This window comes from Amblyomma maculatum, chromosome 11 (genome assembly GCF_055883805.1).
Source record: "Amblyomma maculatum isolate TAMU_Amacu chromosome 11, ASM5588380v1, whole genome shotgun sequence".
NCBI lineage: Eukaryota > Metazoa > Arthropoda > Arachnida > Ixodida > Ixodidae > Amblyomma > Amblyomma maculatum.
This window is the reverse complement of record NC_139354.1, coordinates 86,388,317-86,532,495: the sequence shown is the minus strand read 5'-3', so window position 1 is coordinate 86,532,495 and position 144,179 is coordinate 86,388,317. Positions and strand designations below refer to the sequence as shown.

The following is a 144,179-nucleotide window of genomic DNA, read 5'->3' as shown; positions in this document are numbered from 1 at the left end:
GTTTATAATTGCGATCCGCAGTTCTATGCGGATGTAGTTGCATCGCGTGTTTTTTTCTTCCAAGTGAACAATAAGGCCCATATTAAGTCATGCACCTCGAAGGCTCTCGATTTGGTCGCACGGCAAGAATGTAACTACATCTGTCTTGTTGATAAACGACAGCAACATAGCCGTCGGCGACCCGTACTGCAGGAACGGTGGACGACACAGTAACATCTAATTTAAAAACACAATGCATGACAACGTGATTTCAGAACGTAAGGCCCAAGGACTAACACTATCATTGAATGATCTTCGCTTGCACAGGACCCGGTTAATTGGAGGAATGTGGGAGAGGCCTTCATCCTACAGCGGATCAAGTTCGGCTGATTATGATGACTGATACTTTGTAGCCTGTGCTGTGATTAAGTGCAAATTAAGAAGAAAAAGAGGCTGTGTGACGCTGCATTATGTATACATGACGAGATCGGCGGCAGGCGTCCGTTAAAAGGCGTGATGTGTGGCGCTGCATTGACGCCCCCTCTGCCTCCCTCCGTGAGTGCACTCGCGGCGAACAAATATCGGCGTACAGAATTTCAGAATTTCGCGAACCAAAGCAAAAGATTGTGGGTGTTTAAGTATATCTTGAACATGGTGATACGAGCGGAAACTGTTTTAAGAATGGTTTGGTTGGACGGTTTGAATCAAGGGGACGCTCCAGCTTCGCATACCTCGATGCTCGCGCCCCCCTCCGCCGCTCCTGTCGCGTGGCGTTCGTTGGCGCCCGTTCAAGATTGGGATTGCAGATAACAGGAACGCTCCTGAAGCGCTGTGAGAAGGGTGGGCCAAAATATGGCGGAGTTGTGTCCACCCTTCGAGGGCGCGCGCATCGAGGCATCCTAGCCTTGAGATTAGCCGCAATCAGCGATTTTGCTCATACTTTTTAAATTAGGTTGCGGAGTATGGAAGGCGCAGTATGCTTTTGGGCGGACACGACGTAATTGTGGACACATACATTTAATCAGCGAGCCTTTAACGCTGTCGTGTCGTACCCTTAAATGTTGAGCTTAAGTGTGCCCTATAGTTTTTGCACCACATCCTGGTTTAATAATAATAATAGTTGGTTCACAGGAAGAGAAAGGCGCAGTATCTGTCACACTTATTTCTGTGGACACCTGAACCGCGCCGTAAGAGAAGGGATGAAGGTGGGAGTGAAAGTGGAAAGAGAGAAAGAGGAGCCGTAGTGGAGGGCTACGGAGTAATTTCGACCACCTGGGGCAACATAGCCCGAGGACTTATTAGCCGGGCAAATGGCGACCCATGCCGGGATTTCTCTAGGGAGCGGGCACATACATTTTCTGAGCTCACACAGCAAGCACGCCTTGCCCGTCGACTCTACCCCCTCCCCACCCCCAGCTGTCTCACTCCCAACAAATCCTCTGGAGGCGTCTTCAAACCCGAACGCTTCTCACCCCTCAACGCCTATCCTACTACCGACCCGTTTCCCCTGAGTGCACTCTCTGTGGAGAGTTGCACGCCACCTTGGACCACATTCTTTTCGGCTGCCCTGCCGATCCTCCCCCGCAGGGACAGCCCGCCATCGGATCATGGGAGGAATGGGAGGCCCTCCTTACGTCGCAGGACCTGGACATACAACTTCGCTGTGTGGACCGGGGTGCCAGTGCCATGGCCCTACGTTACCTGGACACATGCGCGTAATGTGAGGGCCGTGCGGTGGCCCTGGGCCCTTGAAGGGTCCAAACTCGCTCGTTTAATACAGTTTTTTCCTCCTCCTCCTGGGGATCTTTAACGTGCGCTGACAACGCAGCTGACATCCTGGTTTCACCATCTATGCTTTTTGGTCTTGTGCAGAACATCAAGACCGCCAGTGATGCGCCTCCGGATGATGACACCTATAGACCTTTGCATCAGGCGAGGAGGGTGCTGAAATGCCTCCTCTCTGTCAAACCGATTTGGCTGCCGCCTCCAAAGTGCTAGAGCGACGTGCTCACAAGAGCCCGGCTGACAATATGGCGATGCCCAGGGAGCCCTCGCGGTAGAGGTGAATAGAAAGATGCGTGGACACTCACCTTGCCAGAGTCTTCTTCGGGTGACGGGTCCGTGGCGAAGCGTCCGTACGCATCCAACTTCGGAGCTTCTTCTTCTGGAGGAGGAGGCTGGTTGGGGTCATGGGTCGCGTCTTCAGCTGGCGCCGCCTCTGCAGAAGAGGCAGCAGATGAAGCAGCTGAGGCAGCACTGCTGGCTTCGGACGCGTTGTCCGTCTTGTTGCCGCCATCGCTGTCCAAAAGCAGGAATGCGGCCACCGCTCCTGCCCCGCAGACGCCCAGCACGCACAGAAGGCAGAGGCAGAGGCCGAGACCCGAGCCGCCGCCACCTGCCGCCTTTCCCTTCGCGGTGCTTGCGGTCGACAACGTGGAGGCCGCCGACGACTTATCGGAGTCATCATCGTCGTCCGCCATGTTGAGGTCAAAGACCTCGGCGAACCGAGAGCGAACGCAGGTGCTGGGCCTCCGTCCCTTCTTCGATCAGCTCCGCTTCGTCGTCATCACCACGGCACGAGGGCAGGATGCTTGTCGTTTTCTTTGTCTGCGCTAGCCTTTGTAGGTGCCTCCATAGAGACACGCCTCTTTATGGTTGCAGCAGTAACGAGCGTGTCGGGTAACAGTAACGAGCGTGGCAGAGAGGTGAGGATTGGAGCAGAGAGCGTAGAGTGTGTGAAATCTTATAGCGAAATTCTACAGCACTATCGACTGAGTAGGCAAATGGCTGGTGCACTAGCCCCTACCTTAAACTGCAGGCAGACCGTCGCCTGGCACCGCCTCCACACTGGGACATTTCCACACGCACGCTCCTGGTGAGCCGTATGCTCCCAAGAGAAAAAAAAGATTGGCAGTAGTTTAGCTCTGGTTAAGCGTGGCAAGTTGCACAAGCAATACTGCAATGGTTGTACTTAAGGTTCGGTATGTACTGTAGCTGTTGGGGTAGCAATGACTAGCAGGGTCTTGCGCTCGCCGTTTTGCTAGCCGTTGTTCACGTTCTTCAGCAGTATCTTGAGTCTGTTGCCGTTTTCTGGCTTCGGCGCATCGCCGATGCCTCCCCTTGTAAGACCGCATAGCAACTGATTTACCCCGACGCGAACTCATATTTCTCTCTTTCCACTTTCACTCCTGTTAGCGATCGTCTTTTTTCATTACTGCGCAATTCCTTACCCTGGGCGGCGGCAGTCCGCCCCTTGGACACTGAGTGGTGCGTCCCGACCACCGCTTTGGCGCACGCGCCTGGATTTCGAAGCGCGCATGCAACATCGGACCTTGCTCGCATCGCATGCGGTGAGAGAGTGCGATTAGGGGAACGCCAGGAGTATGAAGTGAGTGAGGACGGGAGTGAGCGGTGCGTCAGCTTTCGTTCTAATGATAACACTCCCCCCTTCCTCCCTTCCCTTACGACGCGGTTCAGGTGTCGACGCAGCTGCGGCTCAGGGCAGTCTCAAGGTCAAGCGTGGCGCCGCCGGGAATACGCGACGGCTCGTAACCTGGGGCAGTATTACTTACGCAGTAAAATTAGATTTTGTATCCTGTGACTTGACAAAGACCCTCGAACGCATCTGACACTGCCTTATTTCTCCCGGGAGTGGCCTAAACCGGACGCCGCAATTCTGGGAGCCTCTTGAGGTAACAGCTCGGAACGTGGACGGGAGCACAAGATTAGACGACGAGCGCTGCGTCTAATCTTAGCACAAGATTAGACGACGAGCGCTGCGTCTAATCTTGTGCTCCCGTCCACATTCCGCGCTGTTACCTCAACCAACATGTCCAAGCTGCTATTCTAGCTAACTACAACTCTGCACCGTGCTGCGCTGCTCAGACCCTGTGCTCCAGCTATCCGCCATTCAACTGTCCTGAGACGCCGCCGGCCAGCAGCGTCTGCCGGTCTGTGTCTGAACAACACCACCTGGAGTAGTCTAGGCGGTGTTGGTCTGAAGCGGGCCCTCGCCATATTTCCCCAGCGACGGAGGGTAGGAGCACCTTCATCTGCTGGGCCGGTATTACAGAAATGCGTTCAGTTCGCGTTCAGTTTCGGAAGGAACGCTCTGTATTGGTTGGAAGCACTTCCGCTGAACTGAACGCTTTTACGTCAAGCAGGTTCTGAGAGGCTTTGAGCGGAAGTGCTTCCAACCAATCACAGAGCGTTCCCAACTGAGCGCGAACTGAACGCAGTTGTTGTGGCTGTAAGAAAAATTTGGAGGACGCTTAAGCTTCGCCTTCAAGAGTGGAACGCGATAGGGTTATTGCACCTCGTTCGCACCGCCCACTCATTCGCTCGGTATGCTCTTGATGGTTGGTTGGTTTGTGGGGTTTAACGTCCCAAAGCGACTAAGGCTATGAGAGACGCCGTAATGGAGGACTCCGGAAATTTCGGCCACCTGGGGTTCTTTAACGTGCACTGACATCGTACAGCATACGGACGCCGCTCCGTTCCGCCTCCATCGAAACGCAACCGCCGAGGCCGGGTTCGAACCTGGGTACTCCGGCACAGTAGTCGGGCGTCCTACCACTGCACCACCCCGGCGGGGCGAAAGGGGAAGTATTTGTCACATGTTTATGTGGACACCTGAACCGTGCCGTAAGCGAGGGGAAGGTGGGAGTGAAAATGGAAAGAGAGAAAGAGGTGCCGGTAGTGGATTACTGCGGAGTATTTTCGACCATCTGAGGATTTTTAGTGTGTACTGACATCGCACAACACGCGGTCGCATCTTCGTTTCACGCCTCCATCGAAACACAGCCGCTTGCGGTCGGTTTCGAACCCAAGTACTTAGGCACAGTAGTCAAGCATCATACACTGCGCTACCGCGGCGAGGCAATTCATTCAGAAGCCAGGGGCGGAATTACAGAACTGCGTTCAATTCGCGTTCAGTTGGGAACGCTCTGTGATTTCTTGGAAGCACTTCCGCTCAATGCCTCTCAGAACCTGCCGTGACGTAAAAGCGTTCAGTTCAGCGGAAGTGCTTTCAACCAATCACAGAGCGCTCCGAAACTGAACGCAGTTCCGTAATACCGCCCCCGGTGTTCCTCTGCAGGTTGACAGACTCCCCTGATGGGGTCTGGCCTGCCACCGAATTTTTATCTGTGTGGGCAGTCGCGCCTGCCACCGCTTCCATGGTGGACGACGGCTGTTGTTGCGGCGCGCGTCTTTCCCTCTGTCTTCCTTTTATTTCTTCTCTATTTTCTCTTGTGTCTGCGCAAGGCAGCGGAGGTGGCTCAGCTACAGAGCCAGTAGCAGGCCCGTGCATTTTCTTTTCCTTCTTCCTACAGCCACAACAACAACTGCAGGTGGATCAACAGAGCAGATAGCAGCAGAAAAAATTGGAGGGCGCTTAAGCTTGTTATGGGTAGATATGTGACAGCGCTGTTAACACCGCCTTTTCATTCCGCGATTTTTTGTATTAAGGGACTGACACGGAGGTTCGTAATGCGTGAAACGTAATGTGGTATGTATGTATGTATGTATGTATGTATGTATGTATGTATGTATGTATGTATGTATGTATGTATGTATGTATGTATGTATGTATGTATGTATGTATGTATGTATGTATGGATGAAGAGGCGTCCGTGTGCTGTGCGATGTCAGTCACGTTAAAGATTCCCAGGTGGTCGAAATTATTCGCAGCCCTCCACTACGGCCCCTCTTTCTCCCTTTCCACTTTCACTCCCATCTTCCTCCCTTCCCTTATGGCGTGGTTGAGGTTCCACAGAAAACAAGTGAGACAGTTACCGCGCCTTTCCCTTCATATAAATCAATCAATCATCGGTCGGGTTTGAACCCGGACACTCATGTTCAGAATTCGGGCTGAAGGTTTGCCATTACACTTTCTACCTGTCTCATGCCAAACTGATTGATTGATTTATAGGAAGGGAAAGGCGCGGTAACTTTCTCACTTGTTTTCTGTGGACACCTAAACCAGGCCGTAAGGGAAGGGAAGAATGTGGGAGTGAAAGTGAAAAGACAGAAAGAGGAGCTGTAGTGGAGTGCTGCGGAGTAATTTTGACCACCTGGGGATCTTTAACGTGCGCTGACATCGCACAGCACACGGACGCCTCTTCGTTTTGCCTCCATCGAAACGCAGCCGCCGAGGTCGGGTTCGAACCGGGGTACTACGGCACAGTAGTCGGGCGTCTTACCACTGCACCACCCCGGCGGGGCTCTCATGCCAAAGTTGTTGTGGCTGTAGGAAGTAGGAAAGAAAAATGCACGGGCCTGCTACTAGCTCTGTAGCTGAGCCACCTCCGCTGCTGTCACCCGTTAATAATTAAGGGGGTATTATTAACGATGCGCCCTTAACGGTGCGCACACTCCCAGACACCCTTAGAGTGAGTGGGGGTAGTTGTTCCGGTCGCGAAGGAGATGCCCTCGACCTGCGTGGCAAGCTCAGCCGGAATTCAACTACCTTGTAGTGACAGAAGGGGGTGGTCGTTTGGTGCCCAGCGGTCGCCGGTTCAAACCAGAGTAAGGATCGGAGTCAGAAGTAACAAACAAAACACAATTTATGCACAGCAAGAGACGATACAAAGGAATACACAAGATCACTTGAAATACATAGACGAGAGGTTCACAGAATACAAACGCTAAGCATGCAATTACACAGGTGTCCAATAACGTAGAGGCTTTACAACAGATGAAACACGAGAGTACATAAACAAACACCAAATTGTTCACCGGGCACTGTTGCAGTCCGACGCCTCAAGAGTCACGATGTGGCCGCCATACGAGACGAGCGCCGCTCCCTTGAAAGTCCGTGGGCTTGCCAGCAGCGGGTGATCCCCGGGAGTCCAGTCGAAACACAGGCGAGCACGTCGCAAAACACTTGACGAACTGACTGACTGACTGACTCAACAAGCGGCGCGGTCGCTTTAAATAGGGCGCGCCGCGTCTGTTTGTTAACACGCGCCAAAGCTAGCGCGCACACACACATAGCTTTGCTGGTTATAGCTCCCTCTTCTCCTCCCGTCGAGCCGCGCGTCGTCATTGGCCAGGTCCCATAGTAAGTTCTCGAAAGGCCTGGCACATTCCTGGCCGATGAACCACCGTCCTCCCCGGGCAATGGGAAAGAGGGTGACGCAACGCGTACAAAGCTACGCGCTCTCCCGCGCGGGGAAGGGGCTTTTCTCTCCATGCTCTCCACGCGACGCCGCGCGGGCCTCGCGCCGTGCCGGCTTGACGAAAATGGGCGCGATTTCGTGACACTGCCCCTCCCTTAAAGAATATTGTCCCACAATATTCACAACAACCACGAACATCGCGCGCACGTGCATGCGCTCACAATTGTAGGGGCAAATGTTCACATCACACATATTGCAGAAATTTCACAAACTGTAATGACACATTACAAAATTCATACATCAAGGCCATGAAATTCACAAACATGACAACACACTGCCGTCGAATACACCTAGGAATCAACAACACAGAAACGCACAGCTATTCAAATGCAAGCGCACAAACTCAAGGCATGCTTTCGCCTATATTTCCACACTCGGGATGCACCTTCTTGGAACGTATCGGTTCCTCTCCAACTTTCAGATACGCAAGTTTTCATTCTCACAAAGCACTGGTTTTTATTTCTTTCGCGTGTCCTGACTCTTTTTCTGGTTCTAATGATAATTCTCATCCGCGATTTTGTCTCGCTCCTCCCTCTACTCTTGAGTTCTGCTTTCCGATCGGAAGCTTGGCCAGAACTAACTTTACCTAGCCTAGCGGCGCTTCGAGCAGGCCGTCTCATTCTTTCTCGGTCTGGGCGGCTCCGCATGCGCTTGCACGTCCAGGCGTTCGGCCGCTTCTTCCTTCCTTTTCTATAGGACATTTCCCTGTCGACTTTGTCTGACTTGGCAGGTCTGGATTTGGTTCTTTTCGTTTTCACTTTTATTCGCACCTTTGGCCGAGGAACGTTTGATCCAGTTTTACCCGCATAATCAGAACATAGTTGTCTGTAAGGAGCGTCTTTTTGAGAACTTTGTTCTCCCTTAATCCTAATTTTCTTTCTTTTCTTTACGATCTTCAGTCGTACCTTCTTGAAGCAGAGCTCAGTTGCAACTGGAGGCTCATTCTCCTCACTTTCAGTTACATCCCGTTCCTTAAAAGTTTCCTTAAAATGTTTCTTGAATCCTTTCATTGCAGTACAGTCTTCGCTTTCTTCCCTTCCTGAATCCTCAAGATTAGGATCTGTACTGTCACCTTTATCCCAGCTTTCGTGCTCACTGCAATTTGAAATCTCCTCATCCCGGTCACTCATGCACTCAGCCATGGTGTCATTTAATGAGGAGCTACAATCCTGCCCTTCTTCATCTTCAGGCTTTGAAAACACCGAGGTTTCTGGCTCGACATCTGCCGTTGCAGCTTCTCTGCAACCTGTCGTCTCGGAGGGCACAATCTCTTTTTTCTGAGAATTCTGAACTTCAGTTCGGTCATCTGAAGTTTCTGTTGCAGGAACACGCTGGTCCACAACCTCATTCTGGCTGCTGGAGCCAGTTTCTACAGTACCTGTGGCTGTCAATGTATCGCTTGGTTCACTGTACTTTCTAATATAAGGAAAGGTAACCTCCGGAGGCTCGGTAATACCTTTCAAACGCCGAACCTCAGCCAGCTTTTTGAGAAGGATATCCCTCTCTTTTAAGAATTCTTTTTCTTTTTCTGCCTGCCTCCTGAGCCATTCTTTTTCTCTTTCGGATCTCTTCCTGAGTCATTCCTTTTCTCTTTCTTCTTTTTGTCTCTTTGCCTCTGCTTGTTTCCTCTGCCATTCTCTCTCTCTTTCTTCTCTTTGTCTCTCTCTTTCTTTCTCAGCTTCTTCTAGAACCTCCCTTTCTTTTCGGTCCACCCATTCTCGCAGTTCAGCTCCTTTAAGACCTTTCTCTAGGCCCAACGCAATAATCTCCTTGAGATTCATCTTCAATCTGAACTGCCTAATGCTAACACATAGCACTCTCAATGGACCTTACACAACCGCTTCAGCACGGTACCTCTCGTTATCGCTCTGCGGTTACACTGTTTACGACCTCTTCGTAAACTCTTCCAACTCGTTCTCCGTCCTCTGAGCTTGAGTGCACCAAACGTCCTGTCGCGGACGCCAGAATAATTGTCATCCGTTAATAATTAAGGGGGTATTATTAACGATGCGCCCTTAACGGTGCGCACACTCCCAGACACCCTTAGAGTGAGTGGGGGTAGTTGTTCCGGTCGCGAAGGAGATGCCCTCGACCTGCGTGGCAAGCTCAGCCGGAATTCAACTACCTTGTAGTGACAGAAGGGGGTGGTCGTTTGGTGCCCAGCGGTCGCCGGTTCAAACCAGAGTAAGGATCGGAGTCAGAAGTAACAAACAAAACACAATTTATGCACAGCAAGAGACGATACAAAGGAATACACAAGATCACTTGAAATACATAGACGAGAGGTTCACAGAATACAAACGCTAAGCATGCAATTACACAGGTGTCCAATAACGTAGAGGCTTTACAACAGATGAAACACGAGAGAGTACATAAACAAACACCAAATTGTTCACCGGGCACTGTTGCAGTCCGACGCCTCAAGAGTCACGATGTGGCCGCCATACGAGACGAGCGCCGCTCCCTTGAAAGTCCGTGGGCTTGCCAGCAGCGGGTGATCCCCGGGAGTCCAGTCGAAACACAGGCGAGCACGTCGCAAAACACTTGACGAACTGACTGACTGACTGACTCAACAAGCGGCGCGGTCGCTTTAAATAGGGCGCGCCGCGTCTGTTTGTTAACACGCGCCAAGGCTAGCGCGCACACACACATAGCTTCGCTGGTTATAGCTCCCTCTTCTCCTCCCGTCGAGCCGCGCGTCGTCATTAAATAAAGTTAAATTGGTTCACAGGAAGGGGAAGGCGCAGTAACTGTCACACTTGTTCTGTGGACACCCGAACCGCGCCGTATGGGAAGCGTCGTCATTGGCCAGGTCCCATAGTAAGTTCTCGAAAGGCCTGGCACATTCCTGGCCGATGAACCACCGTCCTCCCCGGGCAATGGGAAAGAGGGTGACGCAACGCGTACAAAGCTACGCGCTCTCCCGCGCGGGGAAGGGGCTTTTCTCTCCATGCTCTCCACGCGACGCCGCGCGGGCCTCGCGCCGTGCCGGCTTGACGAAAATGGGCGCGATTTCGTGACAGCTGCCTTGTGCGGACAGAAGAGAAAATAGAGAAGAAAGGAAAAAGAAGAGGGAGAGAAAGACGCAAGCCGAAACAACAGCCGTCGTCCACCACCGAAGTTGCGGGTGCAATGACGGCCTACAACAGATAAACATCGGTGGCTGGCTAGCGGGCTCTTACGTAGACGGGCAGCCTAACGCCAGGCTTCGGAGTCTGTAGAATCAGCTCTGAAGATGCTGCTTGTTATAAGGCGATCGGCCGCTCCGTGGATAAGGCTTCCAAAGAATCGCTGAGCGGCGCAGTGGATGGGCAGCGCCATCTCTGGCAGAAGCTCAAACTGGAACGCTGCCGGATCAGCCCGCGCGCTTTTTGTAGCACGTGCACGCGCTCGCGCGGGCGAATCGCCGTCTTGATGATTAGGCAACCTGCCGCACATTTTCACGAAGCAGCAAACTAGGGGCGAGAATTTATTCACGTCTGCACTGTAAAGTAGACCACAAAAGGGGTGAGTCACTAATGCTTTAGAAATGCGTTTCCCAAGTAAGCAAAATCATAGTGTAGGAAGTGCACCTCAAGGTAAGTCAAGGTAAGTAAGGTAAGTTTGCAGATCAGGCTGCTGCCCTTTTCTTCCCGAACCGCGCACATTATCCGGCGCCTTCACCGACAGTGGATGCGGTTGATAAAACAGGAATAACATTACCATTTACCAAATTGGATTTATTGGCTGCTATAGAAGAAGCGAATGGTAAAACTGCGCCTGGACATGACGATATTCCTTATGAAGTATTCAAGAATTCAGAAGGAGCCGCAGTTGACGGCTTGTTGGATGTGGTAAATGAGGTATGGCAAGGAGGAGACATTCCACTCGGCTGGAAACACTCGGTGGTGGTAACAATACCAAAGGCTGGGAAACCTCCCACAAGTCTAGAATCTTTGCGGCCTATCTCGCTAACACCCACAATTTGCAAAATCTATGAAAAGATGATAGCCACCCGCCTGTCATGGTGGTTGGAAAGTAATCAAAAATATCATGCTCGACAAATTGGGTTCCGAACAAACCTTGGGACAGAAAATGGACTGGCTGTGCTCGCTGAAGAGGTCATACACGTGTCGCCTTATAGCCACCTAGTGCGCACTGTAGTGGCTACCGACATGGCGAAGGCATACGACAACGTGTTACATGCCAAGATTCTTAGGAACATGGAATGTATGGGCATTCCATTGCAGGTCATAAAAGCAGTACATAATCTGCTTAAGGACAGGACGTTTTCTATCCGGATAAACGGAAAACAAATTGGCAATTACACTTCGAACAGAGGCGTGCCACAAGGGTCAGTGTTAGCACCTTTATTATTTAATATCGCACTGATCCCATTGGCGTGGAAAATAGCTAAAATACCAGAAGTGGGGTTCACGATATACGCAGATGATGTCACGATTTGGTCTGTTCATAAACAAATAGAGAGACAGAGTCGGCATCTGCAAGAGGCTTTAAATACCATAGATGAGTACGTGCAAAGTGCAGGCCTGGAATTATCACCTCAAAAGTCCAGTTACATTCATGTAGCCAACAAGAATGGAAGAAAACAATTGGCAACGCAAAGAGTCTCCCTAAAGATTGGAAATCAGGCATTGGAAGAGGTGGACGAGTTGAGAGTTCTTGGCCTAGAAATTCACAAATCCGGCAAAGGAACACAATGGCTTCATAAGGTGAAAAAAGTAGCTGCGACTTCCTTAAACTTGATAAAACGCATTTCGTCTAGGGGAGGAGGAGCTCGAGCGGACATGGCAAGACGTCTTGTACAATCAGTGTTACAGCCGAGGATACTATACCAGGCCCAATTCCAAAGACTCACGAGGCGGCAATGGGCAAAATTGGAAACAATAAATAGAAACGCAATGCGCACTATCACGGCCTTACCAAAACTTACCCCTATCCCTATTCTCCAAGAGTTTGCACAGATAAATACGTTGACAGAATTAATTGAACAACGAGAGGCAACAAGGGATATGAAGCGAAAGTATGTTACGCCCATAGCATCCTTGCACAACAAGTGGCAGTTCGAACACCACCAATGGCTGACCCCCCTCCGTGGGAATTCATTACTATCACGACAAACAAGACCACTCGGCTTCGTCGCAAAGAAAAGTTGGCATCTCGACCTCTGGTTGATGCACTTCCAGGTACCTTAATTGCATATACGGACGCATCAATTATAGAAAATGGCGGTAGAACAGCAGCTACTAGTCCAACACACAGCAAACTAAAGGTACATAAAGAATATCTTTCAGAATACCCGGACCCGCTTGTGATGGAACTCTATGCAATCCGCGATGCTATGGAGGCCATAAATAAAAATTCGATAACAGAAGCCCACATCTATACAGACTCCTTAGCCGCCATAAAACAACTAAAGAAAATGACGAAGACGCTATGTGTTAGCCAGGAAATCCACGCACTCAATAAAAAAACAAAGATAAGCATCCAGATACATTGGACACAAGACAATGCTGAGAACGCTGAGCAGAGAAAAGTTGACCACCTCACACAGGAAGTTCCACACACTAATGCGCCCCCCACCAGGCTCCCTTTCGATGCCCGCTCCGCTGTTTCCATTTTAGCATCCTCTTTAAGGAAAAGTACACGTGCCCTCATTCCGTGTACATTCCCACTCCCTCGTAACTTAACGAGATTGGAGGAGGTTTCCCTTAGAAGGATAAGAGCTGGGGCGGCCCTTACCCCATCGGTAAAATGCCGATGGGAATCGCAAGCTGACATCGGACCAACCACATGCCCAAAGTGTTCCACACCAGCTGCAGAAGTGGATGTTCGCCACCTGCTATGGACTTGTGCAGGGACAAAGGAATCAAGGACACAGATTCTGCGCGAAGTGGGACTAACCACAACAAGGGAAGAGGACTTTTCTAAATGGCTCACCGACAACGCTAAGAGCGGGAGCCTGCTCCGGTTCCTCACGGAAAACCATTTACAAGAGTTTATATAATATGCCTTATGGCAAGTTTGCGTACAAAAAAAAAAAAAAAAAGTCCGCTATGTAATTATATTGTCGCATATAACATGTTAAAAATATGCAAAGCCACTATTAAATAAAGTGGCTTGCTCGTGGACCATCGTTTTTCTTTTTCTTGAAAATACAATAAAGATGTGTCCAACACTTTTGAACCCGTAGCCATAGGCTAGTTATGGGTTCAAGAAATGGAATACAATGATGCAGACACTTCGTCACATGCATAATATAAACTAGGAACAGCGGGGAGTAGGATGTATACATCAATACAAATTCTAAAAAGCAAGCAGAACAAGGAACAATCGCTTCATTTAAAAAAAAAAAAGAGAAAAACATCGTGCGTGCTAAATTACAGTAATATATCAGATGCCAACGGTTCGCAGTATTAGTATCACATATAATGCATGCGCTGAAAAAAATGTTTTAGCTGTAGACGCGAAAGTTCGAGCGTATTTTATTTCTTGTGGTAGAGTGTTCCATATATTAGCACCTATGAAAGACAGCCGTCTTTCTCCATACACATTATGGGTAGGCGGTAGATTAAAGTTTCCTAATGTTGCATTTCTGGTAGTACGTGATGATGTATGAAAAAGGGATATATGGAAGGGGTGGTTATATCTTACGATGCTGTTAACTACAGTTGCTGTTTTTAGCTGACGCAGTGAATTAGTATCTGTAGGTCGGGGAATAATGGTTTGCTGGGGTGATCCAGTTTAGAATATGTTATGATTCGTAACGATCGTTTCTGCAATTTTCTGATCGGCTCGAGATAGCTGTCGTACGTCCACCCCCATGATTCCAGACAGTATGAGAGATGACTGTGGATAAAGGAGAAATATAAAATACGCAGTGTATTTGTGTCAAAGAAGTCACGTGCTTGCAGTAGTTTATAGCACCCGGATGCCACCTTCGCCCCCACTGCTAATAAATGATTTTGCCAGTGCAGATGCCTATCAAAGATTACACCAAGATATTTAAAATAAGGTGTATATTCTAGTACGGAGTTGTTAATGCTAATCCTAAATGAGTTGGTATCTACTTGTTTACTACGAGAGTGAAATATAGTATATTTTGTTTTCTTGACATTAACAGAAAGCTTGTTAGCTAAAAACCATTCAGAAATGTTTGCCAAATCGACGTTTGCTTTAGCCTGTATTTCCTCGATGATATTGCCTGTGATTATTATAGCGGTTTCATCTGCATACATCAGCATTTCTCCGAATTTTAAGGCCCGTGGAAGGTCGGAAACATATACCGAAAAAAGCATTAGGCCCAAAACAGACCCTTGGGGCACGCCTGTACGTATAGGTTGTGGTGACGATGAGACATTATTCATGACAACTACCTGATGACGTTCATTAAAGTAACTTGAAAGCAACTCGAAAATCCGTTCCCTAAAACCATAGTGCTTTAGCTTGTACAGAAGGATGGAATGGTCGACCGTATCAAAAGCCTTTTTTAGATCTAAAAAAGACTACAGCCACAAATTTGTTATTATTTAAAGCACTGTTTATAATCTGGGCTAATGACTGCACAGCTGATGACGTTGAATGATTCGGCCGAAAACCATGTTGCTGTTGGCAAATTATGTTGTATTTCTCTATAAATCTATTAATTCTGTTTGCAAGGATTTTCTCGAAAAGTATATTAATCCATGGGAGCTGTAGCATGGGATCTATACAGTTTTGATTTTATATTACGAAGTTTCTAAAGTAAATCTTGCAGTCGAAGATAGAAAGAGGTGTTTCTTCAGGGGTACGAAAGCAAGTAGACTCAAAAACACATGCGTGTTCCATGCGTCACAGGCGGCATGACCGAGTCACTGGCTGGAGAGGCAGGTGAAATTTAGTCTTAATGAAAGCCGTTGCGCTGTACGTTCGTCTCATTCATTTCGGTTCTTATTAAAGGGTTGTGCTTCGTTTTTGATAGTTTTCGGTTTGCACTCGTGAAATCTGTGACGCGAATGGGGTGCTCCGTGCGAGTAGTGTCGATCGAGCCATATATAGGCGCGCCTTTTGTATTGCGCTTGCAACATATTTTTGTTATTGGCCGATTTCCGGAAATCTGTAAAAATTTCGCAGCAAGACAAGTTTTCCAACAAAAAGGCCTCGTTCCACTTTATTTTCTCAATCCTTTTAGAAATGAAGAGGCAGGTGTCCCTTAGTGCACATTCACACATGCGAGTCGATCGCGGATGTTGCACGCTAGATATCTGTTGGTTTGGTTGGTTTCAGGGCGCTCGTAAAGCAGGGAGAGGGCACAGAAAATCGGCAAAGTACACGCGGGAAGAGAGGCGAAGGAAAATCCTCAATCCCCTTCATTTTCTAGGCGGGATATTAAACCATAGCATTCTTTCAATACCTCTCTGTCACCCGTTAATAATTATAATGTTATTAATGCGAAAGCGTTACTTCGCTGTGTTCACAAATGTCTGTCCTCAGACCGTGTCCACAGACCGTGTCCGCAGGCCGCGTCCGCAAAATCGTGTCCACAGCAGTTGCGGGTAATTGAGAAGCGGTAGAGGTTAATGAGTGATGTCAATCGATAGAGGCTGACCTAATGTCGGTGCAGAAAAAATAATTAGGCCAAAAGTTAATTACGTAATTTATTACAGGCAAAAATGTAAAAGTTGTCCGCAGCAGTTGTAATTGAGAAGTGGAAGAGGCTAATGTGGGGTGTCAATCGATAGAGGGTGACGTAATGTCGTGTCCGAAATAATAATTAGGCCAAAACGGTAATTAGGTAAATGATTAGAGGCAGAACACGCAAAATCATGTTTGCAACAGTTGTAATTGAGAAGCCGTAGAGGTTAATGAGTGATGTCATTCGATAGAGGGTGATGTAATGTTGTGTGCCAAGAAATAATTAGGTGAATAAGTTAATCACGTAATTAATTAGAGGCAAAAAATGAAAAAAGTAAAGGCGAAAATGGTCTCACTAGCGAATGGCTTGGCGCCACATTTGAATGTATCAAATACAAAAATAGTTAATTAAATCAGTCAGTTAGGGTGACGTCAAAGATGTGACGACACGCAACCGGAAGTAGAGCCGAAAAAGGACATAGGAAGGGATTGGCGCGCAATTTTAAAGTGCCAAGGACTAAAACGGGTAACCAACAAGTGAATTAAGCAACTAGAAGCAACCAACAGCAGCATCCGTGCTTTCGCATTACTCCAATGCAGATTCTGCAGTGCTCTTTATTTGTTTATTAACGATGCGCCACTATTGGTGCGCACACCCCCAAACACCCTTAGTGTGAGTGGGGTTAGCGTTTCGGCTTCAAAGGAGATGCCCTCGACTTGCATGGCAAGCTCATCCGGAAGTCAGCTACATGTAGTGACAGAAGGAGGCGGCCGTTTGGTGCCCAGCTTTTGCCGGTTCAAGCCAGACTAAGGGTCGGAGCCAGAAAAACCCGAGCAGTAGCACTTGCTAACTCACAGCAACACTGGAGGAGGAAAAGGAGGAGGAGGAGGAGGAGGAGGAGGAGGAGGAGGAGGAGGAGGAGGAGGAGGAGGAGGAGGAGGAGGAGGAGAAAACTTTATTTTACGAAGAATTTGAGGCACATAGGCCTCCTGGGTCTCCGCACGACCCCACTCGCGATCTAAACGTTCATGTGATGTTGGTCCATGGCATATGCGGCCCGACTGACGACGATCCTGACCGGATTGCCTGACCGGGTCTGCTGACCGCAAGTGAGGTCTCCCAGTCTTCCCAGGTTCGGATAGGCACCGGCCCGGCGGTGGGAGGAGATGCCGGGCAGCACAAAAGAATATGGATAAGGGTGGCCTTGCAGTGGGAGCGCAAAGTGCATATGGGGGATACCGGCTTAAATTTTAACAGTATATATAGCTGGTGTCGGCAGCGTTCGTGTCTACAGGCGACGCCAGATTGGCTTTTCTCTGGTAGTGAGGGATGGGTGGGGTTACGGATAGATGAGGCGCTCAACGCGGGAGTTTGCAGTGAACTCAGCAAACGAATGCATGCGCTCCTTCGAGGAATCCCCCACGAGGTTCGTCTGTGCCCGGTTTCTAGACCATCGGGTTAAGGAGTCGGTGGCCTCGTTGTCGGGATTTCCCGAGTGCGCAGGCACCCAGATGAGCTCAACCAACACCTCGCTCAACCCGTCGGAGGAAGTGGGGGGTGGGCATGTGCAGCTGCAGGCGGTGTGCCGAAGGATGAACCTGGCCCCTGGCATAATTAGGAATGGCAGTTTTTGAATCGCTAAGTACATAACTGGCATCTGCGTATGCCAGAGCAATAGCTACAGCGGTCTCCTAGGCTTCCTCGGGGATGGTGCCTGATGGAATCTCGAAAGTTAGGTGGAAATGTGAGGGTTGTGGACAACCGCAGTGGCTCCGCTCTTAAGCCGCTCAATAGTGTCTATGTTTTTTTTTTTTTCATTCAGTTCCAGGTATAGTCCTAGAATGCGGATGGTATGGTCCTGTGGTACCCATCTTCCATGAATTTGGACTTCTATGAGGCTGTCACGAAATCGGCGCACATTTTTATTAAGCCGACGAGGCGTGAAGCGCCGCATTGAAAGTTCGTCTTTCGAAAAAAGTCTCCCTCTCCACGCGAGGGAGCGCGTAGCCTTGTGCGTATCGGCGTCACCCTCTTTCTCATCACTCGGCGATGACGGTGAGTCAACCAGCCGGAATGTGCTCGTCCTATCTAGATTTTTCGACGGCGACTAGCCAATGACGACGCGCGGCTCGACGGGAGGAAAAGGGAACACTTCAACAAGCGAAGCTCCTCGGTAGCAGTAATAGTCGACGGACACGGGCGTACGCGCAACTCACTCACACTTTACACCAAGAAGCCAGAGGTAGCTGAACCAGCAGCGATAGCACTAGCTCTAAAAGACTCGAACTTCACAACTGTATACAGCGACTCTAGAGCAGCCACTCGAGCTTTCGACAAGACGACGCTACGGATCTTAGGCGGAAGTAACATCACCGATAACTCCATCATATGGTTCCCGGCACATATGGGCAGCTCAGGGGGCGGCCTGCGGACTCTCAATGAGATCGCACATGAGGCGGCGCGAGGACTTATCGACCGCGTCCCTCCGGTTTCCCCTGCTACTCCACATTTTCGAGTACAGAGATGAATGATTCACGTACAACGAGCTCAAGAAACACTTTTATCTAGGCAGACGAGCATTTATTTCCCTTCCCGGATAAGAAATTAACCCGCAGCCAATCAGTCACGTTACGCTTGCTCCCAACGAACTCCCAACCCCTGGCGCATGAAGCACATCGACCCAGACTACGATGGACATGTGTGTGAACGGTGCAGTGACTGTGTGGACTTAAACCATATGCTGTGTGGTTGTGCATCGAGCGACGCCTACGCCAAGAACAAGGAAAATTGGGACAAAGTGTTAAAAAGTGCTTCACTACATGATCAGCTTCAGGCTGTCCAGGAGGCCCGCGCGGCGGCGCAGAGCTTCGGGCTCTCTGTGCCGACGTGGGAGCTGCCCTCTACACCTGGCGCCTAGCCGAGTGTCCTTCAGGACCCCTACTGTGGGAAATAAAGTTTTACCAAACCAAACAAGCGAAGCTGAGTGTGTGTGCGCGCTAGCCTTGGCACGCTGGAACAGACAGACGCGGCGCGCCCTATTTATGGAGGTGGCGTCACTTGAGTCAGTCAGTGTTTTAGCTACTATTGCGGCGTGTTCACTAGTGCTATTGCACGACTCCCGGAGTCCACCCGCTGCTGCCAAGCCCACAGACCTGCGAGGGAGCGGCGCTCGTCTTTCATGGCGGCCACATTGTGACTCTCAAGGCATCGGTCTGCAACAGTGCCCGGTGAGCAATTTGGTGTTTGTTTATTTGACTCTCGTGTATTGTTCTGTGTTGTAAAGCCTGTGTTATTGAATACCTCCTTAGTTGCATGCTTAGCATTGCCTTTTGTGAACCTCTCGTCTGTACATTCTTTGGTGTTTGTGTGCATTCCTCTGTATTGTCTCTTGCTCTGTATAAAGTTTGTTTTGTTTGTTACTTCTGACTCCGAACCTTGCTCTGGCTTGAACCGGCGAAAGCTGGGCACCAAACTGCACCCCCTACTGTCACTACAAGGTAGTTGAATTCCGGTTGAGCTTGCCACGCAGGTCGAGGGCATCTCCTTTGTGACCGGAACAGCTGCCCCCACTGAATTTAATGGTGTCGGGGAGTGTGCGCACCATTAAGGGCGCATCGTTAATAACCTCTAATCATTAACAAGTGACAGAGACTTTGGTAGGTCCGTCCTTTAGGGGGTATGACTAGTAATTCAGATGTTTGTGGCGAGCACTCTAGTCCAATGGTTGCGGTGAGCTTAGTTATTGTATCTTCTGCCGTTTGTAGCGTGTCTTCGATTGCACTGTCTAGTGCGTATGTTGTGCAGAGTGTGATGTCATCGGCGTATGCGGTGTGACCGAGGTGAGGATTTTTTTGTAGTTCTGTAGTCAAGGGGATAAGGGTGAGGTTGAACAGAAAGGGGGGAAAGAACGGAGCCTTGTGGCGTGCCCACATTGGCAAGTGTGTACGGTGACGTGTGGAGATTGTCGATGTGAAGCGTGGCTGTTCTGTGCTGGAGGAAGGCTCTTATGTAGTTGTAGACCTAGGACCAGCTTGAATGTTCGTGAGTGCCTGCAGAATTGTTGTGTGTTGTACATTATCAAAGGCTTTTTGAGATCTATAGCTAGGATCGCCTTAGTATGCGATGGTATATGTGGGTCAAGTACGGCTGACGTTAGCTGTAATAGCATTCGGAAGATACGGGGTTCGATCCCCAGTGCCGCCGGGTACCCACCGGTTTCCAATGGGTACAAGATTTCCCCCGGCCTGGTGCTCGGCTCTTCTAAGGTGAAATGCTTGGGAAAAAGGGGCCATGAACCAAAATGTTGGTTCAAGAAAAAAAAGCCACGTAATGGGCTTTTGCCGCACAAGGCGGACTTATTGTTGTCCGATGGCGGAACTGATCACCGCCACATCGGAGCAACTATTTGGGACCTATGACCCCTTTCCCAAACATTTCACCCCAAAGAGCCGAGCACCAGACCGGGGAAAGCCTGTACCCATGGAACAGCCGGTGGGTACCCGGCGGCACCAGGGATCGAACCTGGTATCTCCCGAACACGAGGCGGATGCTCTACCACAAGGCCACGCTTTGGCCACGCATAGCGTGTTGCGTAGATAGACGGGGCCTGAAACCGACCATGGAGTGCGAGTATTGGTCCGTGTCATCCAGGTATGTAGTTAGCCGAGCTAGTATAACTTGTTCAAAGAGTTTTCCTAAGTTGGAGGTGAGCGGTATTGGGCGCATATTCGCCGGGGAAATTAGCTTGTTGGGTTTTGGTATTAGAATTACTTCCCGTGTGTCCATTCTGCTGGGAGTGTACCTTCTTCCCAGTGTTTGTTATAGAGGTCCGTTAGTTGCTCTGATGGTTCATTATCTAGATTTCTTAGCGCCACATTTGAAACTTGATGTTCGCCTGGCATTGTGTTCTTGAGCTTATGAAGTGCTGCCCGTATTTCCGATGTCGTTATTGCAGCATCGAATACATCATTTGATCCTCCTGCATAGGGGGAAGAGATTGCGCGGTTGTTCCGGGGTGGTGTGCATGTGCTTTAGAGTACCTGGAAGGGCATCTGTGTCATTTCTGTGTTTATGGGTTAGTCTAGCTATTATGTTTCGTGTGTATGTCTTCTTCTGGGTAGGGTCGAGAAAGTGCCGAAGTAGGTACCATGCACGCTTTGTGGTAAGATTTCTTTCTAGCCCTTCACATATTTGTGTTCAATTCTGATGGAACAGTAGCGCTACATTGTCTTCAACTTGGATGGCCAGATCATTATTTTTCTGCTTAAGTTCGCGGTTGTGTTTCTATGTGGCATATAGTTAAAATACAGTAGGCTTCAAGTAAATGTGCCATTCTGGTATCCAACATTGGCACCTCTTCGTATGTATCAAAGATCTGCTTAGTACCAGGAGATCTGCTAAGATCTCCTGGTACTGAAGGAGTTGTTTCACCCATAGCCCCAATTCTATGTGGTCTTCAGAAGGTGTGTTTTGACATTATTGTCGGAATTTTTCCCAGTTCACCAAACGATGCTTATATAACTTTGGCATGCAGTGTGGTTCTTCAAGGGTTACGGTGATGATATAATTATCGCTGCCTGTGTGTCCGGTTCGTTCCCATTTCAGGTGAGGGATGTTTTTGCCGAGCGTGAGATCTGGGCTGGTATCCATCATTCCAACCGTAACCTGTCTGGTGGGCATGTTGAAATTATTATATGCGGATAACTGCGACTGTTGTATTTGATTGCACAGAACCTCTCCTTTGCTGTTTGTACGGCTGTATCCCAAATCAGCGTGTGCGCATTTTAGGTCCCCCGCTATTAATAAAGGTGGTTTCTTGGTCTCCCGTGCCATTGTCCTAATTAGATTCGCGAAACGAAATGAGGGGCTACTAGGGGATTGTACATATTAGTGACTATCAATGATTCTTTGGTAACATTATACGGTATGATTTCTATGGTAGCATATGTGCTACCCTGTGTGTGTAGTCGTGTATTGTGTGTCCGAGTGTGCGCCTGATGTAGGTTGTAATCACGGGCTTGCCCACGCTGGGTGCAAGGTAGGCTGTATATCCTGGTATTTTGAGGGCTATGCGAGTTTCTTGTAGTAGTATAAGGTCTGGGGGTGACGAGTTGCTGGCTATGAGTTGTACTAGAGAATCCCGCTTTCACTTAATGCTCTGGCAGTTTCAATGCCAGATTATTAGCGGGTTGCTGTTGCCGTTATGAATGGGATGATGAGCTGCCATGATGCTGCACCTGAGGTGCTACGGAAGAGGGGGGGGGGGAGGGGGGTATTAGTGATTGGATAGGGGGATGGCTTGGGAAGAGAGAAGGGGGGGGGGGGGGAGGTAGAAGGGGGAGTGTAGCCAATCGGCGTCAACCACGTACATTACGCGGGTAATTGCCGCCTCTACCATCGTTTTTACTTTCATAGTTAAATGGCCACAGAATGACAGAGTGTGTTCAGCCGCTCATCTAGCTGAGCCGTTAGGGTTTGGAATCCTTCTTCCATTCTTTGCTGGAAGAGTTCGGATGTTGCCTGAAATTTCGCCTCTATTCGGGCTTCCAATACAGCTATAGGATCGGTATCGCTTTTCGATTCTGCGTTTCTTTTTTACCGGGGGGGGGGGGGGGTAGTAGAAGGGGATGGAGTTTGGGTGATTGGAGGGGTGGTGAGAGGAGGAATATTTGGGTTGGTATCTGGGTGCAATGGTGTCGGTAAGATCGAGGATGATCCGGAGAGGTGTTGTTGTAGGCGTCTTACATCCTCCCTGAGCCGGACCATATCCTTCGCCTGACGGTCTGTAGTGCAGGCGACCCTCTCTGACCACGTGAGTCCCGTGCGCTTGTCGTCAGTCATGTTATCTTGACGCGTTCGTCGTGAAGAGGGTTCTCTGGAAGCGCTTCCGCTGCGGCGAAGTTGTCTACCGGAATCTCTGTGCCGGTGTCGTGCCGCTTGTTGTTTCGCCTTCACCATCCTGCTCCAGTTAAGTGTTCACGACCGCACAGTATACACTGGCTGGCTAGCTGAAGCGACGCGACCTCAAAAGGTAGAGGCGGCGTGTCTGTCCTTACACATCCTTACACGCACATACACGTAACTTTAACTCTGAAAGCGACCTTCCTCCTCCCGCTGAGACGCGCGTCGTCATTGATTAGACGCGGTAGAACTTTCATGACCAGCACCTTCTCGGTCGGGTGAGTCGCCGTCGTAGCCGAGTGACGAGGAGCGGGTGCACCGATGCGCGCGAGGCTACGCGTTATTGCAATGGCTGTCCTCGCGAGGAAAAGGCGTCTACTCAGGACGTAAGGCTTCAGTTGCATGCAGAAGTGATAGATATATCGCCCTAACAAAACCAGAACCAAAGCGATTCTTGCCTTGGATCTGGAAAAAGCCTTCGACAATGTCTCTCACGAAGCCATTCTCCAAACCCTCTCCAACATAAACGCGGGAAACAATACCTTTAATTACATTCGTTCCTTTCTCTCGCGAAGGACTGCGGAGCTAAGTATCGCAGGACTTAGATCGGACCAAATAGCAATAGGAGACATATGAACCCCGCGAGGATCAGTCCTCTCTCCCTTCTTATTCAACCTAGCACTGATAGGTCTGCCTCCCAAACTTGAAGAAATCCAAGATCTACAACACTCCCTATATGCTGACGATGTCACCTTATGGGTAACAAAAGGTTCGGATGCTCACATATAGGAAACGCTTCAAGAAGCAGTGAATGTAGTCCAGTCATACGCTGACCAGATTTGGCTGAAATGCTCACAACCTAAGTCGAACTACTAGCAGTTAGAAGGAAAACGCAAGACAAAGTTGAGATAAAAGTCTGCCTGCACGGACTACCCATACCCACAGTCGATACTATTAGAGTACTCGGGCTCTACATCCAGAGCTATAGGAAGAGCAATGTTATTCTGAACAGGCTGGAAATGACTGTGCAACAAATCACTCGACGGATACACAGAGTAACGGCAAGAAAGAGAGGAATGAAAGAGGCTGACATTTTTTGTTTTATACTAAGTCGATTCACATACTCAGTCTCTTATCTCCGCCTCATTCAATCTGACAAGGATAAATTAGACTCCTTAGAAGCACCTACAAGGCTGGGCTAGGTCTACCCAGAAACACTTCAACCGAAAAACATCTCACTTGGGATACACAACATTGTAGAGGAGCTGATCATAGCACATAATACAGCACGGCTACAAAGACTAACAAACTCTAAAGCAGACAGACAAATCCTCAACCGCATGGAAATTAATGCCGAACCACTAGCCAACCACCCGGGACCACTACCAAGAGGAGTGCGTGACAAAATTATTTCCGAACCTTTGCCCCAAAACATGCATCCCTCCATCCATGAAGGCAGGAGAAAAGCTAGAGCTAGGGCCCTAAACAGAAAGTACCGAAATCACGATGGGGTGGTGTATACCGATGCCTCGAACTACAATATGGCTGAATGTGCCTTTGCCATCTGTGCAATTAAGCAGTACAGTAACGTCAGTAAATGCGTATCAGCCGCTTCGGCAAAGTCCGCTACTCGACCAGGCGGAAGTAGCTGCAATCGCTTTAGCCATCGCTAGAACAGATGCGGACATAATTGTCACCGATTCAAAAACTGCCATACGTAACTTCTCGCGTGACAGAATATCAAATACTGCCAGAAACATCCTCGCGGATATCAGACTCGACAGAGAGATAGTACTCGTATGGACACCTGCCCACTCAGGAAACCGAGGCAATGAGACTGCTCACCAACACGCTCGAGGTTTTGTCGGCCGAGCAGTGAAACCTAATGTCGAGGAACTTGAAATGGAAGGATTAATTGCTCACATACAGCGACCTGACACAACACTTCAAACTCTCTAGGAGAGTATACCCACCACCACAAAATCACGAACAAGACAACAAGAAATTGTTTGGAGCAAACTACAAACGAACTCCTTCCCCAGGCGGTTTACTCACACATATTTCCGGGCAGCATAAGCTCATCATGCATTAAGTGCGGAGAGAAAGCTGACCTTTTTCATAGTCTGTGAGATTGCTCAAAGGACCCGCCTCTCAAGGCTCTCTAGAAGCTCCCTCATTTGAATCCTGGGAGGACGTACTGCGTAACTCGAGCCCCGATATATAATTGGGTGCCGTAAACCGCGCTGAAGAAGTCGCCGCAAGCCACCAGCTAACGGCCACTTGGCTGTTCCACTAAGACTACTCCCGACAATAAAGGTTTTTCTCTCTCTCTCTCTCCAATGTTCTGGAATGCACTATGCAACGACACGCGCGCACCTCCTTTACGCAGCGCTGACCCGACGAAAATGTGCGCCAATTTTGTGACACTGTCCAAGCCGTCTTTATCAACTGGCAACGTTTCTGAGTTGAGCTTTAACTTTAGAATTTGACCCTCCAATGAGCAGTCAGTGGTCGACAATATCGACTGATTTCATCTTCTGGCAGTCCAAGGAACTCTCAAGAGTCTCCGCCAGCACCACAATTCAAACGCATTATTTCTTCGGCGGTCAGCCTTCTTCACAGTCCAACTATCGCATCCATACATCACAACTGGAAAGACCATACGGATCTTGGTTGGCAGACTAATGTCTCTGCTCTTTACTAGGCGGTCAAGGCTAGCCATGGCTCTCTTTCCCAAAAGCAGGCGTCTCCTAATTACATGGCTGCAGTCACCTTCCGGGGTAATCTTGGAGACCAAGAAGAGAAAATCTGTCACAGCTTCCACTTCTTGTCCCTTGATTTTCCAGGACTTGATAGGGCAAGACGCCATGATCTTTGTCTTTTTAATGTTCAGTTTTAGCCCAAACTTCTCACTCTCTTCTTGTACGCGCATAAGAAGTCTCTTGAGTTCCACTTCACCTTCTGCCATTAAGGTGGTATCATCCCCATATCTAAGGTTGTTGATACGTTTTCCAGCAATCTTCACTCCAGCTGAAGATTCGTCCAGACCGGCCTTCCTCATGATGCACTCAGCATATAGGTTAAATAGGCATGGCGACAGTATGCAGCCTTGTCTCACTCCTTTCTTAATCGGGAACCAATCAGTAAGACAATGCTGAGTTCTGACTGTGGCCTCTTGTCCTTCATACAGGTTCCTGAGGAGACAGATGAAGTGAATTGGAACTCCCATCTCTTGGAGAGCTTGCCACAATCTGTTGTGATCTACGCAGTCAAACGCTTTCGCATAATCAATAAAGCAGAAGTAGATGGGCTTCTGAATCCCCTCCATGGATCCCTGCCTTGTCGTGGCGGAGGGGCTTGCGAAACTCGATGAAGTCGTGAGCTCTGCTGTGTAGGGCCACCTTAGGCAGACAGGTCACAACAGAGAGTTCTGACAAAATGTGATCCACTGGAGAAGGTAATGGCAATCCACTCCAGTATTTTCTGCAAGGAAACCCTATGGCCAGTCACAATGGCATTAATGATAGGGCGCCGGAAGATGAGCTCCCCAGGTTGGAAGGCGTCCCACATGTTACTGGGGATGAACAAAGGGCGATTCCTAGTAGCTCCAGGACGAATGAAGCGGCTAGGCTAAAGCCAAAAGGACGCTCAGCTGTGGACGTGTCGGGAAGCGACCGGAAAGTCCGATGTTGCAAGGAGGTTTATCGCATAGCAACATGCAATGTAAGATCTATGACGCAAGGTTAACTGGATGCCGTCAAGCGATAAATGGACAGATTGCACATTGATATCTTGGGTATCAGCGAGCTCGAGTGGACCGGAATCGAAGAACTCAATTCCAGCGACCTTTATGTATTTTATTGTGGGCACGAATCCAGGAGAAGGAATGGGATCGCTCTCATAGTAAACAGAAGAATGGGCAAAGCAGTGCTAGGGCACTACCCCAAAAATGACTGAATGTTTTCACTTCGGATCCAAGGTCACCCTTTCAATGTAACAGTTATCCAAGTCTATTCACCAACCACTACTGCATAAGAGGCTGATGTTGAGAGATTTTATGCTGACCTGCAATGCCTTTTAGACCGCACTCCATCATCGGAGGTCTTTTTTCTCATAGGATCGAGACTGGAATGCTAAGGTGGGCAGTGAAGAAATATCCGGAATTACAGGCAAGTTCGGTCTTGGCGAGTCAAATGAAGCTGGGCAGAGGCTAGTAGGGTTTTGTCAAGAAAACACCCTGGCCATAGCGAATGCTCATTTTCAACAGCACAAGAGGCGCCTGTACACATGGACTTCACCGGATGGCCTGTACAGGAATCAGATCGATTATATCCTTTGCCGGCAGAGATGGAGAAGCGCTATACAAGCAGTAAAAATAAGGCCTGGGGCCGATTGTGGCACCGATCATCAGCTTCTTGTTGCCAAATTCAAGCTTCGATTGAGGAAAACGCAGAAAACTAGAAGACCTTTCAGGTATGATCTGGATCAAATTTCATCAGAATATGCTGTGGAAGTGAGGAATTGATTTGAAGAATTAGATATAGAAGAACGAGATCCTGAAGAGTTGTGGGCTGATGTTTGTGATACAATGCAAGTTGCTACTAAGATAGTTCCAAAGAAAAAGAAATGCAGGAAATCAAACTGGTTGTCTGAAGAGGCTTTGCAATTGGCTGAGGAAAGGAGGATGGCAAAATGTATAGGTGAAAGAGAAAGATACAAGGTTTTCAATGCGGATTTTCAGAGAATAGCAAGGAGAGAGAAGGATGCTTTCCTGAACACACAGTGCCAAGCATTTGAGGACAACAGCCAATTGAGTAACACAACTGAGCTCTGTATAAGACAATCAAAGAATATCAAAGGAAGCTTCTGTGCTAAGCTGGGCGTGATAAAGGACAAACGAGGGAGGGACCTCACTGAAGCGTCAGAGATAAAGAAGAGGTGGCGAGAATACACAGACGAACTGTACAAGAAGGACCCGGATGTGCAAACCAAACATAAGACGGTTGTGATTACTGATCTCGAGCCGGGGCATCCTGAAGAGTGAAGTTTAATGGGCCTTAGCCAGCCTTGCTAAGAACAAAGAGCGGAATTGATGGCATTCCAGCTGAGCTGCTTCAAAACCTTAACGATGACGTTGTTAACGTTCTGTTTAACTCATGTCAGCAAATTTGGACAACCCTGCAGTGGCCACAGGAATGCGTGCCATATAAGGCACGCATTCGCGCATACTGTTGGGGTGCTCTGTGATTGGTCGAGACCTCTATGACGTCATCCCGCCTCAGCCAATCAGAGCCGCCGCAAAAGCGGGACAGATTTTGTCCACGACAGCATGAGCCATTAAAGGCTTTTGCCTTAATATTCGGGAGGCACTCCGGCTCACTAAAGTGCTGCAAGGCGGAATTCTTCCCCGCCGCGCTGCTTAGGCAATGACTGCGAGACCGTTTGTGATTGCAGCTAGCACAGAACCGAGTGAAGTGGAGAAATATGGGAGAGGCCTTTGCCCTGCAGTGGGTATAATCAGGCTGATGATGATGATGATGATGATGAAGAGTGCTTTATTTGGCTGTTGACCTTGAATGTAAATAACAACTGTCTACTTTGATTAGGGTGTTTTCATTCTTTCTATCACACCTGTTCCCCTGCTCCACTAACTCTTGCTGTAATTATTATTACGACATCACCGCTGTACTTGTACACGGCGCGTTACGGTCCGCTGAAGCGCAATTAGAAACGCACAATTCTATGGGCATAGAGTTTCTTACTCTTACCTAGAGGGAAAGCTGTGCTGCCATCTATGGGAGTTTACATGGAGTTTCCAGACGGCCAGTTCAGCCACCATGGGCGCTCAAAGCATCATGGGCCGGTGAGCTACCGAGTGCAGAACTACAACTTTTGGCCAAAACTAATGCAAAGATAAACGTTGTTCTACCGTAAAAAATGTCCTAAGATTGAATATTGTGACTATAAATTACAAAAAGAGAGAGAAACAGAATGCCAGTGCGAGATTTATCCAATATAAGCGATGGTCCTTTCTCCTATTGGCTTAGTTTTGAGCAGCACAGATACCAATATTTCGCACTTAATAGGCAAACTTTGAAATAAAAAAACGTTACAAAAATATTTATGGTTGTGCAATCACTGAAAGAAGTTTTTAGTGGCATTTCGGGAAACAGAAACCATTTATTGGCGACGTCTGCTTTTGCGCCTTCGCTACTATGGCTTTCGCGGTCTATGTACGCACCTTCAAATGATGATGATGATGAAAAAGAAACATCGCAGTAACGCCACTCTACGTACCCGAGAAAATCCGACTGTCCCGCAACAAGTAGCACACCGGCCCATGATTCTTAGCGCGCCCATGGTGGCTGAAGTGCAGCGCCCTCAGCTTTCCCTCTAGTTAGTGTAGGGAACTCTATGTCTAGGGGCACTTTGGATCACTAAAGTGCGATAGGGCAAGAGCGCGTCTGTTGCGAAGTGGTCCGAAGCCTTCCACTACGGCACTTCTTGCTCTCTTTTTTTCATTGTCACCTTTCTCCTTTTCTTTACAGCTCGGTAAAGATGTCCGCGCAGAATTGACAGGTACTGCGCTTTTTCTTTGCTGTCAACCAGTTTTAAACGCCGCTAATGCCTGCTGTACTGCGTCTACATATATATATATATATATATATATATATATATATACACACCTCTTCTGAGCGCCAAATGAAAGGCGCCGCACGTACGTCTGAATGGAACGCCCGGCGGGGTCAGCTTCGCTTCTGTCGCCAGGCTCGGCCGACTGGGGGTGAAAAGTAGGCTTAACGCCCATAGGAATACATGAAACCGAAATATTTCAAAACAGTTTTCTAATTTACCGGGGCGCCTATGATCTCGTTATTTCGTACACAGTAACCATGGACATCCTAGAACAGATCGTGAAAGTATGCAATCTCGTTACCGAGGCGAAGTATTTTTAAAACACCCGAAAGTATGGGGGCGCTATAGGTGGGAGGGAAATCTATAGAAACACATGTAAACACAACTTACCGCAACATTTTTCTCGTTTCGCAGAGCACCAGAAGTAGTGGCCGGTCGTTAAACGTTGGCCAGCGCTTTGAACAAGTGTGTGACAAAGGATACTGCTTCGCGGATGTAATATTCTTTTAAAATCCCTGGTTGTCTTGAATCCGGATGGGAAATGCATTGCGGTAGTGCGGCCAATACAAATAACATGTAAAGGACGGTTCGCGAAGAAGCTGACTTTGCGCTTACGAAAGAGAGCTGGTCCATTACTTTAAGACCATGAATATACGTATGCAAAGCCCTCCACTACGGCTCCTCTTTCTCTCTTTTCACTTTCACTCCCACCTTCCTCCTTCCTTACGGCGCCTAAATACCTAAATTTTTTTCGCTCACACCACCATCACCAGATTTTTCGCAGAATGAGACTTTCGGTATGAGTGGAATGCACAATCACATTAGCAACCACAATTGTTTTGCTACTTTTGGTGTTGCGGTCATTTGTTTGCATTTTATTGGTAACTAAGATCGGTGCTTCTTCCGAGTTCTTTCAGCCACAAGGATAGGATAGGAAATATGTTTATTGCTCTAGAAAGGTCTTGTGCTGAAGAGGTCCATCTTCTTGCAAAGAGAGATAGAGAGAAACAACTTTATTTGCCCCAGATGTGAATTAGGGCAGGTGGGTCCTGTGTGGCCCCTAGGTGGGAGCGACATCCTTGGTCGGTCCCATCGTTTCTAGAGTTGCCCGCGTGGGCGGGTGCCCAGACTAGGTTAATTTTGTGGTCAGGAGTGCAGCCGCACAGGATGCGTGCAGCAGGAAGGCAGATGTAGCCTACCGAGAAATTTAGAATTGCTGTTTTTGAGTCACTGAGGAGTGTCGCGTACACGGGTCAGCGATGGCCAGCGCTATTGCTGTTTCTTCCGCTGCGGTGGGGGAGGAGGCGCACACCGTGGCGGCGGAGTTGCGGCTGGAAATAGCTACCTTTTCGCATCACGTCGTTGCTACTGCAGCGTCTTTTTAAATTTCAGATTCTAAATGACACAGAGGCCCTTTCTTATACTGCTTGTTTGAGGTTGAAACCTGTAAGCTATTCCAAAACTTGCCATATTACCTGATCACCCACCTACAAGATAGATGGATTTATTGAATGGAAAGGCAGAGAGGTTGGCCGGAACAATTCAATCTGACCTGCTACTCTGCACTAGGGAAGGGAAAGGAGAAAAGAAAGATCATGATGGGTGACGATTCCATGAATGGCGAACAGATTGACGAAACTTCGAAGGCGATTGTCTTGAGGACCAGAGCACAACTGATTGTCGAAAGAGATCAGTTTTGCGCGTTTTCAATTGATATTGTTACGGGGCGTTCCCGAGCGCTAAGAGTCCGAGTTCGGGGTCAAGAGCATATCCGGGACACCAGAGCACACAAACGCAACAGCTTCAGCTTCAGTGTCGTCATCATCCTAACCCAGTGTCCAAAACATCCTCTTCATCTTCAACATCTCGGCTACACACCGTACCATTTTTTTTTTTCATTGCAACCATTCTGTTGTGAGACAGTGCCCATGTCTTCTTTCGTCAGTCCTTTTTCTGCGCTAGTCCTCAAGATGAACCACATCCAACTCGCCCAATACATCATGCTGCCAATTATTAAGCCATACTGGACGGCAGCTTGTGTTACGTCACGAGACCACGCAAGCTCCCTCAATCAGCCAGGGAAATTAGCAGCACGGTGCTGGTTTTTTATCGAAATATGGACTACCAAATGCCACAATTCCAGTAGTAGAGAGGTGGATGAGGTCCCACGGCTATGTGACCCAACCGAGCATTGATTGGTCGTCTGGATGTTGGACTTCATGAGACCACGTGCTCTCTATACCTTGTGGGGAACGATATCCCATCGTCCCCTTTAAGGTCGGCTTTCCTCCGCGGTAGTTACTCCAGCTATCGCGGAAAAGCGCCAACCACGGCCGCCTCGATCGGCGCGCGCGCGGCGTGGCTTACGCCGATCGAGGCGGCCGTGCGCCAACTTTGGTCATCATTATTATCAGCCTGACTATACCCACTGCAGGGCGAAGGCCTCTCCCATATTTCTCCAATTAACCCCCGGTTCTGTGCTAGCTGCATCCACATCACCCCGAGAGCTTCTTAACCTCATCCGCGGCCACCTAACTTTCTGCCGCCCCCTGCTACACTTTCCTTCTCTTGGAATCCAGTTTGTTACCCTAAGCGACCATCGGTTATCCTCTCTTCGCACGACTAGTCCTGGCCATGCCCATTTCTTCTTCTTAATTTCCAGTAGAATGTCAGTAACTTCTCTGACCCAATCTGCATGCTTCACAGCTCTTAATGTTACCCCTACCATTTTTCGTTCCATAGCCCTCTCGGTTTTCCTTAACTTAAGTAGAACTCTCTTGGTAAGCCTCCACATTTCAGTCCCATAGGTGAGCACAGGTAAGATGCAACCGTTGTATACTTTCATCTTGAGCGATACCGGTAAGTTGCTAGTCAAAATCTGCGAGTGCTTGCCTAATGCGCTCCATCTCAATCTTATTCTCCTTGTTATTTCCCTTTCATGGTCCGGATCTGCGGTTACTACCTGTCCTAAGTAGACATATTAGCTTACTACTTCCAGTGCTTCGCTACCTAACGTAAACTGCTGTTCCTTCCTGAGGCTGTTGAACATTACCTTAGTCTTCTGCATATTGATTTTCAATCCTTCCTTTCTACTTTTCCTGTCTAGGTCACCATCATTCTTTGCAGTTCACCTCCTGAGTTAGTTAGCAAGGCAATGTCATCAGCAAATCGCAGATAACTGAGGTATTCTCCATCTACCCTTATCCCTAACTGCTCCCATTCCAAGTCTCTGAATACTTCCTCTAAGCAAGCTGTGCATATAGTACTGGGGAGATCTTGTCTCCTTGTATAACACCTTTCTTTATGGGAATTTTGTTACTTTCTTTATGCAAAACTATGGTTGCTGTGCAGCGACTATATACATCTTCCAACACTTTCACGTACGGCTTGTCTACCCCGATTTCGCAATGCCTGAATCACCGCCGAGGTTTCCACTGAGTCAAATGATTTTTCATAATCAATGAATGCTATGTATAAGGGCTGGTAATATTCCGAGCATTTTTCTATCACCTGATTGACGGTATGGATATGATCGATAGTAGAGTATCCTTTCCGAAAACCTGCTTGATCATTTGCTTGATTGCAGTCTAAGGCTGTCCTGATTCTATTAGCGGTTACCTTAGTAAATACCTTATACGTAACAGACAGTAAGCTGATTGGTCTGTAATTTTTAAGGTCTTTAGTGTCTCCTTTCTTATGATCGAGGATAATTTTTGCGTTCTTCCATGGTTCCGGTATCGTCCATGACACCAGGCACTGCGTATACAAGGTGGCCAGTTTTTCTAGCATGCTATCCCCCTGTCCTTCAACAAATCTATAGTTATCTGACCCTCTCCAGCTGTTTTCCTCTTTGTCATAGTTTCTATTGCTTTCTTAACATCATCCCTCGCCACTGTTGGAACGTCTGACTGTTTTTCCCTACCGCCAATCTCCTTACGGTCCTGACTACTTTGGTTACTGTAGAGATCAGCATAGAACTTTTCGGCCACTTTCACAATCTTGTCCATATTCGTGATGACGTTCTAGCGGTAAACGTTACCAGGGTCCGTTTCCAATGGCGGCCTGTCCAGCGGAGCCAGCAATTCTTAGCACCCTCTGCTGCGTCACAGGTCTGACCACCGCCGTGGTCAGTTGTTCCGCAGCCGCTGGTGACTGAGGGCCGGCGTTTTATAGGACTAGGAACATTGGTGTTTAACATTAACTATCGAGAGGTGGCGCCAGCGTCGCGGCAGCACAAGTGCCACCCCTGATCTTGTCACCGTTGTTGTGGCTGTAGGCGAGAGGAACCCTCGACCATATAATTTGGGAGTGCGCTTACTCCCCAGGCAGGGCGCAAAACGTTAGCAGTAGGGAAGCCTGGGAAACCTTATTGCGAAGCTCGGACCCTGAGCTCCAACTCACCGCCGTCCAACTGGCAGCAGAGGCCGCCGGCGAAACCAAACCGGCCAGCATCTAATGCGACCATCCCGTGCGGCTGGGCCGCTAAGTCCCCTCCCCCTTAAAGGGGGGTGAGACAGAGCGGTCCAGGTGGTGTGGTCCTTCTCTGTTGGACAATAAAAGTTTTCAACAACAACAACGACATGTAGGAAGAAGGAAAAGAAAATGCACGGGCCTGCTACTGGCTCTGTAGCTGAGCCACTTCCGCTGCCTCGTGCGGACAGGAGAAAGTAGAGAAGAAAGAAAAAGAAGAGCGATAGAAAGATGCGTTGCAGCGAAGGGGGCTCGTGCTGTGGGTACGTTGCGCAGGTTAAGCAATCCAAGGTCTGGGATGCGGCGCGACGCACTTTTAATGATTTATGTTATGTATGTCCGCCCAATTATAGAATTTGGATCTGTTATTTTCTGGTTCACCTGCATACGAAATTCGTCCGCTTGTTCTTTTAGAGCGGGAAGCGCTTAGATTATGCCTTGGGCTCCCCAAATTTGTGGCTAACAATGTATTATACCTTGAAGCCCGAATACCACCGTTGTTAGCTAGATTACAATTCTTGACTGTCCAGGCGTATCTAAAAATATATGAATCACAATTCCACCGCTCCCTATCAATTTTTTGTTACAAGCCAGACTCCTTTTTTGGAGTCGGATGGCCTCGGCTTCATACCCCACAGGTAATTCTAGTGCAAAATCTGTTACAGCCTTTGCACGTATTCCTTTCCAACATCCTTACCACAAAAGTAAGTGCATCGTCGGTTCATATTGTCTATGATGACTTTTTCCCAAATAATGCAAAACCCTTACCACCTCACATTTTAAATGAATTATTAGAAGATCATCTACAAAGCCTTCCCGTTAGCATAATGATAGCAACTGATGCTTCTCAATGTAATAAAAAAGCCGGCGTTGGAATGTACTGTCCGCTTTTAGACTGGGCTTTTTCAGTCCGTCTTCCGGATTTTACTCCAATTTTCCAGGCGGAGTTGCTGGCGGTGGTGCTTGCTCTGCGCAAACTAGACCCACCATACTCAACAGTGGCTGTAATTACAGACTCTTATTCCTTGTGCTTGTCGCTTTCTTCGAATATGGATTCACCAATTTTAAACACCTTTCTTTCATTGCTCCCCTCACATTTTAGCCTCATACATATAGTGCGGGTACCAGGCCACAGTAATGTGACAGCCAATGAGATTGCTAATAGATCAGCTAAAAAATCTCTGAATGGCCCTGTGTTGCCCATCCTCCCGGCAACAGCGTACATAACAGCAGCACGATTTCGGCGGCGTGCCTTATTAAGGACGCAGTCTGGATCTATTTTATCATCGGATGACTACCTGCATCTCAAGTATTCCTGGAATAGGAAATCATGTCAATCAAGACAGACTGAGGTCTCTCTAACCAGGCTACGCTGTTGTATTCCGCCCCTAAATTTCTATATGCACAGGTCTGGTATGGCGCTTTCTCCTGTCTGCGCATTCTGCGGGGAACCGGAAACAATAGATCATTTCTTGATATTTTGTCGCCGTTTTACCATGATGAGAAAACGGTATTTAGAGAAGCCATTACAACAGCTGGGTCTTAATTTGAGCAGCCAAATTTTATTATCGTTCAGTGCCACCATGCTTAGGTACAGCCACAGGCCTGTTTTAACGCCATTTAAAACTTCTTAATAGAAACAAAACGTCTACCTTGCTAATATGCTTTGAATTTTTAATCTGTACATATAAATCTTAGTATTCTCCTACTGCGTGCGTTAGTATTCGCTTTTTTATTTTGGTTTTTCATATTTACATTTCTTTTTCTATTCCCTAGCATTTATTTCTATTTATTTTTGTGATGTAGTTATACATCTCAAAATCTAATATCTCTGCACCCCAATTCTTGGCCGATCCCCCTGTATGAGTATGTGCCATCAAATTAGAGGAGAACAACAACAAGATGCGTGCCGCAACGGCCGTCGTCCAGCACCAAAGTGGTGGCGGGTGCAATGATGGCCTACAACAGATAAAAATTCGGTGGCTGGCTAACCCCCGCCCAATGTGGCGTTGACCTACTGTCCCAGCCCCGTAGGGCCAGGAACAGCCACCTTCGCCACCTCCCCTTGTCACCGCACACGCGAGCAAAGCCAAGTTCTCTTCGGCCTGGGGAACTCGATGCGAGCGGACGCATCTTCGCGCGACTCCGCAGTCGCCTCGCAGGACTTTTCCCGCCTGCTCGCCCTGTCCGACCTCGGAGCTTATCCCGCCCTAGCGTGGGCGAACATTCGCCCGTAGCTCTGCTGGTGAGTCGGATGACCTAGATTCATTAGCGTGTTTTATTGCTAGCTGGCGTTGTTGTTATTGCAGCAACAAATGCGTTTGTTGTCAGCACGTGTTGTCCCTTTGTTCCCAAGAGCACGGCCCGCAGTGGTCGGCGTGCGTTCGGTAGTGCACACGATCATTGGGTGGGGTCGGCGGTTTGAACTTTCAGCTGTGACTAAGCGGGGGAAACATATTTTTCAAGAGTCTTGAGGAATGAGCCTTTATCCCCCCATTAAAACCCCACAACCTATCGAGATTTTTATGACATGATGACGCCGGCTTTTTCCCACCTTGAGGAGTCTTATGTTATGTTAAAGGTGCTTTTGCTGAAAAGAAGAACGAAAAGAAATGGCACACAGACACCAAATTCGCAACAATGTGGGGTTAAGTGTGCCCGAATTTTCTTTTTCAGGCAGGCTAATCTCTAGTGATTACGTCTTTTTCTGATATCAAGCACCAGTGGATTTGCTGTACGGAAATATATGGTGTCTTATCGTAATGCAATAAATTCATAGAGATGGTATAATCTGAAGGCTCTGCATGGAGCTATTATTTATAAAGAATTATTAAAAATTCAGGGTAGGGCAGGGGTCAAGCGGATGCAGCTAGCACTGGACAGGGTTAATTAGAGGAAAATGGGAGAGGCATTTGCCCTCCAGTAGGTATAGTCCGGCTGATAAATAAAAATTGTTCCTGATGACCACTAAATACTGATTAAGGTGACACCTCAAGATACGTTCTAAGCCACCCCCACCCGTTGACATAAACTAAGCTATCGGAAGCTCTCTCACGCTGCACACACAAGTGATGCAACTAGGTCCAGATGCCCTGTCCTGTTGTTTTTAGAGTGTGGGCTTATGTTGAGGGAGAGCATTGAGCACAATTTTAGATTGCCGATTTTCCATGTGTGCACCAGCGGTGAGGATGCTCCCGGTACTCCAGTAAAGGTAGCAGCTAGTGAGCTATAGCACAGCACAGACCGCTATAGTGATATGCTTCCACAGGTGCTACCGTGCATGAGCAGGTCGACATGAGGCATCACAGCTGGGCGGTACGTACCATGCATCTGATGAAAGGCACATTCTCAGACGACAGCCTCGGACCAATTTATAAGCCACACATGGGCAGTGCCACTCAAACACCGGCATGCAATCGTTTATAATGGTGACAAGGTTAAAGTGCCTCTAAATTATGCTGTGAAGTCACATTGTGTGACACAACTGCGAAGCACATGCTTTAATCTTGAGTGTTAGTAGTGGCAATGAGAAGCTTGTATTTGTCCGTCGTAAAGGATAGGCCTACTGTGCCACGATAAGTGACTGCATTAATGATCTGTTTCAGCCCAAGTTTAGATTATAAGTGCATAGGCTTCCAAAGCACCGTCGAGCGGCGCTGCTGCTCCTGACAGGGAGCACCATCTCTGACAGAAAAATAGAAACTGGGGATAAACGCGGCGGCACCACCTAGGCATCCCGTGCAAGTTTTCTCCTTTCGCTCGCTCGCTTCCGCACACGTGCAGACGTCTCGCGATGCTTTTGTCGCGCGGACAGTAAAGCATGCACTGGACGCCGCCGGCTCAGCTCGCTGCATGCCTTCACGGCGTGCGCCGTGCGCTTTCTCTCACACGAGCACACGCCTTGACGCGCCCTCGCAGGCGCACCGCGACATGCCACCTGCATTCCGTCTTGATTGGGCAACCTGACGCGTACTTCCATGAAGGATACTTAATTATAGGTGGGAAACTTTTTATTCACGTCTGCACTGTAGAGCAGACAACAGATGGGGATGAGTAAATATTGATTGTGAATGCGTCCTACGTTAGCAAAAATGTAGGAAGTGCATCTTGAGGTAAGTCCACTATGTAATTATATTGTCGTATATAATATGTTTAAAAACTGCTAAAGTATCATCAGTACTGTGAAATAAAGCGGCCCGCTCGTTGACCATCGTTTTGGCCTGTAGCATGCGATCTATATATGTATTTCTTTTTTATTATTACGACGTTACCAACGGAAATCTTGCAGAAGAAGAATAAGTATGTAGTCCGAAGAAGGTGTTTCTTCAAAGACAAGAACGCTAGCAATCTCATAAGCACATGCGTGCTCCGTGCGCTGCATGCGACACAACCGGCTCGCTGGCTCGGAAGGTAGGTGAAATCCAAGCTTGCAATACATAGTGTTTTATTTCGGTTCTTATTAAATGGTTGTGCTTCATTTATAATATTTGGTTTGCACTCACGAACCCTGTGACGCGAATGGGGTGCCCCGTGCGAGTAGTGTCAGTCGAGCCATAGCTAGGATCACTTTTGTACTGCATTTCCGACATATCTTCGTTATTAATAATAATAATAATTGGTTCACTTATTGGCCAATTTGCAAAAATCTTTAAAAGCGTCTCAGCAAGGCATGTTTTCCAACGCCATCCCCACCCCCCCAAAAAAAAGGCCCCGTTCCTAGATATTTTCTTGGTCAATCTAAAAATGAAAAGGCAGCTGTGGACACTTAGAGCACATTCACACATCAGTCTCGATCGCGGACGTCGCATCAGTTGATTTGGTTGCTTTCAGAGCACCCACAAAGCAGGGAGAGAGCACAGAAAATCGCCGAAACTAGACACGCGGGGAGCAAAGAGCAGGATAATCTTCCACCCTCTTCACTTTTTATGCATGGTGTTAAACCACTGTACTTTTTTGATGCCTCTCCAAGCCGTCTTTGCCAACTGTCAACATTTCTGAGTTTACAAAGAAAGGGGAAATTGGCTCTTTTCGTTTCCACAAAGAACGCGAGCCTTCCAGAACGCTGTCATGCGGTTGGAAAACAGGTCTCGCGGACATACTTCCAAAGAAAACTGCGAAGTTTCACACGTGAGCCTCGTCTTTTGGTGCTTCGCCTACTATTGTGGCTTCCCATGACACAATGCTACTTAGTACATCCTTTTCACATCAGCGGAAGCGTTTTTGTATCGCCAAATAACCACCAGGCGCAACGCGATCGCCGCGCGTGCAAAGGAAGCTAGCGGAGCGTCTGCTCCGGCGAAGCCCCATCGTTTCACATTTCGCCACCACGCCAGGAATGCGGCGCTGCCGTCGCGCGGCGAAACTTGAGCTTGGGTTCCCTATATGTGAGTAGCTATCGGTGAACGAGCTGGTCAGTTACTAATATGTTTCGGGAAATTTAACAAAGCTCAGTACAGTAGGGGCAGTATTCCGCAAGCTTCTATTTTCCATCTCGTATCCATGTGGTCCTCTGGCCATGGCTTTCAAGCATCTGTGGAAAATGGTCAGACCTTTGTCTAATTGGCGACTGCTCACCAGCATTCCCTGCATGACACAGCCTGCAGCTAACTGGTACATACATAGATCTGCAATGGATATCACTGACAATAGAACCCACGATCCTCTAATTTCTGTGACATTGCTTTCATCTAATGCTACTGCGACAATGATGTCCAATCAAATGAAATGGAAAATACAGCCTTAAATACGAAGTAATAGAATACTCAACTATTTCTTAGAAAGGGGGATTTCACGGCACTGCTTTCAATTCATTTTCAAACACAAAGAAGCTTAGAAGGCCTCCGGAAAGCCTACATGAATGACACCGACCCAAGTCGATATGCATTCCAAGGCCAAAACAAGCATACATTCAGGTTAGGTTTTTTTAGCATTTATTTGTGAACCTTCACATATCCAAGAGTATTTTCACAACCTAGGACACCCCAAAATCGGAACAGAAAACAAAACACCATTTGTCATGAAAATGCATTTACAAAGATTCAGAACTGATAAATTGCCATTCTGTTTCAGTTTGCCAAGTGTTTTTGCCCACACTCAGAATTTAAGCATTTTCGTTCAGTGCTTCACGTTGCCCTGATACATGATTACACTACTGCAAACAAAACGCAACACACCAGTTAACTCTCACAGCTTTACAGGACAGGCATGGTAGGGCTCACAACCGCATATTGAGAAAAAAAATGCAGAGAAACTTGCTCCGATTTCCAAACAGCAAGTTCCCTAACTGAAACCAGTATTCGTGGCACAAATGCCAGCGAAAAAAAGTTTGAGAAAATTTAATTAGAGGCAATTGGCCTGTACCAGTTGCATTATCTATGCAGTATATATTCCAAGTAGGCTCACTGCAATGTTACTAAAAAATATTACTGTTGAAAAGAAAAATGCTTGTGCTAACATCGCTGTTTAAGAATAATTTAAGTTTCGTAATACAAAGCTAAAGGCTACTTTTTTGTCCATTTTATTTATCTCTTTTTAATGAGACCCGTATTTTCCATCATTAGGTTTCTAAGAGGGCCTTGAAACATCTTCCCTTATAAAGCCACTTAGAAAAACTTCTAAAATTTACAGTAAAAACTGATTCTCTGCCTCTTTCTTGCAATGCTGACCGCTGTCCAGCAGCAAGGCATACATATAACACCAAGAAATTTGGATTTGGAGGCAGTGCCACCAATCAATTTGCACTTTGGATGTTGCACCAAAAAGGACGGGCTGCCAGAGTTTTGCAGAGAACAGCCAATGATGGTGGCATCTGTATTTGTTTTTTGTGCGTATTCTAGCGCACAATAGCACTTTTCAGTGATGCTGAATAAAGGTTTAGGGTAGTTCATTAGTTCGCTTTTGTACTGCCATTTCATCAACTGGCCACCCTGGCTAGCTCAGTTGGTAGAGCGACTACCCCTAACAGGCGGCAGCCCCAGCTTCGAACCTCAGATAATAATGAATTTTCTTCAACTACAAAGTTTCTGAGAAAACACTGTACTTTCACTTTTTGGCTTCATGGCTGCTTAGGGATTAACATTAAGTAATTACTTCCTTAAGAGCTTTCAGTGTGGGTGGCATTTTGTGCGAGTATATTGTGATTCGGTATCAAGACAGGTGAACCTGAGTTCATCCACATTGCCTCTCTAAAGGTTGCCTTAAAGACTTCACTATATGTGAAAGTAACAGAAAGGAGCTTAACAAACTGATGACACACACTTTCAATCGCTCAGCGTTAATAATGTGCAATGACTCATAGTACGCTATACAGTTGATCCTGGATATACTGAACTTGAAGAGGATTGCAAAAAAGTGCAATATAAAAAGTTTGGGGGAGCACTTAAGCCCTACCTTTAAAGGCATAACGCAACATTACTGACCCCCGTGTGCCGGCTCTCCTAGTGGATCCTCATTTGCGTCTATTCTTTTTGCTACACACGTAATCAGTAACCCTTTTATTTGCGCCCTTGTTATCTCACGCATACTCATTAGCTTACAAACTGTAATCTACCACTATATGTTCTAGACCACTTAACATAGTCATTAAACCCCCCCTTAACCAAGCCCTATGAATGGGCCTGCATAGCCTAAGGGAACCATTTCCAACTTGGGATTTAAAGTTCCTAAAAGGTTCGACTCCAATCTCACTCTCCCATTTCAATGCTGAAGGTCAAGCTCGACGAGCTGGCAACACCTGCTGACTCAGCTACGCGACGAGTTAGACGTAAAGCAACTCGATGACCAGTCAGTGTACAGCCAAGGCACCTGGCACCTGGCAACTGCCACAGCCACGTCCTGACGTTTCACTCGCTATGCCAATATCAGACTTTCTGAATATGTGAATAAGGTTACCTGCAACTTACATCAGGAATATGGTGCATCAAAGTCAGGGAAGTGCATTCTGCAGCCATATGAAGCTGCTGCAGACACTCCTTTACAACTAACCACTTCCTGGCATAAATAGTCTAACTATATTACATGCACACTATAAGCAAAATGTTTCCCATTCAGTTTAGTTTGCTTTTTAGGGTTTAGCATCCCAAAATGATTCAGACTGTGAGGCGCCGTAGTAGAGGGTTCTGGAAATTTTTACCACCTTGGGCTCTTCAACGTGCACTGACATTGCACAGCACACGGGTGCCTTGCTCTTCGCCCTGATCGAAAAGTGGCTGCTGTGGCCGAGATTTGATCCTGTGTCCTCGGGTTTGGTAGTCACCTCACACCCAGTTTGTGTAATGCCTTCACCAGCAAGGCAAGTGAAGCAAGCCTGTATTAGTTCCCTTCAGTCAGCAAAGTTGCTTCACTGCATGGTAAGCATTGTACCAAACACTGGCTTTCCACACGGCAGCAGTGCCGTGTAGAAAATGGTGCCGCTATTACATACCATGTAGCTCAAATCAAACAGTTTCATGGCATCCGCGCATGACTAATGCAGGCAGTAGGTGTTCAAGAGCCCAATAATGCTGCATACATGAGAGGTTAACGCGCGAGTACCATTTAGGAAGGCATAGCACACCGTTTGATTTATTCGATGTTCCGCTTATGGAAACTCAATAATTAAAGCATTCAGCGTTGCCATACTCTGTGTATTGGGTATTCAGAGAAATATTCAGACGGTTTGTAATAACTAATAAGTCAATATATCCAGGATCGATTGTGCATACCCCAAGGAAAAAGAAAAAAATGCAGACGCAAGGGCAATGTCGTCTTCCTACTAGTATGTTCTTAATGTGCTACAAACAACACACTCTACTGTCCCAACATGCATCACAGCAGGGTGATTATAGAAAAACAAAACAGCTCTGCCAGCAATATGGACCTGACTAGAACATGAGCTAACACTGTTCTGAAACATCAATCCTCTGGCGGTATCAAAGCAGCCCCAAAACTCACTTTTTGCTCACCACAGGCACTGTGTGTTGAACAGCACAAAAAGGAGGATGCCACATGGAACTTAACAAAGACTGACTGTCACCTATATTTTTATTACAAACTACAGTTCCTTCAAGCAGCCCTTGCAGTGTCAAGACGGCCAGTACCGATGTTGTAATGTGTGCATTTTCTGTTTCGTGCTTATAAAAACGCTGCGTTCTTAAATATACTGATTGACAGCGTATGTCGTTCCTCGCTACATTCTCAACTTTCCACGCAGTTCAGCATGCACGGCATTCACAAATTTGCCCAGTTCCCCATTCTGCACAAGCAGTGCAATCAGCATGGCTTGTCAGGAGAAGTATACTGCAGTCCGACAGGAATTTACTGCTAAACATTTAAAATGAGTGACAAAGTCAGTTTTTGCCATTCCCTGCACCTTGGTGCTTTTGGAGCACAGCACTGCCTACCATGACCCCGTGTGCCCAGGCAACCCTACTCTGGCCAGCACCTTGAAGAGAAGTGGCTAGGGCAGACTGCAATGGGATGTTACTCTGCAACTGTTTAGATTGGCTGGAAAATCTGCACCCTGCAGATGGACTCCAATGAACACTGCTGCAGCACTCCATCCACATTCGTAACCACCACACGTGGTTCTTCCACAAGCAACATGAAAACTGCCCTTCGCTAAAGCCTTCCTTGTTGCAAGAAGGTAATTACATGACCAAGTTATAAGCACAAGAATTTTGACGCATCAGACTTGTTTCACAGAGAGAATTGGGTAAGTGTTTACTTCATTAACTGCTGTGGTTTGATGGTGGCGTAATACCCAAGCGGACCCTATCCTGTAGCTATAAGCAGCTGGTTTTGCTGTGGGCTGACGATGATGAATCTGGCCTCTCATATTGTGATGCCCAGAAATGGAACAATATGTCCAATTACAATCCTTAGAATGTTGTTTGGGGCCCCTTCGAAACAGCAACTTCAGACAATCATTTTCTGAAAGTTTATGGTGAAATTTATGCAGTGCAATGGGACATCCTTACTATGTACACCTGTCATCGGAGATTCATGCATTGCATATAAATAAGGAGTGGTGCAACATGCTACTGGTGTAGAGGTCTGACAAGCCTAAAAGATATCAGGACCACATACAACAGCAGGTCAAAGCACAAAAAAAAAAAAAAATAATAATAATAAACTTCTAGACGTCACTTTCATTCTTGCATCAGTAGTTCTTTATAAAACAGCGCAGCATGCACCAATAAAAGGCACAAAATCTACATGCCACACAAAGCAAAAATTGACAGCAGCTGCAAACAAGAGATTTCCATTATATGACAATATGAGGCAAATGTTGACAGTTATTGACAGCTGACACTGTCGACCTGATAAGCAATGCTGGCTTAGGTTTGGCTGTCAAGACAATGCTGATGAAAAAGGATTCAAATAACCATCACCTTGTTAGCAGATCACCATCAATTCAATGCTGCCATAAAAAAATCTCACACCATTATTCAAATAACATGTTAAAGTGGGGCCCTGGAGAAATGAATAAATTATTTAAATACCGGCCCTCTGAATGAATGCTGCATCCATGTTATCTGATAGAGAATTGCTTTCAGTGAAAAAAATGCGGGTCACACTAAGTATTCATGTATGCTGTGTGACCTTACATGGTCCTCAAAACTTCGCGCTAACTCTGCTGAAAGTGGCAAAGATTTGAGTGTGTGACCTCAGCATACATCCCTCCCTGTCTGCATTCAAGGCCTCAATCCTGTACAACTCACCACATCCAATTCACACGCAAATCGTGCTGCTCTCTACACAAGCAGGGCAGCTGTCATGTCTGAGATCTGAGCCCAAGGACTTGAAGAGGATCTGGACAACAGTAGTCTTCTAAGGATCACTGCTTTGCATCCTCCTCCATGTGCTATAAAAACACACAATAGAAGGGACACTCAGGCATTCCTCATAAACAACTGGGTGAAACAAGAGATGTGAAATGCAAATCTGAGTTATCACTACCTCTGGCTGAGAGACATCACAGGGTCCAACAGCTTCAGCGCCGCTTCTTGCGGTCCTGGCGACTGCGGCGCCCGCCGCTGGCTGTGTGCTGGGGCGGCCGGTGAGGCACCACAGGCCCTTCTCCAGCTGGACCGTCCTCATCACTCGAGTCACCCACATCCTGCGCATTGCAGAAAGAGCATTGCAGAAGCCGGACTGGCCCCAAACCGCCACCAACACCAAGGTACAGCCGAGTCTAGCTCATGTCCCGCATGCGCTTGCCAGCTGAAGGCAAGCAATGCTCTCCAGGATAATGGCTACTAAATATCGCCGCTATCTTCCTCATGCCAGCATCCTATTACCAATGGTGCAGCATAAGTTATGAGCACTTTTCTGCAGGATTGCCTCAATGGTCATCAACAATGCTGACTACTCTATCCTAAGTACAGCCCCCTCTAGCCCAACTATTCTCCCTACCTTACTCTTTCTGCCAGCCTGTTCATCACTATTCTTCCTCCAGTACTGAATCCTGCGCCTCTCTAGGACCATCTATGCCTACTCTGCCTGCTACAGAATATATTTACGAAGCTAAATGTATTGGCCAATATATTGGCCCCATACTACATACGGCACAGTGAAAGGCACAGGACCTATACTGCAATTTCAATATCTGAGTAATACATAAAAGCTCTCGCTAATCAGTGCGTGAGGTGCAAAAAAGACTGCTACCACATGCTTTCTAAATTTATATTTGCTTACATCGCATTGTTCTTAACAATTATGTTGTCAAGTGGTTCAAGGCAGACCGCAACAAAGCTTTTCTCACTATAAGAGGGCATTTTTCTAGTGGTGCATCAAATATGAGTGCTAAAAATATATTCAAACTAGAAGCCAGCATGTAGTGAAGTGAACGGCAACCTTTCCAACCTGTTTTCAGCACAAGCTTCAAAAGTTCACCAGTTTCCTTGAAGAATTTGGCTCCAATGCAATACTTTTCCTGCAAGGGCCTTTAGAGGTAATCTGAATGAATGAATAACTGAGCAATGGGTCACTGGAAATCCTGAGCTCAGCTCCTTTCTTTAACTATTTCGAGTACACTTAGTGGCACTCCAATCGCAAACTCCTTTCTGCATAAGCATGCAAACTAATCCCAGTGCTAAAGCAATACAAATTCAAGCCATGATTCCACAGGCATTTCGAAGCGCTTAAACGTGCTACCACACATTGCTGTTCAGTTCTTTAAATACAGGGCACATTACCATTCTGCTTCCCTTTGGAAAATGCCTCTTTCAGCGTCACTTTACTGTTATGAAGGAAACACCGGAAATGGCTGAGCAGCTCTTCTGCCGTACGTTGCAAAGGTATGCAAGTTGGAGTACGGGCCCAGGCATCAAATATTAAAGCTTCTCAAAGAAACTTACGAACCCTCGCATACTGGAGGGCTGCCAGGCTTGAATACAGGCAGTCTTCACACCGACGGAAGCACTTTTATTGAAGTTTCTTTCTTCCTTGAGAAAATCCTCTGACGTATAAAGATGTTCCATTTTCAGTACCACACACGCCACTCTTGCATCGGAGGTAGGCACCTTAGGTTGTGCAAGGCCCACCATAACCAGCTTCATCCAAACACGTCCAAATACAACGTTCTTCAGCATAATACCAAGCACACAAATTAAGAGGCTCTTCGACATCGCGAGAAAGACACTCGCACAGCTTACAGGTTATACACTTCTTACGCCATAGATCAAGAGCAATCGGATGTGTTTTCCAAGCTCCAAAAGAAGTTTTGGATGAGAACTTCTATGACACATGAAAGCAATCTCAGCAACGCTGACGCATGCAATACTGTACACAATGGTCAATTCAACGACGCCTCTTTCTTTACGTTAAATTTATGTTGATATCTGGTTTATTTCATGTTCGCGAATAGCAGTATTATTGTGCCTTGCCTCCTAAGCTTGCCGCAAAAATATGCCGGTTAGTAAGCAAGCAATCCCGGCAGAAAGCGAAAATCCACATGAAGCTCATTGAAAACCGCTATCATCAAGAGAGTCAGAAAGCATTGAATAAGCACAGATGCTCCGAATTCTTTTAAAGACGAATGATATGTCCAATGAAATATCCAGTTTGAAAATAAAGAGCCAATCAGTAACACCTAGTCAGCAAGGGGAACTAGCTTTAATAAGCACTATAACTGCATGCACTGTTTTCACTTCAAACTACTGCCCTGCATGTGCCATTCATATCTGAAAGAATATTCGGAAGTAGCAGCCAGCAGTCTCACCTTGCCCTCTTCTTTAGGCGGCACGAACACAACAGCGGCGATGCAGACGAGCTGAAAGATCGCCCCCAAGAAAAGGCCGTAGCGAAGCAGCTCGTCGACTAACTCAGCCATAGCTCTGGCCTCCTAGTTTGCAACAGTTCGAGGGTTCACTGACACACAACTTACAGGATTAACCAGTTACAGCCACCTAGAAATATGTAAACAATAACTCGACCAAAACAACAACGCCGCTACGCCGTTGCAAATGCAGCAGCAAATGGCCTCAACCGGATTGGCTTGACTTGTCGGATTTGTGGGTCCGTCCGTCACGACCGGCCTCGCAGTTTCAGTTTGGAAAGCTGGCGCCTCAAGTAACCGAAGCGCGGAACGCTATGGTTTCCTTTGGTATGATACAAACGAGAATTTTCTTGCAGATTACAAATATGACATTTATGTGCAATGCACCTCAATGGTGCACTTACGAGAACAGGCCCACCAAGAGACAAAATAGACTGTTGTCTACACAGCAGTTCTGGCCTACTGTTACTGTACTGTAAGCAGGCAGGTATCCAAGAGGGGCTTGTGAGTCGGTCGCTGCCTAGGCAGCTAATCATGCTTTGCAATTCGTCCACTCGGTTATTTAGAGAGGCTATGTTTTAGCAAAATAGAAGCAAAGAATGCAACTGACGTGACACAGGTCGCCATAGCGACTACAAGATATCAGCGCACGTCGCGTTTCCTGCGCGCTTATAATAATAATAATAATAATAATAATAATAATAATAATAATAATAATAATAATAATAATAATAATAATAATAATAATAATAATTCGTTTACAGGAAAATGAAGGCGCTGTATCTGTCACACTTGTTAGGTGAACACCTTAACCGCGCCTTAAGGGAAGGGATTGATTTATAGGAAGGGAAAGGCGCGATAACTGTCTCACTTCTGTGGACACCTCAACCGCGCCGTAAGAGAAGGGAGGAAAGTGGGAGTGAAAGTGGAAAGAGAGAAAGAGGAGCCGTAGTGGAGGGCTACGGAGTATTTTCGACCACCTGGGGACCTTTAACGTGCGCTGACATCGCACAACATACGGACGCCCTTCGTTTCGCCTCCATCTAAACGCAGCCGCCGAGGTCGGGTTCTAACCCGGGTACTCCGGCACAGTAATCGGGCGTCTTACCTCATTGATATGGAACTGCAAGAGCAATTAGAGAAATATAAAGCTCGAGCGCTCAGCCAAGCGGACAGGGAGGCAGAGCCCACACGGGTCTCTCTGAGCAGCGCAGCCTGCTCGCCAGGGCCCGGGAGACAGCCCAGGCCAATGGTATCCTGGACTGAGGAAACCCACCCACACTATTCCGTTAAACAAAGTTTTTTCTCTCTCTCTCTGCCACATGCACAACCCCGGCGGGGTTAAGGGTAGGAGTGAAAGTGGTGGTGGTAAAAATATTTTAATGAAAATGATTAGGAGGTTGTAGCGGCGGTTGGAGTCCTCAGTCCGGAACCCCATTGGCGTAGGCTGCTGTCCGCGCTCTTCCGATGAGTTCTTTTTGAACCCTTGCGTCCGAGCTGGTCAGAGCTGCCTCCCACCCCTCCTGCGTTGGCTGGTTATTAATAGTGACAGTCTGATTTCGCTGGCATGCCCACACCATATGGTATAGGTCCGCCTTCTCCCCGCAGAATTTGCATTGTGAGTCAAATGACTCTGGATCTATTGCGTGTAGTCTGCGTGGATTGTTAAAAGTGTTGGTCTGTAGCTTGCGGAGGTGTATCTCCTCCCCTTTGTCTAGTGTCTTTGCCGGTGGAGGGTAGACCCGGCGAGATAATCTTAAGTGCTGAAGTATTTCGGTGTAAGTTAGCAATGGGATAGGAGGTTCCACGAGATCCGTATTGGGTGCCCGGGGGAGAAATGCTCGGGCTGAGGCGTGTGCGCTCTCGTTCCCTGGGATGCCCTGGTGACCTGGTACCCATACTAAGTGTTTATCCATGGGTTGGTAGCCACGGGTGTAACTATCTTGCAGGATTTTAGCTGCTAGCGGTGCAATCCTGCCCCTGAGGTAATTGCGATATGCTGTCTGTGAATCTGTAAGAATGTATTCTGAGGTAGTGTGTGTCGCAGCTAGGGCAATTGCCACTTCCTCCGCAGCCAGTGTGTCATGGCTGTGTAATATTAGTCCATCCACTGTTTTATCTTGGTGTACTACCGCAACGGCCGCCATTCCCTGTTCAGGACCCGCAGCATCGACATAGAACACGCCCTCGCGCCCGCCGTTGTGCGTTGACATCGCACAGCACACGATGCGTCTAATACGTTGTTTCGAGTGGAAAACGACGTCGAATTTCATCGCGTTGGAAGGCTTCAGTAAATGCGTTTTCCTCTGTTTCAAAAACTGATGTGGAATCGTCTTGTTCTGGGCTTCGGACTTCTCACTGGCGCCAAAACCACCCAACTTTGTTGATTAAGCGGTCAATTAGTACCTCTTATTAGTTGATCTAACTGAATTTTACAACGAATTGCTTTACTTGCGTGTCGGTAGTCAAACTGTCCGTCAACACGTGTATGTGGGTGCCTATGGTGCAGTGGCACGGAACCATGCTCATGTGTTAATTACCGCCAGATCTACCCCTCAATCGGTTGTGGTAAAAATGCTGCTATGTACGTGAGGAACAACCTTACGCGCCTTTATTGTTGTTGAGGTGCTTTCATTGAGATTTTTTTTTTTTGCACTTTCAGCTATTGCAGGTATGATCCTATTTGATACTTTTTAAATCTTTTTTTATTGTCTCCTGGCAAACCACAATGCGAGTTTATACTAAGATTAAAAAATTAAAGAGCACTGCAGAATCTGCATTGGAGTAATGTGAAAGAACGAATCCTGCTGCTGGTTGCTTGTGGTCGCTTCTAGTTGCTATATTTCTTGTTTACCAAGTTCAAGTTCAAGATTACCCATTTTAGTCTTCGGTACTTTCAAATTGCACGCCAATCCCTTCCTATGCCCTTTTTCGGCTCTACTTCCGGTTGCGTGACGTCACATCCTTGACTTCATTCTCACTCTCTTGTCACCCTCTATTGATTGACACCTCTATAATTTCTTAATTACAACTGTTGCGGACGTTTACATTTTTTGCCTGCAATTAATTACCTAATTAACTTATTGGTCTAAATATTTTTTCTGCAACATTACGCCAGCGTCTATCAATTGAAACCACTCATTAACCTTTACCACTTCTCAACTACTCACAACTGCTGCGAACATGATTTTGCTTACGCGGTCTGCGGACAGATATCTGTGAAAAATAATGAAATATGAGTACATAGAGTCCTGTTTGTTTCTGAGCGAAGAACCGGTTATGGTGGTAGTTTGTGGGGTTTAACGTCCCAAAGCAACTCAGGCTATGAGAGACGCCGTAGTGGAGGACTCCGGAAATTTCGACCGCTGGGGTTCTTTAACGTGCACTGACATCGCACAGCACACGGGCGCCTTGCTTTTCGTCTCCATCGAAAAGCGGCCGCCGAGGCCGGGATTCGATCCAGCGTCCTAGGCAACAGTAGTCGAGCGCCGTAACCCCTGCGCCACCCCGGCGGGGTAAAGCGATGAACCGTATTAACATATCCAGTCACCGTCCATTCTCTAGCCGTGGCCGCTCAGTGGAGAAAGACTCCCCGCTGCAGGAATGCGTTCACAGTTCTGGCCTGGTCCGCGCAGGTTTAAAAGCTTTGCATTCGACAATCCAGCTGCACCGACAGGCATGTGCAAGTGCAGCGCAACGTCCGAAAGCCAGAGATCAGGTTAAAAAAAAAAAAAAGCATGCGCGCACAAGACCGAGTGACACGCGGGGACTTTATTTGGCAAGCACAAACGTGACACGGTTCTCCTCGGAAGCGTCGATTTTTCATAAGGTTCATGGCCTCCAGGTGGCCTGGCTTCACATACTTCTTCTCGACGTCGACTTCGGTTCCTGGCTCCCATGGTCAGCTGCCGCGCGACAGATCGAGTACCCTATGCGGCTCGGCGGGCTTCGCCTCGAGCCGCCCCCACCGGCGCGGTGGCCACACCCGGTGTGAGGCCCTGGCCACGAGTAGTCCCAGCGCCACGGGACCGAAGCGGTTGCTGTCGAACGATTGGGCGTGGTTGTCGCCCTCGAGCCAGCAGTGGCCCCGCGGCACCGTTACCAGGCGCTCGCGGTAGCCCAGCGTGCGCACCGTGTCCCCTTCCAGAGCCACCACACGCTTGATGAGCCGCTGGCTGGGGTCGCGGGGGGACCTGCAGATTCAATGCGAAATCATCAGAAGCATCACAAGAGCGATGACTGTCGCCGCGTGTCTGAAGCCTTTGACAGCTGGTCCGTTTTAAGAGCTGCCTGCGACATACCTGCCAACACAGGTGGCAGAAATGTTTTCCTTAGAAGAAAGGAGAAAGGTATGATACCCGGATATAATGAAAAGATCGGATATAACGAAATAGGGATGCAAAAAAATAAAAATAAAATTAGAGGGTCTCTTAGATGTCCTTAAGAGGAAAATGGCGAAAGCCTACCTTTCCTATCCTATAATTTGCCTGGGAGGAAGTGCTGCGTAACGCGAGCCCCGATATACAATTGGGCGCCGTAAACCGCGCTGAAGTCGCCGCAAGCCAACAGCTAACGGCTACTTGTCTCTTCCGCTAAGACTACTACAGACACTAAAGTTCTCTCTCTCTCTCTCTGCCTCCAATCCTTAGCCTCTTGTCGGCATTCGTAACCCGACCTCGGAGGCTGCGTTTCGATGGAGGCGAAACGAAGAGGCGTCCGTGTGCTGTGCTATGTGAGCGCACGTTAAACATCCCCAGGTGGTCGAAATTACTCCGCAACCCTCCACTACGGCTGCTCTTTCTCTCTTTCCACTTTCATTCCCACCTTCTTCCCTTCCTTTACGGTGCGGTTGCGGTGTCCACAGAAAACAAGTGAGACAGTTACCGCGCCTTTCCCTTCCTATAAATAAATCAGTCGGCATTCGTTGCAGTGCTACATATAATTTAATTGGTTTACAGGAAAGGGTAAAGCGCAGTATCTGTCACACTTTCTCCGGCAAGTGTGTTTGGATGGTACACCATCGCTCCTGTCGCGTGGCGTTCCTTGGCACGCGTTCAAGTGTGGCGTTGCAGATGGCAGGGACGCATCCCGCCTTGGCCAATCAGAACGCCGAAAAAGCGGGACACACTTTGTCCACGTTAAAGATCCCCAGGTGGTCGGAATTACCCGTAGCCCTCCACTACGGCTGCTCTTTCTCTCTTTTCACTTTCACTCCCACCTTCCTCCCTTCCCTTACGGCGCGGTTGAGGTGTTCACAGAAAACAAGTATGGCAGATACTGTGCCTTTCCTGTGAACCAATTATTATTATTATTAAGAAAAGGCTGTTCGCGACAATAACAATAATTGGTTCACAGTAAAGGAAAGGCGCAGTATGTCACACTTGTTCTGTGGACACCTGAACCGCGCGCCGTAAAAGAGAGGAAGATAGGAGTGAAAGCAGAAAGAGAGAAAAGGGTAGGGGTGAAGGGTGGCTGATCCTGGCCCTGATGGGGCTGGGACAAGTAGGTCACCGCTGCTTGTGGCGGGGGCTAGCCTGCCACTGATTTTTTATCTGTTTTAGGCCGTCATTGCACCCGCCACTGCTTCGGTGGTGGACGACGGCTGTTGTTGCGGCGCGCGTCTTTCTCTCCGTCTTCCTTTTCTTTCTTCTCTATTTTCTCTTGTCTGCGCAAGGCAGCGGAGGTGGCTCAGCTACAGAGCCCGTAGCAGGCCCGTTCAGTTTCTTTCCCTTCTTCCTACAGCCACAACAGCGCTGACATCGCACAGCACACGGACGCCACTTCGTTTCGCCTCCATCGAAACGCAGCCGCCGGCAGTCGGGATCGAACCGGGGTACTCCGGCACAGTAATCAGGCGTCTTGCCATGGCAAAACTGGCAGCTCTCCCTGCCCCACATCACTATATATATAATCATTTTTGGTAGCTAGCTAAACTTAACAGTCTATAATAAACTTAATTAGTTCAGGCTTGTGGTACAGTGTCCACAGCATTTGCAAAGCTGTGGAAGTGAGGAATCGATTTCAAGAATTAGATCTAGAAGACAAAGAGCCCGAAGAGATGTGGACTGATGTTCGTGATATAATACTACAAGAAGTTGCTACTAAGGTAGTTCCAAAGCAAAAGAAATGCAAGAAAGCAAACTGGTTATCTGAAGTGGCTTTGCAAATAGCTGAGGAAAGGAGGAGGGCAAAAGTTACGGGGAAAAGAGAAAGATACAAGGTTCTCAATGCGGATTTTCAGAAAATAGCAAGGAGAGATAAGAATGCCTTCCTGAACATACAGTGCCAAGCAGTTGAGGACAACAGCCAATTAAGGAACACAGGAGCTCTGTATAAGACAATCAAAGATATCAAAGAAAGCTTCTATGCTAAGCTGGGCGTGATAAAGGACAAACGAGGCAAGGACCTCACTGAACCCTCAGAGATAAAGAAGAGGTGGCAGGAATACACAGAACTGTATAAGAAGGACCCGACTGTGCAAACCCAACATAATACATTTGTGATTACTGATCTCGAGCCGGGCATCCTGAAGAGTGAAGTTGAATGGGCCTTAGCCAGCCTTGCTAAGAACAAAGCTAGCGGAATTGATGGCATTCCAGCTGAGTTGCTTCAAAACCTCAACCATGACGCTGTTGACATTCTGCACACATTATGTCAGACGATTTGGACAACCCTGCAGTGGCCACAGGATTGGAGAAGGTCAGTTTACATCCCCATTCCAAAGAATGGCAGTGCCAAAGATTGTTCCAACTACCGCACGATCGCGCTTATTTCGCATGCTAGCAAGGTGATGTTGAAAATCCTCCAAGGAAAGCTGCAGCAGTATGTGGAACGGGAGCTTCCGGACGTGCAAGCTGGGTTTCGCAAGGGCAGAGGAACTAGAGACCAAATTGCCAACCTTCGCTAAATCATGGGAAAAGCAAGAGAGTTCCAGAAACCCATCTACTTCTGCTTTATTGATTATGCGAAAGCGTTTGACTGCGTAGATCACAGCAGATTGTGGCAAGCTCTCCAAGAGATGGGAGTTCCAATTCACCTCATCTGTCTCCTCAGGAGCCTGTATGAAGGACAAGAGGCCACAGTCAAAACTGGGCATGGTCTTACTGATTGGTTTCCGATTGAGAAAGGAGTGAGGCAAGGCTGCATACTGTCGCCCTGCCTATTTAACCTATATGCAGAGTGCATCATGAGGAAGGCCGGTCTGAACGAGTCTTCAGCTGGAGTGAAGATTGCTGGAAAACATATCAACAACCTTAGATATGCGGATGATACCACTTTAATGGAAGAAAGTGAAGTGGAATTCAAGAGACTTCTGATGCGCGTACAAGAAGAGAGTGAGAAGTTTGGGCTTAAACTGAACATTAAAAAGACAAAGATCATGACGTCTTGCCCTATCAAGTCCTGGAGCATCAATGGACAAGAAGTGGAAGCTGTGACAGATTTTCTCTTCTTGGGCTCCAAGATTACCTCGGAAGGAGACTGCAGCCATGAAATTAGGAGATGCCTGCTTCTGGGAAAGAGAGCAATGGTTAGCCTTGACCGCCTAGTAAAGAGCAGAGACATTAGTCTGCCAACCAAGATCCGTATAACTCGTGCTACGGTCTTTTCAGTTGTGATGTATGGATGCAAGAGTTGGACTGTGAAAAAGGCTGACCGCCGAAGAATTGACGCGTTTGAATTGTGGTGCTGGCGAAGACTCTTGAGAGTTCCTTGACCCTGATTGCCCTGACTGCTCACTGGAGGGTCAAATTCTAAAGTTAAAGCTCAGCTAATTTGGTCATCTGATGAGAAGAGAGGAGTCGCTGGAGAAAGATTTGATGTTGGGAAAGGTTGAGGGTCGCCGGAGAAGGGGTAGGCAGCGAACGCGATGGTTAGATGGCATCCTCGAGGCACTGCAGATGAAGTTATGTGATGTTAGGAAGATAGTGAGAGACCGGAAAGCGTGGCGTGACATGGTCCATAGGGTCACGAAGAGTCTGACACGACTGAACTGAACTGTGGTACAGTGTGCAAGATACTTGTGTGGAGTTCGAAGCCACGGACAAGGGGTTGCCGTAATTGCGTAATTGTTTTTGAAACAAATCAAAGGCTGTTCGCTAAAGCACCGCAGTGCTTGGAAATCCGGCACTTTTTCTCCCGAGAAACATTGAAACATGCGCAAAAAGCACGACGTCCGCTGAAAGCACGTTGTAGTATATTATGGCGCCAAATTTGAAGTGCCCGTTATGGCATGCACTTTCTGTCAATTGCCGATGACTACGCGCTACATTTCATCAAGCACGGAAAAATGAGGGAGCAGGTTAATTCACCGGACTCTTGACACGGAAGGCAGCACTGAGGTGGTGTCCACAAGGTGGACTGATGTCGTTTGTGAGTCGGGCTCAAGGAGGTTATACAAAAACTGCTTTTTATAACCTGCTTGGTCGGGCTAGACAAGGTGTTCCGTAGCGTCACGACACGAGCTAACAAAGGAGGTGAATCTAATAAAAAAAACCTGACCTTTGTGCCATGTTTTCGCCTTTTTTGTGTCGTGAATTATGTGAAAGCAAAACAGGCAGTGCAGTCTCACTGCTGCCTCACTGCTGGTCCCCTTAGGTTATGTATTACGTTGTAGTGAATAAAGCAAAAGCTACCACGGTCCCGTCTGTATTCGCGTACCCATCTCGAACTGGCCTTATAGAAAATAGGTGACAAGAAATTAAGATCCTGCTGCGTGCACAGTGAAGGATGAAGACCCAAAGACGATGAAGGAGGGATGGGGCAGGGTGGGAATATGGCATAGCGAGCAACCAGGAATCTCAGCTCACTTGATAGCGACGACATCACCGCGCTGCAGATCGTAGCTCCGCGACGCCCAGCGATTGAGCAGCACGTAGTCCGAGAACACCTCGGGCTCCGGGTTCAGTTCAGGCTGCATCGAGACACCCTCTACCTTGGCCACATAGGCTACGCAGTCGACAAATGCCACCGCCACTGGCAGACCCAAGGCTGCGCGCCGCAGCACAATGAGTGTCCGCTGCCGCCACATCACTGCTGCTCAGCACGGGTCACTACCTATTCATTTTCACACTTTAGCGGCGGCGACGATGCTCGCGAGACGACCGCGTACACCGCGGCTGGAGGCGGCCATGTTGTTCGGACATGACTGTGCTGCCGATGGAGATTACCCTCATCGCAAAAGCGAAATCATTGAGCGAACAGGTTAACAGGCGTGCCAGATAGTATTTTTGTGGAAAGATGCTTTATACGCTAGCAAAAATAACAAAACACCAGAAGCAAGGATAAAAGATTCAAATAATTAACTAAACAGGATTAATTGTAACGGTGTGGTTAATCTTGGCTTTAAGCTTGCTGATTATGCTGGCGCGGAAGTCGTTTCTTGCGTTAAAGCAATGCTTACTTCAGGAGGCTAGGGAACTTCGGGGGGAGGGAGCTACATTGTACTAGATAAGGGAGCTAAAAGTTATCAAAACTAATGTTGAATGAGTGACGTGCCGCTATGGTTGCCGCCCTGCTCACTCTCACTATAGTGCCTAGAATATACTGGCTAGTGTGCCGAGGGCGCGCGCTGGCGTGTCCGCCGCGGTGATGCCTTCCCGCCACCACCGCGGGGCGGCGCTACCAATAGCTAAGGTGCTATCGCTCCGCGTTCGCGGCCTCGGCTGCGAAACCTGTCTCTTGACGGTTTAAGCGCACTTTGTGTCTAAAAACAGTCTTGGTGGAAGACATTCATACCGTCCTAGTACTGTGCGGAGAAAATCATACGCTCAAATAGCGCTCGAGGAAGCGTTTAACAAATACTGTCTGGTCCATGTCATGCTATATATCTGTTTTATTTATTCAGCTGAACCGGATAAGGTCTTAAGCAGAACACATATTGACTTCCTGATATCCAGCGAGAGAAGAAATTTGAGAAAACCACCTAAAGTTGACACGTTGGTTGCAATATAGTTTGTTAATCTTTGATTAAACAATCGAGTCCGGGCCGGATTCAATATATTGCTATGAAATATTCCGATGACGATTTTATTTGATCTAGAGCCACTCGATTGCGATCCACGCATCGCGATTGCGGATGTAAGGTATCGTATGCATCTTCCTTCTGAGTGAGCGCTCAGTCAGCCCAGGTGGTTGTCCCGAATTATGGGAACTATATTCTCAATCGCGATCTAACCCGGAACGGGTCGACGACGACTGTTATTGTCCGTGTGACACAGGTACCCGAAAATACCCTTAATATTTTACACTGTTCATTAATCCAACTTTGAATTTTATTTACTCTTCGGTCTTTTCTTATGGTCCATGGTATATCGCGATGCTGCAGTCAAGTGCTACGAACGTCAATACGTATACGGGCCTCATGCTTTCGGATAGGTTACGTCGACGTTTCTGCAATTCAGTCATGCTTATTGCTAAGGTGATATATATCAGGTTAGTGACGTTTTATAGCGTCACATATATGCTACAGAAAAGAAGGGCGATCTTGCTTTTTCGTAACATATATTGCACGCGCGCATGTTTTCAAAGATCGCATGCGACAATAAACACAAGCAGTCTGAATCTGACTTCAGTTTTTGCTCTTACTCTTTATTCATTTGTTTTATTAGGAAGTCACTTAATTGTTTCTTCATACATTAATGATTATTATGCGGTGTGCTTTCTTTTGTAACAGAAGGAAAGGCAAGAAACAAAAGTGGTGATTGTATCACTGATTCTTCTTTTTTACAAAGTCTACAATATAGTAAAATTTGAGCAAAAAGGCGCAGCAACAATAAACAAGTAAAAATATAGAAATGCACCGCTAAAGGTTTTGGAGAAAGGCCGCACATATGACACCGCAATAATTTTAAAGTAGTCTGATACCAATTTTTGGTGGTATTTTTTTTTTTTTTTCACTTGCTAATGATGCGCTAGATATTCCTGTATAATTCTCCACGTGGTTTCTCGCTTACCACCGCTAAGTAATTTATAATTAATTTTACTTTCTTCACCAGTTTCGGCTTCGCGGTTTCAGCAGCCGAGCGGTTGTTGTACGGTCACAATTGTCTAGGTCACGCGCGGGATTAAAAAAAAAAAAAAAAAAAAGCTTTAACCACAGACTCACTTATTAGCTCCTCATTTTGCGCTTTCAATAGAGCCACTTGTTCTGCGCTCCATGCCAGTTTTCTCTTAGCTCTTATCAGAGCGCGAGAAATGTTGCAGCATTTATTTGGCTAGTTGCATGCTTTTTCCTTCTTTCTGCGCATCTTGTGTAAGCCTCCGCTGGTATTTGCATTAAGCGCAGCTAACCCCTTCAGAGTTGACGGTCAAGCGACACTTTTTCTGCAAAATATATTCCCATGAATTATATGTGCTTCCTGAATCAGCTGGTTGCAGGCCACATTCGGAACAAAGACCCTCCAGTGCACTCTACCTATATAGCTCTATCTTCAGCTTTAGATATTGTTGTACGCGCTTTTTTTTTTCTTTTCCGAGAATATACACTGTAGTGTCCACAGAACTGCGTTCAGGCTTCCAAAATTATCACATTTTTTATGTACAAAATGACAAAGGTTTTTTTTTTTTCTTTTTTTTTTTTAGGCTCGATAACGCGCGTAGGCTACAGATCCAGCAGGTGCTTCGGTTAATTTGGTCCAAGTTGCAGGTATGTAAATTGAGTCAAACGGATCCCGAGACTCAAAGCTGCACGTCTGCTGCTGCGGGCATGAGTTCTCGCTCGGCTCTTCTGCTGCCAGCTCCTTGGAAGCATTGTCAAACATCCTTGATGGTGCGTGCATGGCTGTCGTCTGCACCACTGGCATTACGGCACTGCGTTTTTGTCGTTTAGCGGCCGGTTGGTCACAGAGGTTCCTCAACTTTCTTTTCGATGTCTTCTTAGGCAGAAGATGGTTCGGATAATGGTCGAATAGCGTTGGTACGGTTTCGGGTTTAATTCGTGGTCTATCTCTAGCGAGCTCGTTGACGATGCCGTTTACTGTCACTTTGAACGTTCTCTCGATGTAGCTCTCCTCAAAATATTTTTCGCAGACAACACACGTTGAAGTCAACTTGCGGTCCTGTCTTTTAATCAGCCGCTTCCACTACGCAAGCTGCGCAGGGTCCGATGGCACACCGAACATAGAAACCTAGTCCTGAGCGGTAGCCACTCCGACAGAGCGACACAAAACATGTCTTTTCCCTGCCCTGATACTTTATTTTTAGCATCATTAGTCGTTGCAAAGTTAATTATCTCATATGAATGCAAGAAACAGAACGACTAAAACAAAAGAACAGCGTAGACGCGTCCAAAGCGCTCGAACCCACTGATGGCTCGGCCAGCGCAGCTGCGGCAAATCAAGGGCGCGCCGGCGGCCGACAGCGTCGACGGCACCTTTACGATGAGCAGCGCCCCTGGCGGCCAAAGTTGGAAGGCATCGCCGGCGCGGACACCTCCTCCCATTGAGAGAGCCCTCCGCACGGCACACTAGCCAGTATATTCTAGGCACTATACTCTCACTGTCACTTCACTTTACTGCTAACTTCACTCTCAAATTATTATAGAAAAAAATGTCAAATTGCCTAATATAAGTCATTTTAAAAGATTAACTTTATGTTTGAAATATTCATTCTGACATCTTTTCGTTAGCAGGATCGCCGTTAGCATCAGTCACGCGTACAATTTTTGTTATTTTTTTGTTGCTTTCTTCGTTGAGTAAGCGTGACTTGTAGAACGTGCTGTCGTGCCGCTGTAAACCGGCGGGTGTAGGTGTTCAAGCGAAGATCTAGTGCTGTGAAGGCGACCATGGCCAAAGATGTGGGAGCCTACTTGAAGCAGCAGCAGGAGCAGAGCTCGCCCGAGCTGTCGCAGCAATGGGCCGAGTTCGAAGAACTGTACAACAAGCGGTATGTGCTCTACGGGTTGGATACGTCTGGGCCGAGCTCTCGGCTGTGTATGTCATGGGGCCCTGGAATCCATCCGAGGCTCGGAAAGCCTGTGTGAACGCTCGTAGGGACGCCAGTGATTTGGACGTGTGCGGCTGCGAGCGTTGGTTCATTTCTGTAGATTCCTTGTTCTGCGAGACGCTTCCGCGCGAACAATGTCTTACAAAGCAGGAGCGCAGTTTTGACCCTGTCACTCTTCTCTGTCAAAGGCTGCGCAAACAGGCTCAGGTAAAACTTTTCGACGTACCCTGTGTGGGGGTAAGCGTCATCGCCTTTTGGCGATACTGATCTTTCGTGTTTCCGCAAGCTGCGCGAAACCTGAGGCCCGTCGCCGTCGCGGTTCCTTAAAAATTTCGGCTTGCTACTGTGTCGGGTTAGGCGAATGCATAGAACTTGCAAGCCCTTTTGAGATCTCTCTCTGTCTGGATTTATTAATTACATTCACAGGAGGAGGGGAGGGGGGAGAGAGAGAGAGAGAGCAAATAGCATGTTAGAAATACATAACCTTTTACAGGGAGGGCAGTCTTTTACCAAAATGGAAGTAGGGGCCACTTTATTGCTCCAGGCAACCATTTTGCATAGGTTGACAAACAGAGCATGGCGCGTCATTGAAAATACCTAGCCGAACCCTCTTATTTAGTGGCTTGCTTGAGCACAGGAACGTATGATTACAAAGCAGCTTATAGGGAGCTTGCATGAAACGCTGAGAGTGCCATTTTCCTGTACAGTGCAGCAGCCGACCGTGGAGCGGGCCGCGCAGATAGTGTCAAAGCGATGGTCTACTGTGCGGTCGTGGGCTGTAATAGCCGAACGCAGACTAAAGGGCAAAAGGTGAAGTCCAGACAAGACAACTGTGGGTTTTTCAAAATACCAAAGGTACACTTGCAAAAATGCGACAAGACCAGCAATCAGAACGTCGCAGACGAGAGTGGCTTATGCGTGCACCTCGAATGATGTACATTGAGGCGTGAATTTGCTGCACCATTCTAGCTTCACGTGTTCATTTTGCAGGTCAGCAGTCTAAAATGTTTTATGACTGCAATCCTGACACGAAATGATGTGCGCATACTTGGTATTTGTCCGGACTTCAGTAAATGCCGTCTGTTGATGCGTGTAAGCCATTCTCGTCTGCGACGTTCTGATCGCTCCTGGTCTTGTCTCGTTCGTGCAATCGTACCTTTGGTATATTGAAAAACCCGCAGTCGTTTTGTCCGGACTTAACCTTTTGCCATTGAGTATGCTTTGGCGGAGCCCACGACCGCGCTAAACTATCGCTTTGGCGCAGCCCGTTCCACGGTCGACTGCTGTACTACACCGGAAAATGGCGCTCTCAGCGTTTCATGCAAGCTCCCTATAGGACGAAGTGCACATAAAAGAATAGGTGTAGTTTTTGTGTACTGAAATCGACATGAGTGCCAACTGTATGAAAGATAAGGCTTGGAGCTTGAGTGGGTTGAGTTTACATGTTCAAGGAATGCAGGGCAGTAAGTAGAGGCATTGACACAATTTTGTATCACTCCGCCATGGTGGTGCAGTGGTTAGGGCGCTCGACTGCTGTGCCCAAGGGTACTGGATCGAATTCTGACCACGGGGGGCCGCTTTTCGATGGAGGTGAAAAGCAAGGTATCCGTGTGCTGTGTATCATGTCAGTGCACGTTAAAGAACCCTAACATTTCGAAATTTCCAGAGCCCTTCACTATGGTGTCTCATAGTCTGAGTCGTTTTGGAATGTTAAACCCCATAAACCAAACCAAACAATTCTGTATCAAGATATTGACTGAGACAACCTTGCGGATGCACAAGTACAAAGCCTGACCAATCGAGGCAACTCACAAAAGGATTAACAGACTTGAAAGTGTGTTCTGCATCTGCCCCCAACCTGTTTTGCCTAGACCTACTGTGCTGTATGCTTTGAATGGGCACATCGAAGAGTTGCTGTGAGGTGATGCATTAAATAAGACCATTCCAGTGGGTTACAGAATGTGGAATAATTTTGTTCATGTGACATGATATACTGTGATCTTTCTAGCATCTTTGATTTCAGATTACAGTGGGCCACCCCTAACGTAAAAGGTACTGTTGGCTGGAAAAGTTTACGGGATGTGGGTGTGTCACCTCTAGTAAGCATACCAGGTGATTGCGTAGTGACTTAAAGCTACAATAAATGTCTCTCTGAAAACTTTCATCCTGCAGAGTATTCCTGCTGATAGTACCTGTCCTTTTGGTAGCCTTTTTGCAGCATCAGTTGAATGTAGCCTTGTTTAAAGAGACCTGGAACAACGGGGAAATCATGGGGTTATTCAAGTGTTCCTTTAATTTCAGTGGGTAGGGGTTTTCAGTAATCTAATGTTACTGAAAAGTGCGGGGTGATATGAGTGACAGGAATTGAACCTCAAGTCAGTGTTGGTTTGCTTAACTAGTCTCTTTTTTTGTAGAAGCATGCTTGTTTGGGCAGGTATGCAAATCAGGATCAAGCTTTGAGAGAGCGAGTGCGAGAGATTAAGTACATAGCCAGGAAAACACGACACACTTCTGAAGCCATTGTGTTTGCATCGCATCTAGATGCAAGGCGAATGCTCAGAATCGGCATTGCCCGAAACAAGGTTAGGTTACGCCATCTGGTGGTGTTACATTCCTCTACTGATGTAGCGTACCTCTCTATTTGCACTCCCGCAAGGAAAAGATGTATTCGGATGTTCCTTCTGCAGGCTGTGGCATCAGCTGACCCTGAAGATGCTGGCCTTTGTGCGGCACCCACAGATGCAGCAGGAGGGAGCCCTGTACAAGGTGAGAATGGCTGTCATCTGTGCTTGCCCACGCAGTGGTGTCTTGTAAGTCGCACTAAGCTGGGCCTAATTGACATTTGAGTCCCCCCTCTCTCTTCCCAAATTCGACTGTCGTCTGAAGCGGTTGCTTTGGCCAGACTAACTCCAGCAGAAAGTTGCAGAGCAGTATGGATGGCCCTGTACTTATGCTGCCTGCTTGAGATGGTGTATTGCTGCTATCTGCTATTGGCCCATGGATCTAGTGATGGCTTATGTGCAGCAGAAGATGGAAGCAGTGGAAAAGCTGCCTTGTGACACTTGCAGCATCGATGGTACATTACTAGTACTTGAGCACTCTGCTCAAAGGTTGTCTGGTTTTAGAAAGAAATCGACCCTGGTCTGCTTGCTTAGGCTAAATGCAACTTAGGTGCATTGCCCACATGTTCAGCAGATTTTATAATGCGCTACCACTAAGGTCGCCACTCATAAATTCGGCCAATATTTGTCCGAAGCCTGCTTTGCTTGGCCTTAGGAACCAAAATCAAAGTGGAAACCAAAGTGTTAGTGCACCAAAACCTGTGCTAGCCCTGCTGAATTGTTCTTTATATTTTTTTGTCAGCTATCTGGACATTTTTGGGCGGACCACTAGAGGAGCATAGTACTGATGATTATGCTTTCAGTAGACTGATCTTTGGTGCCGGTGCTCACAGTGTTTCTTTTAGAGCGCTGGAGCCCATTCCTGGGTTTCGCGTCGGCGTCGGCCTCGTAACCAGCTCCGCCCCCCTTTCATCCCTCCAGTTTGAGCCGGCACTTCGGCAACGGGAAGAGGGGGGGGGGGTACACTTCGCTTTGAACGATGGGGGCACGAGCGCGCGCAGCAACCGGAGCACACGAGAAAAGGATGGGGTGGGGGTTCCGGAGGTAGCGCTAGCAGTGACTGACTGATGCCGCTGTTGCCGCTATCAAGACAACCTGACTGCGTAGAACAGCGTCGCCGCCATGCAGAAAGAGGAGGAGGGAGTCCTCCCTCTTCCTGCGTGGCTACGAGGGTGCTCTCGGGTTGTCAAAACGCAGGCTCGCTATCAGCGGATCACGGTGTGTGCATCCCATTCTCACTCGCTTCACTCGCTAGTGGCGTCAGCAGCATCAGTCAGTCGTTGCTATCTGTTCGCCGCGCAACGTTCCTACGGGCCCACGCGCTGCTTCCTGCAACCTCCGATAACTCATTTGCTCTCTTCATTTCTCCGACCACAAAGCTTCTTTTATGACAGCCAAGAACTGTTAGTGGAGTGTTTCTTGAAGGAATACGTGTGAAAAAATTAAAAAAATTCTCTGTAATTCTACATAGGTGTCTTGCTCGAAATCTTTACCTTAATCTATCGAAAAGGTGAAACAGGTGATGAGCTGCACTCAAATTTCGCATTGGGAAGTAGCATGATCGTGGGTAATTTTTTTTTTCCTTTCAGCTGTACGACAACTTCATATCAGAGTTTGAGAACAAGTAAGTGATTGGTTTTGAATCTATTTTTGTTCTTTTTCACGTGAGTTGGCACTATAATTGTGCAGTGTAGAGTCTGACAGAACTCACACGCGCTTTATATGACCACTTACCTATTTTGGAAGTATTTATGTCAGATCTTTTTTCTTTCATTCAGTAGCACTGAACAGGATATTCTAATTTTACTGTACCCCGGACATTTGCTTTTCCTTATATTTAATATGTCATGCATGTCATGCGGGCAGGAAGAACCAAAATGACTCCTTGCGCTCAAAGAGGAAATGTAAGCAATTTTGATTATCATTAATAACGGTCTTCATCCCTCGAAAATGAAACTGACTTGGGCTAGTATTGAGCATTCCTTTCCTGAGGTCTTTTTATCATCATTCTTACTTCTGTGTCCTTGTTTTGCATTTCTTTTGCTGCTTACAGTAAATTGTTTGTCTTGCTATCATCTGCAGAGGTGATCTTTCATGACTGCCACGATAGGCCGTCAGGTCTTGGACGGCATATAGTCGTAAGCTAGTGCATTATGATAGAGACAAGCTAGTGAAATATGATAGAGACCACCTGGCATAGGTATAAAGGCCCACTTTAACCGAACTGCTCTAATTTTCGCGAGTGACCTAGGAGCAGTGTGTCGTACTTCTTGCCTAAAGGTGTTATAACGTTCCATTACCGTCGCATCCTTCCATATGCCATGTCATGTGGTCTCGTAATGTCACGTGACTCATCATTCATTGGCTAATCAGTGCCAATGAAAAAGAGTGTTTAACGGGAGAACGTCAAAAAAGTTTTGCCAGTTTTAAATTAGGCACATGCTGGTAAGTGTGTACCCAGAGTTGTGCATCAACGGGGCTTCATGAGGTTAATTGGTAAGGCTGGGATGTCTCTGCTCTAGGTGTGCAAAAGCGTTCCCTGATTTTGTGCTGCAGTTTTATGCAAACGAAATAATGTTTGGCGTGTGGCGGAAATTGATGCCAACATGCCCAGTGCCAGGTGCCTATAGGAGTGAAAATCTGGCATTGAATGATGGCAGTGTGTGAGTATGAGTGTATGTATATGTGCAGGATGAAGCCACTGTCTCTGGTGGAGATAGCAGCCCAGGTGTCCCACAGCATCCAAGGTGAGGCCACCTGCCTTTTCTCCCCGTGTGTGTAGGAGGTGCTGCCACCTCGTTTCAAAGGGGACGCTCCATGTATTCCATCCCATCCATCCAAGCGACAGAGGGATGGTTCCCGTGCCTTCTCGTTCGGATTCGCTTCCTTTGGTGTTTGTCCACTCGACAGGCGCTTTTAACTGCCACATTGCTAGTTAGGCACGATGAATGAAGATGCTCAATTCTAACCTGAGGGCAGTGCAACAAGCTGTGGGAAAGAAGGCAGTAGGTGAAACATTAAATACAGGAAGCATGCAGAATGGGTCAGAAAACAAACACGAGTTAATGGTATCCTCCTGAGGCTCGGGATGCTTTTAGTCACAGGTTTTCCACATGCTTGCTGAATAAGTCGGTACAATTAGGAAGGCGAAAGTGTTAAATATTCCTCAATAGCACTGATCATTTTTGCTGAGTGTGCCGACCATTGTTTAGACAAAAAAAAAAAATTTTAAGTGTAAAAAAGTAAAGTAAGCTCGTGTACAATTCACGTTTTCCCTTCTGCCCATTCGCATTATTGCACAGCTGATTAATCTGACAGCTGAAAACATTGGCAGAGTGCCTAATCAATGTAGGAAATTGTTGAGGTGCTATCAGCTACTTCCTTGCTTTTTTGAAGTATCTTTTTTTTTTCTTTTTACACGCAGACCTTGAGCAGCGGCTGGCATTCATCACCAAGACCAAAGAAAAGGTGAGAGTGCCTTTCTATTTTAAGCATCATTTGTTGCACTGAACGCCATTTCTTGTGCAATTATAGTGCACATTGTTCTGTCACGTTTTCTGCTTCAGAACGCACCTTACATAATATTGAGCGTGCCTCTGTCACATGGTAGCTACCAGGAAACATTATAGGACAATGGTTAGCCAGTGGGCTATGTGACGTCCCGAGACCATCTGACATGGCCGGAGCTGCCAACTTAGGTTGCTTCTTCGAGGTTGGTAGGGCGAGATGGGAATCTGACCTGGGGCCCGATCCCAATTCAGACATGCCACGTAAGGACTTCCATACAGCTTGGTTCAAGCGGGGCTTATGTATCTGTGTCAGGTTGCCTTTCACGTAAATTGTGGCAACTTACACTAGTCCGCTGATGAGTTTATGTGAAATAACAGGTTCTAATCAAGGCATTGTACGTCAACAAGGATCCAAATGGAAGCCACTGACTGGAGCCTGTAATGCTGTTGCGTTATACCTTGGTATCTGTAAATGGTGCTATAACGTGATAGCATAAAGGCCACATTCACCAGATAATCTGGTGTTGGCGTTGGATGGTTTAAGTTAATTTTTAAGCTAAGAAAGGTGAGACAAATCGTTTTGCGACACGTATGCAGTTCAAATGTTTGATGATGAAAGTACCTCGGTATTTTCAAAACAGTTTATTGTTATTGAGCCTGTGTGATGAACTTCTGGTTCGAAGTGAATTTCATGCAATGAGTAATTTTCTTCAATAGTTTCACGCACATGTTTCAAATAGTTTTGCACCTAGCAAAATTGATGATCATGCTAAGCCTTTCCAATATTATCTTCCTTCCCAGTACACAAGGCCATCACATGAAGAGGGTGCGCTGAGCCTTTTCACACTCGATGCCATGTTGTCATTTTGCAGAAATGGTCATGAAGGAGGACCTGACCTACATGTGGAACTGATAATATTCGTGGTGTGTGGTATACCTGATTGTGGGACCTCCACCTCGTTTTAATTTGGAGTTCTACGATCATTGCTTTTAAGTGGGGACTCCTCGGACACTGGCTGGGTGCACGTGCTGCGGCCCTGCATACTTAGTGCCACCCCATGTGATGCATCGGAAGTGGGCGTTCATCTCCATGTGCTTCATCCTTACTTCCTTTTCTGCTCGCACTGTCTCGTTTGATTGGCAAATTTCATGTGCAAAAAGTGGCTGCAGCAGTGAGCTCTGACTTGCCCCATGGAAGTTTCTGAAGCTTCGTGTCCTGCATTTGCTGCGTGCCACTGTGCACGTGCAGGGCATGGGTAATACAGACGCATTCACCTTACAGGTACAGATCTGGGTGCTGGCTTGCACCTGTTCATGGACGCTGTGGTACATATTGTTGGGCAGACTGGCATACAGGTTCTCGTGTAGTATGTACGCTCACGAAGTATCCATGGAGTCTGGCCTTGGCTGCATATGCGCTGCAGTGCTATCCTCGAGGAGGCACATTAAGTCAAAATCATGTTGGGAAAATGTTGTGAAAATTTTATTTGATTGAGGTAAATACTTTGAGATTTCAAATGCCAGACATTCAGATTGAATTAAATTCGAGTGCGTTCAGGTATTCAAAATTGTTGACTGTTCGCACATGCTTGGCAATGATGCATTTGCAAGGTAAGCAGTCGGAGGCAAACAGGTACCTGAACTATTAGAGACAGGTCGACCTCAAATTCAGGTCGAGCCTCCTCAATTTCAGGTGGCAGTTTCTAGAAAAAAAAAAGGGTGTCATCCTGAGCGTGGCAACCTGTGGTGATTTTGTTTTTAGATGTTTTATGATAAATGAATTGCTTGTTCGGCTTTGGAACTGTTGTGTGATGGCCTGTTTTGTGCTTGCCTGTAGGTGAAGGCTCAGCCGGAGGCTGTCGTCCTATGCAATGTGCTGTACGGGCAGAACAAACTAACCGCCAACGACATGACCAGTGTCAAGGTAAGGCTTTCTTTTCCTTTGGACTTTGGGGATTATAAAGGAAAGTACTGTAGCGGTCACAGCTTTGTCCACTGCGGGGAAAGCTGGGGCGTCCTACTGTGCCAGAGTGGCTCTACAGTCGGTGCTGTTTTGGACCGACGGAAAATTTGTGGTCCAGGGCGCCAGACTAGGCTCACAGAACTTTTGGGTTACTCGAACCCTGGTTCTTCCCATTTTTCACTTCAGCTAACTAATCCTGTTGTGTATGCTTGCTGCACACTGTGTAAATTTACAGGTAGTCATTGTTAATTGTGTTGTGTTGTGTGCTTTTCTTTTTGTCTGTGTCTTTCTGCTAGTTTTTATCTTTACCAGTATGTACCAAGTGGCCCAACTCTCCACTCTACTGAACCATGTTTCTTGTTCTATGGGCACTTTTCTTCGTTCGCACCAGCATTGTGTTGTGTGCTTCTTTCTTTGTCTGCGTCTTTCTGCTGGTTTTATTCTTTATCGTTAATTGAGTTTGGGCATTCCTCCAAAGCCGGTACATTTGCCTGCCGTTTTCTTCAATATGTGTTAGTCAAGAGAGGAGGGATGCTAAAACGTATGGGATACACTATGAGCCACTAAAGACCCATGACAAAGCTATAGTAGTCAGCAGTAACGCTTTGTTGGCCTTCATAACTGTCAGATACTGTTTTGTGTAACATAGAGTGCATTGCTACCTAAACAGGATACTAATACGGAAACAAAATTGTGAATGCAAGAATTTTGAGGCCTAAAACATCTAAATTTTTTTTAAGCTTTATATCTTGGTATACGAGGGGAAAAACTGAATGTTTCACTCGCACAACTGAATGCAAACATGATAGTTTGAATGTAATACCGCATGCTGCCTCATGTTCAGCCTTGGTGCCCATTGGGTTTTTTTTGGAAGCAACTGGGGAATCGCAGTGGTTAACGAGAAACTCTGAGCATGTTTTGCATGCTACGCCGATTGTCGATGTGAACTGTTTAGGGGTGGTCGCAGAACTGTGCCATTGGTTGAAACATTACTGATTCTGAAGCTGAGTGTAGGGGGTGGCTGATTGTCAGTTATTTGTTGTGAAGCGCTTGTTTCAGTTGAAAAAAAGCGCTCATTATCCACTTTTTGTCTTACCTGCTGCTTTCTGTTTTTCTTCTTTCTGTTTCTTTTCTTTTTCTGGAACATAAACTTTTCTTGTTTGCTGTCCTTATTACCATTGGTAAGACCATCTCACTATCCATTGGAATTCACTGCTTGGTGTTGGCATACTGAAAAATGCTTTATAATAAAAGTGCTGTGCTACTAATTGAACAGTTTACTGACACCCTGGGGTTGTATTTGCAGAAGGTGCTGGAGGAGACTGAGACGCAGGCGGAGGCCCTCCCCGGGGTGACGGAGGTGCACGGGCGCTTCTACCAGCTGTGCAGCGACTACCACCAGCAGATGGGCGACCACCAGGCCTACTACCGGGATGCCCTGCGCTTCCTCGGCTGCACCCCGCTTGAACGCATACCACGTGGGTTGGAACCTCTTTCTCTCTTTAATTGAAAAGGGAAGCAACGTAGGGAGCACATCACTGGTGACAGTTCACAGTTGCACTGAGTGCAAGATTGTATTGAGGAATTGGAATGTAGAAACAGCGAGTATAAGTAGGCTTAGTGCAACACAAGTGTCTGCAGCCGGCCGGAGTTTATTTCGTATACTGTCGACGACCAATTTTTCGGACTTTCAATGGACCACGAAAATGTCTGAAAAATTGGGCAGTCCGAAAAAACAAATGTGCACCGAAAAAAGCTCGATTTATTGCCTCTTATTGACTTTGAGGCCGGAAAAAGTCATGAATGCTTTTCTGCACCCCGCTCCGCTTCCGTGCTAACAGGTCCGCCTGAATTTCGCTTGCATCAGCTCAGCTTGCGTCGGCTGCGCTGCTGCAGGTGAGTCATCGTCGTCGTCGCTCTCAGACTTCACAAGCACTTGGCGAATATCTGCATCTGTTAGCCCAGCGGACAGTTCCAACTCATGGTCCACGTCTATGAACTCTGAAAACGAGATGGTCGATGGAATTTCGACACCAGCAGTGCGAAGGTCGTGAATGAGCTGCTCACTGCCTGACAGCTGCTCGACCACGCTCTTCTGGTCCAAGGCAGCCAACTTGTCATTCAGCACAAATCCCGCATGACGGAAGCGATTGCACGCGTTGTGGGTGCTACAGATTTCCACGCATCGGCGAGCATACTAAGTGCTCCAAACAAATCGACAGAGTAGGTTTTCCCACTGTCGAGGCACACCACAACTACTAGCTACGGGATCACAACACCGACTCCGTTGAGTGCCTTCTCGCTACCTCTTTGCATGCAAAAAAAAAACAAAAAGACTTATAAAATTCGGAAACAGCTTTTTGAAGAACTGAAGCTGATTCAATTAATTGCGAGTCACAGTAGCGACACAACATAGTTTTCGCATCAGCACAACCACAGCTATGCGTATTCGCTCCGCTCGGCAACGCACGTGAAACGCACGGCGAACAGGCAGTCAAAGACTCACAGCGATCATGCTAAAAGAAAAAAAAAAAGCACTCCGGCGGCGAGCAGCGACAACAGCGACGTTGTCTCGGAAACGGAAGCTGCTAGGCAAATAATATAGCCTTGATCCAGCGTCAGTTTAGCTGAGGAGCGGCACGCAAGGCCAGCACCGGTTTCGAGGCTATCGAAGGAAAAAGTAAACAAACAAGATGGCGGTGACACCGCTCAAAATGTGTGGCAGTTGGCCCGGTTGATGCTTGGAATGTCCGAAAAATTGAATAGCCCTCCTTATAGTGTCCGAAATTTTGAGCAGCATAATACATTGACTTTATAAGGTATGTCCTGGGGCCGGGAAAAAGTCCGAATAATCAAGCATGTCTGAAAAATTGGGTGTCCGAAAAATCGGCCGCCGACTGTTCAGCAAAATGTAGAAGGAAAGGTGGTGGGAATTTGCTGCAGTGCGATGGCAAACTGGGTATAATTGAGTTGTGTAATTTAGGTCAGCGCTTGTGTATTTTTCATTCTTCATCCATCGTCCCAGTTAGAGCCACATTCTTTTCCCTTAAAAGTCCATCGGCGGCTGCATTTATATGGAGGCGAAACGGAGAGACGTCCGTGTGCTGTGCAATGTCAGCACATGTTCAAGATCCCAAGGTGGTCGAAATTACTCCTTAGCCCTTCACTACGGCACCTGTTTCTCTCTATCCAGTTTCACTCCCACGTTCCTCCCTACCCTTACCATTTGGTTCAGGTGTCCACAGAAAGAAGTGTGACAGATACTGCACCTTTCCCTTCCAGTGAACCAATTGTTATCATTATTATTATAGTGGGAAAATTGTGCAAGGGATAAGAAACATCGTGAAACCTGGGCAGCAACGAATTACACACAACAAATTTGTGTGTATGTGGACAGTGTTGAAGCCTTGTGTGGAGTAGCGGGGAATAGTAATTAATAAGGGAGTAATTACTCATTGCCATCCACCCAAGTGCAGCCATACGGCTACAAAGGAAAGCTGTACAGCTTTCTCTGAAACTTCGTAGTTAAAGAAATTTAAGGTAAAGAATTGCAGGGGGAATGTGTTTTTTCACATTCTGCTTTCTTAGCACTTTCCTCTCCGCCCCTATTTCCATCGATAGCCCGCTATCGATGGTTTCACAATCCGAATTTTCTCGCTTTCGAAGCGCTCCTTGACAAGTGGCGTCCTTCAATTGGAAATAGAGGAACCCTTCTTTCAGTTTTGTTTTTATTGTGAAAGCACTACTACTCTAGATTTCAAGCCTTCAGCGTAGCGTGGCTGGTAGCCACGTCTTACCCACGTGACGCTGTGACGTGACACTACAGTGAGAGCTGGGCTACCAAATTAAGTGGTCAGCAGGAGCTGCCAACTTGGGTCTCTCGTTTCACATGGGACGGTTATGTCAGTATCAGCCTGCTAGGACCCTGGCATTCATGCTACCCCTATATGCCACTAAGGCACATTCATGCAGCTTGGTTAAAGCGGGGCTTTATATGTGGGCTGAGGAAGAAGAAAAAGATGAAGAAGAACGAGAAGAAAAACGCTCGGTCACCTGCAGCTAATGCTTTCGCTCAATATTTGGTTCAGCAGCGTTGAACCCTTCTAATTTTTTGGTTTTATTTTTATACGCCGTTCGCGCCCGTCCAGATGGTCTCTGAAGTCTAATGATCGGCGCTTTTGTTTACATCATGATGTAGACGTCGCGCGCTCCTGCTGCGCGGAGACGCTAACACATCGCAAAGCTCGTTTTTGGATGTGAACAGCAGCAGTGTTGACTTGGAAGACGAATTCAGCTCTTCAGACTTTAACACTGACACTGAAACTATGTCAAACCGATCCGGAACGTCCACAGCCAGGCCTCGATAAGTTTCGCATTTGCTCCCACGAAATTTCCGCTTTTGCTGCATGCTAGTCGGAAGAGATGACTGTTCTGAAGGTCACAACTGTTATCTGCAGGGTGACGTCTTTTGGGTAGTATTGCTTGCCCCTGGCAGAGCAGGGAGTCGTGTTTTCCGCTGTAGGACAGCCAGGGGTCAACCTCGGCGTAGTCGACCTCAACTACTGTTTTCTTTTCTAACTCTGCGAATACTGTACACAGAAAGATAGAATTTGCTGCAATGTTGCATTGGTTACTGTTGTAAAAAAAAAATGTATATTTTGAATTTTTTTTGTTTTATTTGTATCAAGAAACTGATGTTTTTGTGTGAGTTTGTTTTTTACTAAAATTTTTTGCTGCCAGTTCTTTTTTTATTTTTGTCATTTATTCAATAAATATGTGGCACTAATACCATTATGAAGAGAAATTCCTCCTCTACAATTTGATACTAGACACTCCTGTACCAAACAAGTTTTGTTAAAGAAAAAAAAATATTTATGACACCACCCAAAAACCATCCTTTTTCCCGTGGACAGGAAAATTTTATGGGAGTATCGTTGATAAAACTCAAAATGTGCAACTTGTCTTCACACACCTGCATGTTTTGCTTGGTAATTAAGCTATAATAATTTGTTAGAACATACTACATATACAGTTTCTGCTTTGGAATATTTCAGTGCTGTCCGCTTTGGTACTGTGCAGTAATCTGCTACTAAGTGCTGTAGCCAATGTACAACTGCGTAGAGCTTGCAAATGCAGAACTGGTAGCGTGACAAAGAGAAGCATGCGAGAGTGTGTAATCTGTTGCTGGTGGAGTTTAATTGGTGGTAGTGACAGTAATCTGCGATTTGCTGATGACATTGCCTTGCTAAGCAACTCGGGGGATGAACTGCAAATAATGATTGATGACCTAGACAGGAAAAGTAGAAAGGTAGGCTTGAAAATCAATATGCAGAAGACTAAGGTAATGTTCAACAGCCTCGGAAAGGAACAGCAGTTTACATTAGGTAGCGAAATACTGGAAGTAGTAGGCGAATATGTCTACTTAGGACAGGTAGTAACCGCAGATCCGGACCATGAAAAGGAAATAACAAGAAGAATAAGATTGGGATGGAGCACATTTGACAAGCACTCGCAGATTATGACTAGCAGCTTACCGATATCGCTCAAGAGGAAAGTATACAACAGTTGCATCTTGCCTCTACTCACCTATGGGGCTGAAACGTGGAGGCTAACCAAGAGAGTTCTACTTAAGTTGAGGACAACCCAGAGGGCTATGGAACGAAAAATGGTAGGGGTAACATTAAGAGATAAAAAGCGTGCAGAGTGGGTCAGAGAAATAACTCAAGTTACCGACATTCTAGTGGAAATTAAGAAGAAGAAATGGACATGGGCAGGACATGTAGTGCGAAGAGAGGATAACTGATGGTCGCTGAGGGTAACAAACTGGATTCCAAAGGAAGGAAAGCGTAGTAGGGGGCGGCAGAAAGTTAGGTGGGCGGATGAGATTAAAAAGTTCGCAGGGGTCAAGTGGATGCAGCTAGCACAGAACCGGGTTAAGTGGAGAAATATGGGAGAGGCCTTCGCCCTGCGGTGGGTATAATCAGGCTGATGATGATGATGATGAGTGGGCCCAGAACCCCGTGAAATGGGAAAACATACAAGATGCGATCTTTGTCATTGTGGCTCTATGCAGTGGATGAACAGCGGCAGCGAGCCTTCGCCCTGTGTCTGGCTGCTCTGCTGGGAGAAGGTGTCTACAATTTTGGCGAGCTGGTGAGCGCACCCTTACTTTTTGGGGCACTGCTTTGCGGTGGTCACTTTGCACGTCACCGCCTTGTGCCACAGTGGCAGTGGCCAAAGATGTGTTCTGTGTGTGTTCTTGCAGTCATTCTGCAGTGACCCGTGCCTCCGCTTGCACAGTTTTTTATCTGTTAGAAATTGGAAATTATAACCTTCATAAACTGCAGCCACTGCAGTGGCTTAGTGGATGTGGCGTTGAGCTGCTAAACCCAAGTTTCCAGGACCAAACCCTGGCTATAATGGTTGTGCTTTGATGGAGGTAATGAGAAAAAGGGATGCCTGTGCGCTGTTTAACCTCAGGGGGTTAAAATTGTTCTGGAGCCTCCCCTCCTATGTTGGCTCTCTCACAGCCCATGACCATCTGTAGGGCGTTAAACACCACGCTAAACTGCAGGGAATGAGGAAAAGAAAAATTGTTGATAGCGGCAGCACTGGCCTGTATATTTATCAGCTCATAGTGTAGCTTGTTTTCATGCCTTCAGTTTGAAACTGCAGCTATTGGGGAGCTCGAAGTGCAGTGAACAAAATACGATGGCCAACCGATTTTCTGCACTCTCAAGGGGCTGAGAAAAGTATCTAGAAAACCAGGCATTTCAAGAAACTTAATTCACACTGAAATCATCCCTTTAGTTAGTGAGCGGTTTGAAAAACTGGTCATTCTGTTTCTGTGTCAATTTCCTCGTTCTGGCAAGCAGTCTGTGAGAACAATGCACAACGGTCAAAGCGGGGCAATATTGGAACAGGAAGCGGCCCGGGATATAGCAAACCAGTTTGGGTGGAGCCTCACTGCTCTCACATGACTCTACGTCACTGCCTTTTTTTCTCCCTCATGCAAAAAAAAAAAAAAAAGTGGCGTCTGCCACGGAGATGCAACGTCGGCGCTGAAATTCGGAGCGCTGTATCAACTGCAGTCACTCGTGAGCCTTAGTAGGCGTTCCTTTCGCTTCAGTTCGTGTTTTATCGTTCTGAAGCTTGCTGGGTTGTGCCAAATTTCCAGTGACTCAGCACTAGCTAAGAGACAGTTGGCGCCGCAAGTTCGTTATATTAAGGTCAACCGCCGCGACATGCTCGTTACATGGAGTTTTCAAATATACATGCACTTCAATGGAGGCAGCGTTAGGGAATTGAAAGACTTCATAATATCGAGGAATTCGCTACATGGAGGTTCGTTACATAGAGCTTTAACTGTATTACAGTAACGCCACACCTGACTGTTGCCGAGAACCAGTATCTTTTGTTTTGCATTATAGTCTGCCAGTGAGTGACAGTGAATGTGTAAGGGATCACGGGAATGTGATGGTGTTTGCCTTTCCTCATAGACCCCTGCGTGTAAAGCGAACACAGCTCTTGATCGGGTATCAATGTTGCAGCGTTAAAGGCCCCGTTCTTCAGACGCCAGGGCGTCAGGCTTTGTTGCCATTGGTTGGTGTGTTGTGATTTAATGCATTGAGTTATAACAACTAAGACTAAAGTGAAAGCGGCAGCGCCACTCCCATGTAAACACTCTCCACTCCTCTGCTAATCTTGTTTGCAGCCATGATGGTAATTCTCACATACTACACTTGAGTACAGCCAGCGCCCTCTAGTTCTAGGTACAGCAGGTGAAACGATACGAAACTGTCGTAAGTACGCTTTTATCAGTCTTTATATCACCTAAACTTTACAAATGTAAAAACATGAAATGTGAAAATATTTTTTTGTGAGCTTTAATGCTTTGTGGATCTTCTTTGTGGAGTCTTTTGTGTGAGTAAAGCAAAAATAATTAATAGGAGTACCATCATGGCACTACACAAGTGTAGCACAACCTCCTTGCCTTGCTTTATCCCCCTGATTTAATGGGACTATGTGACATGGCGAAGATGATAGGAGCTGCCAACTTAGACAGCTACTTTGAGACAGGAGAGGTAGACGGGAGCGGAGTCCTCTGGCACCCTCTGAGCCTGAGTTCTACATGTTACCTCTAGGCCACACAAGGCTAACTACTCCTGGGTCAGCCTTAACCGAGCATACATTCGCTTAGGGCAAATTGAGGCGCAAGTTGTTAAGCGAATAGCAAAGTGCACATAAGGATCTTCAAGGAGAACCACGGATTGGAGCCATTAATGCTTGCATACTCTCTTTTAAAGGTGGAGCTTTAGTAGTTTTCACCAGTTTGTTGAGCACTTGTGGTCCAGAGAAAAGAAAAAAAAAAGCACTGTTTAGGCAACGAAGGCAGTCTGAAAATATGCTGACTTTATTGCACGCCGTCTTGTTGTTTAATCCTTCCTTTTAGGGGTGTGCGATTATCGAAATTTTCAAATATGAATTGGATATGAATATGGGAAAGAAACTGCTTTCTAATATCGAGTATCTGATTAGTAAAAATAGAAAATTGTAAAATTAAAAACTGGCAAACATTGTTTATCTTAGAATTCACATGTAGTATTTGCAAATAAAATTAAACTGGAATTGTACAGCAGTGTATACAGTCAAAACCGGATATATTAAACTCGAAGGGGATCGCGGTATAGTTCGATAGTTTGATATATCGATAATTCGATATACAGAAATCGGCTTCAGGCGCTGCTTGCGATCGCAAAAAATGATACTGTATTTGTCGCGACCCACTTGAATAATGAATCCACACCCCACTTTTGCCCCCAGTATTTGAAAAAAAAATAGTGTTTGAAGGCGCATCTCTTTGTTTTGACCGTCGCATCCACAGCTCATTTATGGGCAGTGCGCCAAGATGCTATGCAGCGACAACATCACGGCGTATTTATCTTTTGACTATACTTTTGATAGATCCGGCGGTGGCAGGGAGCGAACTTGCCAGAGTGCCTGTGATGGCTTGATTGCACGAGCCTGGTTCGATTTATCACTCTGGGCTTCAAACGGCAAATGCCGTTTGAAGCGAACAATGCTAAAAGTCAGTGTCATGATTGCAACTGACCGCATGCTTTCATTGATTCATAGATGTAAAAATGAACGACTCTCACAAAAAAAAAAAAAAAAAAATGCCTGCTGCTCCTGAACGTCCGCAGACACCATTGCTTACGCAGTGTTGCACGTTCAGCACGATCAGTAAGGACGACTCTCGCAAAAGAAAAAAAAGATTGCAGCTTCTTAACGTCCGCAGCCGTCATAGCATACGCTACGCTGCACGTTGAGCATAACGGCAATGATGAACGATTCCCGCAAAAAGAAAAAAAAAAGACTTCTGTGTGTCCGCAGTCACCGTAGATAATGCATGTACAGCACGACGACACGAGACGCGCATCGCACGTCAGCCGCCGCACACAGAGTGTTCACAACACACTGGAGAAAGCATGGGCTGAGCTGGCTTGTTCACACGAACGAAGACCGGGAAAAAGAGAGGAAGAGGAGAGATAAAGCTCTGCAGTAGAGGGGGCATACCCTTGCGCTTCGCTCTGTTTCGTTTTTTCCCTCTCCCGAACGCCGCGGCTGCATTAGTTCCCTTTTGTTCCTTCACGCACATGGCTTGCAAATGTCATGTGCTGGAGTGCGGCAGTGATCACCACAGATGTTGGCGCCTTTGGGGAAAGTGCACAGCGCTGCCCTAGACCAGCCGTCGCCGAACTGTGCCCTCTCATTCCTTCCGCGCGTGGCTTGAAAAAGTCACGCGGCAAACGGCCGAGGGTAATGAGATTGTCTTTGGGGAAGGCGCGCCCAATGCGTGGTGCGGAGTTCGATATATCGAATGACTGGTGAATTTGAGTTCGATATACGACAATAGCTTTCCTATACTTTTACATGGGATTTTCAAGGGGATATGCCGTTAGTTCGATATAACCAAAATTTGAATTATCCGGGTTCGATATATCCAGGTTCCACTGTACTCTGCTGAAAATTCCAGTACAGTAAAACCTCGTTAATTCGGATCTCACGGGAGTAAAAAAATTGTCCGAATTATCCGAATGCCGAATTATCGAATGAACAACAAAAACAGCACAAGAAAAAACTTTTATTCCTCACCTCTACTTCGTGAAGAAGTCTGTTATTGCAGTTTGTTTCTTCGCCGAAAACTGGGCGGCAAGAATAACTTTTCGAACATGTGCCAAACCCTCCAACGCAAGCGTGTTATGCGGGGCATCGAGGCAAAATTCTTCCAATACAGCGAGGGCGTCCGCAGCTTCTTTGGTCGAATGCCGTACCGGAAGTTCTTCGCTGAGGTCGTCTTGGTCATCATCGGACACCTCGCCAGTAGCACCGAGGGCATCAGCGATGATCTCTGTATCACTCAACTGACCGGCTATAATAACCCCGTCATCGATGCTGATGTAGTCGCTGAGGTGTACTTCAGCAGGAAGCAAAGCAACGAGTGCCGTATCGTCATCATCGTCAGGCGCGGCAGCCTCCAGGCTTTCAGGCGGCTCCGGTTGCCCAAATCCGCAGTGTCTGAAGCAGTTGGCTATTACAGCTGCCGGCATGTTTGACCACACATTTGCCAAAATGTGAATTCGCTCAGAAGCGTTACAGTGTAAGGCTGTTTTCGCTCCATGCAGAGCAGCATACGTTCCAAAACTTGTTTCCGGTATTTTTTTTTTTCACGTACTGTATGATCCCTTGATCCATCGGCTGTAGCGCGGCGGTCGTATTCGGCGGCAGAAATACAAGTTTTTTCGCTTGAAGCTCAGAAACGCTGCAGTGCGCAGAGCAGTTGTCCACCACTAGCAGCACCTTCCGTTTCTTGGCGCTGAACCGACGGTCGAGCTCTAGTAGCCACGAACGAAATATCTCGGAAGTCATCCATGCCTTCCTGTTTGCGTGGTAGTCGACTGGCAAGTGCTTGATGTTATAAAAACATCTTGGTTTGATCGCCTTACCGATGACGAGAAGAGGAAGGCACTCTGTGCCCGTCATGTTGGCCGCTAAAAGCACGGTAACACGTTCTTTACTTCTCTTCCCGCCGGTGCAAGGGTCCCCCTTAAACGTAATGGTCTTATCTGACAGCGCCTTAAAAAAGAGCGCTGTCTCGTCCGCGTTGAACACATCGTTAGGGTTATAAGCTGCGATATGTTCTTGGAGGTCGACGCCCTGCCAGCCCTTGACGACTTCTTCGTCGACCGCACCTCTCTCCCCGCACACAGCCTTGAACACAAGGCCATGCCTTTCCTTAAACCGTGCAAGCCAGCCCTCCGATGCTTTGAAAGAACCGATATTCATGCGGAGAGCATAGGTTTCTGCCTGCGCGCAGATTAACGGCCCACTTAATGGGAGCCTCGCGTCCCGTGTGGTGTCAATCCACCGCAACAATGCATCTTCCAACTGAGGGTGGGCGGCGGTTCGCATACGTTTGCGAGCCGAATGGAACTTTCATTCTGAAACGCTTCCATGATCTGCGTCTCATTTTTCACATACGTTCCTAGTGTGCTTCGCTTTACGTCGAATCGACGCATCACCTCTTCACGGGAGGCGCCTTCTTTCAGTGCCTTCAGGATTTCCACCTTTTGCCCCAAGTCTTTGGCCACATACTTAGCCCGCTTAGCAGGAGTCCCCATCACGGCAAAGCGAAACACCACAAACGCGCGCGCGCGCGCACACACACACGTGCACCGCCCCAACCGAAACACGCACAGAAAATCACGAAATGGCTGCCTTGAGCAAGCACGCACACGGAGGGAAGAATGCGAGAGCGAGGGTCGTCTCGTGCTCGAGCATGCGCCGCATGTGCTCGAGAGAACTGATGGCAGTAGTGATGCGTGCTCTGAAAATGCTACCGTTGGTACGTTTTCGGTTTTGGAATAGAGTAGTTTCCGGCCAGGATCCTGTTTTCGGATGATGATAACAGCAATGCATGCTCCAAAAAGCCACTTCAGCACCGGCCACGGCCTGTCTCCAGTCTGAATTAGCCGGTGCGCACCGAATTTTGCTCCGAATTAACGAGGGTTAGCTACCATAGACTTGTGTACATTTTTGAAGGGAGGGTGTGAGCAGGCTGAATTATCCGAATTTCCGAATTAACGGGGGCCGAATTAGCGAGGTTTGACTGTATAAATTTTTTACAGAATTCTCTAAACTAGTTTTTTGTACAGGAAGGACCTGTACGAAACCTAGTGTTGCTGTCGTATCACTGCTGAATACAGCGAACTTTGCTTAATTCGGCCTTCAAGGGTCCAGAAAAAAATGTCCATTGAGTGAGCCTGAAAAAACTGCTGAAAAACATTTGCACCACAGTAGTTTTATCTTATAAATACATGTATGGTGGATTTCTACATTTGAGATGTAAGCGAAGTGAGACCGATGTTTTATTCCCAGTTTCGTCAGGTGCATCGCTTTGTGCTCGCCGTTGGGAAGGTCCCTCTTCACAAAACGGCGCTGTCAAATTTTGAGGATGCTTCACTGCACAGTCTATGTGATGAAGAATTGCAGTGAAGCATGCAGTGTGGTGAAACTGCGGTGAATTCGAACCTTTTCGGACTAATAGGTCATTTTTTAGTATTCGAAAATTTTCGAATATCAGTTTTTCGAATGTGAATACGAATCTAATAACAAACATATTCAGTTCACATTCAAATGTCAAATATTCGCACACCCCTGCTTCCTTTTTTGTGCAGCTGGCCCACCCGATCCTGGAGTGCCTGAAGGACACTGACCGTCACTGGGTGGTGCAGCTGCTGACTGCCTTCAACAGTGGCTCCCTGGCACAGTATGAGGCCCTGAGGCCATCCTGGTCCCAACAGGTATGGTTTCTATGGCAACTGCGACTGAAGGCGCATTTACAGCTTCTGCATTGAAGACAATTGGAAGGGAAAAAGCAGTCATGTACACTGTATTTTGCATCTTTACTGTGAGGATTTTCAGAAGTGTTCTCTTCACTACGGCTGCCTTATGTGCTCTGAAACTGTATGTGGAGGTACTCCTTATTGCAGTATGTCTTGTAGGGTGTTTCGCAATGCTACTTACTTGATTGGCCACAAATGATGCACAATGGGAACGAGGGAATGAGCGCCGCCAATGCTGGATGTGCCATCTTCAGTGGAAAGCATATTCAGAGTACCCATTCACCTTGCTGTGCTCAACTTTGACAGTTTTGGTATTGTGATGATTTCCTCTGAATGCAACAGATGGCAGCACCATTCACAGTGTCACAAATTTTACCAAAATCATATCCATTCAACTGTGTGTAGATGCTGTAAGATGATCTCTGAGGGTGCATGTGCTGTGTAATAACTATGCACATACAATACTGTCGTCTCTTCTGTCACGGAGCAGTGTAGGTCTTTGAAAGCATTAAAAACACTTGAATAGTAAAACACTTTAATAGTAAAGGCTTGTTTGAACACCGGGGAAACAGATAAAAAAGTCAGAATTGTCGAGTAACCTTGAAAACAATTGCAAGAAAGACGTGCATCTCTGTAAACTTATTTGAGGAAGGACTGTACAGTGGTCACTTGTGTCTGGGGTGAGAGTAATGCCAGGATGACTTTTTTTCACTTTTCCATCGACGGTTTATTGCGTGCACGCTCTTGAGAGCATCAGAGCAGAACTGCTCGAGAATGGTGAGGCCCTCTCTGGCATCCTGAACGGTTCCACACATTCACAGTGTTCTTAGCGGCCTGTGTGTAGTGCGTGAAAAGGCTTCACCGTGCAAACTGCTCTTGACAAGTGCTCAGTTGCGGTTCAATGGAAGAACCTTGCGGGTGGAAGGGAAGAAAACTATTTACTTGGCATCCTGAACGGTTCCACACATTCACAGTGTTCTTAGCGGCCTGTGTGTAGTGCGTGAAAAGGCTTCACCGTGCAAACTGCTCTTGACAAGTGCTCAGTTGCGGTTCAATGGAAGAACCTTGCGGGTGGAAGGGAAGAAAACTATTTACTTGTTTAGTGAATCCACTGTCATAATGAACTGCCCACCCCCCATTCCACATTTTTGGCTGAGTGAGAATTTGTTGGGGTGAGAGTTGGTCATAGTTCAACGAAAAAGCTAGCGTCAGGACAGGACTTGGGATACGAGGGCAGGACAGAGCTTTTCTTTAAGTGTTAGCTTAGCGCATTCCTTAGTTTTACGGCAAGAGTGATGGCACTGGCAAACTTGATAGACTGCAAAGATGCTAGATGGCAGAGATATGGGTCTCACCGAGGCCAGCATAGATGAACGCCCTAAGCATACTCTTTCTCTTGCGTTTCTGTGCTCTTCTCTCATGTTCCTTTTGCTTTGTGAAAATATTTCAAGGCATTTAAGACCACCTATGGAATTCAGGTTTTTACCCTAGGCGACCATCGGTTATCTTCTCTTTGCGCTACATGTCCTTCCCATGCCGATTTCTTGGTTTGCACAAGAATGTCAGTAACTTGAGTTATTTCTCTGACCCACTCTGCACGCTTCCTATCTCTTAATGTTACCCCTACCATGTTCCCTTTCATAGCCTTCTGCGTTGTCCTCAACTTAAGTAGAACCCTCTTTGTTAACCTCCACGTTCCAGCCCCATATTGAGTACAGGTAAAATGCAACTGTTGTTTACATACTTTCCCCTTGAGCGATACCGGTAAGCTGCTAGTCATAATCTGCGAGTGCTTGCCAAATGCGCTCCATCCCAGTCATATTCTAGTTTTTTTCCCTTGCATGGTCCGGATCTGTGGTTAATACCTGTCCTAAGTAGACATACCGTATTTACTCGCATAATGCTTGCACTCCCGTAATGCTCGCACCCCTCATATTGGGTATCAAAAATTGGAATTTTTTCTTCCTGGCATAATTATCGCACCATCAATATTACCACTGTGAGAGTCTTCTGCTAGTAGTAGCAAGCGTCATCTTTGGACCGAAACCGTGCACAAAGCTTGCGCATTGTTGTCCCTTTTGTTGCGTAATAAGTTCGAGAATGATACTTGTGTGATTTGGCCAGTCTGATGGGACAGGAGACAGAACCATGGAGGAAGGAAACAACTTAGGAGAGGCCTTTGCCATTCCCAATGCATTGGAGAAAGTGTGGCGGAAGTGACGTCAAAATTTAGGGTTAGCCAAGTCGGGACATTAGCAACAGCGTTGCTAAGGGCCCTAGGTACGTGAGCGTCGCGGAGAACGGGTAAAGGAGGAGGAGAGACGTTGCAGCATCCACCGCGCCGGCTTCAAAAAAAATGACGTCAGGGCCTCTCCTAAGCTTTCCTTCCTCCATGGCCAGAACCATCTTGGACGAGATGTTGAGGGATCAAAAGGTGCCAAGGCAGAGTTTTTGGCAGAGGGAAATGGTGGTGCCATCTTGCATCGCTGGAAGGAAGCGTCTAGACTCTAAACCGCCGAGGCAAGCGTGGCACATTTTCTTAGGTGGCGCCACCACTGCCTTTTGCCAGAAACTCTACATTGGCATCCACAGCCTCATTGCAGAACTTTCTGGTTTCGCATCATGTACGGCCGGGCCAGGTAAGCACCATTGTCAAACTTATGCAGCAAAAGGGACAACATTGCACAAGCTTAGTGCACGGTTTCATTGCAAACGAGCCTCTGGTTGAGCGGGTGAATTTTTCAAAACAGTTTCGATAAATTTGGAGGATACTTCTAAGCTTTGTCATTTTCATTCCTTGGTTTGACCACTGGCTTAGAACTGCGAGTTTTTCATTGCAATCATATTCCGAAGTAACAAACAAAGTTTGGCATTCCCGCATGATTCATTATATGGAGATTTGACTTTAGCAGTGTGCATTTTGCCTCTAGTGTGGGACAGTTAGTGGTGACTGGTGCATTAACGCGATTCGTGTGGATCTCTGGTTGCTGCAGCCGGACCTGGCAGCCTGTGAGCTCTCTCTGCGGCAGAAGATGTGTCTGCTGTGCTTGATGGAGATGGCGTTCCAGAAACCGGGAAGCCGCCTCTCCTTCCAGGAGATTGCCACCCAGACACGCCTGCCCCTCAACGAGGTGCTGAGCATAGCTGCTTACTTCTTGCCTCTTAAAACTACACCTAGTCTTGTCATCATGACACATAATAGCATGTTGCTAAAGAAAACACTATGTTGTATTGAAAAGCACTTTTGATGATGAAGAGAGCTTACAAGCCAATAATTACATGTATGTGCACAATTGTAAGCCGACCTCGGTTTTCAGCTTCAACCATCAGATGGGGGGGGGGTTCGACTTACATTGCAAGGCAAAGCATCTCGTTGTTCAATGTAATTTTTTTTTTTTTCAGCCATTGATTTTGGGGGGTCGATTTACATTTAGATTGACTTACAGTCGTGTAAATATCACCTCCTCAGACTGACAGCTGTGGCTGATGCAGTTCTGGCTCAGTTAAGCCTTTTTAATGCAGCTTACTAAAGGCTGAAAAACCACAGCTTTTATAACCTCACATTCGTGGCATGCCTGTATCATTAGCTGCATTTCAACCAAGTATGTTTTGCCGCTTTTTCAAAGCAGCGAACATTCATCGCCGGCTCGAAAGGAGCTTGGGGGAAAAATTGTATCGTGGGCTTGAGTGTTTCAGTGGGATGCATGCCAAAGTGCACACCAGAGTGAGCACCATATTTGCTCGAGTGTAGCGTGAGATAAGCGCTTGAAAAAGTATCTTTAATCGACATTATGGCTGCTGCAGTCTTGTCAAAAACGCTCATTCATCCTGGTCATCGGTGGCCGAGTTCTCGAAAACCCAGTCTCTCCCCCCTCGTCATCCCACACGATTCGGAAGTCTTTGCGGCCAGGCCCACATATAAAAATCGCCTCCCACATTTGCCACCCACGTAAGGTAGATTAGTAATGTCTAGCCGTCGAACTACGGCAGAATTTCCGATTCGTTCTGCTATCACAATAGCCTTTTCGAGGCGAGTGCTCATCATGCACAGCGCGTTGCCATCGTGCAATATGCAATTACAGAAGTAACCATGCCAATTCACTGCCAAAGATGTGACAAGCGCGTGATCAAGGAGACAACGTGTTTCTGAGCCTACGAGAAAAAGCGCAATATTTTGACTTTGGATGGATTGGAATATGGCTTATTTGACTTCCCTGGTACCCATTTTGCTAACATAACATCGTAAAACCACAGAAACCGAAACCTAATGGTGGCGGATTCAGTATGGCTGCATCCTGGCATTGCTTTAGCCAACCGAATCGCAGTATTCGATTATAACATGATTGTAGCCTTTGAGAGCCAAAAATAGTGAAAAAAACTCCCGTTACATTCGAGTAAATACATAGTACGTGAAAGGTGGCTTCAGACAGCTGACACTTATGAAGTAGAGAGGAAGGTAATAGCGATCATGATGGTGAGCGTGCTGCCTGAATACAGAGAAGACTGATACGAGCGTTAGTGCAGCCTGTCGGGATAGCCCGCAAGGTTGTCGCTACTTTGTCCCAAGTCAGCGGCGAGTGCACTGCATTCATCACACTTGTGTATTCCGTCCACAGATGAGATAAATATAGCATGCTCGCAGCTTACTGTAAAGGAGCTGGAAAGGACAATGCCGTTGGCTCCGCCACTAGCTCTGAGGGCCGTATGCACAAATGCTCGCCTCTATTCCCATAGATACAATGGGTGCATGTCCGGAAAATGAAGTTGAAATTATGTGGAGCACTTCACTTTGGCATCCCTCATGGTGTGCGTCGGGTAGATATGGCTCATGAACCGACTGAAGCAGATTCATGTGTAAAGGAGTCACGAGAAATGGATTGTCAGGAACTGTGTTGAGAAAAAATAATAATTTCTTTGAACTGTAATGGTCCATGCTGATAGGGGCTCTGTGTATGTCCATACTGGCAATTAGTGTGGATATATTAGAGGATACAGAAAATGGGGAGGGCAGCTAATTTTAGTTCTTGGCTATTGTTGCGTCCCATTTACTTTTGTCGGCACCTATACAAACGCTTGTGCCCGATATGTGGCGGGACATCGGATGGGCCAGATGTAATTTCATTGATTGTACTGTTCTTCCTCCTGTATCTAATCCAGTGTATTGTGCGATGTCAGTGCACGTTAAAGAACCCCAGGTGGTCGCAATTTTCGGAGGCCTCCACTACAGCACCTCTCATAGCCTTGAGCTTCTTTGTGAGGTCAAACCCTATTAATCATGTCCAAAGACCTTGGCTAAAACAGGTCTATGTCACTCTTGCCAACTTGCACAACATACATAGCATGATTGGACAACCGAGGTAAGCAAGTTCAGATCGAGCAAAACGAAAGAGTCGGGATAAACCATAGAGAGCCGGGGCTAATAGTGCTAGTGCATGGTGATTTGAAGCCCCAAGCTAAATTGGCCTGTAATTTTTTTGTGAAAGGTGATTCCAGGAACATCACTGCAGCATGTGTCAATTGTGCGTTGAGGATTTCTCTTAATGGGGATGCGAGTTTAAACCGCGACGCTGTCGCTGCAGGTGGAGCTGCTGGTGATGAAGGCGCTGTCACTGGGTCTGGTGCGGGGCACCATTGACCAGGTGGACTGCCAGGTGGACATCCAGTGGGTGCAGCCTCGGGTACTGTCGCGCGACCAGGTGAGTCCAGCCTACACTGCATGCGTGACAGTATGGGGGAGTGTTATTTGTTGGCCATCTTCACTCGACAATGGCTTTATTTATTTAACGATACTGCTGCTCTCAACTGAGCCTAGCAGACGTGCAGAAATAGATATTCTATGCACAGGCTTACATAAGAAGATTTGAAAGAAACAATATAGCTCAGCAAAACCGCAGGGAATTCGAACGTTTTCGGTGTACGCTGTGCTTGATAATTTCTGAATATTTGAAAATTCCAAGTATCAGTTTCTTTTTTAATACATATCGAATTACACATTTATTCAGTTTCGTATTTGAAATTTCAAATATTCGTACACTCCTACATCAAAGAGAAGCTTTGCTGGTATCTATATCATTGGGTGATTGTTAAGTCATTTAATCCCTCAGCATTCTTTCTTTAAACTGGAATTTAGCTGCCAAGCAGCAGCACATTGCTCTGCCGGGTGCTCCCCAAACTACCTCGTCCTCGGAAAGTGCGGAAGCAACCATCCTCGGTGGATCTAGAAACCATTAAAAGGAATATATACGCCTAATGATGCGTAAGACGTTACCGTACACAGATCACCACGTAACACCTGTCCACGACCGCTGAATGATTTGTATATTAAATCTCTTTTTCTTACCTGTTGCCGAGTGATGGCTGTGGCATGAAAGTCAAGTCTAGGTTACGTGAGGGGTGAATACATTCCACATCTACAGTGTGATAAACAGGACAAGATGAAGAAGCAAGTGAAGACACATTGCTTATCGACAACTATATTTTTTTATTGCCTTTTTAGCTGGTAAATCCCTCAGCATTCACATTTGAGATAAGCTCTCTTTTTGACAGTGCCACAGAGAGAGCGCTAACACAGTCTTTCAAGAACCTTGCTATCATTTTGGTTTGCGCCACCTCCCTTGTCAACTGGTCACAATAACTACACATTCATTGTACAAAGGTTGGCAGGTATTCCTGCCGTCATCCTTGTCCTCGCGATCCCGTAGTGCGCAGCGACATCCGATTTTTTCTTCACCATGCTCAACACGGTAAAGAATCTCCACTTTGTCGCAAAGTGGCAGACCTTGCCGCTTCTTCGTCGTCATTCTGAAGCACTGAATGCACGAACACCGCAGGTACTACGCTTGCTCGGATCCTTGAGCGCACTTGCACACCACAGCAACACACAACACGACGACAAAGAAAATATGGAGGAGATCGTAGAGCCCACTGGCACACCACAGCAACACACGACGCGGCCGACGCGACGACTATGGAGGATAAAAAAAAGGAGGAGTGCAGTTGATAGGCTCTCCTCTCCCGCCTCCTGAAACCAGCTCTGTTCGGTTTCTCCTCGTTCACGATTGGCTTGGAGCAGCAAGCACGTAGCTTGATCACGTGGTAAGCAGTTGCCGAATAGGAGCGCACCCTCAAAAAACTCGGCGTTGAGGGGAAAGAGATCGGGGGAGGATGCGCTGAGGCAGCAGAGAAGGGCTGAGGGGCTGCTCGGCGTAGCTCGGCTGGTACGGCGCTTGCCCTTTGCTCTCCAGAGCAATTCCTCGCCCCTGAGGAGACAGTTGAAGGCGCTGAATCATCCTTTCCTCCCATTTCCAACAAGAATCACTTCTCTCCAGAGCAATTCATCGCGGTGTCTCTGCCCGGCCAGCCGGCCAGCCTGGCTTCCGGCGCAGTGGTGGTGGTGGTGAAAACGTTTAATAAAAATAGAGTTACAGAAAGGTCGCTCTGGGGTCAGGCTTAGTGCCCTTCCCCTCACAAACACTAGGTGGAGTCCCTAGTATGGGACCCCAGTGGCTTCCGCTGCCGCCATTGCTCGTTTGACCAAGGCCTTTCGGGCTTTCAGGTCACAGCAGGCGAGTAGGGTCGCCTCCCAGTCCTCCCGGGTGGTGTTCCGGCTCACGTGGATGTTCATCAATCACGTGCACTCAAGTTCACTATAACCAAAGTACAGTTCGTTATAGAAACTACATTTGTCATGAATAATGCTAAGACAGCTTCGAGTGTTCGATATAAAGGATAATTCGCTCTAGTCGGGTTCTTTATAAATGGGTTGGACTGTATCCACGACAGCGTTGACTTCGGGATGTCGATCTTCTTCGCAACTTCTGTTTTCGACAGCCGCTTCGCTCAAGCTCCTGAAGAACTTGTAATTTCTTCTCAAGCGAGAGCGCTTTGTGTGGTCGTTTCTGAATGTTCTCCATCATGACGAAACACCAACCTCGCGTAGGCCTAACGCAGAGCAACGGGACGACACGACGATACGGCACGGCGGCAACAACGATGGCTACTGGATTGGCTTGCCTCGGCTGTATTTCTGGCTGTGAAGTATTTGTTCATGGTTGTGAGATTATCGTTGCCATGTACGAGAACATATTTGCTGGCCGGATTCCGGATGTTCAGCTTTTGTGCCGTTTAACCGAGGGTAACAAATAAGCGATGTTTCAATTAAGGGGGGAGGCTACTTTTGAATACCAACTTCATTGTTTCTTGAGATAATCGAATGAAATTTTCAGGGTAGACTCATGGCACAGCCATTTGAATAACTGCAAAGTTTCATGGAGCTGCACACATTGGTACTCAAGTTACAGAAGCATATCAGAATGGTTCACATGGGTTCCTTGTACCATGCCTGGAGAACTTGCAAAATGTGTTGGCACTATGAAATTTGTTATGAAGGTTCCTCAATAGGTACGACAGGGCAAGACAGAGCCCTTTTTTTTTGAATGACCTTGCTGAAAAATTTTAGCACTGCATTGAGGTTAGTGCCACTAATTGGACTTGCATTAGCCTAATTTTGATTGTTTATTATAAATTCCAGACTCAATATTTTGAAAAAATGAGCTTGTCTTGCCCTCAGAAATTTATTCAGGCACACAATAAAAGAAAACCAAGTTGGGAATCCGATTAGCGGTTCCAGGGATACTGCGAGAATAAGCAACCATACCAGGAAAAAAATTCATTCTGAGAAAATGGCCCTTGAAGTTTAAAACATTTTCAATTCTAAAGTTTGTTTTTCACAGCAGCAGGTTGTGCCTCCCCCTCCTCGATTCCCTCGGAAAGTGCATTTCTATTAGAACAGTGGACGACGCTGATGAGGCGTTATCTCTTGCAATGACAGACGCGATACGGGAGGCGAGATCGCCGAGGTTGATATGGTCGGTATAGCAGGCACGCTTCAAATGCAGTCTCCTTACGTTGACGCGAAAGATACACAGTTGGAAGTGGCAGTGCAGTCGGTCTAGTAGTGGTGTAGCAGAGGCAGCACTGCTAGAAGCGTCTCTGCGACCGTTGGCCACCGCTTCGCTAACTTCGCAATTCGGGCGGCATTCACAGAATGACGACGTATGCAGTGTTTTGAACTTCTTAGCGCGCATCGTGACCGACCGTGTGACGATCCACAAGGTGCACAACGCCGTTCAAAACAAGCCACCAGAATCCGTAACGAGCGATGAAAACGGCCATCTCAAAAAATGGTGAAACGTGAAGCGATTCAGCGAGCGCACAAAGAACGCCAGCTCAGCAGGCAGCCGAAGCAGACGACGCGCCTGGTAGGGACCACCGTGTCAGCGCGTGCAGCAGCCAATAGCAGTCGCGCTATCCCCCGCGTTCTCACTGAGCGCGCGCTTCATCCAATCACAGCCTAAATTCGATACGCGGGAAGCTCAACAATCCCTGCGAGGCTCCCAATTACAAGCGAGCCACGCTTCTGCTATGCCGCGGACGCCGCCGGCGAAGGCAACATGGAAAAGAGCAAGCATTCACAAACAAAACAAAACTAAGATGGCGGCGCTCGGTTCAGCGGCAAAGAAATGGCACGCGCGAAATTTGGGTACTTTTGCCGTTCGCTCGTGACTTTGGGGCTGCTGTGCCCAGTTGTATATTTAATTTAAAGCAGTTTCACGATGAATTAGGTGTTTATAATTATAGAAAAAGTAGTTTATAACATATACAGCCGAGATATTAACTTTTTGAAAAGCCGACTTTTTCGCAATTTTACGACTTTCAAAGCCTGCGTCCCCCCTTGACCGAAGAATTTTACTGTGTTGGCATAGGAATCCAACCAAATAATGCTACTTAATTCTGTATATCCGAAATTTTCATTTAACCGAGTTTCGTTTACTGGGCATCCACTACGTGCAGGATGGAGGTGGTACGTTTTTGTTGGGTGTGTCAGACAGATCAATTCAGTGTTTTTAAATTGGGATGTTTGTAAGAAAAGCATCTCTTAGGTTCAGTATAAATCTGGTGTGCTGAAGCATGCTCCGCTTTGGTCGTATCAAAGGCTAATTCAAGTTGACAGTATTTCTGCCCGGAATGGTGCAGCTGCATTGGGTACGCATGCTTGGAGTGCGCTATCATTAAATTGTTTGTACTGCTCTGTGTGTGACAAGCGCAGTAAGTGTTCCGGTTGTATGCTACTGGTCGACACACGTCATGGCTGGGCTTGTGAACTGCAGAATTGCTCCTGGCCGTTTTTACTCATTGAGGCATGTGTGATCTCCGCAGTCTTTGCAGATAGAGCCTTATTCTCCATTCGAAGTGTGTGTTGCACATGTGCTCAACATGTGGTAATGGCAGAGCACGGGTCGCAGCTCGTGCTGACCTCGATACCGCAGACGTGTAATTAAACTCATGTATACGAACCATCAAGAGAAAACAGCTGCGGCTGAGCGCTCGCCTGTTTTCCCCAAACGGCGTAAAATGTTTGTCCAGAAACTGGTCATTCATGTGCTTTTTGGCTTTCTGGCTGCTCTCACTTGCATTGCAGTGGAGTGCACCTCCGCATCTGCAAGCCCGATTATCGCCGCAAAACCACCGTAGGCCTCAAACAGATTTGACATGACTTTTACAGTGTCTGTGAAGAATCTACAAAAAGAAATTATGAACTTGCTTATTTGCTCTGTTTGACCGTACTGAAGAGCTGCCCTGGCATTCTTTGTCAAGTGTCAACAGTGCTTTGCGCACATTGAAATTAATCTTGTCTTGGGCTTAGGCTTTTGATCATCAGTATGTGCGCGTGCACTTCGGAGGACAGTGCAGAGAACTAGACCTCGCGAATTCTAGTATCAAATTACGGTCGGTTACGATCAGGTCGAGGTGCGAAGTGAAGATACTGAACAGATGCTTGTGCATGTCAGCTGTCACTGCCGTTTGCACACATGTAACCTAGTGTGAGTGACAGCGATGGTCTTTATGCACAACCGTGGTATTGAAGACATCATTTGTGCCAGTGTGATGTTAAACTGAGCAACTTCTCTCCTCAACTCGTTGAAAGCTCAGTGTGTTGTGCACAGTTTGTAAGGAAGTGCCCATGGCAGACGACATGACAGTCCAGCGACTGCCCGCGCATATGTTAGACGTGGCTTCAGCAATGGGCCTGCTGTGACGTCCAACATACTTTTTAATTAAAAAGATAGTCAACTGGGAATATCGGACAAATCTTTAGACACCGCATGAAATAACATTTCCCAATGTTCGGTGCATTGCTTCTACTTATAGCCAATGTGTATGTGTGTTTGGTGCAGATCGCAGCCATGAAGAAGCGGCTGGATGCATGGAACGCAGATGTGGCCGCCATGGAGAAGCTGCTGGAAACCAAGGCACACGAGATCATTTCTCTTTGAGCTGTGGACAGAGCGGAGGAGTGACAGTGTGCAAATAAAGAGTGATATATACCTTCGTCTGGAGTAGCTCACTTGTAACTCCTGTGGCCCATTTAAAACCGGTCGGTGTAGTCTGTCTACATTGCGGAGGTGAGCAGACGGCAGCTAGTATACATACTGCTGCCTTCATCGTCGTAGTCAAAGTGCAGAAATCTACCACCTCTTTTATCACTTTAGTATATCTCGCAGTATTATACTGGTTCTTTCAGCAGATGGGAACCAGAATTTTTTAGGGCTATTCTTTCTTTAGTTTTTTTTCTACTCTACTCTTTGCAATGACACCATGCAAAGTTCTGTTCTTTGCACTGCAACTAACAATGTCAAGTTTGGCACCACTTTGATCTTTAGCCACTGGAGCGGAGGTGTGTCAGTATGGCGTCACGTGACGTGGCTGTGGAGAGGCGCTGCATCTCTGCTCGCCCGAAACTTCGCCACTGTCAACCTTTGACTAGGCAAGGATATTGCAAGGGTTCTCAGACCTTCAGTCTCTCCATGGTAGAGGTGCACGCCAGTCCGAAGGCGTCAACTGTCGCAGGCACCAGGCTGTCTCACCGAGAAGGATCGAATAAGCTGACGTGTAGCCATGCTTAACAGAGCTTCCGCTCGTAGAATTATGCTTAACAGTGATAAACCTCGGCATTTTTTAATTAGGGGTTTTAAGATACCCGATGGCATCTGTGGTGACACGGGCTGGGTGGAGGGGGGGGGGGGGGGGGGGGCATCAGATAAATAAGGTTCACAGGAAACCCGATGGCATCTGTGGTGACACGGGCTGGGTGGAGCGGGGGGGGGGGGGGGGCATCAGATAATAGGTTCACAGGAAGGGAAAGGCGCAGTATCTCTCACTTGCTCTGTGGACACCTGACCGCTCCGTAGGGGAAGAGAGGAAGGCTGGAGTGAGAGGAGAGCCGTAGTGGAGGGCTACGGAGTAATTTCGACCACCTGGGGATCTTTAACGTGCGCTGTGGTCGGGTTCGGGGGCATCAGAAAATAAACGAATCTGTTGTCCTGGTTGATATTATTGGGAAACTTTTTATCTGCTACACCTATAGGCACGTGGCTACAGTTGAAAGATTGAGCAGCGAATAAAAACCGTATATAGATTGTTATGATTACAAAACCGCTTGGCGCAGTGGTTTCGCAAATCTAGTCCACCGTGTGAACCTTTATAAGCGCCTATTTGGCGCGCGTTGCAACTGTTGTGCTCGACGCTGCTCACGCAGGAAAAAGGAGGTTAAGTACGCCAAGGCCTTAGGCGCACGCTCTTTTCGCAAACCGCGCTACGGCAAATGCCATGGCATTTATGGGCTTTGGCTGGCGTAATCCAGTTTTTAATTTCTGTCAAGTCGTTACGGCAATCGCTAACGGCCGGCTACAAATCCGCACTTGTGATGAAGCACCTGCCTGCAATAGACAACTTTTCGCACCTCTCTGTTTACAATACTACGACGTCAGGAAAGCATGTGGGTGGGTGGAAAAGCACAGAGAAAACCGGGTGGGCAAGAACTTCCTTTGCGGCCCCAACACCCTCCGTTTTGCGGAGTATCGTGAAACTGTCCGAGGAAGTAGTTTTTTTTTTTTTTTTCTCTAACTGCGTTAGTCATATTTAGATCGAGTACGCTTCACTGCTATGCTAGAACTTAGCGTGGCCCGACACTGAGAGGGCATGAGGCCGGAGCGGCCATGTGATAAGACTCGCAGCTGAAGCAATGATGTATTGGCCTCGAGATCGAGCAGAGTCTCCACCTTGCGGCTCAGCGGCGAAACCTACTCAGTGTGGATGCGTTTTCGCGTCGCGTGCCAGCCCGCAGTGATTTACGCGCGCGCATGCGGCGTGTACACGAGTGCTTTTGTTTGTTTCGCGGTTCCTGTGAGCTTTTGCTTACCTATATGCCTCTTGCTAAATAAATATGAACAGTCTATAAGCCCACGCTTCATTAAATATATATATATACTTGTCGGTATCGAGCATGTCATGCTTGGATAAGGACATCATACATCGCGGTCTTCGGCGCTTGAGATCCTTTGACACGCAATGTCTCAAACGAAGTGGTACTGTCGTTACCGCCGTGTCAAAGCAAAACAGGTCGTTGCCGTCAATAAAAGTTAATGCAAACGCTCAGAAATCACATATATTCCCGTTTCTGTTTGGAATACCGCATGCTACTAAAACATATGCCACCGCAGACTGCTTCATATAGCAGAATGCAGTTTGAACAGGCCACTCTATGCCTACTATGCCTTCTGTATTCACGATATAGTTGTGCGAGTATTTTTTTATTTATTTATATATATATATATATATATATATATATATATATATATATATATATATATATATATATATATATATATATATATATATATATATATATATATATATATATATTTGCTTTTAAACCTCTGTCGCGGTGTCTCAATGGGCGCTCGAGTGCTGATTTCGAGAACGGGAGATTCAATCACAACCGTTTCGAAAGGCGCTCCTCTGCTGTGGCATTTGACTGCACAATAAACAATCCCACGTGGTAAATGCGATGTTAATAATGAAAAAAAAAAAAAAAACGACACCAAAACCAACCTCTGCAATCATCCGTCATAGCCGATGCCGCTTCCATGCGTTATACGGCCAATATGCATTTCTTTTCTTTTTCTTTTTTTGTTGTTGAAGGCTCCTGTGCATCCGTAAAAGTTTTAGTGAGCACATTTTGCTTTAGAGAAATGCTCGAATGTTTGGAAAACATATTCCCTGCACCTAAATCTTACCCTAAATATTACATAATACACCTAGATTAATCTACTTTGCTGGTAGCCTATTATAATCATTATAATCCCTTTTCGTCCAAGTGCTGTTTTCCGAGCAAACTAGTCGTTTCTGACAAGGGGAGTAAAACAGCTTCATGCGGGCTATAAATATCAGTGTTTAGTTCGGGAATAAATACACCTTATAGTCCCATGATAAGACGACCTCCCTTTCTTTCGGAATAGTTTTATATCCGGCATCTGTTTTGGAAGCAACCCTAATATTTTACTTCGCATAAGATTTAGTCACTGCTAAATAATTAGTGATAAAGGAATTTTCAGCCTGTAAAATTGCTTCCCAGAACATGACAGTGTCATGCATGCGCAGTTTGTAACGATGTCTTCGCAGCGACTAATTCGTAGCCTGCACTTTAGCGTTACTGAAAATTAATTGCTGATTATTGTAAATTCTGTCACGTGTATAAAAGTTCTCTCACACGGTGAAATTTATTGGCATTGCAAAACAAAATAATTACAGTACTAATTTACCGTTATATATTAACATCACACACATCAGAAATCCCTTATACGTTCCTCGCTTTCAGGAAATCATTTACAGTTAGTGGCGCATGCAGTAATACACTATCACATTCTATGACAGTGGCCGCAAAAAGGATCTCGGCAAATGCAATCCACTCACCGCTCTACACGTGAGCAGTCAGCTTTCCTGCGCGGCGAGGTTTCCTGTATAATGTTGGCGTAATCTCATTTTCGGGGAATACTTGTGCGTGGTTGTCTGGGCCAGAGTTTATGTGCACTCAGTCCAAAGCAACTCGCCATCGAGTGCGCTGCCAGTGCTACATTTAACCTGCTTAATCCTCGAGTCAAGTACGATATAATGAACCAGCTTTCTCGATTCAACCAAAAGTACTGCAGGTATCTGTGTGGGCTTGCACTAAATTCGTCGGTCTCACTCGCAAACTGTTTAAAAGTCGGTAAGAAAAACAAAGCTGTCATTAGGCAGGACCAAGCATTAGGCGCGGGAGCTCGGCACAGCGCCAGAAACGTGCAAAGTAAATCTAGAAGTCTGGTGGCTGCGTGAATTGTTTTCCTAAAATCCGCTCTTCTTCTGCTACATTGGCGAAATCCTTGAATTTTTTTCTGCAATATTGCAGAAATACTGCAGAAGACACGTTTTCATCGCCAACAAACCCGCCGTAAACTCGGAAGCAGACCTACGCAGCATGCGTTTCTGCGAGCGCCACCGGCATGCCGATCCACACTACCGGAGTGACGGTGGCGCCACCTCTAGGTTGATCTCGCGGCGATAAGAAATACGGGATGAGTTTAAACGTTGAATTCGCCCGTTTGTAATAACTGGTTAATAATAACAAGGCATAGTATGTAAATTTTTACTAGACAACTGAACCGCGCCGTAAGGGAAGGAATGCGAGAGTGAAAGAAAGATGCCTTAGTGGAGGGCTATGGATGAAATCGACCACCGGGGGATCTAACGTCGCACAGGACACGGATGCCTCTAAGTTTCGCCCCTATCGAAATGGAGGCGTCAGACGTGTGCTGCGCTACGCCAGTGCACGTTACATAATCATAAGTGGTTCAAGGAATGGAAATAGGGAAGTGCGCAATATCGTCACGCTGGTTCCGTGTACATCTAAACCGCGCCGTAAGGGTTAGAAGAAGGAACTGAACGTGGAAAGAAAAAGTTGCCGTAGTACAGGGCTACGGAGCAATTTCGACCACCTGTGGAGGAGGAGGACAAAACATCTTTATTTATTTAGTCAGGTGGGGGGGAGGGGGGGGGGCTCATTCCAGGGTCCCGTTGGCCGTGGCTGCATGTAACAGCGCGGCGAGCCAGCCATTGCTGGCGCTCCGGGCAAGGGTTCTGCAGGGCGGTCTCCCAATCCTCCTTGCAGGGGTGGGGGAGAGGGGGGTAACTTGGCACGCCAAAATCATGTGGTAGAGCGTTGCCGCGCTCACCGCAATGTGGGCAGTCAGGGGAATAAATTAAGGGAGGGGTACCCGAGGTTTAGGAGAAATGGTGTAATAAAGGTATATATAATTTGCAGGCGGCGGTAATGTAGGGGGAGGTAATGTACGGCGAGACAGCCTGTAGTTTGGTTTGGTTTGGTTTGGTTTTGGGGGTTTAACGTCCCAAAGCGATAAGGCTATGAGAGACGCGGTAGTGGAGGACTCCGGAAATTTCGACCACCTGGGGTTCTTTAACGTGCACTGACATCGCACGCCTGTAGTGTTCAAGCAGTTTTGTGTATGTGAGGATCGGGGGGCGTATTTGGGTTTGCTCGGTACGGTGGCTCCGCAAGAGGCAAAACGACAGAAGAGAGGAAGAAAGCGGGCTGTTCCGACTAGCATCTACCGTACCCTGGACTAATTCTACCATGCCCTGGAGCCGAGTGGCCTAGCGATTCGCGGCGCATTGCTTTTTCAATGGGCGTCATCTTGGCCGCGGCACTACCTTGAGAGAGCCTATAATAATAATAATAATAATAATAATAATAATAATAATAATAATAATAATAATAATAATAATAATAATAATAATAATAATAATAATAATAATAATGATGATGATGATGATAATAATAATAATAATAATAATTAGCTGTGGCTTAGCTCTGGTTAAGCCTGAGTGATTGCGAAAGCAAGACCTCCCTGACTGCGCTGGGCTCTGCTGATGGTTAGGCATGGCTTTGCCTTTTGTGCAACCTGATTTACTCTGGGCACAACATGGTTTCTACTGTTTGTTTATTCCAATGAACACGCCTTGGCGGTCCGTAAAGTAGTGACTCTTGGTCTGAACACTGGCTCGCTCACTAACTTGTAGAACGCCGCCGGGCTCGCCATTCTGCGGCATGGCGGTTGCTTAGCCAACCGCTCTTGCCTTACTTCATCTGTCTCATCGGCACGGCGCCGGCGTTCGCGCGCAGCACGTCACTCCAGCGACGCCTTGTACAACTCCTCAGCGGCGGGCCGAGTTGGGCCGAGGAGGCCGTCACGTGGTAGCCGCCGCGCCGAGAGAAGGAACGACTACGGCCGAAGAGACGAATTGGGCCCCTGTTTTCCTCTGGTCGTGACGTCACGCTGTCACGTGGTAGCCGGAGCGAAGGAAAGACATCCACCGACGACAGAAAAGTGCTAGCAGTATTGCTTCCGCAATAATAATATCACCGTACCGAGCAATCCCAAATACGCAGCTGAGCCACCTGATTGATTTATAGGAAGGGAAAGGCGCAGTAACTGTCTCACTCGTTTTCTGTGGACACCTCAAGCGCGGCGTTAGGGAAGGGAGGAAGGTGGGAGTGAAGTGTAAAGAGAGAAAGAGGAGCCGTAGTGGAGGGGTACGAAGTAATTTCGACCACCTGAGGATCTTTAATGTGCGCTGACAACGCACAGCACACGGACGCCTCTTCGCTTCGCCTCCATCGAAACGCAGCCGCCGAGGTCGGGTTCGAACCCGGGTACTCCGGCACAGTAGTCGGGCGTCTTACTACTGCACCACCCCGGCGGGGCTGATAAAAAAAAAACTGATTTATTTATAGGAAGGGTAAGGCGCGGTAACTGTCTCACTTGATTTCCGTGGACACCGCAACCGCGCCGTAAGGGACGGGAGGAAGATGGGAGTGAAAGTGGAAAGAGAGAAAGAGGAGCTGTAGTGGAGGGCTACGGAGTAATTTCGACCACCTGGGGATCTTTAACGTGCGCTGACATCGCACAGCACACGACGCCTCTTCGTTTCGCCTCCATCGAAACGGCCCCGGCGGGGCTCCGCTGCCTCGTGCATACAGAAGAGAGAAAGTAGAGAAGAAAGAAAAGAGGGAGAGAAAGACACGCGCCGCAACAACAGCCGTTGTCTACCACCGAAGCGGTGGCGGGTGCAATGACGGCCTACAACAGATAAAAATTCGGTGGCAGGCAAGCTCCCGCCGCAAGCGGCGGTGACCTACCTGTCCCAGCGCCATCAGGGGAGTGACTGGTAGGTGAACGCCGTTTGCGGCGGGGGCTAGCCTGCCACCGAATTTTTATCTGTTGTAGGCCGTCATTGCACCCGCCACCGCTTAGGTGATGGACGACGCCTGTTGTGGTGCGCGTCTTTCTCTTCCGCTTCTTTTTCTTCTCTACTTTCTCTTTTCTGTCCGCACGAGACAGCGGAGGTGGCTCAGCTACAGAGCCAGTAGCAGGCCCGTGCGTTTTATTTTCCTAATTGGTTCACAGGAAGGGAAAGGCGAAGTATCTGTCACACTTGTGTCTGTGGACACCTGAACCGCGCCGTAAGGGAAGGGAGGAAGGTGGGAGTGAAAGTGGATAGAGAGAATGAGGAGCCGTAGTGGAGGGCTACGCAGTAATTTCGACCACCTGGGGATCTTTAACGTGCTTTTATTTTCTTCCTACAGCCACAACAAGTAGCGGAGGTGGCTCAGGTAGGGAGCCAGTAGCAGGCCTGTGCGTTTTCTTTTCCTTCTTCCTGCAGCCACAACAACCCCACCGGGCGTTCGATACAGGCGTCCGTACGGCACCTTTAATTTGGCGCTTCCTCGAACGCTGCACCACAGAGCAGATAGAAATAGATGCAGTACAGCAGGCATCCGCGGGGGGTGGAGGAGGTGGTGAAATGTGGCTGTTCCTGGCTTTACTGGGGCGGTAGGTCAACGCCGCTTGCGGCGGGGGCTAGCCAGTCACCGAATTTTTACTGTTGTAGGCCGTCATTCCCTCATTGCACCCGTCACCGCTTAGGTGGTGAACGACGGCTGCTGCGGCTAACGTCTTTCTCTCTTTCTTCTCTACTTTGTCTCCTGTCCGAACGAGGCAGCGGAGGTGGCTCAGCTACAGAGCCAGTAGCAGGCTCGTGCATTTTCTTTTGCTTCTTTCTAAAGCAACAGCAACAGGCATCAGTGGCGTTTAAAATTGGTTGACATCAAAGAAAAGGCCCATTATCTGTCACAATTCGGCGCGGACACTTTAACCGAGCTGTAAAGAAAAGAAGGTGGCGGTGAAAAAAGAGAAAAAGGTGCCGTAGTGGAAGGCTTCGGACGACCACAAAGCTTCCTTCATGACACGCAAGAACTGTTAGTGGAATATTTCTTGAAGGAATGTGTGAAAAATTTAAAAATCTGTAATTGTACATACATGTCTTGCTCAAAATATTTGCCTCAATCTATCAAAAAGGTGAAACAGCCAATGAACTTCGCCCAGATTTCCCATTGGGAAGTAACGTAATCGTCGGCAATTTTTTCCTAATTCTTTAGGTTCGATTTAGGGGAAAGCAAGTACCCGACTACTGTGACAGAGCAGACGCCGGTGGCTGTGTCTAGATGGAGATGAAACTGAGAGGCGTCCGTGTGTTGTGCGATGTCAGAGCACATTGAAGTTCCACAGGTGGTTAACGGTGCACCATCGTTAACCACGATACACGATGAAAAGACCAGCATCAATAGACGCCTCTTGCTGAGTGGATTCTAGCGACGCTGCTTTCAACACCGTGAGTGCAGAACTGAAATTCGCTAACCTGTGAAGTGCATGACAGCAACCGCCACCTTAGCCCTAATCAGGGCTAAGCATGTTCCGGCGGAACGGCGCCCTTGCGGCGTTCCTTCCTAATCGGCGTTCAGTAGCGGCAACCGATACAGCAATAATTTCCCAGCCATGAACGGCATCCAGGGCTACTACCTTAGCCAGGGGACCTTTGGCCGTCTCCTGAGCACAGGAAAGAATACGAAACCGTTGTCTACTGCTGATACAAGATGCAAAACCATTCATCTTCGGGCCAACGCAGACCGGCACCAAACCGAGTCATCCTGGATGCCGGACATCCTAAAACCACCCTCGAGCAAGCCCAGGACCCTTCCGCGAACTCCGCGCTTACCAAGCCTTAACAACTCTCCATACAAAGTGATTATACGGCCAAAAGACCTCCTCGATCTCCGTTACTGGGACCAACACGCTCATGCTGTGAATACCGCCCTTATTCAAGCCGCGCAAGGTACGATGCTCTTGACGGTGCCCCATTTTGCGAATTTTGAGCAGCCAAAACATGCTGGTTATCGGCACTTCACATGTGGACGACGCTATGAACCTTGCTCGCATCACCGCCTTAACCTTGGAAGACAAACAATATGCTATCAATGCCTACAGTCGCTACCCGGACTTCTCCTGTAAAGGTGTGGTGCACAACATTGACCCCGGGAACGCCACTGACGACGTTCTCACCAAACATTTTCACTCGCGCACGCACGTCATCCTCGGAGTGCGCCGCCTTGGCAAAACGAACACTGCGGTTACCTATCGTTTTTGAAGACAGAAAAGCCCCTTTCACTGTTAACTATGGCTGGATCGAATGTCGATGTTTCATCTGTTGCAAGACTTGCCCAGCCCAGCTTGTGATTACTGTGGAGAGTCCGGACATAGGTCTGTTGTCTGCCCGCATCCGGCCAATATCGTGTGCCCTGACTGCAGCATTCCTGACCCTGCAGACTACCATAAGTGTCAACCCCAGTGTGCCATGCGTGGTGAGCGTCATCTAGTAAACTCCAAGGACTGCAAGAAGAAATTCGTCCAGCCAAACGCAAGGAGGAAACCAAGAGAACAAGCTCCCCAAGTGCCTAAAATCATAGGGCAAACGGAAGACTGCCCGCCACTATCGTTAGCCTCAGCTACCCAACCGCCTTCCAGTACCCACTCCCGTTCAAGCTCTGATTCGGGTTTTAGGAACCGCACCGGTGACTTAACCCCGAAGCAGAGTACGTACGACCCAGGACCACAAGTATGGGCCCCAGACATCATCGCGGACTGTCTCGTTCGCCCCCTCCAGTGAGTGCCAGTCATCAACAACGTCCAGTTCGTGTAACACGGGTTTGGTGAGTACCGCAGAGTGGACTCCCCTCTTACCCTCCTCATCTCAACATCCACTCCTTACAAAGCTAGTTGAAAAAACAATTAGCCGAACTTATCAAAGAAATCAAGGCACTCAAAAAGACACCCACTAACAACGCTGAACCTCTCACTCCACTCCCACATCACCCTCGTCTGAATCTGTGCTCCGTGAACTAGTGCAAGAATTGCGAGAATACAAAGAAACACTCAGTAACCAATTAGCTACTTTTGAACAAACGATCCATCAGCGCACGAATGAAGAACAATCAAAAACTTGCAGCGACGTGCTCTGCGTGCAGAAACCGAAGTCCAACGTAAAAAATAGAAACTCCGTGGGGCCTCTACCGCCATGGTAGACACCGAGGAAGAAGAAACAGAATCATGGCCCCCAGAAGAATATTAAATATATAAGGCAATTTGGAATTGCAGGGGATCGCAACATAAGCAAACCTCTCTTCAGCAATTTATACTTCACTCCAGTGATCCCCCTGCCGTAATTCTTCTGCAAGAAGTTAATCGCTCCCCGATTTGCCTCGGGACACAGTACCCACCAGCGCTTCCCCACTACCTGTATACTTGTCCATAGAGAATACACTGGTGTTTTGCACGATTCCCTTGACGGTAATATTGACCATTGCTATCTTGAACTGCTCCCCCTTTCTCGTGGCAGCCAAAGTGTACATATTTTAAATGTGTACAGCAGTACGCGTAAAAGAAGTTACAACTTCAGTTTCCCCATCAAACATTTTCTTACACACGTGGGCCGTGCCCCAGCCGTCATAGCCGGAGATTTCAATGCACCACATCCCGCCTGGGGTTTTCCATCTGCCACACCTAAGGAACGCAAGTTGGTAGACCTGGCATCTAATGAAGCCCTCACTACGCTAACGGACCCTTCGTACCCCACACGAATGAGTGACAGCGTCTCTCGGGACACCTGTCCCGATCTCACCTTTGTAAAACATTGTCGTATTCCCTCTTGGACAAACCTAAATGAAACACTATGCAGTGACCATTGTATTCTATCTACCACTGAGTAACAAGTGCAGTCGGTCTTTAGGTACTTCCAACATTGTTAGATGGGACTAATGGCGCGAGGCTATGTCTACTACCCACCCGGAGCATATATCAGATATCGACGAATGGGTATCTGCCCAACTCGCACAGGTCGAGAAGTGCACCAAAACACTCCGTACATCTAATGAGACTCCGGCCGTTGATCCCCACCTACTTCACTTGTGGGAGGCCCTCCGGGCCCTAACGATTGGCGCTGGAAAAAGCAAAGCTTAATCGCAAGTTTAAGCAACGAATCGCGGACCTCACCCTCTGGGCGGTCGATCACACAACTACTCTATCCCATCAAAACTGGCGTGCCATATGCGATAACCTCCGGGGCAAACTTGGCGTTTCCAAAACCTGCAACATTCTACGCGTCTTATTGATCCAGCTAACCGAAATACCGAACAGAAAGCAGTACTACGAAGAATTATTCACGGATTCGCAGGTACAAACGAGGATCTCTTTGCAACGCTTACTAAAAAGTATCTCTGCACCGAACCCTCTGGCTCCTACCCAGACTACATAGGTACGCATAATCCCGCCCTGGATGAATGCTGATATCACCATTGCGGAACTGCGCGCAGCTCTGGCCGCTATGCCGAAAGGTGCAGCACCGGGGCCGGATCGTATCAATGGCAAACTTCTCTTTAATCTTGACGATTCAGCCCTGGAGGCTTTGACTGAATATTTCAACAGTAATTGTCGGGCACAAGGAATTATTCTTGACTCGTGGAAGACTGCTGAAATCCGCTTTATTCCGCAGCCCAAAAAACCCTTCTCAGTTGAGCACTTCCGTCCTATTTCCCTTACTTCTTGTTTGGGGAAGCTGTTTGAGCGAGTTATTAATACCCGTCTCACCAGATATGTTGAAGATGAAGGCATAGTTCCGCCCTCTATGTTTGGCTTCCGCGCCCACATCTCTACACAAGATATCCTAATCCAACTACAATCGGAATTAAGTTCTCATGCACCCAAATCGACATCAAGTACGCGCCATCCTAGCTTTAGATCTGCGCAGTGCCTTCGACGACGTTATTTCCAGCCTAACTCCACCAACTGTGGTTTTCGTCCTACAACTATGTACGAGCTTATCTAGCCAATAGGAAAGCCATCCTTAACGTGGACGGAGCTACTTACACATCCATCAGTCTGGGCCCTAGAGGCACACCTCAAGGCGCGATACTTTCACCACTGCTTTTCAACCTCATTATGAAGGACCTTCCCAATAAGCTCAACAGCCTTCCGGGAGTTCGACACGCTATCTACGCGAACGATGTGACCATTTGGACTGCCCATATTGGTAATGAAGGCGAAATTCAAGACAATCTACAAGCAGTGACAGACCTGGTCAGTGCCTGTGCCGCTTCTCGGCCTTGCCTGTGCCCCTGAGAAATCGGAAATTCTTATTACTGACTGCCGGCGACATCCCCCTCAAAGTGCCACCTCGCCAATTGAAGTCATCCTGGACGGCCATATGATAGAAGTGAAGCCGGAGATCAAGATTTTCGGCCTCGTTATCCCTAATGGCCGCTCCCATTCCTCTACTCTCAATCATTTAGTCAACACTACCGATCAAATTATACGAATGCTTAAACGAGTTCAACATCGAAACTACGGCATTAGGTAGCGAGACGCACTGCAGCTGCATGGTCAACACATTCATTATCGCCCGTATTACCTACGGCACGCCTTCCTTCCGCTTCGTAAGCATGGAGCTCACTCAGTTGAACAACTCTTGTCAGAAAAGCGGTCAAGACAGCCCTGGGGCTTAAACAATGCACGTCTACTGACCGCTTACTCCAACTTGGCGTTCATAACACAATTTAAGAGTTGTATGAAGCACATCGCCTGGCCCAACTTGTCCACTTAGCGGCCTCGTCCACTGGAAGACATGTCCTTCAAACTCTCAATATTGCCCCGCCCTATACCACCCAAAACCGCGAAGATCTGCCACATAATATCCGCCGAGCCATTACCGTTAAATCTCTCCCCAAGCACATGCACGCAGAAAATCACCAAGACCGCCGACAGGCAAGGGCCACTAACCTCTCTCGAATATATGTAATACTCTCTACGTAGACGCTGCTGGCCCTGCTAACGGACTCATGGCCATTACCGTGACATCTCCAGCGGGTACTCTCCTCAACTATGCCTCTCTTTGCACCATCGCACCGAGTATTGCCGAAGAAGCAGCCATCGCTCTGCCCGCCGTCACTAATGCACAAGCTACCATCATGTCAGATTCCCGCACGGCCTGCCGTAACTATCTTCGCGAACGCAGCGGTGCCGCAAGCCACCGAATCCTCGTCGCTAACCATCCGAAAAGGATCAGCGTGATCTAGATTCCGGGACACCAGTCGATGCCCGGCAGTGAAGCTACCATCAACACGCTCGCGCGCTCCTTCCCCGAGCATCCCCTCTCCCGGATCACACGTATGCCTCCCCGATCGCGTATTTGGGTTTGCTCGGTACGGTGGCTCCGCAAGAGACAAAACGACAGAAGAGACGAAGAAAGCGGGCTGTTCCAGAGCCAGTAGCATGACCCGTACATTTTCTTTTCCTTCTTACAGCCACAACAACAACAACAGCCCCGTAGGGCCAGGAGCACCCACCCTTCACTACCTCCGCTGCCTTGTGCAGAAAGAAGAGAAAATAGAGCAGAAAGAAAAAGAAAAGGGAGAGAAAGACGCGCGCCGCAACAGCCGTCGTCCACCACCGAAACGATGGCGGGTGCAACTTATTTATTTTATGGCGCTCAAGCGACGTTGACCTATACCATCCCAGCCCCGTAGGGCCAGGAACTGTCACCCTTCACCCCCCTCTGCCTGAGGAGGAGCGTGGCTGCTCCTATAGCCCTACTGGGGGCTAGGAATGGTGAGAGCTCGCCTGCCACTGGCGTTTCTATCTGTTGTAGGCCGTCATTGCACCTGCCACCGTTTCGGTAGAGGACGCTGTTGCGACGCGCGTCTTGAGAAAGGTTGGTTGGTTTGTGGGGTTTAACGTCCCAAAGCGACTCAGGCTATGAGAGACGCCGTAGAGGAGGACCCCGGAAATTTCGACCACCTGGGGTTCTTTAACGTGTACTGACATCGCACAGCACACGAGCGCCTTGCTTTTCGCCTCCATCGAAAAGCGACCGCCGGGGCGGGGATTCGATCCCGCATCCTTGGGAACAGTAGTCGAGCGCCGTAACCACTGCGCCACCCCGGCGGGGTCGTCTTGAGAAAGATCAGAATTCTGTATAAACTGATTCGAGAGGGGCCCTCGAACACTTAATCAGGGACTGCCCCTTTTCTCCCGGGATGGGCCTAAATCTGACAACGTAACTCTGGGAAACCATGCTGCGCTGCTCGGAGCCTGGGCTCCAGCTAGCCACCGGCCAACGTCTGCCGGCCTGCGTCGAAGCGGGGCCCCCGCCATCCATCCCAAGCGACGGAGGGCCGGAGTTCCTTCATCCTCTGGCGTAAATAAGAGGATGAAGTTGAATGTTGAGTGTCCCAGACACGAAGGGGACACTCAACACCCCATCACCAGTGCCACTAAAAGGCTGGCCCTCCAAGAGCTGGCACACCACTTCTAATGGAGGACCCGTTGCGCGGGCCCCTCCCATAGGCCATGAAAGGGCTCTGCCCCCCCCCCCCTTCCCCTCTATATTTTTAATGGCCAATATAGTTTACACCACTTGAAAACTTTCGAACTGAAACTTTCAATTAAAGCTTTCAAATTGACGCCATTTTTTTAGATTTCTCCAAGGCTTTCGACGGTGTTCCGCACTCACACTTGCTCGCAAAACTTTCCTCTCTAGGTATCCTTGATAATATAATAACCTGGATCAATCAGTTTCTTCTTGGACGCAGACAATTCACATCAAGCAATGGCGACCGCTCATCCCTTTTTGATGTTACATCAGGTGTACCCCAGGGCGCCGGCTTATCGCCGCTATACCCTTCTTCATTTACATTGTAATAGGGCGTTTATTGACGCTCAGATGGAGAGCTGTGAGGACAGGACCTTGCAACGGCGAGCCCAGCGTACTTCTTTGTCTTCGTCGCACAACGCACAGGTGCATGTCGATGGCTGAAGTGCTGACTATCACAGTACATTTTCCCCCCGGGTAAAAAAAAGGAGCCATCCTGGCGACTTATGGCGCGGAAAGCACAGCGGGGTCATAGAATGGCTTCAATCGGTTCACGTGAACTGTTTCACGACCACGGCGACGCAAGTCCGCAGAGGGCGTGACGGGCTCAACTACGTAGTTGACTGCAGATGTTTGCTGGAGGACCCTATATGGCCCGTGGTAGCGAGCAAGAAACTTCTTTGAAAGGCCAGGGGTTGTGGAGGGCACCCAGAGCCACACCAGTGTGTTCGGGAGATATGACGAAGCTTCGCCAGTATCACGGAGGTATTTTTGTTGCCACTGATTTTCTGTTGTGAGAGAGCGGGCGAGCTGACGGCATTCTTCTGCGTACGTGACGGCATCGGATAGCGGGGAAGATTCGGAAACGTCAGGGCGGTAGGGAAAAAGTGTGTCCATAGTACAGGGTGGCTCGCGTCCGTAAAGGAGAAAGAATGGAGAGAATCCAGTAGTGGCCTGTGTCGCGGTGTTATATGCGTAAGTAACAAACGGTAGAACTTGGTCCCAATTGGAATGGTCGGTGTTCACGTACATAGCCAGCATGTCACCGAGAGTGCGGTTAAAACGTTCTGTCAGTCCATTCGTCTGAGGGTGGTACGAGGTAGCGGTGCGGTGTATGATGCGGCATTCTTTCAGGAGAGCCTCAAGAGCGTCTGATAAGAAAACGCGTCCGCGGTCACTGAGCAGTTCGCGAGGGGCACCATGGCGAAGAACCAGGTTTTTCAGAATAAAGGCAGCCACGTCGCGTGCGGAAGCAGAGGGCAATGATGATGTCTCAGTGTAGCGGGTTAGATGATCCACTGCCACGATAATCCAGCGGTTGCCAGCTGAAGTTGTAGGAAGGGGACCGTATAGATCTATGCCGACACGATCAAACGGACGGGCAGGACAGGGCAACGGCTGCAACGAAGCAGGGGACTTGAGAGGAGTTTTTCGGCGTTGGCAAGACTGGCAAGAGCGGACAAAATGGCGGACAAAGCGGTACATTCCACGCCAGAAGCGTAGACGCAAGCGCGTGTAGGTTTTCAACACTCCGCCGTGGGCGCACTGGGGATCAGTATGGAAAGCAGCACAAATTTCGGCGCGGAGATGACGGGGGATGACTAAAAGCCACTTCCTTCCGTCGTGAAGATAATTGCGGCGATAGAGCAGCCCGTCACGAATTGAAAAATGGTGAGCTTGGCGGGCAAGCGCCCGAGACAAACGACCTGGAGAGTGACTTGAAAGAAAGTCCAGAAGTGTAGATATCCAAGGGTCGCGCCGCTGTTCCGTGGCCATGTCGATAGTGGCAAGCGAAGACAAATCGTAGGCGCAGATCTCATCAGACAACGAAGAGGGAGGCAGCGGTGAGCGCGAAAGAGCGTCCGCGTCAGTATGCTTGAGGCCTGAGCGATATATGACACGAATATCATACTCTTGGAGGCGAAGAGCCCAGCGAGCAAGGCGGCCGGACGGGTCCTTGAGGGACGCCAGCCAGCACAGAGCGTGATGATCAGTGATCACATAAAATGACCGGCCATAGACATACGGACGGAATTTGCCGATGGCCCAAATAATGGCCAAGCATTCTCTTTCCGTAACAGAATAATTGGACTCTGCCTTGGTCAAGGTGCGGCTTGCGTACGCCACCACATAGTCTCGGATACCAGGTTTGCGCTGGGTGAGAACGGCGCCTATCCCAATACCGCTAGCGTCAGTGTGAATCTCAGTTGGCGCATTCCGGTCGAAGTGGCGGAGGATGGGAGGCGAAACTAAAAGACGGCGTAAAGTGTTGAAGGCGTCATCACAAGCAGGTGTCCATGCGCAGAGGTCGGAGCTGCCGGAGAGGAGCTCGATGAGAGGAGCAATAATAGAGGCGAAATTTAAGATGAAGCGGAGAAAGTAGGAGCACAGGCCGATGAAACTTCGTAGCTGCTTCAGTGATTTTGGGCGTGGGAATTCGGCAACTGCACGAAGTTTGGTGGGATCGGGAAGAATGCCATCCTTAGAAACGACATGACCTAGAATTGTTAGTCGGCGAGCAGCAAAGCGGCACTTCTTCAGATTCAGTTGGAGGCCGGCGGTAGCGAGACAAGTGAGAACGTCCTTCAGTCGGAGCAGGTGGGATTGAAAATCGGTAGAAAAGACTACGATATCATCGAGATAGCAAAGACAGGTTTGCCACTTGAATCCACGAAGCACAGTGTCCATGAGGCGTTCAAATGTGGCCGGGGCATTGCAAAGCCCAAAGGGCATGACGTTGAATTCATATAATCCATCTGGTGTGATGAAGGCAGTTTTAGAGCGGTCAGCGTCAGCCATTGGCACCTGCCAGTAGCCAGATCGTAAATCCAACGACGAGAAAAACTCGGCGCCCTGCAAGCAGTCTAGTGCGTCATCGATGCGTGGCAGAGGATAGACGTCCTTGCGCGTGATCTTGTTGAGCCGGCGGTAGTCGACACAAAACCGGAAGGAGCCATCTTTCTTAGGTACCAACACAACTGGAGACGCCCAGGGACTGTGGGATGGCCGAATGACACCACGACGGAGCATGTCGTCGACATGATCAGCAATTACTTGGCGCTCCGAAGCCGACACGCGGTAGGGGCGCTGGCGCAAAGGTGCAGTTTTACCGGTGTCGATGGTGTGCTATACGACAGACGTGCGGCCCAAGTCAGTTTGAGGAAAGTCGAATGAAGAAGCGAAGTTCTGCAAGAGGGCGACAAGTTGATCACGTTGCGCAAGTGGAAGATCAGCATCAATAGCATGTTGGAAAACGTCGGAGGGCGTCGAAGCGGTCGCAACATCGCAAGAGCACAGACTAACGTCGAAGGAGGGGGTTGAGTCAGCAAGAGTGGTGATATGACTGGGATCAAGCTCTTCAAGACGTCCAATGCATTCGCCACGGAGCAGGACTGCTGGGCAAGAAAATGGGTTCGAGGCGTAAAGTGCACTCCTGCCGTCTTGAATTTCGAGAACAGCGAACGGAAAAAGGAGGCAGGGATGACGGGAGGTAGCTTCGGAAGGTGTAAAAACCGCAGTCAAAGGAGTTGCCCACTCACAAGACAGTGGTACGAGGGCAGCAGAGAACGGAGGAATGTCGGTGTCATGGGCGACGAGAAGTTTTGCAGTGCGGGGAGGGGTATCACAGAAGGGGGCATCACAGAGGGGGGCGAAGGCAATTTGCGCACGAGCACAGTCAATAACGGCTTGATGAGTCGATAGAAAATCGTATCCGAGGATGATATCATGCGAGCAGTTCGGCAGAACAATAAACTCGATGGGGTACAAGACGTCTTGAATGAGCACACGGGCTGTGCAAGATGCGGAGGGGTGAATGTGCTGTGATGAGGCGGTGCGGAGCGAAAAGTCGGAAATCGGAGTGGTCACTTTGCGAATTCGACGGCAGAGCGCTTCACTGATGACGGAGACGGCTGCACCGGTATCGACGAGAGCGAGAACTGTGGCGCCTTCTACAGAAACTTTGATAACATTAGCGGGACGACATGGAGGACTTGAGGAATTCGAAACAAGCGCAGTTCTTGCCCCCGGAACTGCGACTGTTAGTTTCCCTCAACGGTGCTGGTAGAATGTCGCAGCATTGGAGAAAGCGATCGGCGCCGAGGAGAATGTGATCGACGAGTGGTATAGGTTTGGCGATCTTGTGGGACAAATTGAGAACCGGGCGGAATCATTTGCGAGCGTGAGTTGGTATCGTACGGGTAAAGTCGAATGTCAGGCTGCGAAGGTTGGAGGCGCTGGCGACAAAGGCGCGCAACATGGCCCGGCCGACCGCAGGCATAGCAAATCGGAAGGTTGTCCGTAGTACGCCAAGGTTTGATAGGATGTGGGCGGAACCTTGAGGGTGGGGCTTGAAACGAAGGCTCAGCATGCGGCGGTGAACGGTAGGCGGGGACCTGCACATAGGAGCCAGACGTGGGCGAATGTGGTGGCCTAGCCGTTACTTGGGCATACGTGAGAGGTGCCGTCACAGGCGGCACCACGGGGTTGGACGGCAAGACATCAGCGACGTGTTCTTGCACGACACGGCGTATAGCAGGGGCCAAAGATGGAGCCAGTTCAGGAACGAGGCGGCCCGAGTCTTGAAAATGGGGAAGGAGTGAGATCTGACGTGCGACCTCTTCACGAATAAAATCTTTGATCTTTTGATTCAGCGGGCTCCCTTCAGAAGTTGGCGAACCACCCAGGGCTAATGCGGATACGCCTTCGTCGCGCACACTGGAGCGGCGCCTAGAAGCGCGCCGCTTGTGGAGCTCGTCGTAGCTCTGGCAAAGCTTCACGAGTTCACTAACGCTGGTGGGGTCTTTCGCTACCAGCATCTGGAAGGCGTCCTCAGAAATGCCCTCGAGGATATTCCGGCATGGCCGGGTCGACTCGTTTGCAGAGATCAACGACGTCTTCTATGTAGCTGGTAAAGGTCTCATCAGCGCGCTGAACACGATCATGTAAACGTTGTTCGGCACGAAGCTTACGCACTGCCGGGCGGCCGAACACTTCCGCGAAATTCTTTTTAAATGTCGACCAAGATGACAGGTCAGCCTCATGGTTGCGAAACCAGAGGTTCGCCACGTCCGTCAGATAGAATATGACGTTACTGAGCTTGTATGAGTCATCCCACTTGTTGTAGCTGCTTACTCTTTCATACGATGATAACCAGTCGTCGACATCTTGATCGGCCATGCCGCTGAACAGGCAAGGGTAACGCTGGCGCACGACGCCAGCACACATGATCGTGGGTGGAACGGCCGGCAGCGTCGAAGTGGACTCGTCTTGCATGGCGGTCGTAGAGGGTAGTGTACGGCTTCGCAGTTCCAGTTTGGGTGGGATCGTACCCAGCACCTCCACCAATTGTAATAGGGCGTTTATTGACGCTCAGATGGAGAGCTGTGAGGACAGGACCTTGCAACGGCGAGCCCAGCGTACTTCTTTGTCTTCGTCGCACAACGCACAGGTGCATGTCGATGGCTGAAGTGCTGACTATCACAGTACAACATCAATGATCTCCGAGCTAATATAGATACTAAACTAAGACTATTTGCGGACGACTGTGTCATCTACAGTACCATTCGTCATCTCACCGACAGCCGCCTACTACAAAAAGACATTGATGCAATAGCCACATGATGTGACACTTGGCTCATGCCTTTGAACCTGGACAAATGCCAACTCTTGTCGTTCTCCGGCAAACGAACAGTAATCCGGCATTCATACACCATCAACGCTACCCCGGTTGCCAAAACATCATCCTACAAGTACCTTGGATTGCACCTTTCATCGTCGTTATCTTGGGTCAATCACATCTCACGTGTTCTAGGTTTTTATGGCGAAACCTGAAATCAGCATCCCCAGAAGTGAAAAAACTGACTTATCAAACTTTCGTTCATCCCCAACTAGAATTTGCATCATCAATCTGGCACTCATCTCAAGCCTACCTCACCGCAGAACTCGAAGCCATCCAAAATCGCGCAACCCACTTCATCACTTCTGAATACTTCAAAGAAATTAGCATCACTGCACTTAAACGCTCTGTCTCCCTGCCCATCCTAAAGTCGCGCCGCATAATCTCCAGTCTTTGCCTGCTGCACAGCTTCTTTCACCACCCTGCTTCCAGACAGCCTTTGCTGCAACCACCGCTCAGAGCGTCCAATCACCTAAGCCACAGTCTCCCCTTAGCAGGTATCAGGAGCCGCACTTCAGCTATGAACAGTTCATTTTTCCCTGACGCGATTACTCTCTGGAATGCCCTATGTACCAAACAACATAGTTTCATGCGACGATCGTAAATCATTTCGCACAAAACTCGCTAGTCATTTCCAAGATGTGTAAGCATTTCATCTCTGTTACCATCAATCATTCATTGGCTTTTAACTTTGTTTGCCGTCGCAGGTGGATTTCTTGCTTTTTCTGCATGATCCCGCGGATACCTTGATGCTCTTTATTTATTTTATTTTTCTTGCCTCTTACAATTTGTAGCGTTTGTGTTAATTGTGCCTGCCTTCATCAAGATAGTATTTACCCCAACTGTAGCCCCTCCTTATGTAATGTTCTCGGGCCCTTAAGGATGAAATAAATGAAATGAAATGCAACACCATCATCCTTGCGCTTTCGCGCTTCAGTTTTATGCTGACGGGCCTCTTGCCACCGATCAAAGATTTCGGGGTCTTTTGAGGCAGCTTCTCGCGGCCGGCGAAGATGCCGTGCAGTGTACACGCGCTCACCTCAACTTCACCCATTTAGCATCTCAAAACGCATACCCTCAGTGCTTTTTATACATCAAGCTCCATAGCCAAAATGGAACGGCTATTGCTCGGCGGTGAGGCGTGACGTAATGTGTCGGCGTAGCGGTGGGGAGCGGTACGGAGGAGCGGCGTAACATCCACGCAGCTGACTTCCATGGTAACGGCGCATGCGCAGTTTTGGCGCCGGCTGACCATGCAAAATTCTGCTCCGACTAGCGTAGTGTAGTTTTCACTAAAAAAAGAACGGAGCCCATGCAGCAAGTATCCGCACTATACCCCGCGAACAGTGATAGAACAGCGGCTTCTCCACTGGTCATGACTCTGGCTCTTGAGACAGGCTGTCCTTAGCGTTGTCGGGAATTATGAGGACGAAGTTACCATATCGCAATTTTAATCCCTCGCGTGACCAAGACTTTCACGTCGGCGCTATCGCTGGGCTGTTGAAACCGATTAAAGGTTATTGAACGGCCTTGAGTAAATAGCCCATGAGGATAGGTGTAATGTTTTAGACATCAATACGAAGAATAAACACGCAACAAAAAATTATGGAGACGCTTACCCACCACCTTGAATATATGTCGTGATAGTGTCTTGTGGCCTTCTGATGTGCTTCCGCATTGAGAAAATAACGAGAAATGAGCAGTTTGCGAACGCGGAAAAGCCATATCTTGGATGTGTCGATCAGAAATGCTCACACAGAGGGAGAGAGAAAATTTTATTTGAAAAAGGGGGGGGGGGCACAGGGAGTGGAGTCTTCATTTCAAGACCCCTGTGGCCTGGGCTACCGCTCTTGCCTGGGTTATCAATCTACGCTGGGTCGATAGGTCTGAGCATAGCATTGGCCTCCCATTGCGCCTCCGAGGAGGTGATGCCATTGATCTCGGAGAGGATTGCCTCGTGAGACACGTTATCAAACGTGCCTTCGAGGAGTGGGGAGATAACCGATCCCGGTGGCATACCCTTGATTGGCATGTCTTGAAGATCCGATCTCATGTCACCCATTCCTATCAGTGCCGTTCGGCTGGACAAAAAGTTCTTGACGTATTGGAAGGTGCGTTCACTGCAGTTTAGGTTATTGTTCTCGGAGAGGATTGCCTTGTGAGACACGTTATCAAACGGACGTGCCTTCGAGATCCAGCGCCATAAGTGTTCGCCTCCTCTCGGAATGTTGAAAAGTACCTCCTCCTTGAGGAGAAGGAAAGCGTCTCGCGTGGACAGGCCCGACCTGAAGCCAACCATGGAGGAATCGAAGAGGCTGTTATCTTGTATGCAGCGCTGAAGTCGCGTCTGGATGACTCGCTCGTAGAGCTTGCCCAGACACGAGGTGAGTGATATGGGTCGCAGCGTTTCGACCACTGGCTTCTTGCTCGGTTTCGAAATTAAGATTATCTCCGAGCGTTTCCACTGAGAGTAAATTTCATTCTTCTTCTACAGCGAGTCGTTCAGGTACTAGATGAGCCACTGATCTTTATCTTGCTTAAGTTGCGGATCATGACGTAGCTGATCTGGTCCGCTCCCGCCGCCGTGTTGCGGGTGCATGATCGAACTGCGGTGTACACCTCGGCTTCAGAGATGGGAGCATCGAGTGCCAGATTTTCCTCGCCCTGGCAGGTCAAAGAGTAGGGTGGAGTGGTTCTGGTATACCCATGTATTTTTTCTTTAGAGCCTGAAGCAGAGTGACATCGTCCCCCGAAAAAGGTGAGCAATATGCTTTTGTGTGCGGTTAGATGTGGATTTTTATTTAGAGGGGTCAATGAGGTTCTGCAGGATTGCCCAGGTACGGCAGGTTCCGAGAGTTCCGAGCACGCCGAACGAAGAGGTCGCCCAGCTCGCGAGACGCATCACTAGCCCGAAGATCGAGGGACGCTCATACGACGTGGACGCTTACGTGGCCGCTCCGGAAGACACCCGGCGGGGCGTGATACACGGAGTGGACCCAGGAGCAACACCGGAGGAACTGAAAGCCGACTTGTGGACGCGCACACAGGGTGTTACCATGCAAAGCGTCCGAAGACTAGGCAAGATCAAGACAGCCGTCGTGCACTTTTGACAGACCCATCACACCGAAACACGTCATCTACTGCGGAGCCGAGTACAAGTGCTACCCGTTTCGGCCCACAAGACAAATCTGCTACGTTTGCTGCCAACTAGGTGACCGCTCCGACGTGTGCCCCACACCGGACGCCAAGGCTTGCAAACAGTGCGGGCTGCAAAACCGCTAAAAGACCACCAGTGTACCCCGAGATGCCTGATCTGCGGAGGCGACCACGGTTCCGGATCGAGGGAGTGTCGAGACCGACTAAACAAAGCCAGGGAGCCGCGAGGCAAGGCGAATAGCGGCAACAACAGCGGCGGACGCGAGAGCAGCCGGAACGACCGCGGCGAGAAACCAAGGCGGTTCAGCTCGGAGGGGGAGATCTCGCAGAGCCGCTCGACATCCCGGGCGTCACGGAGCAGCTCACGGAACCGGTCACTGTCCTTCCCACCCCTGCCACCCCCGGCCATCAAGGGAGGAAGCCAGCAGCAGCAGCAGCAGCAGCAGAACAAGAAGAAGCAGAAGCAAACCCGAAAGAGCGGCGGCGTCAAGGTGAGCTGGGGAGCCGCAAACCCCTGGTTTGCTCCGCACTCGGGAGGGATAACTAACAAACAGTCCACAAACACAAACAGCAACCGCGAACAACCTAGACAGGAGGACGCAGAGAAAACAGCGCTGATGCGCGAATTAGAACTATCGCGCGCTAGGCAGAGCGAGCTAGAGCGCCAAATAGTAGAGCTCACGAAGGCAGTACAAGACCTTAAGTCGAACAGCCCTCCGCAGCCACAAACATTACAAACCCAAGCCCCGTCGCAAACAGGCAACGAGGATCTCACTAAATTTAAGGCAGACATGCATCAAATGATGCAGCAGATGATGCAGCAACTGCAACTACAAGTCACAGAACTCCGGAGTAGCATCCGCAAGCAGAAATTCACCGAGAACATTAGAGAAAAGGCATACCACCGCCCTGCGCTGACAGCCCGCGGCAACCCGCCCACAGACAACACTGAAGCTTAAATATGGCCAACAAAACCTTAGGCAAGCAAGAAACCTTAGACAAATGGCAATGGAACTGCAGAGGCTACCGCAAGAAGCAGGGCCTACTCCAACAACACATCCATACACAACAAACACCACCCGACATCATAGCGCTTCAAGAGACGGATACCACGCCAACACTCACAGGATATACGTGTTACGAGACTCAGGAGAAAGGAAGAACGGCAACTCTAGTCAGTAAGGCGCTCATCGCCATAAACCACGCAAGGATAACCGACACCGACGTAGAACACGTGACAGTAGAAATTATACCAAAGAAGAAAAGAAAGAGGGGTAGCATCTTCTTTGTGAATGCATACAGCCCTCCAAAACAGAGGAAAGCAAAATTTCACGAACTTTTCCATGGCGCACGCAAACTCGCAAAAAACAACACGCTCAAATAGTAAACTTCAATGCCATGGACAAAAGCTGGGGATACCAAACAGCTAACCCAGCAGCAGAAAACACTGACTGCAACCTCCTCACAGACTCAGACACTCCAACCAGAATCGGAAACAGCGTCAGTACCGACACCTGCCCCGACCTCACATTCATACGGGGAGCGGAACAGGCAGCGTGGGAAAACCTGTTAGAAAATCTGGGCAGTGACCACTACATACTCAAAACGCAAGTGACCTCAGACAGACTAAAGAGCCAGCTGGCATCGGCAAAAATCACGGATTGGAGCGCTTTTCGAGAGGCATGCGACGGGAATCTCGCCGAGAACGGGATCCAGTCCATAGAAGAGGGGGGAAACATGCTCAAGGAAAAACAGCGCAAGTACACCAAAGAAATCGTGCGAACGACGCAGACACCCGAGGTAGACGCCAGGATGCTCAAGCTGTGGGAAGCTAGACGCGGGCTGACTAAGAGATGGAAGAAACGAAAGTACAACAGAAAACTAAAACTTAAGATCGCAGAAGTCACAGCAAAGGCAGAGGAGTACGCGCGCAATTGGCAAGGCAAAATTGGCAACAATTCAGCGACTCCCTCAACGGAACTTTGAGCACAGAGAGGACGTGGCATATCCTCAAGTCTCTCATAGATCCAACCAAGACCAAGGCAGAAAACAACAAGGCCATCTACCGGTTAATCCACCAGTTCGAGGGACCAGACTCAGAACTCCTGGAGAAATACGCGTTAAGTGCTTCGGGGACACAAACCCAGCGGTTTACGCAGAGCACTACCGGGGAAGAGAAAACGATACCCTGGACAGGCTCATCACGCGAGAACAGGTCTACGCAGCGATTCGAAACACAACCAAAAGCACGGCCGCGGGTGCGGACAAGATCAATAACGCACTCATCCGCAACCTCAGTGATGACCTAGTCGCTGAATTAACCGACTTTCTCAACAAACACTGGGGAGCGGAGACCGTCCCCGAGGAATGGAAGCATGCGGAAGTAGTCATTATTCCTAAACCGGGCAAGAAACTACAAATTGAGAGCCTCTGTCCGAACTCGCTCACATCGTGCCCTGGGAAACTGCACGAACGAGTAGTGACGCTGAGACTACAACAGTACATGGAGGACAACGAACTGTATCCCCATAGCATGTTCGGTTTCAGAGCAAAACTATCGACACAGGGTGTACTACTTCAAATCAAAGAAGAAGTACTCGGGAACGTCCCCAAGAGCGGAGAGAACATAATAATGGCATTGGGCATCAAGGGGGCTTTTGACAATGTCAGTCACGAGGCTATCCTCACGGGCATGAACGACCTGAACTGCGGGAGGAGAGTCTACGGCTACGTCAAAGCCTTCCTGTCAAACAGAACGGCAACAACTGGCCTGGGGGACCTCAGATCAGACAAATTCCTTACGCCAAACAAAGGAACACCTCAAGGATCGGTCATCTCTCCTACGCTCTTCAACATAGCCATGATTGGCTTGGCAAAACAGTTGAAAGAAATCGACGGCATACACCATGCCATGTATACCGACATCACCATCTGGGTCAACACAGGCTCGCTCGGAGAGAAAGAAGAGAAATTACAGAAGGCCGCCCCCTGCGTAGAGAACTACGTCAGAGCAAGAATGCTAGCATGCTCCACCGAGAAATCCGAGCTCTTAAGAGTTTGGAGAGGAAGACACAACCGCACAGTCCCCTCTAGCGACGACTTAAAGCTAAACGTCTACCTTGAGTCGAGGGGAAGTCGATACCAGAAAAAAACACTCATCAGAATTTTGGGGATGTGGATACAGTCAAACCAACGCTGTACACACACTCTCGCCCTACTCAAGGCATCCACTCTACAAGTGACCCGCATGATCACGCGCATCTCACGCAGACGTCATGGCATGCGAGAGGAGGACACACTCAAGCTGATCTGGTAGTCAGCCGAGTGACATACAGCCTCCCCTACTACAACCCCATCAAGGGTGAGGTAGGCGGACGTGATTCTACTCAAAACCTACAAAACCGCACTCCACCTTCCTCACAGCACTTCGACCGAAAAGCTGCTAGCCCTAGGAATACACAACACTTTCGATGAATTGAGAGAGGCACAGCTAGTCTCCCAAGTGCGCAGACTACAGCAGACCCCACCTGGCAGGGAGCTGCTTAAGAAACTGGGCCGCGCCGATCAAATTCAAGAGATACAGAGGACACAAACAATCCCGTACGAATATCGCCACACACTAAAAGTAACGCCCATACCCAGAAACATGAATCCCAACCTACACAAAGCACGCAGAAAGGCAAGGGCTGAATACCTACAAAAGACATTAGCACCCAGAGAAACGACGGTATACGTGGACCACATATACCAGAACAGCGGGGCAGCACAACAGCAATGTGGTAACAATGGTGATTGAGTCGACGCTACGCGAGATCACCAGCGCATCACTACAAGACTGTACGATAGTCGAGGCTGAGGAAGCGGCCGTCGATCTAGCGGCAGCGGAGGGCTATCGATCTAAACGGTCTCTAACAATCCTTACAGACTCACAAACAGCATGCCGCAACTATCCTCGCGGCAGAATCGTGCACAGAGCGCTCCGCATACTCCGCTCTGGGGGCCATAACAAAACGACAACCAGACGAAGAACCAATCAAGCATACGATAGTATGGACGCCGGCACACGCGGGAGTAACAGGGAACCAAGAGGCGGACAGGATAGCTCGAGGGTACACTTATTATACCGAGCATCCAACGTAGGCGACCTCGAGGGGAACGAACCTGTACCCCAAGATTGTTCGGCGATACTAAACCATTACAAGGGCTGCAAGAAGCTGTACCCACCATCGCACAACTCCCTTAGCAGAGAGGACTCAGTCGCGTGGAGGCAGATACAAACGGGCTCGCACCCGAACCTACACGTACTCAACAAAATGTATTCCACACAGTACACTGAAAAATGCTCTTGGGGCCAAGAACCACCTACGCTGTACCACATAACGTGGGCATGCCAGAGGATAAGCGTGGTACCCGTTATAACAAACCCGAGTGCGGAGCAATGGGAGGGAGTGCTCTCCAGCGATCGCCGAGTCGACCAAGAAGGTCTGATTCGGCGAGCACAACTGGCAGCAGCATCCAGCGGAGCCCTGGACTAAGGGCAACCTACCTTTGTCTTAGAAGATGGACGAAGCCATTTGAAAACCGCAGAAGACAAGCCAATCTAGAGCTAAATAAAGTTTTTCCCTCACTCACTCACTCGCAATGACTCAAAAAACTGTTTCCAATTTTGCTGTGCTAGAGTGGTGGCGTATGTCTGGGCTTTCACCGTGAGCTGTGCAATCCGCAGTCGGAGAGGTCTGTTTAGACGCTGTCGTTTTCATCGCCTCATAAGGCGGCTGCGCTTCTGCCATAGCTTGAGAAGATGGCGGTCTACCTCTGGGGCTTCCAGTGTGCGTTGTATTTTTTTCGTGGCTTTCTTGTGTGCTTGTCTGATGTCTTCACACCAGGCCAGTACGCACTGGGCTGGACTGGACTGAGGCACGCGACCATTCAGCTCGAGGTACCGAGCCCGGCTGTTCGCCTTGTACAGTCAAGTTGCCAGCCTTGGGGGCCGGGGTTGCCAGGGCCGTTATACTGGCAATGGCGTATCAGGTCTCGGAGTTCCGGTGGCTGCCGCTTACCAGCGCCAATAGTTTTCGCCGACAAATTTTAAAGGCCCACTGTCCACCCTCCGGTCGAAAATATTTTCTTCCCCGGTGACTGTGAGACTTCGCCCCTGGAACTCAAGGCCGCAAAATGTTTTTGAAAACAGTAACTAATAACGCAGTTACAGCCACCGTAATCACCCGATTCTATCCTGCCTCTCCCCTTCCGTTCCCTCGCAAAGGTTTTTCACTCTCCTGCCCGAGGTCGTCTAGCCTCCGCAATACAAATTCCCCTTCCTCCTCCGCGTCTGGCGGGAGGTGGGGCGTGGCTCTCCGCGAGCGCGAAAAAAACAAAAAAAAAAAAAAACGGTCGAGGGAGCACGCGCCGCTGGATTCAGTCTGGCCGTGGCGTGGGAAAAGCGCGCTGCGAGCGGTAGACACCCATCCTTCTCCCGTCAGTCAGCGAGATGGACCAATGGACGTCGTTCCCGGTACGTACGTCATTATCGGGGCCCGTCGGGCCAGCGCAGGAAGCGGTGAAGCTGGCTTCTCAAAGGAGAGCATGAGGGAGCTTTGAATTGTATTTTCGATGCTTTGCGGCGCGCGTGTCGCTGTAGAATTTTGCACAGACTATCTCCGGTACCTGATCAAAACACTGGGCTCCTTTTCTTAAAAGGGCCTTCCCTGGACAGTGGCCCTTTAGATCGAGCGCTTCATCAGCGCAAGAGCCGGCGTTGTTGCCATTTTCTACCCGAGCGCCTTCCTATAAGCAGTTCGAATGATAACGTCCAGGTGGTTTAGATCAATTTTCCACATACGAAGGTACGGGACCGCGCACACTACCCTGTAGATGATAAAGGCCTGTATTAGCCTGAGGGTATCTTTTTCTTGCATACCGTTCTTCTTGGTTGCGATCCGAGATAGCATACGGATGACCTGTTCGCATTTGATTTCCACGACAAGTGGCTGGGAGACAAGATATACCTCAAGAGTAGAACAAATTGCTTACGCTTCCGCTCCCCAAAAACATGCACCCGGAGCATCATCATGTTAGACGAGTGGCGAGAAGCAAGAAGATGAACGAATCTTATTCAAGAGAAAAAGGAGCCTTGTTCGTGGACGCTGCGGGTCCTATAGCGAGGATATCAACCATATCAGTGGTGCACCAAATGCAGGTCGTGGACGGGCTTTCAGTTCGTAACGGGGATACGCAGGCTATGGAGGAAGTAGCGATAGCCCTATCCGCAACGCACTCCGCATTGAAATGCATGGTTACAGATTCCCAGGCAGCTTATAGAAACTATATGCGTGGCAGAATCACGCCGCTAGCCTTCAAAATTCTGAGTCAACGTAGGACAGCTGCACAGAAGGAGCTAATATGGGTACCAGGTCACCAGGGAGTTGAAGGAAACGAGTGCGCACACGCTTCGGCCCGAGCTTTTCTTCCCCGGAATCCTTCTACGTCCTCCCTTCCTGATTTAGGCTCCCCCTCTCCGTTAACAACATATTCAGAGATATTACTGCATTTGCGCCTTGAAAGGCAGACATTCAGGAAGCCCGCTAAGGGTATTAGTAAATCAGAAGAGTGTCACCTTCGAATGTTACTAACTACGTCATTTAATAATCCAGCAACACTTCACGCCATTGAGCCCGAATCCTTTTCGGCACAGTGCAAATTTTGTGGACAGAAGACAAACTTATACCATGTGGTATGGGCTTGTCAACAAAATACTAGTATTGATATAATAAATCAGCCAACGTGGGAAGGCTGGGAGGCGGCCCTGTCCAGCTCGGACCTCGAGAAACAACGAACCCTCGTCGAAAGAGCACGGGCAGTGGCTTTTACCACTTTTACCAACGGTGTCCCGGACTAGGGACCCGACCAGCCTTCCCTTAATCTAAGCCAATGTCAATAAATGTTTTCATAATCATCATCATCAGTGCGAAAAGCCAGCTGTTTGTCGGCAGCAGTACGAAGCCAGAGGGCGAGTGTGGAAAGGAAGTGATGCTGCGCATCTTTGGTTGAATGGCTGGACAGCTTTGAAAAGTGTCTCGAGTGTCCGATGAGCGAGCGGCGTGTGGCAGGGAGGACTTGAATGACTCGAAATCTCGTAGCCGACAGGCCATCACCGAAGCGTTGCCTCTTCCCCAAGTTATTTGCAGTCCTGCAACGCCGGGTCAACATGTGTGATGTTTTGAAGAAACGTGTGCCCTCTTAGAGCAAGTCTCAATTCCATCAGTAACGCAACAGCAGCCGCTGAGGTCCGTTTAAAGGCATCTCTCAGTGTGTGACCCGAATATTAAGCGTCGACGAACAATGTGTGTAGATTGCAGCGTGTGAGCTCTCTTGTACAAGCACAGGAGGGGAGCTCCTGCCGGCGCTGTAGGCTGCAATGTGAAGGGTCTGCGGCTGTGGTTTTTACAGTCGTGCTCTGATTTCGCATCATCACATCTAATCAGTCGTAATTTTTTTTACTCGGCCTTGAAAGCTGTCCCTCAAACTAAGGTACGGCAATGGCTTTTCTGCGCAACGAGCCCTTTATCATCGTCATCAGCCTGACTATACCCACTGCAGGGCGAAGGCCTCTCCCATATTTCTCCAATTAACCCGGTTCTGTGCTAGCTGCATCCACTTGGCCCCTGCGAACTTCTTACCCTCATCCGCCCATCTAACTTTCTGCTGCCCCCCTGCTACGCTTTCCTTCCCTTGGAATCCAGTTTGTTACCCTTTATACTCTTGAGTAAATTTAGATGTTTATGATTTTAGCGCAAGTGGCCGGGATTTCGCGTCTTTTTACTAAGCATAACGGCGCAACCCGAAGGGTGGTTGCCAAATGAGCCATCCTCCGGGTGCTAAGCTTGGAAGAAAGAGGGTATGGCGATAGCGCAGAAATGCGTAACGTGAAGATAGCCTCTGCGGAAAGAGTAAACTGTGACGAGTGCGATGAACCAGCTGTATGATGACTGCTATGGTAGAAATTCAAAAAGTGCTTACTATGGAAGGGAGGGAGATATAGTTTGCAAAACGTGCCCCACAAAAAGCACCATGCATCTGGAGCAGCTGAATGTAGAACACGAGACGAAGAGGAGCATAAAAAAACTAAAAAGAGTGCAATATAACTGTCAGTATATGCGTGCCTCTTCTAAATTTCCCCATTGATATACGCGAGAGTACCCCGAAAGTGTCGCTTAATTACGCAGCAGGCATCCCGTGAGCTTTGTTTTGATAACAGTAGTAGGGAAGAATGCCCCTTTTAATAAAATCTCTCAATGTTGGAGTGGAAAGCTGATTAGCCCCTAGGCAGGCCTTATATCGCTCGTATTCCGGTTCTCTCGCAGCGCCTGCACGCGCCGATCATGCAGTGCGAGTGCGGCACCAGGAGAGGCTGCCGGAAAACATGCACTGACACGCCTGTGTAACTTGCATGTTGTTTATTCGGGGCCGAGGTCAGGCTTACAGATCCATCAAGGTAGCGACGGGAACCCAGTGGGTGCGATCAAGTCTCGACCGGCGTGCTGCCCGGAGGCGTTGTGTCCTCCGAAAGCTTATCGCCATCGCCAACCCGTTGAGTCGTTGTGGAGAGTCCAACGCCACCCTTCTTGCGACTCTTGGACGACTGCGCTGCTCTATGTCGCTTGCGCCCGCCGCTTCCCTGTCGGACGCCAGCTGTCGCACCATGCCGTCCACGTTGTGCCTTGTCGCCCACAGAAGAGTCTTTCGCCAGATTCTGAGCAGGGGGTGCAGGTGGCTCTGGAGGCGGGGGTACAGGCGGCACAGGATCAACAGGGGGTACAGGCGGTACAGGACCCTCAGCAGGGGGTACAGGCGGCACAGGGCCCTCAGCAGGGGGTACAGGCGGTACAGGACCCTCAGCAGGGGGTACAGGCGGCACAGACTCCTCACCGGGGGGTACTGGCTGGCCAGTGACTGGTACAGGCCCTTCCTGACTCTTGTTCCCAGCGGCAGTAGGGTCCGAAGCATTGGAGCTATTCTCATTCTTGTCGTTGTTGTTGCTCAGCACGAAGGTGTAGACCGCGGCGCCGCCACATAGCGCCAGGAAGACGAAGACGAGCAGGAGCACAACCAAGGAGTGGCCTCCGCCGCCCGCGCCCGCTTTGCCGGCGTCGGTCGCTGTGCTGCCTACGGAGGAGGCTTCCGCAGCGCTCTTGTCTGAGTCATCGTCGTCCGACATGGCGGCGGCTCCTACCGTTCCTGCTTCCTCGCGGTCTGGCGGCTCCTGCTCGTCTCAATCTCAGCGCGAGCACGGGCTGACTCCTCAGCTTCCTCTTCGACGCTCAGTGCCCAAAAAGAAGGAAGCTAAGAATCTACTCGTGGTTAACAATAGATGCGGTCCCACAAAGGATGTTTTTTGTGCCCTGAGCATATCTACGGGCTACGGACTTTCAAATCTATAAGCTTATTTTAAAACAGTATTTTGAGGCTCGTGTGCCAGATTTGCACGGCAGTGTTATTGTGCTTGCTTTGCTCACATAAACAAATATGATGTCTACTTACTCCAGAATAGCAGCAAAGATTATAGATGTGCGCACATTCGAATAATTAGGGACTAGTTCTGCTGTAGTGTTAATTTGACAGAACTCTTTTAGACACAATTTGAGACTATACTCGCCTTGCCATTTTCAGATAGGAAGAAGACTTTGCGCCCGAAAGTGCCGCATTCCAAGATTACACATAACATATTATCCTTATATCTACCATCCGACGCTCCCTACAACGCCCCCTTCCTCTCCCAGATGGGAGTGATGTGTTTATTCGGGGCTCGGGTCCTACCAGGACAAGGGCGCGCGACGCGCCTGGAAGAAGGTCGCGGTCACAGGGCTGCTGTCGCCTCCTCGGACGAGGATCTCAGTTCGCTGTAATCGCAACGGTCGGGCGAGTAGCCCCCGCAGATGAGACAGGGCAGGAGAATGGCTTCTTCCGGTGATAATAGTGATGTTGATCATGTGGCTATCTCCTTGCACGGGGGGGGGGGGGGGGGGGGGGGAGGGGGGAGCGAACGCTGTGTGCCCTAGCTGTTTATATTAAAGAAAAAATTAGTTATGATTTAACTCTGGTTAACCCTAGTTGAATTGCGAAAGCTACGGCGGAAGCGTCTTTTCCCTGCTACATTGTTCTCCTATCATGCCCTACCAGTGTAAGGTGCTACATTATTGGGGACACTTAAGCTCATCCTTTAAGGGTATGACGCGCGAGCGTAAGCTACCAGCCCAGATATAAAGTGATGCTTCAACCAAACCGTATGGACGTGCCTGCATGCGTGTCGTAGGGGTAACGAGAATACAAACGGTTCTGGCAGGCTAATTCTGATATCACCCTCCCATATGTAAGGAGCGACCCGTGATAGCAGCCAGCCCGTAGCATAGGGGTAACGTGAATTCATATGTCATGGCAGGCTGATTTTTTATGAGGAGACCGTAGCTACACCACTTCATGGCATATTTACGCCTTTTCACGCTTCTTCACGGCTCCTCATCACGGTGTAGCTGCGGCCCACCCGAGGTCTCGCTTTGGCTGTCGTAGCATTGCTTTCGCAATAAAATTACAGGCTGGATAATTGCGCAGAATCATTGAACTATCCTACAGTTCGCATCGCTCAGTCTGTCCTAGTGTTTTCTTGGTCACGGTTGCCGAGTCAAGTATCACCACTGGCGGAGTCGGACTGTCGTCGCCGCATTCGGTCAGAGGCGGAAACCCCAGCGCCTGAGGCAGAGTGGTGCCCTCTAGGTGTTGCGGCGCCAGTTTTGGGCGTATGAAGGACACAATTTTCAGTACTCTCCTGCTCTCTACCGCACTGCCGGCAGAGAGCTGCCTGAACTGCCGTATAAATGTCGAAACACTACGCCATATTCGAGGTTAGCAGCTCCACTCGGTGGCGATAGCATTCATTTATTCATACATTTTTAGTAACAAGGATGACCTGAGGCCTAGAGGGGAAGTGAGTGGGTTGTGTGAGGCCCAGAGCGCCAGACCCCGAAATGATGTCTAGGGCCAAGCTTGCGCTTTGCGTCTGTATTAGGGACTGTCCACTCATCGTATGTCTGGATGTGGTGAGCAGAGATGGAGTGGGCGCGGAGGCTCGCCGGAACGGGTTTAGTTCAGGCGCTACAGGTCAAGGGAGTCAGCATAGCAGTTGGAGTAGTCGCTCCTGGTTTGACGTCATTGACTCATGATTTCCGGTACGCATGCTGCACCAGCTCGCACCTTATCAGGGGCGCTTGACAGAGCATGCTCTGCTGATTCTCGAGAGATCTTAGAGAATATTGAAAATAAGTTGCTTACTCTTGATCCATTTTTTTACTTTTACAAGGCTTTTGATTCACTCAGTCAAGATATCCTTTTAGATAAATTATTTTTGTATAGAATTTGAGGACCATCTTTAAACCTTATCAGATCTCACCTTCCAGACAGAAGTCAGTGCATACACTTATGCAGCAGACAGTCCTCTTTTCTACCCATTGCAATTAGAGTTCCACAGGGTAGTATTTTAGGGCCGTTCCTTTTTAATGTGTATATTAATTATCATCATCATCATCAGCCTGACTGTACCCATTGCAGGGCGAAGGCCTCTCCCATATTTCTCCACTTAACCCGGTTCTGTGCTAGCTGCATCCACTTGACCCCTGCGAACTTCTTAATCTCATCCGCCCACCTAACTTTCTGCAGCCCCCTGCTACGCTTTCCTTCCCTCGGAATCCAGTTTTTTACCCTAAGCGACCATCGGTTATCCTCTCTTCGCACTACATGTCCGGCCCATATGTCCATTTCTTCTTCTTAATTTCTTCTAGAGTGTCGGCAACTTGAGTTATTTCTCTCACCCACTCTGCACGCTTCCTATCTCTTAACGTTACCCCTACCATTTTTCGTTCCATAGCCCTCTGGGTTGTCCTCAACTTAAGTAGAACTCTCTTGGTTAGCCTCTACATTTCAGCGCCATAGGTGAGTACAGGTAAGATGCAACTGTTATATACTTTCCTCTTTAGCGATACCGGTAAGCTGCTAGTCATAATCTGCGAGTGCTTGCCAAATGCGCTCCATCCCAATCTTATTCTTCTTGTTATTTCCTTTTCATGGTTCAGATCTGCGGTTACTACTTGTCCTAAGTAGACATATTCGCCTACTACTTCCAGTACTTTGCTACCTAATGTAAACTGCTGTTCCTTCCCGAGGCTGTTGAACATTACCTTAGTCTTCTGCATATTGATTTTCAAGCCTACCTTTCTACTTTTCCTGTCTAGGTCATCAATCATTATTTGCAGTTCATCCCCCGAGTTACTTAGAAAGGCAATGTCATCAGCAAATCGCAGATTACTGAGGTATTCTCCATCTACCCTTATCGCTAACTGCTCCCATTCCAAGTCTCTGAAAGAATACTTTCTCTAAGCAAGCTGTGAATAGTACCGTGGAGATTGTGTCTCCTTGCCTAACACCTTTCTTTATGGGAATTTTGTTACTTTCTTTATGCAGAACTATGGTTGCTGCGCAGCCACTATATATATCTTCCAGCACTTTCACGTACGGCTCGTCTACCCCCTGATTTCGCAATGCCTGCATCACCGCCTAGGTTCCAACTGAGTCAAATGCTTTTTCGTAATCAATGATTGCTATGTATAAGTTCTGGTTATATTCCGAGCATTTTTCTATCACCTGATTGATGGTATCGATATGATCGATAGTAGAGTACCGTTTCCGAAACCCTGCTTGACCCTTTGCTTGATTGAAGTCTAAGGTTGTCCTGATTCTATTAGCGATTACCTTAGTAAATACTTTATATGTAACAGACAGTAAGCTGATTGGTCTGTAATTTTTAAGATCCTTAGAGTCCTCTTTCTTATGAATGAGGATAATGTTTGCATGACATTGTGACAACTGGGTTGGAGGGCAAATTTATTATTTATGTGGATGATAATAGCATTCTTTTATCTGGCCCAGAAGAAAACAGTCTTGCAACATAATGTAACGACTTGCTCGAAAGGTTGGTTTTCTGGTCAGCGAATAACCGAAATTAATCCGGCAAAAACAAAAGTAATTATTTTTCGGCCGAGAAATAAAATTGTGTGCTTGGCAACCACTCTTCACTGTGATAGAGAAGAAATTTCAGTTGTAAAAGAACATAAGATTCTAGGAGGGACGTTTTCCGATTCATTAACATGGTACTCGCACATCACCAATATCTGCGCAAAACTCGGGAAAACAACCAGGCCTTATCTCGCTGCCGCTCATTACTTGCAGTGCATACTAAACTTCAAATATATAAGGCGCCGTTCTTCTAATACATTAACTATTACAATTTGGTGTGGGTGACAACTAAAAGTCACATTAAGACGGTTTACATGTTGCAAAAGAAGATTGTGCGCATTATAGCTAACATTGACTACTTCTCTTCAACTAAACATTATTTTCCTCAATAAAAAATAGTCCCGATACAAAACATTTATGAATTTCGTATGCTGCACTCATTTTATTTAGCATCACCCGCTTTCGGGCAGCTCATTACGTCTGCCGCATCCTTACAACATCATCAAAGTAATGTCTGCACACAGCACTGATTTGTGGCTGATTCCACGTTTCCGCACTAGTTACAAACTACAGTCTTTAAACATAATCTTTCACAGATTCTCAATAAGTGTGATGAATTTAGCAGCCCCAACCTCAACCGATTACGGCAGTATTTTTTATCCTCTTAAAAGTACTATTTGTATTGCATCTCTAGACTTTTTTTCTCTTGCATCTATTCTTTGAATGATGTCATTGCTGTGATTTTGCCAACGTGTACCCATTTTGTCATATCACTTGATTTTTCACATGTACAAATCTGTACCATGAATTTTGTGTTTTATTATTTTTTATCGTGTTGTCCTATGCATGGTAGGCCACCATGCCCTGCCTTGTACATCGGGCACCTGGGCCTTGTCAGGCTGACATGCAGCTTTTAGCCCAGGTGACCCTTCAGAAGCTTTCTGAAAAATAAACTGAATTGAAAAATTGAATTGAATGTGAGCAGGGCGAGAAAGACCAAAATGAATAGTAGGAGTGATGAAGGGGCCAAGGCCCCACAATAAACCCCTCCGCACATGTTTAGGGCATGTGATGACATACTCGAGTGTTATGAGGGAATGGGAGAATAGTGAGGTTGATCCGAGTTGGATGGGCTCACGTCATGGCAATGCCCTAGGTCTTCCTCTGGGTGCGCCATGGGCCTCGTGGACAGTCATGTTCCTGCTTCCTTTTTTTGCGAAAGCAATACTACTTTCACTTTTCAACCCTTCGCGTAGCAAGGCGGTAGCTACCATTGACCTTTAGCGTGACCTTTGGCGCGCCGCCAAGCACAGCTGCGCAAAAACAGGGGCCCCAACTTGCGCCGTCAACTCGCGAGGCGGTAGCTAACAACCGCGGCCTAACTACCGCTCCCTCCGTGAGGGAGCGCTACAGCCGGAGTGACGTCATCCCATCTGCCGCAAAAACAGGGGCCCCAACTCGCACCGTCGGCTCGCGAGGCGGTAGCTACCAGCCGCGGCCTAACTCCCGCTCATTCCGTGAGGGAGCGCTACATCCCATCTGCCGCAAAAACAGGGGCCCCAACTCGTGCCGTCGGCGTGCGAGGCGGTAGCTACTGACCGCGGCCTAACTCCCGCTTCTTCCACGAGGGGCGCTACAGCCGGAGTGACCTCATCCCATCTGCAGCAAAAATAGGGGTCCCAACTCGCGCCGTCGGCTCGCGAGGCGGTAGCTAACAACCGCGGAGCTGCAGTTGTGCCACATGCTCCTAAAACTAAGAAAAATTATGGGGCTGCAGCCGCAGCTACCGCCGGGGGTAGAACGTTGGATACCATAGGAGGTGGCCTAGCGGCAGGTGGAACCAACGCAGTCTCCAGGGATGCTTTCATTTTTGCTGGCGTAAAGAATACCGTTGCAGCCGGTGCCGGAGCGGCAGTTGTACATTCTGCCCTAACCTCACCCACAACCAAGTATAGCATTGCAGCCATGGCACTCCTTGCCTCGCTACTAGTTATACATAGAATAACCAGGTAGCACCCCGTAATAAACAATAGTAGAACCATATGCCATGGCCAGAGTGAATCACTGCATAACCATAAGCATAACCACAAGCACCGCAACCAGCTACACCACCAGCTGAACCTAGGCGTAGCCACAGCTATTGCTTTCGCAATTACCAGGCTTAACCAAGCTAAGCCACTGCCAATTTTTTCATAATGTCTAATGAATGCGTACGAATACTTGCGACGTCTCTTGAGGTAGCAGCAGGGCTGTTTGATGTGGTGCAGTGAGGCCTTGTAGGAACGGTTGACACTCGTTTTGCTGATTGGTCTTCGGAACTGTTAGCAGATGGCGGGAGGCTGTGGTCGATGCTAGTGTTCCTGTATATGCTCCCGCAAGGTGCCTTAGGGTGCCTCGATGCGAGCGCGCTGCTTTGAGGGTGTAGACAACTGCGTCGTCTGCTACGGCGGCCGCCATTGCTAGGCCCACTTCAAGGGCATGGAGCGTTCGCCAGCGTGCTTTGCGCCCTTTCCGCTACAAAAGCGAGCTCGTCTTCGCGACGAAAGCAAACACAACTGCATTTTATGCTTTTTCAAATGAAGTATCGACAGACTAGGCTTACAACGGTCTACCGTCTAAATATTTAAAGATTTCGACGATCGTTTTTTCTCGCACACAGTGACTGGGGTGCTAATTAGAAAAAAGTTCATAGAGCGGCGAACTAGGACCTTAGCTGCGGCTCAAACTTAATGATTAATAACAACATCACATTCAGGTTAACTGTATTTAGTCATTCATTAGTGTAATTAACAGCAGTCCAATTTCTTATCTCACTTTATTGTCAACCTCATTAACAGAATGACATATGGTTAATGTTATTTGCGTAATGTTTCCTAAGAAATAAAAACCAGCGCATTCGTCCCACATTCATGAACCAAATATCACAGTAACTGTACCGCGTATGCATTCATTGTGCACTGATAACACAATACATATCCAAGTATTTATCGATGGCATATACAGCTCTTTCGATCGAAATCACGTCGGTGTAGCACTAGTAATATACATAGCGTGTGGGAAACAATCAGGGCTGCGTAAAAAATCGTATCTGGGTAATTTGTGGCTTTATTGATTTTGATTGATGGTTGTGTAATAGGCGATGTCGAGTTTATATCACTGTAATTTTCTGATGAATTAAACAAATGAAACAAAAATGGAAAGTGAACTTCAATGATACCGAAATGCTCTGAATGAAAAGCCAAGCAGATATCTGCTTGTAGCTTACGGGAGTCGCGGTTCTGGCAGTCTTTAAGCCATAGGTAGCGTAAGAGGGTTCTAGCACAGCTTTCGCCCTCGCTCTTGATCGCGTTGTACGTGACGCTGGCGGTAACACAGGACGTTCCACGTCCGCTGCTATGGTTGAGGGTGGCGCTGGTGAACACTCTCAAGGTTCGTATACAGACAACATTAATACCCGAGAAAGTAGGGGGGGGGGGGGGGGACAGCGGCCGTGTAGCTCAGTTGGAAGAGCACCGGACGCGATATTCGGAGGTCGTGGGTTCGGTTCCCACCATCGGCACGTTGTTTTTTTCTTCTACTTTGTGTTTAATTATCTTTTCTCCAAACTGATTACCTTACTAATTTCTGTGATTATCCAAGTAAACATTAAAAAAAAGACAAAGTACCATCCCCAACGCTTTCCTTGGCCTCGCCGACTGTTGGTTTCTTTCCTTCATGTATTATAACGAGCACCCTCGTTTCCTCTCTCTCTCTCTCTCTCTCTCTCTCTCTATATATATATATATATATATATATATATATATATATATATATATATATATATATATATATATATATATATATAAACAGGATGTCACACAACTTTCCCGATTATCTATTTATTCCAACAGTTTCGGACGGTGGACCGTCCTTCTTCAAGGTAGAATTGAGTATCAATTCTACCTCAATTCTCAATTCTCATACTCAATTCTACCTTGAAGAAGGACGGTCCACCGTCCGAAACTGTTGGAATAAAATAGATAATCGGGAAAGTTGTGTGACATCCTGTTTGAATTTAACTCTGGCCCATTAGTAACAAGCAATCCATGTCTATATATATATATATATATATATATATATATATATATATATATATATATATATATATATATATATATATATATATATTGACACATGCCATTCATAGACGATGAAGATTTGAGCGGGCGATTCGGAGAAGACGACGAAGCGAAACGGTGCTCTGCTTTTGTGCTGCCCTGACTGACTGTTGGTGTTCTTTGGTGCCAGAGTGCCAGAGCGCCTTCTGTGTAACGTTGCGTTACAAATCTGGTGGAGGTGCGGGGTGTCGATCCAGTCCTGCATAATCAACCTGTCAATACGGAGCTTACCCCCGTACATCAACGGCTCAGCCGCCGCCTAAGTGGAGAGCCCCCTGAATTCGGACCCCTTCCGGCCGCTACCAGGACGACGCACCCTCAGACGGCCGTAGAACGTGCTGCAATGACATCTGAGAGCAGGCTTCCCACCCACATCCTGTGTCATCAGCCGCGAACACCCCCCTCTTTTCATGGCGACGTGTTCGAGGACGCCGAGGACTGGCTTGAGAACTACGAGCGAGTTCCTCGTTACAACGGGTGGACTGATGAGCGCAAGCTCCACAATGTGTACTTCGCTCTTGAAGAGTCCACACGGACATGGTTTGAAAACCATGAGGCTTCCTTTCCATCCTGGGCAGCCTTCTGTCGTGATTTGAAAGCTACCTTTCCTAGCGCCGACCGCCGGGAGCGAGCAGAAGCTGCACTGCATTCGCGCAATCAGCGCCAGAACGAGAGCGTGCGTATGTTCTTTGAGGACATGACACGCCTTTTCAAGCGTGCAGACCCACAAATGCCTGAAAATAAGAAACTGCGTCACCTGATGCGGGGCGTTAAACAAGAACTTTTCGTGGGACTGATGCGCAGTCCACCGCGCACTGTGGCGGAGTTTCTCAGCGAGGCAGCCACCATGGAGACAACGCTGCAACACCGAGCCCGTCAGTACAACCGTGACGTGAACATCATTGGGTCCGACGCACCCCCTGTGCATGTCGGCAGCGACATGGACGCACTACGAAATCTCATCCGTTCTGTCGTGCGGGAGGAACTGCAAGCGCTCCGGATGCCTTGCAACACAATAGCTTTTCCTTCACTGGCTGAAGTCGTCCGGGAGGAGGTGCGTATGGCAGCTCAGCAAGTTGCTGACGTTCCCCAGCAGCGCGTTCCCCACCAGACGTTCGACGCGAGGCCCACCTACGCGTCCGTCTTACGTAGGGCTCCCCCGCCGGACCATAGTATCAACGCCGCAGCTCCAGCAATGGAGCCGCAGGGTCCTCGCATGGAGGGCCTCACATGGAGCCGCATGGAGCCTCACTACTCCCCTCCGCCAATCTACCAGCGACCCCGTAAAAGTCAAGTATGGCGGCCCCGGGACCGTCGGCCCCTGTGCTATCATTCGGGGGAAGCCATTCACTTTTACCCGGCGTGCCTGTGCCGCCGCGTCAACATGCGGGGTTTCGCCTCGGAGGACCTCTACCCTCGGAATGACGAACGGCCTGCTGAGATTGCAAGCGACCTTGCAGCGCGACAGTATCCCGTCACGTCCGGTTACCAAGAATGTCGGTCTACGTCCCCGACGAGCTACCGTTCGACAAGTCCCCACTCTTCCCGACGCCGCTCCTCTCCCAGCCCTAACCGGGAAAACTAATACCAGCGGCCTTCGGAGGCAGGGTCGCTGATGTCGGGAAATGTGAAGATCCTCCGTCATCGTCAGGCCGACCCGACGAGATTTCGCTTGTGTCAGGTAGCGACAGCATCCTGCATACTACCTCCGATTTATGTGTAACGATTGATGGAGTGGATGTCACCGCGTTACTCGACACTGGTGCCGATTATTCAGTAATGAGCCGTGGTCTCGCCCGAGAATTGAAGAAAGTTTTGACACATTGGTCCGGCCCGAAAATTCGCACGGCGGGAAGTCACTTGATCGAACCTGCAGGCAAGTGCACAGCGCGGGTCGACATCCGTGGTTTTGTGTATGTCGGAGAATTTATCGTGCTTCCTGAGTGTTCGAAAGACTTGATCCTTGGTCTAAACTTCCTGCAGACCAACGGCGCTGTCATTGACCTGAAAGAAGCGCGTGTTTCCTTTTCGACGAAACGAGCCGTGGCGCGCATTGAAAACAGATTCGGGTCTGAACGTTTTGCGTATAGTCGACGATGACGTGAGGGTTCCGGCACGTTCTAGTGTGTTGGTTCTTGTAAAGCATATATATACATTACATGCATACAATGTATATATATATATATATATATATATATATATATATATATATATATATATATATATATATATATATATATATATATATATATATATATAAACTCACCTGCGCCATCGCAAAGTCCCCCGTATATACCAATTTAGCATTTTGTTTTGTCTCGACCTTATAAGCAGCAACATTCGGAGACTCGCAAAAATACCGCGGCAGCACTAAACATTGCAGCAGAATTTCACCTTAAGACTACACCCATCGACAAATAGCGCTCTCGAATTTACACATTATAAGGATTGCTTAGGTGCCCCATATTTTGTTTTCTATTTTCATGAATTCTATAATGAAGGGTATGGTGTCTGCTCTTATGAACATATTTTGTTCATTGTTTCAAATTAAAATGCAGTAAACCTCATAAAAGCAGGCGAGCCAAAAAGGGCGTCTAATTATTTTCGCCGAAAATTCTCATTCTCGAAAAAACGCTCGACCAACCCCGCTTTTTTTATTGTGTCTACGCGAATTCGTTTCAGCCCGTCGCGTAAACCCAGACGGTAGCCACGTTTGACCTTTAGAGCGACCGCAGATGGGGCCCCTCTTCAAAAGTCAGGTAAACCTGGTCGGTAGCCACGCCGCGCCGCAGAAAAAGAAGAAGAAGGAATAGAAAGAAAAGCTACTTCGGCTTTGCTTACGCAACCTACTGGGTTTAACTAAACCTAAACCCCAGCTAATTTTTTTGCAGTTCAGCTCTTCAAGTGAATGCGAACGTTTTTGTTTCCTTAGCAGGTCCGGATCTTTCCGCGTAGCAGTGCTAGTTCTACCAGTAGTCCTATTTGCCTACAATTGCTCGCCACACGATCCCCGCGCATTAAGTTGCTTATTATAAGCGACAATAATAGTTACCACATGCATACATTTCCCTGTTAAGACCTTCCACACTTTCCCTTAATAGAAATGAATCGCGTACCACAACAGCACGCACATGCGAATTCCACGGCATAGGAAGAATAGTTTTACTCATGCTACAAAAGCACGATGTGTTCGTCGGCTGCCACTTGTCGCGCTTGGTCTTTACTGTCCGAAGCAGGCTTCTCTTTGAGTCTCTCGGGAACTGGAACACTCTTCATCTATTTCTGGAGTGATTGGTGCATTGCGGCACACAACCTAACATTTTTGATGCCCCCCCATCAGGACTAAGAGAAAGGGCGACAAAGCAAACGCATGTATGACGGCTGCTGCGCCGCCGCGTGAAAATGCATGAAAATGGCCGCCGGCGATCTCCCAAGGCCGGCGAGGCCATTGTTTGGCGAGGCGGCACTTGCCCTCTCAAAAAATGACTTCACCTTACAGGGTGGAGACACCGTCTTCGACAGCGCCATATTGGGGAAGCACAGATACAGTGGGCTATGAAGCGTCGACCGGGTTTCTTGTTCAGCACGCGCTTGAGCTAGCAGGCTCAGCTGTGTAACGTTTTTACATATATACCCGCAATCTTAAGCGCTTTTGTTCTCGAAAAAAAAAAAGTGAAAACAACTACTTTTTGCTAGTCTGCGTAGTTCTCAAAGAAAATGATCATATATTGCAGTTGGTAAGCAGTTACTCTATCGACGTCTCGCATGTTCAATGCGGTTATTTTGACGACTGCCTGTTTATAAAGCAACGCATTTCGTACTGACGAACATGAATTAGTTTATGAGGTGCATAACATGCAGTGGGCTTCAGTTGCGTCTATTGCTAAACATCAAAGATCGTGTTTCCGTTTCAGTCAGCCGCGTATATTGTGAATTATTTGTATCCCAATGGACCATCGTGAACCGTAGAAAAGCCACAGTAGAAAACGATAAGTCATGGTTGAGTAAATCAATCTTTGACATGTGTCGCACGCTGATGCACACGGCATTTTACGTCAAAACAATCCTCATTAAGACTTTGAAGCTGATTTTTGGATGCACGCCTAGGAGGCACCTCTTAAACAGAAGACATATTTTAATCAATGTTTGCGCTAGATACAGTCTAGCTGCCGTATCCGTTATTCGATTCTACTGGCTGACCTAGCCACTCAAGTAAATGAGCAGGCGTATTGCCACAAACCGCTCCAACAGTCTGTTCAGATTTCGGTGTTCCGCGCATTCAACAACTGGAATCGGAACGGTACGTTCGATAAGACATTTAACGGATTTTACTGGACTTTTCAAACTGCAGGTGTAGTTTTGTTCCGATAAGCTACTGAACGCATTTAAACAAATCAAACAATGTCAGGACAGCCGTTGACTTGAAGGGCCGCCGTCCATCCTCTCTGTCGCCCTCGAGAACTCATCTTCCTCGAAGTGACGCTGAAACGAGACAGGCAACGAAACAGTCATTTTGCGTAATTTTTAGTGTGCACGCAAATGCATGAAATAATAAAAACGATAATTACATTACGATCACGCAATTTTTCCATGGATGTCGAAAGCAACAGCACCAATGCGGGTGTCAGGCCGTCAAACTTAGCTTCACCTAAATTTAACGTAACCTTAGACGAGTACTTTCGCGGATAACAGGGGTTGCACATCACTTAGCGATGCGTAAATAATTATACAGGGAAGGAAAAGCTGCATTCGGGATTAACTTTTGTACTGCACAAGCGCCTTGCTTCCTCACGACTGCTTTCACAAGAATTCACAACTGCTTTCACACCTGCCAATTCACGAGAGAAGATTCTTTGCGACTGGTCGAACTGCCATTCATATAGTTAAAACGACTTCATTTTTATGAGGACCTAACTTTTGCTATTATTGCGAATCTCAAAAACCTCGCACAAAACTGTTCTCGCGTATAATTCTTAAAAAATAAGAATCTCCAGACAACCTATTATCTATGCTTCGCGAAATGTACTCGCGAAAAGCCCACCTGCCAAATTTCAGCACGGTCGACTCGCGGGGAGGTTTTCTTTTTTTGCACACAAAATAATTGTTCACAAACTGCGTTTCACTTCCTACTCTGTGGACAAAACTTGTGACCGTGAGATGACATGCCACCTGTTGCTCGCAGTTGTACTATTTCTTGAACGAAAGGAGAGCGGGAATGGTCTTTAATCAGCGTGAATCTGAAGCCTCAGCGGTTGCCACCAGCTTTCAAGATCCGGTGTAAAGGGGAGCTGTCGAAAGGGCACAATGGTGCATTGCTTTGACAAGTACCAGACTCAACTTTCTAGACATCTTCGTGGCGTGGCTATGAACACATAATGGTAGATTCACAGTCAACAGAGATTATTGTGTGACACTCTGCGAATGATACTGTAGTCAAGTGTCACTCACTGAAAGTTACATTAAATTTTCTCGAGTAACTAGAATATAGTAGACGTAATTGTCCATATATTTAACTTATAAACCCTCACGCACGCTGAAAATGTAAATTTTACAGCTCAAAAGCACAGCGCGCTACTCCCAATGTCAGGCAACTGTGATGCAACGCGTGCGATATTCACGTTTATAACGGTGCTTCGACCTACTTCGACGTTGAAGAAGGCAGACCAAAATCTCTGTTGCTCACAATGCTAACCTGGTGAAGGCGGTTATCGGGAGTCGGTTTTAATGAGGCCAGTTGCCGGGTACTGAAAAGCCTTAAAAGGACGCACAGACAGAAATCCCTGCCTAGCATGGGTGAGAAGAAGAGGAAGGTTGCGATGGTACGGTATGTGCACGTATGTGCACAGAATTTCACATGGCCTCAAAAATGTAGGCAAGAGGTATGGTGTTAACGTCGCATTGACCGCCCCGCTCAAGATGAAGAGGATTTGCTCGGCTATTCAAAGGGAAAGAGAAGCGAAGAAGCAAGAATGTGGGGTGAAACATAGAAACCCATTTGTTGGATGCAAGACAGGTGTTGTGTCTTGCATCCAACATATAGCAGGCTCCTATATAGCAGGAGCCTGCTATATAGGACAAACAGGACGATGCATTAACAAGAGACTACTGGAATAGCGGAACAACTTGGAAAGTGGCAAGGACAAAACATGTCTGGTCTCACATTGCCATTCATGTAAAACAATGAAGAAGGAGAAGAAGAAGTGCACTCCTATGTTTGACCAGATTAGGATTTTGTATCGCCATAAAGAAAAGATGACGAGAGAGATAGTTGAATCATATTTTATTTCAATGGACAATAAGTGTGTCAGCAAGACTTGTCTTGCTCTTTCAAGCAAAGCGGTGTCTTTTCCGAGTGACTTCTTGTGCAGCAGGTGAACCCAGGGGTTGCTTCACGTGACTGTTTCGTTTTCGTCATTTTTGTTTTGATCTGGGCCTTGGAGTAAAGGCTTAGGCATAGTTGTGGGCCAGCGCTTATACTGTTCGACAAAAGCATTTGTTGGGCGAGTTGGTGTTTCTGATGATCCATAACTACAGCGCAAACGACTGGACAGAGATGAAGGAAGGACACCACACAGCGCTGTGTGGTGTCCTTCCTTCATCTCTGTCCTGTCGTTGGCGCTGTAGTTATGGCTTATACTGTGGCTTTCTTTTATCTTGTCCTTTTTCTTTGTGTTCGCGCTGTTTAATAATGAATCATATTTTGATGTACCACTTAACATTTATTACGCCGAGCAAACGATCCTGAGAGGATGGAACGGGGCTACATGCTGTGCCTTTGGATGCATACTCTTGAAGGTTGTATCCGTCTATCGGCACACTATAGGCAATACTTAGACGACTTGTTGCTCTTGAAACTTGCTTTCGTAATGGATAGTCGTGATCAGCAGGTTGGTTACGCATGACATGTCAGACGCTAAAGGGAATTTCAAAACTGCTTTCGCTCATAGCGTAATCGTTTTCGTAACATATCGAGGGCATACGCTCAATTTTTATCATGCCATTATTTGCAAAGGGCATTAGTTTAGATCGTTTAGGAGCGCGTAGAAAAAAATATATTAAATGGAACAAATGCCATTCGGCGGGAATGACATAAATTTTGCACGTGGCAGGGGTATTGCTGTGCAGACAATAATCTCACTCACAGCGAGGTGAATTTAAGGTCGGTATCGAGAAAAAGGGAATGTGTAGCAACAATCAGTCGCCCTCATAATGCTGGCCACTTGATTCGGGTTTGTGAGGGCTTTAAAAATTCGGAGGAATTGATGCTTCATACGGCAATAATATAGCTGCATTCAAGATCGCTCGCTCGTTCTGCCATCATTGGCCATCCATACCAAATATTGCTGTAGTTTTTTTATTGCATTTGGATGACTGCCGTCCTAGCTGTACCTGTCCGATGACATCGAGGACGACTCACCGACATGACATATGTTTCACATTATGCTGTACGTGACAGTGACTGACGTTCGCATACCTCAGCAGAACGGCAGCGGGTGCGTGTGGCGCGGCAGCAAACCTGTGTCATCATATGACGTCATGCAAGGTACTGCTCTCCGGGCCACGCGCGGGAATTTCAATTTCAATTACTGTTTTCTGCTGTTTTTAATTATTGCTCGCGGATTGTAAAAAATGCAGTCGCATACTGTGATGACCTAGCCTTCACCTATATAAATGAATAAACTCAGTACGGTCGAAAAGTCGCCGGAGTTGCCCTTTAAGGGTATCTCCTGAAAATGAGGGAGCACCCAATTAGTGCCAAGCAGGGGGCTTCGCCCCCACCATTTGTATATATGGCAACAAATGTTTCGACCACCACCACCACAAAAAGGGAACAACGGCTCGCTGAGAAGCTTGTTTACCAGCGCCTGACTATGCGACGATGCTATGTATCTGCTCACGGCGATACTGCAGTGCGCGAGCGAACTCATAGAAAGTGACGCTGCATTTGCCGATTATGGGAAGGATGCGCACGTCCTACTGGAAAGCGCCACGCCGACATCTAGCTTGTTGCACTGGGATCAGGAGTGACGCGATTCCGCAGCACTTTTTCTTTGTCGAACTGCCTGTTTTCCGCTGCCCTTTCTCAAAGGAATATGAAAAAATAAAGTATTAGGAAACAAAGCAACCTACCCGAATCATCGTGATTGATATACAACTGCTGTTTTCGAGTTTCCTATTTCCCTTCCTTTCCATGCCCATACTGTCAGAAATATATGTTTTTCAGGCTCCACAAGTACAGCATCGTTTGCAGAATTCAGTGTCACAGCATTATGGACTACACTTAAGGACACTATTCACTTTTGCATTGAAAATTTCGTTCCCAACCAGCGTGTACGTACAAATAAGCCTAATCCGTGGATTACTAGAGAAATCATTCATTTGCATCGCAAAATTAAACGCACTAAACGAAGCGGTCATAAAACTACCTGTTTTCGCACGCTGAAAACTCAGCTAGCTTCTAAGCTTTCCGAAGCAAAAAAACACTACTTTTCGCAGGCACTGCCCAAATTCTTAAGAGAGAGCCCTGAGAAGTTTTGGCGTTACCTACGTGATTCTAAAGATGAGGTAAAACAGCTATCTATTGACGGCATGGTCTCGGAGATTCCTGTGGATATTGCAAATCACTTCAATAGTTTCTTTCACTCTGTCTTTGCCTCGAGTGATCAAGATTTGGATCTGCAGGTATCTGGATCTGATATATCAGATGACTTTATAAGCTATGAAGGCGTACTAAACATGCTGCTAAACTTAAAAACGAAATCGGCAGTGGGGCCTGATGATATCCCTAATGAGTTTCTGCGCCGTTATTCCGAACCATTAGCCCACATTTTAACTCGCCTCTTCGAACTTTCATTAAAAGATTCTGTTGTCCCTGATGACTGGCGCTTAGCTCGCGTTGTTCCAATTTTTAAGAAAGGTGATCGTTTGAACGTTAACAATTACCGTCCCATATCGCTAACTTCAGGTACCTGCAAGCTTATGGAGCATGTTATATCTAAATATCTTATGTCATTTCTGGAAAAAAAATAACATCCTGTTTCCCTTTCAACATGGTTTTAGAAGAGGCTTATCTACGGTTACTCAGCTCGTCACTACAGTGCATGAATTCGCTTCATCGATTGACAATGCTGGACAGGTTGACGTCATTTTTTTAGATTTCAGCAAGGCGTTTGATCGCGTCATGCACAATAAGCTCATCTTTAAACTTCAACATCTTGGTCTTCCAACAGCACTTGTCAGGTGGATTAAAACCTATCTTTCCAACAGAAAACAGTTCGTCGATGTTAAAAAATCTCATTCAGGTATTTTACCCGTTACCTCTGGTGTGCCTCAGGGCAGCGTACTTGGGCCTCTTTTATTCCTTATTTATATCAATGATTTGGTTAACTCCGTAAATACGTCCGAAGTCAGTATTAGACTATTCGCAGATGACTGCATTCTGTTTAAGAAAATTAGCAGCACTACCGACCAAAAATGCTTGCAGTCAAATCTTAATAATGTCCTAGAGTGGTGCACCCTTTGGTCCATGAAAATAAATAGCGACAAATCGGTTCTTCTTCAGGTTACTAACAAGAAAGCGCCATACAGTTTTAATTACGCAATAAACAATCTTCCACTGCTACAGGTGAGCGAATACAAATATCTTGGAGTCACCATTACAAATCGCCTTTCATGGTCCAGCCACATTAATAGCATTTGCTCGTCTGCTTCAAGGAACCTCGGCCTTCTAAGACACAAATTAAAACACGCTCCCTCTGAACTTAAACAACTTGCCTTCAACACACTAGTTCGTCCGAAACTTGAGTATGCTTTCGTCGTATGGGATCCGCACTTAAAAAAAGATATAAGGAAACTTGAAATGATCCAAAGAAAAGCAGTCCGTTTCATTTTTAACGCTTACCATAGCTCTATCTCGCCATCCGTTCTGATGTCTACGAAGAACATATCCACTCTAGAAAGAAGGAGAGCACTTGCAAGGCTTAAATTTCTGTACTCATTTTACTCTAGTCAATTTAATATTAATGCTGCTCCCTATATATCCCCCCGTTCTACACGACAGACACGCAATAGCCACAACCATAACCTTACCCCGTACTTTGCACGCACAAATACGTTCAAAAACTCATTTTTTCCCCGAACAATCACAACATGGAACTCACTGCCAGCAAATGTCTTTTCGGCTCAGGATGCCGCTGCTTTTGAAAAGAGTGTCTTATTGTATGTGTAAACTTAACAATATCATTGCCCTCTGTTTGGTTTTCTTCTTTTATTGTTGCCGGAACGCTGTATTTGCGTAGTGTTTGATTTTATTTTTGCTTTTTGAATGTTGCCCCCCTGCTTGGTCTCTATGACTGCAGTATGTGTAAATAAAAATAAATAAGTGTATTCCAGATTTCATCACCAGCTAGGATATGTATTAGTGTGGATATTCGGGCGAGTTGGTTCATCGTCAAGGAAATACCGCGCTTCTGAGACAAGGACAAAAGAAAGAGTGGACGGAACACATGTAGACAGCATATGTAGTTCAAAAACGTTGCATCAAATTTATTATGCACACAAGTTGTGCAGCAGCATTGAAAAACTGGTGCCCTGTAGCACTTGCAAAGCAAATGCATTTGTAATTAGGATGCAAGATTCTTTTGCATCGAACATACTCAGTTGCAAGCACGGTGTAAGAGTGGTTGTAAGCTATGACAGCACTACATAAAATATTCTTTGTCGTCATAGCCAACTTTGCTACTGCACTCCATTTCATGGAGAGGTCGACCACGAAGTTGGGTAGCAATTTAGCCGTTCCGCCTCCAGCAGCGACCAACAATAAAATTAGGGATTTTCTATTAAGCGTCAGGAAATAGGAAAGTAATGTCAACTCTTCCACGCAATCCTCAGACGAAGACTTCTTTTAACCAATTTCTTTTTGTTCGAATAACTGTCTGCGCCACTAAAAGAATGCGATGTGGTTACATTTCTCTGCGAACAAGTAAATCGACTTCAGCAGAAGACAAGGTGTTACTCAAGCGACTTCAATATATTTTAATGTTGTCTATTTGCAATATTTCCCGACCCCTGAAGAAACCGGTTTGACTGGGCTGTTAAAAGGGGAATCGTCACCACTTTCCTGTGCTACGTACGAGCGCAGCCCGGTGCCCAATATGGCGGCACCATTCAAACCCCTTTGTAAAATGATGTATATGCGCAACTCTGGCAAAGCAATCTTGCCCCACCCCATTATAAGAGAAATATACTCTTGTGAAATAAGTCTTGCGCTGTGCCTTTCTGGGATATATGGCTCCTAGGAATTCTGACCTGAGCGGCCAGTAGCTTCATGTGACTTAATGTGACTTTAATGACGGACAAGATGCACGTCAAGCCACTTTTTACTACAAAGGCGGCACCATTGCTGGCGTCGCTCACAACTCCTCCGAAGCTGCT

The 144,179-nt window shown here is 47.8% G+C and overlaps 4 protein-coding genes across 4 annotated transcripts in view; 1 reads left to right on the top strand and 3 right to left on the bottom strand.

Moving 5' to 3' along the window:
* The window catches only part of LOC146174315 (uncharacterized), a 5,843-nt gene extending 3,384 nt beyond the window's left edge, over positions 1-2,459 (bottom strand). The window contains exon 1 of the mRNA XM_084585375.1: positions 2,105-2,459. Coding sequence (XP_084441501.1) covers positions 2,105-2,459 — 355 coding nt within the window. The remainder of the gene's footprint in view (positions 1-2,104) is intronic.
* A 37,217-nt stretch (positions 2,460-39,676) lies between these two features.
* On the bottom strand, positions 39,677-47,255 carry LOC146174314 (uncharacterized). Its single transcript, XM_084585085.1, has 3 exons — positions 46,982-47,255; positions 44,719-44,878; positions 39,677-44,623 (listed from the first exon to the last, which is right to left on the bottom strand). Exons 1-2 carry the CDS (start codon positions 47,090-47,092, stop codon positions 44,753-44,755), a joined length of 237 nt encoding a protein of 78 aa, XP_084441211.1. The 5' UTR covers positions 47,093-47,255; the 3' UTR covers positions 39,677-44,623; positions 44,719-44,752.
* Positions 47,256-50,778: 3,523 nt separating this feature from the next.
* On the bottom strand, positions 50,779-56,490 carry LOC146174313 (mitochondrial inner membrane protease subunit 2). The gene is made up of 2 exons (XM_084585084.1): positions 55,846-56,490; positions 50,779-51,231 (listed from the first exon to the last, which is right to left on the bottom strand). The coding sequence occupies exons 1-2, from the start codon at positions 56,064-56,066 to the stop codon at positions 50,940-50,942; spliced, it is 513 nt and encodes a 170-aa protein (XP_084441210.1). The 5' UTR covers positions 56,067-56,490; the 3' UTR covers positions 50,779-50,939.
* A 3,207-nt stretch (positions 56,491-59,697) lies between these two features.
* Positions 59,698-92,370, top strand: Rpn9 (regulatory particle non-ATPase 9). The gene is made up of 12 exons (XM_084585083.1): positions 59,698-59,920; positions 62,668-62,746; positions 64,191-64,225; positions 65,293-65,348; positions 66,026-66,069; positions 67,948-68,034; positions 69,380-69,551; positions 74,147-74,226; positions 80,811-80,936; positions 83,972-84,109; positions 86,558-86,674; positions 92,216-92,370. Exons 1-12 carry the CDS (start codon positions 59,820-59,822, stop codon positions 92,312-92,314), a joined length of 1,134 nt encoding a protein of 377 aa, XP_084441209.1. The 5' UTR covers positions 59,698-59,819; the 3' UTR covers positions 92,315-92,370.
* The last annotated feature ends 51,809 nt before the right edge of the window (positions 92,371-144,179 follow it).

Coding starts and splice junctions, on each gene's coding strand:
- LOC146174314 (XM_084585085.1), bottom strand. CDS start 47,092: ATGGCTGAGTTAGTCGACGAGCTGCTTCGCTACGGCCTTTTCTTGGGG. Junction 44,879..46,981: donor CGCCTAAAGAAGAGGGCAAG/GTGAGACTGCTG, acceptor TGCAATGCGCAG/GATGTGGGTGACTCGAGTGA.
- LOC146174313 (XM_084585084.1), bottom strand. CDS start 56,066: ATGTGGCGGCAGCGGACACTCATTGTGCTGCGGCGCGCAGCCTTGGGT. Junction 51,232..55,845: donor GGTGATGTCGTCGCTATCAA/GTGAGCTGAGAT, acceptor TTGAATCTGCAG/GTCCCCCCGCGACCCCAGCC.
- Rpn9 (XM_084585083.1), top strand. CDS start 59,820: ATGGCCAAAGATGTGGGAGCCTACTTGAAGCAGCAGCAGGAGCAGAGC. Junction 65,349..66,025: donor GGTGTCCCACAGCATCCAAG/GTGAGGCCACCT, acceptor TTTTACACGCAG/ACCTTGAGCAGCGGCTGGCA. Junction 68,035..69,379: donor ACGACATGACCAGTGTCAAG/GTAAGGCTTTCT, acceptor TTGTATTTGCAG/AAGGTGCTGGAGGAGACTGA.